Source organism: Pteronotus mesoamericanus, unplaced genomic scaffold (assembly GCF_021234165.1).
Source record: "Pteronotus mesoamericanus isolate MK-2021 breed Mesoamerican mustached bat unplaced genomic scaffold, CSHL_Meso_final contig_1210, whole genome shotgun sequence".
NCBI lineage: Eukaryota > Metazoa > Chordata > Mammalia > Chiroptera > Mormoopidae > Pteronotus > Pteronotus mesoamericanus.
Window position 1 is genome coordinate 477,148 of NW_026555047.1, and position 116,433 is coordinate 593,580.

General features: G+C 52.8%; 8 protein-coding genes across 15 annotated transcripts; 4 read left to right on the forward strand and 4 right to left on the reverse strand.

Annotated features, from left to right (window-relative positions):
- The first annotated feature begins 331 nt into the window (after positions 1 to 331).
- LINGO3 (leucine rich repeat and Ig domain containing 3) lies at positions 332 to 12,358 on the forward strand. The gene is made up of 2 exons (XM_054586690.1): positions 332 to 404; positions 10,369 to 12,358. Exon 2 carries the CDS (start codon positions 10,424 to 10,426, stop codon positions 12,200 to 12,202), a length of 1,779 nt encoding a protein of 592 aa, XP_054442665.1. The 5' UTR covers positions 332 to 404; positions 10,369 to 10,423; the 3' UTR covers positions 12,203 to 12,358.
- A 6,469-nt stretch (positions 12,359 to 18,827) lies between these two features.
- On the forward strand, positions 18,828 to 23,301 carry PEAK3 (PEAK family member 3). The gene is given in 10 exon segments (XM_054586779.1): positions 18,828 to 18,851; positions 19,179 to 19,281; positions 19,770 to 19,816; positions 19,818 to 20,100; positions 20,103 to 20,171; positions 20,174 to 20,292; positions 22,646 to 22,673; positions 22,676 to 22,704; positions 22,707 to 22,754; positions 22,816 to 23,301. Coding segments are annotated over 10 exon segments (1,236 nt in total).
- A 2,251-nt stretch (positions 23,302 to 25,552) lies between these two features.
- Positions 25,553 to 29,099, reverse strand: OAZ1 (ornithine decarboxylase antizyme 1). Its single transcript, XM_054586962.1, is given in 6 exon segments — positions 25,553 to 25,883; positions 26,169 to 26,254; positions 26,613 to 26,785; positions 27,218 to 27,304; positions 27,306 to 27,363; positions 28,881 to 29,099. Coding segments are annotated over 6 exon segments (684 nt in total). The 5' UTR covers positions 29,027 to 29,099; the 3' UTR covers positions 25,553 to 25,749.
- Positions 29,100 to 36,420: 7,321 nt separating this feature from the next.
- Positions 36,421 to 40,462, forward strand: JSRP1 (junctional sarcoplasmic reticulum protein 1). The gene is made up of 7 exons (XM_054586704.1): positions 36,421 to 36,509; positions 37,499 to 37,588; positions 38,047 to 38,084; positions 38,244 to 38,373; positions 38,756 to 38,926; positions 39,613 to 39,704; positions 39,814 to 40,462. The coding sequence occupies exons 2-7, from the start codon at positions 37,534 to 37,536 to the stop codon at positions 40,372 to 40,374; spliced, it is 1,047 nt and encodes a 348-aa protein (XP_054442679.1). The 5' UTR covers positions 36,421 to 36,509; positions 37,499 to 37,533; the 3' UTR covers positions 40,375 to 40,462.
- Positions 40,463 to 40,674: 212 nt separating this feature from the next.
- Positions 40,675 to 43,505, reverse strand: AMH (anti-Mullerian hormone). Its single transcript, XM_054586701.1, has 5 exons — positions 43,067 to 43,505; positions 42,259 to 42,398; positions 41,932 to 42,040; positions 41,691 to 41,850; positions 40,675 to 41,605 (listed from the first exon to the last, which is right to left on the reverse strand). Exons 1-5 carry the CDS (start codon positions 43,488 to 43,490, stop codon positions 40,735 to 40,737), a joined length of 1,704 nt encoding a protein of 567 aa, XP_054442676.1. The 5' UTR covers positions 43,491 to 43,505; the 3' UTR covers positions 40,675 to 40,734.
- Positions 43,506 to 44,279: 774 nt separating this feature from the next.
- Positions 44,280 to 53,743, reverse strand: SF3A2 (splicing factor 3a subunit 2). Of its 2 annotated transcripts, none has more exons than XM_054586710.1 (9): positions 53,670 to 53,743; positions 49,805 to 49,969; positions 48,359 to 48,430; positions 47,548 to 47,594; positions 46,908 to 47,017; positions 45,920 to 45,969; positions 45,700 to 45,840; positions 45,235 to 45,303; positions 44,280 to 45,120 (listed from the first exon to the last, which is right to left on the reverse strand). In XM_054586710.1, exons 2-9 carry the CDS (start codon positions 49,928 to 49,930, stop codon positions 44,404 to 44,406), a joined length of 1,332 nt encoding a protein of 443 aa, XP_054442685.1. In that variant the 5' UTR covers positions 49,931 to 49,969; positions 53,670 to 53,743; the 3' UTR covers positions 44,280 to 44,403. The 2 variants fall into 2 exon arrangements, with proteins under 2 accessions (XP_054442685.1, XP_054442688.1); XM_054586713.1 differs by having other exon boundaries at positions 49,805 to 49,949; positions 53,670 to 53,722.
- Positions 53,744 to 54,186: 443 nt separating this feature from the next.
- Positions 54,187 to 58,477, forward strand: PLEKHJ1 (pleckstrin homology domain containing J1). Of its 3 annotated transcripts, XM_054587053.1 has the most exons (7): positions 54,187 to 54,365; positions 54,471 to 54,538; positions 54,626 to 54,692; positions 55,498 to 55,588; positions 55,693 to 55,756; positions 55,827 to 56,377; positions 58,259 to 58,344. In XM_054587053.1, the coding sequence occupies exons 1-6, from the start codon at positions 54,272 to 54,274 to the stop codon at positions 55,890 to 55,892; spliced, it is 450 nt and encodes a 149-aa protein (XP_054443028.1). In that variant the 5' UTR covers positions 54,187 to 54,271; the 3' UTR covers positions 55,893 to 56,377; positions 58,259 to 58,344. The 3 variants fall into 3 exon arrangements, with proteins under 3 accessions (XP_054443028.1, XP_054443019.1, XP_054443009.1); XM_054587044.1 differs by lacking the exon at positions 58,259 to 58,344 and adding an exon at positions 58,419 to 58,477 and having other exon boundaries at positions 55,693 to 56,377; XM_054587034.1 differs by having other exon boundaries at positions 55,693 to 56,377.
- Positions 58,478 to 58,840: 363 nt separating this feature from the next.
- DOT1L (DOT1 like histone lysine methyltransferase) lies at positions 58,841 to 115,854 on the reverse strand. 5 transcript variants are annotated; one of them, XM_054586996.1, is made up of 28 exons: positions 115,719 to 115,854; positions 104,814 to 104,857; positions 99,775 to 99,849; positions 96,248 to 96,311; positions 95,454 to 95,682; positions 93,609 to 93,703; positions 92,978 to 93,040; positions 86,079 to 86,134; positions 83,166 to 83,245; positions 80,942 to 81,010; positions 80,125 to 80,231; positions 79,615 to 79,656; positions 78,536 to 78,646; positions 78,025 to 78,259; positions 77,491 to 77,604; positions 76,525 to 76,616; positions 76,001 to 76,102; positions 75,496 to 75,633; positions 74,631 to 74,756; positions 72,054 to 72,538; positions 71,749 to 71,884; positions 71,037 to 71,183; positions 69,492 to 69,621; positions 66,322 to 66,902; positions 65,821 to 66,026; positions 64,167 to 64,231; positions 62,787 to 63,719; positions 58,841 to 59,707 (listed from the first exon to the last, which is right to left on the reverse strand). In XM_054586996.1, the coding sequence occupies exons 1-28, from the start codon at positions 115,797 to 115,799 to the stop codon at positions 59,700 to 59,702; spliced, it is 4,614 nt and encodes a 1,537-aa protein (XP_054442971.1). In that variant the 5' UTR covers positions 115,800 to 115,854; the 3' UTR covers positions 58,841 to 59,699. The 5 variants fall into 5 exon arrangements, with proteins under 5 accessions (XP_054442971.1, XP_054442961.1, XP_054442950.1 ...); XM_054586986.1 differs by lacking the exon at positions 58,841 to 59,707 and adding an exon at positions 61,051 to 62,020 and having other exon boundaries at positions 71,040 to 71,183; XM_054586975.1 differs by lacking the exon at positions 58,841 to 59,707 and adding an exon at positions 61,051 to 62,020.
- Between the last annotated feature and the right edge of the window lie 579 nt (positions 115,855 to 116,433).

Consider the following 116,433-nt stretch of genomic DNA (forward strand, 5'->3'; position numbering starts at 1 on the left):
GCCTCAGCAGTCCCACCATGGCCACAGGGGTCCTCAGACAAGACCCAACGCGGGCAGGGAGCACACTGAGGCTCACTCACTCTCGGTCCTACTCGCCCGGCCCTGCCGCCCCCACTGGCGCTAGTCCCGGCACCTGCGCGCACGTGTCCCCGTGCGGGCCCGCAGCCCCGGACACCTGCCGCCCGGTCACCCGTACCCCAGCGAGCAAGCTGCGCGCACGGCCGAGCACAGCCCCGCACAGCCCCGCGCGCCCCCGCCCCGCGCACTGGGAGGTTGGCGGCGGGCACGCGCTGGCGGGAGCGCGCACGGCGGGCCCGGGAGGCGGTGGCGGCGGCGGTGGCTCCTGTCGGCTCCGACGGCCCCCGCGCCGCAGCCCGCGCCTTGTCCGCGGCGGAGCCGCCCAGGTGAGTGGCCGCGCGGGTCCCGGCAACCTCGCTCTGCCTGAGCCCCACAGACCCCATCCTCTCCCGGGGGGCACTCGGCCCGCGCTTCCTTCCCGGGCACATCGCCACTCGCCAGGCCCCCGCATTCCCCCTGGAAACTTTGGGGGCCACTCCACACGCTGGGGTCCCCCGCTCCTCCACTGGGGCGCCGAGGAACGAGGAGTCGGGTGGGCGTCTCTTTGGGGCAATGAGGAAGCCTTGGGGGATGTGCCCCCCTCCATGGGGGGAAAAGGGACACCGGCTGGGGTGGAGGAACCGAGACAGTCGGGATGGAGGCTTCAGCCCCTCTCCTTCCTGTCCATCCCCCACCGGGGTCTGGTCCAGTGGGCGGTGGGGGTGGGGTGGGGGTGCCAAGCTGCCAGGAAGGCAAAGGGGGCTTTTGAGGTCCACACCAAGACCTGCTCCATCCCTGGGCCTGGGGACAGCTCAGCCTGGTGGGAGGAATTTGAGGGTGCAAGGTTAAGCCCTCTGCGCTGTGGACTAGTATCCAGACAGCTCCAAGGATGGCGGGCAGCTTCTCTCCCCTGAGTCTGGGCCTTGATGCCCCCAGGCCCTCATTCAACAAGTTGGGTCGGTGAGCACCTAGTACCTTGGCCTGGGCACAAGAACAGACCCAGCTCTTCCCTTGGAGAGCACCTTAAAACCTCTTTTTTTCAACATGTGCCCTGAGCACTACAGGCAGCCCTCCATTTCTGAGGAATCAGAACTTTGTGGGTTTGGGCCCCAGAACCTGCATTTTTAACAAACAGCCCCTGGTGAATTCATATGCAGAGATGGCTGAGATCCTCTTGCTTCTGAGAGGGCGAGGTAGGAAGGGGGCACTGGCGTCACATGGCAGCAGGCAAGGGGACCATCTGGGACTTGATGGGAGACCTTCCAGGCCAGCAGGGCTGAGACCTGGAGCAACCCAGGAGGGCTCTGTGGAAGAGGTGTGGAGGGTGGGAAGTTTGTGGTGTGTGAGTGCCCAGAGGTGAACACAGAGTCTCAACATGGATGAGGCAGTGGAAACCAGGTGTGCGAGTGGAGAGGAGCGTGGTCTTTGTCTGGAGTCTGGGCTCTGGTGGGCTGTGGGCTCATTGCCTCCAAGAAACAGCCATGTGAGATAGGGCCTGAGCTGAAAGACCCTGTTGGCTACCTGGAGCTCCCCCATAGACGCAGTGCTCATGCACTATCTGCATTATGTGGGTTGACAGGAAGGGGCCCCCCAGCCATGGGATGGGGCCCAGAAAGGCTACACCCAGCCTTTCTCCTCCTGCTGTTCTATCCCCTGTCCTAGCTGGTGACCTGGCAAAAGACAGCCCCTCTCTGAGCTCCAGTTTTGAGAGAGACACGAACACCAGATTGACCTCACGCAAACTGGGACAAGTGGCCGAGCATCATGCCCAGGCCTGGTGCTGCTATAAACGAGATGCTCAGTTATTAAGGGACTGTTATTACCATTATCACTATTAGAGTGGCCCAGCCTCAGTGTGCTCATCTGTAGAATGGGGGTGGTTGCTCCCAGCCACCCCCATATAAGCCCGGGATCGGCAGGTGCCTTGCTGAGTGGGAATAAAAAGCAGATCTGAGGCAGCAGCTTGATTTCTCGTCCCACAATGCTGTCATTCGCAGGCACCCCTGAGTCACCACCTCATCACCAGGTAGAGAACTCTCATCCAACAAAGCTTGTCCCAGGTTGGCCCAGGAGAGCCACCCACCAGCACACATCAATCCTGAGCCTCAGAAGAGAGCCCGGTGCCCTCCACTCTCCAGCAAGGTTCTAGGATTTAGTGGAAAGGAACTGGCATTAGACCCAGGTGCAAACGTTGGCTCTCATGCTGTGATGCCAAGTGATCTGGGGGCCTTTCTGACCCTCAGTCTCCTTTTCTCCAAATGGTCTCCATTATTCCTACTCTCAGGGCTGGACTAGTGGGTGAACAGCCACAGTATATTATGAGCATCCAAAAAGTAACTGCAGATCTAGAGGCCTCACCTGCAGAGCACACTTGACAGCCTCCCCTACCCTCCACAGGCTGGCAAGGAAAATGGGTTTGGAGGTCCCAAGTCCCCCAAGGGTTAACAGGGACTCACAGCAGAGGGAGGCTAATTAGGGTTTAATGAGTTGTCATGGATGAGATCCCCAGGAGCGTGCAGATCTAGGACGAAGGATGACCAGGCTTGGGGGCGTTGGCAGCGTATCCCCAAAAGCAGGCCTTGGAGGGCCCCTGCCTCCCAGCTCTGAAGCTTGAATGGGACACTCCCAGGGCCTGCTCAGCCATGCTCTTCTTGCCTCCTCAGGCCCCAGTTATGGCAGAGGAGGGGGGCGAGGCAGTGGGGCAGAGGGAAGCACAGTCTAGGGACAGAGCTGCCAAGCTCCCTTCATCCATTCCCAGCCCCGTCCCGCCCTCCCTGTGGGTTCTGTTGCCCAGACTGATTTTGGTCTTGCCCAGAGGAGTCTTCAGCATCCCCTGGCCTGGGAAGGGACAGGAGGATTTGTGCCATGTAGCCTGTGAGGGAGAAGGCTCACTCAGAAGAGAGGAGGTGGGTGGGAAGCGGGTGGGGCCCAAGGAGAGGGGCTCAGGCACCTTCAGCCATACTCAGTCTCCCCCTTGGGTTGAGGGCTTCGCGGGAAATTAGGACAGCTTTTTGGGGAGGAGAGGAGGGCTCTATGTCTCAGGTCCTGCCATGAGGGACAGAGTTTGGGGCCCCTCCTTAGGCAGGTCCCTCACTTCAGCTGATGCTGATGGCAGACCCTGTGGGGGAGCTCGGCCTCGTCCACCTGCCCAGCCCCCGGAGCTGGCGCACAGCCTACTTCCTCTTCGACATTGCAGAGACCCTGTGAGTGTCTCCTGTGGCTGCTGTAACAAATCAGCACAAACCTAATTGGCTTAAACAGCACAAATTTATCACTTCACAGTTCTGAAGGTCAGGAGTCCTAAACCCAGGTAGTGGGCAGGTCCGGTCCTTCTGGAGGCCCGAGGTATGGATGGCTTTGGCCTTTTCCCGCTTCTAGAGGCGCCACATCCTTGGCCCGTGGCCCCTTCCTCCATCGTCACAGCCAGGAGCGCAGCCTCTCCCGTCTCTGACTCTGACCCTCCTGCCTCCCTCTTATGGGGACCCTGTAATGACACTGTGTCCCCTGAGATAATCCAGGGCTGTCTCCTCCATCTAGAGGTCAACTCATTAGCATCCTTAATTTCATCAGCAAACTTAATCCCCTTGCCACATCAGGGAACTTTCAGAGGCTCTAGGAATTAGGGCACGGTGTCTTTGAGGGGACTGTTGTTCTATGGACTACAAACCCCACCTTCCCTGTTGATTTTCTCCATAGCAATGCCCCCATGTGGCCTCTATTTAACTCTCTCTTATTTCTCACCCATAGACAGAATGAGGGGGGGTTTTGACTGTTTTGTTCAAAACTGTTTCCTGCTGCAACTAGAACAGCTCCTGGCACACAGCAGGCACCCATTCAATGCTTGTGGAGGGAATGAATGAATGAATGAATGAATGTGGTGAAGACTTAATCAAGAGCAGAACAGGGCCCAGGACTTGGCAACAGGGCCGAGGACTCAGCTCCTGACCCTATCCAGCTCCCAATGGAAACCTTTCCAGAAGCATTCGGGTTTACAAAGTAACTTCTCAGCTGATTTCTCATTTCCGTCCCCCCTCCCCATCATCTGGGAAGTGTTGTTACTAGTCAAGGGAGTCCCTTTTGCAGAAGAGGACACTGAGGCTCGGGGCATTAAAAGTCTCTGCCTACGGCACTGGGGTGGGGCGGGCTCCAACGGGAACCCAGGTGTCTGAGTCCAGACTCGTGCTGATTCTCTGCTCCATTCATTGGGTACTGCCAGACCCTTGGAGACCTGTCTCTGTGCATACTAGAGATAGAAAGAGGAATAATGTAGTCCTTGTCCTCATAACAGCACTGTCCAGGGAGGAGACAAGACTTTACAGACTCAAGTGACATAGGGTGATGGGGTCAGACCATCTTCAGGCCGCAACTCAGAAACATCATGCTGCTGCTCAAAACCCCTCTGCCTCCCCAGCTCTCACAGCTGAGTCTGAGCCCGTCACGGTGGCTTTAACCCTCTGTGAGGTTTCACCCTCGCCAATCCCAACTCCCATCCCCAATTTCAGACACACCCAGGCCACTGCCTCTCTGCTCTTCTGAGCACCAAGCTTATTCCCAGGCACTATTTGCCCTAGTGGCTGTCCTGACGTGGAACATCATTTTCCAGACTTCGGCCTGGTGGACTGCTGTCCACCACTCAGGTCTCAGCTCCCTCAGGCCTCCGCCAAGCATGCGGGACAAAGCATCAGACCACAGCAGCCCTCCACTTTTCCCAAACCAGCTACTTCATGTATTTGTTTCCCTGATTCTTGCCTGCTTTTCCCCCTCGACACGTTGCTCACCAAAAGAAGCCAGGCACAAAAAAACACACAATATGTGATTGCATTTATGTGAAATGTCCAGAAGAGGCACATCCCCAGGGACAGGAAGTGGGAGAGTGGTTGTCAGGGGCTGGGGGCTGGGGGTGGAAAGTGACTCTTAACGGGGATAAGTTTCTTTTGGGGGGTGATGGAATGTTCTGGAACTAGATAGTGGTGATGGTTGCACATATCTATGAATCTACTAAAAAACACTGACTTGAACACCTGAAATGCGAAAAAAATGCACCCCACCAAGGCTGGGACGCCACTGTGCTCAGGGCCCAGCATGGAGGGCAAACTAGAGACCAGGAGTGCAACCGGGCAGCAGCGTGTCTGCCTGTGGGCTGGCCCCCACCTGCTCTGGGCAGGCCCCTGCCTCCTGCCCAAAGTGACCACGGTGGCCCTACCAAAGGTTTCCATGCCTGCCACTGTGGCTCATTGTGCATGGCGGTGAGTCTCTGTCCTTGAAACACATGTTGTCTGTCTACCGCAGTCCTTCCCCTGTGGGCTGGAATGCAGGAAACCCAGGCCTGGGCCAGTCCCCGACGCTCCTCTGCCCTCGTCCCTGTCACCATAAGCTCGCTGACTCCAAAGCTTTCTGTGGCGTGGGAGGAGGGAGCCTTGCTCTGCCAAGGGCCGCTCCGGGGCTCACAGTTCTGCCCGACAGCACAGGGCAGGCTCCTGGGTCTGCAGAGCCAGCAGAAGTCAGGGTCCCATGGAGGACAGGGGTCTGCCATCCCTGGGAGAGTCCTGGAGTATAGGTTGAGGGTGTGGAGTTCTGGGTTTGAGTCCTGAATCTGCTTCTCGCCAGCTGTGTGGACCAGGGCAAGTCACTTCCCTTCTCTGGGCCTCTGCTTCCCTGTCTACAACGCAGGCTGACAGCCAGCTGTTTCCTGCTGGGGCAATCCGGCCTCCGAGGTCATGTTTGGGAATATCGGTGGTCGTCATACTGGGGGTGCCCCTGGCATTGAGTGGGTGGTGCCAGAGATGTTGCTCAGCACCCCACAGCGCCCAACACAGCCCTCCACAGGGAGCGACCCGGTCTCTATGTCAGCAGTGCCGTAGGGGAGAGACCCTCACGCCCACCAGGTCCATTCTGCAGATGGGGGTACTGAAGCAGAGAAGGCAGAAGGTGTGTTGAGGGCTGGGGTGTGGGCTGGAGCCTGTGCTGGAAGGTGGGGCCGTCTGGGGGAGGCAGGAGAGGCAGAGCGGGTGGATCCGGGATGTACCGGAGGTGGAGCTCAGGGCACCGGGAGACCTGGTGATGGCTGGCTGGATACGTGAAAGCATATAGGCTTTTAATGAGTCCAGCCTCTGTGAGAGGAGGGGGAGCGGGGACACTCCTGTCGCGAGGGGTGAGGTTGGGATGCTGGGGGCCCCCTGGGAGAGGTCAGGGATGTAACTGGATCCCAGGCCTGGAGCTCAGAGGAGACGCAGTGGCTGAGGCACAAAATCAAGAGTCATCAGTGAACGGTGGTGTTTAGTCCTGGGAGGACAGGAGGAGAGGCCCCAAATGGGTGGCAGGTCTCTGGGGAGGGAGGGGTTCTGGAGGGGCCCTAAAAACTTAGCCCTGCAGAAGCAGGACTGGAATTCAGACCCCCATCCTAACTGGGAAGCGGGATCCTGGCTTTCTAATTCCGCCATAAGACCCAGTCCTCCAGAGAGAGAAAACAGGGAGGGACCCAGCGGGGGTTCCTCACCGGCTTGGGGGGCCAGCCCTTTATCATCTGAGAGGGGCAGAGCCTGAGGGGCACTCAGGCACCTTGGCGGCAGGCCCCTCGCAGCGGTCCGTCCCCCCGAGACGATCCTCCTGCATGCTCTCCCGCTTTCAGGCCCCGCCAGTGGCCAGGAAAATGAGGGAATCGGGGTCCTGATGGCGGAATCGGGTCCCCAGGGTTCCTTCTCCAAGAACCAGACATTCTCCCAAGGTGGAGGAACCAGGACCTTAGGGGGACGCATCAGAAGCTCTAGCCCAGCTGCAAGTCCCTTCCGTGAACTCCCCAACCCCCGCCCGTAGAGGAGATGACAGGGCCTTGCCTGAGGGAGAGGTTAGACTTGACAAACTGGGTCACAGCTTGAGTGGCCTCCCGCCTGCCCCATGGACCAGCTGTCCTCTCAGCCTGGGAGTAATTATAGAGCTGGAACTCCAATGCCCCAAGGGGTCTTTTTCTTTTGACAGGCTAGGTCCAGAGAGGGTGTGTTTTTCATTATAGGTCACACAGCAGCCTGTTAGAACTGAGGTCTCCCGCCAGCCTTCCTGTGACAGGATCACAGTAGCTGTGCCCTAGCTCTTCCGACCTTTCGTCACTTGAGTACTTTCTGATTTTGTCCTTATCCACATTCTCCAGCCACTGTTTTTTAAAACTATTTCCATCTTAAAATTTCTGAAAAGTTCCTTTTCATCTCTCTGACCGCAGCATCCACCTCTCAGCCTCTGTGCCTGAACTGTGCGGCCACCCTCACCGCATTGTCCCCTGCGGTGCCCTCCATGGACTGCCCTTCCTGCTGCCATCTGCTTGGCTGCCTTTCTCCTCTAAGTCTTTGCACGAACATCCTTTTTCTCAGTGAATTAGATCATTGCAATCCCTTGACACCTATTATCGCCCTTCTCCTGGATTTATCTTTCTCCACTTATGCACCTGAGGCAGGAGAGGCTGTATTATATCTATCAGCTCCCAGAAGCTGACTTCTTTGTCTTCTATGCTCTGTGTCTTCAGTACCTGGAAAATGCTCGGCACCTGGTACCTATTTGTTGACTGACTGATGGACTAAATTGATGCATAAGGGGTACCAGTGTTATGGTATCTCTGAAGGTGATAAAAACTGGTCCAGCAAAAACAGGTCCTGGATGAGCTACCAGGACCCCATTCTGGCTCTGTAAAAAAAAAAAAAAAAAAAAAAAAAAAAATTACTGAGTGTTACCTCTCACTTTGCCTTGAGATTTCCCCAGCCACCTTTGATGTGCTGTGTGAACCTGAGCTGATGACTTAAGTTGCTTTGAGCTTCAGTGTTCCAATCTCTAAAGTGGGAGTGACAGCGACCCCCCATGAGGTTGTGGGAATTAAAGGAGACAATACAGGTGGAGCCCTTAGCCCCAAGCTGGCACAGAGCAGGAACTATAGAGGTATTCACTGTGATGGTGATGAGGGTGCATTAAATGAAGATTTAAATGGCATTTCAGGAAGACTAAGATGGGGACATTAGTACAGAGATTAATTGGTGACATTGGGGGTAAGACTCAAATAAAGTCAGGGAGAGAACCATGCAGGGAAGGTGTTCCAGATTTTTGGCACAGCACATGCAAAGGTCCTGAGGCAGGATGGTGCCTGGCATGTTGGAGGAACAGCAAGAAGACCTCTGTGGCTGGAGCAGAGTCAGCGAGGGGGAGAGAGAGAGGAGGTGAGGAGAGGGAGGGGACAAGGGCAAGGTTGTTCAGGGTCTGTGGACCCTGGGCAGGCTCCGAATTTTTCTCCAGGGATGTGGAATTCTCTCCTGCAGAAAGAACAAGCCAGGCAGCTCTGCCCCACAAGGAGCCTGAATTTGGGAGGCTGAAATATATCAGCTGTTTCCTCCCTGAGACAGCCAGGGAGGTCCGACTCCTCCAGAGCAGGCTACTGAGGTCCTGTCCCCCATTCCTGAGCAAGGGGACACTTTCCCTGGACCATAGGGGGCAGCACAACAGGCAACTGGAGTGACCTCAAAGCCAGGGACAGGTTTAAGGTAGGCATGAGATGGGCAGCTGAACAGGCAGCCATCCACTCTCACTCTCTTGTCCCACCTGGAACACAGCCCCGCCCTTTGCCATCCGGAGCAACCACATGGGAGAGAACAACCTAGAAAAACAGCCTCGGAGGAGGATTATTCTTCTTACAGTGCCCACAGGTTAGGGTTAAGGCAACCGCAGTGAGAGAGCACAACCAACCAGCTCTGGCTCCTTTCCCTCAGCCTCCCTACCCTGTTCCCCAGCTGGGCTCCTGGGTTTCCTCATGGTGTAACCGCCTTCTCAGCCGTGGAAGCTGTCTTCCCACCCCCTCCCTCCAATCTCTGCCTCCATCTTCACATGGCTTTGTTCCCTCTGTGTATATTTATACATGTGTCCAAATTCCCCTCTTCATATAAGGACGCCAGTCATTCCATTAGGGCCACCATATTCCAGTACAACCACATCCCAACTAGTCACATCTGCAAAGACCCTGCTTTCAAATGAGGCCACATTCATAGGTACCGGGGTCAGGACTTGAACACATCTTTTTAGGGGACCCAATTCTACCCACCATGGAGTGCAGCTGGCATGTCACCTTTCCTGGTCTGAAGTCACCCCTTCGTCCACCCTGGTCATTGTCATCATCCGTCCGTGCTGCTTCCCCGCACCGCCTCTGGTCTCGCTACCTGTGGGGGTTCCCCCACCCCCGTCATTAAACTTCGTCGTAATGGGTCTCAAAATTCTGTGACAGATTTTTGGTCAAGTTATTTCCTTCAAGAGTACTGAGTGTTTTGAACACGTTAACGTTCATCAAGCAGGTCCCGTGTCTCAGGCACAGTTTTATCTTTAAGACACCCTAGAGAGTGTACAACCCAGTTGGAAGAGAAACAGTGAAAAGAGTTTTAAGATATAGTACAATTTCATGTGATGGTTGGACTCATACCAGCAGGTAACAGAGGGAGGAGAAGATGGATGAGAGACCTGGTAAGAATTCTGGGGGGAGAAGGGAACATATAGACCACCTATATCCCTACCCCTCAAATGTGAGACCCCCAGAGAGCAGGGTCTATGTCCCCTGCTCTTGGTACATTCAGAGCCTGCCATATATATAGGGGGGGAGAGAGACAACGGGGAAGTTTTGGATACTAAAAATGTTTACATTATATTTGCATGATTTTTCTCCATTTTGATAAATGCTTTCTTTGGTAATTTTTTTTAACTGAGAAAAAATCACAAAACATAAAATTCACCCATTGAAGGTACACAATTCAGTGATTTTAGTATATTCACAAGATTATGCAACCATCACCATCATATTCCAGAACATTCCAGCACTCCCAAAGAAACTCCCCATCCCCCTTCCCAGACTCTGACAACCATGAATCCACTTTTCTGTCTCTGGATATTCTTGTTCTGGACATTTCACATAAATGGAATCACACACTGTGGCCTTTTCTGTCTGGCTTCTCTCACTGAGCTTCATGTGTTCAAAATTCATCCATGTTGTAGCGAGTATAGTGCTTCATTCCTTTTCACAGCTCAATAACATTCCAGTGTGTGGGTGGACCACATTGTGTTTAGCCTTTCATCCATATGTGAGTACTTGGGTTGTTGCCGCTTTTTGGCTAATAGAGTGCTGCTGCTGTAGACATGGGTGTACAGACTTTTGTGAGGTTGTATGTGCTCAACTCTCTTGGGTAGACACCTAGGAGTGGGACTGCGGGTCCCACGGTGGATAACGTGTTCGCATGAGCACTAGCAGGGCGGGCCAGGGAGGCAGAACTCAGGTGCTAATGCTGCCCCTGCCCCCAGGTGCCCATGAGGATGTTGGTGGGGCCCTAGGCCCAGGCTCCCTAGGCTCCGCACCATGACCTGCTGGCTATGCGTCCTGAGCCTGCAGCTGCTGCTCCTGCCCGCGGCCCCGCCCCCGGCGGGGGGCTGCCCAGCTCGCTGCGACTGCACCGCGCAGACTCGCACAGTGGCCTGTCCCCGGCGCCGGCTGACCGCCGTGCCTGACGGCATCCCGGCCGAGACGCGCCTGCTGGAGCTCAGCCGTAACCGCATCCGCTGCCTGAACCCAGGCGACCTGGCCGCTCTACCGTTGCTGGAGGAGCTGGACCTGAGCGAGAACGTGATCGCGCACGTGGAGCCCGGTGCCTTCGCCAACCTGCCGCGCCTGCGCATCCTGCGCCTGCGTGGCAACCTGCTCAAGCTCATCCCACCTGGGGTCTTCACGCGCCTGGACAACCTCACGCTGTTGGATCTGAGCGAGAACAAGCTGGTGATCCTCCTGGACTACACCTTCCAAGACCTGCGCAGCCTCCGCCAGCTGGAGGTGGGGGACAACGACCTGGTGTTCATCTCGCGCCGGGCCTTCGCTGGGCTGCTGGCACTCGAGGAGCTGACCCTGGAGCGTTGCAACCTCACAGCGCTGTCGGGAGAGTCTCTGGGGCACCTACGGGGCCTGGGCGCCCTGCGTCTTCGACACCTGGCCATCGCTGCCCTAGAGGACCAGAACTTCCGTAGGCTCCCCGGCCTGCTGCACCTGGAGATTGACAACTGGCCACTGCTGGAGGAGGTGGCCCCGGGCAGCCTGCAGGGCCTCAACCTAACCTCGCTGTCTGTCACCTATACTAACATCACCGCTGTGCCAGCCGCCGCGCTGCGCCACCAGGCCCACCTCACCTGCCTCAACCTGTCGCATAATCCCATCAGCACAGTGCCCCGCGGGTCCTTCCGCGACTTGATCCGCCTGCGTGAGCTGCACCTGGCCGGGGCCCTCCTGGCCGTGGTGGAGCCCCAGGCCTTCCTGGGGCTACGTCAGATCCGTTTGCTCAACCTTTCCAACAACCTGCTGTCGACGCTGGAGGAGAGCACCTTCCACTCGGTCAACACGCTGGAGACCCTGCGGGTAGATGGGAACCCACTGGCCTGCGACTGTCGCCTGCTGTGGATCGTGCAGCGCCGCAAGACCCTTAACTTCGACGGGCGGCTGCCGGCCTGCGCCACCCCTGCGGAGGTCCGCGGAGACGCGCTGCGCAACCTGCCGGACTCCGCGCTCTTCGAGTACTTCGTGTGCCGCAAGCCCAAGATTCGCGAGCGGCGGCTGCAGCAGGTCAAGGCCACCGCGGGTGAGGACGTACGCTTCCAGTGCCGCGCAGAGGGTGAGCCAGCGCCCACGGTGGCTTGGGTGACGCCCCAGCACCGCGCGGTAACTGTCGCCAGCGCCGGCCGGGCGCGCGTGCTGCCGGGGGGTACGCTGGAGATCCGGGACTCGCGGCCGCAGGACAGTGGCACCTACACATGCGTGGCCAGCAACGCGGGCGGCAACGACACCTACTTCGCCACACTGACAGTGCAGCCGGAGCCGGCCACCAACCGGACCCTGGGCGAGGGCCACAACGAGACGCTGGCAGCCGCGCGCTTCCCACTGGACCTCACCACCATCCTGGTGTCCACGGCCATGGGCTGCATCACCTTCCTGGGCGTCGTCCTCTTCTGCTTCCTGCTGCTCTTTGTGTGGAGCCGGGGCCGTGGGCAGCACAAGAACAACTTCTCCGTGGAGTATTCCTTCCGCAAGGTGGACGGTCCAGCTGCTGGCGCCGGCCAAGGAAGCGCCCGCAAGTTCAACATGAAGATGATTTAAGAGGTCTCGGGGGCGACCTCTAACTGACCTGCTGGAGCTTCGGGCTCCTGGCCAAGCCAGGTGATTCAGTCTCTGTCCCCACCAGCTCCTCACTGGCCTGTCCGATGACACCTATGCATTTTCCAGAGGCATGGTTGTAAACTGACTCCGGGAAGAACTCCCTCCCTCCTTTTTTTTTTTTTTTTTTTTTTTGTAGAGAACCAATTACAGGACTTTTTTCATCAGGATGTGTCTTTTGCGGTTTCTCAAGTGTTTTCTAAAGGTTTTCCCCTGTCTCCTTGGCCCTGAGTGGTCATTGAGCTGCGTGGGCGAGAGGAGGGGCTCAGAGACCCTAGGGTCCTCACACTAACAGTTCACACCCGGATGCACTCAGCTGCTGTCCCCAGGACCCCCAGACAGCTCACACCTTGGGAAGATAGTCTGCACTCGGAGCGCTTGAAGGGCATGCTAAAGCCTATATACTGTTCACCCCTGTACACCCCGCACCTCACACCTAGCACAAATGTATTGACGCCCAGGACCCAGACACACAGTTCTACAGTGGAACACACACACCTGGCACCCAGCTGCCACTAAACAGGTGCCCCAGGTTCCAAAGCTAAGAGCGAACACACAGGGTCTTGTGAGAGCACAGCTCACACCTGAGATAAGCAGCCCACCTTTGGAGCACACCCAGCTCACACCTGAGTCACACATAGCTCACACCTGGGACACACTGTACTCCTCCTCAGCCTGCCAACTCTGGGGGTGTCTCGGGGGCTGGGCTAAAGTCTTGTTAAGCTGGTCAGGCTCACCCTGAGGGTGCCCAGCATGCTAGGTGGTCCCTAACATGCTGGCCCCACCCTCCCTCCCAGACTCCCTCCCACCAGGACCCACTAGTCACTAGGAGAAGCCATCTCCCCTGGTTCCTCCACCACCCTCAGAGCTGCCACTTGGTATGGAGCCCACACCATGCCAGAGGGGCAGCTTCCCTGGCCCCTGGCCCAGGAGCATAACTTCTAGGGTGTCCTCCAGCAAACCAGCTGCAGTGACCTTCAATTCTGAGCCTGCACTACCCCTGAACCAGCCCTGTGTCCCATTGTTCACCTGGGGAAAGAGACCAGAGGGTGTGAGTGGCTGTCAGATGCACTGCAGTGTCGTGTGCACTGCAGGGCTGCAATGGAGAGAGGTCAGGACAGGGGTTCAGGCTAGAAGAGGCCTGGACCTGGTTTGTTGAGAGAAGGTGACAGAGGCACCTTGGTCTCTGCAACTCTAAGTCCAAAGAAAAGAGAGTCATAAGCTCAGGTTAAGAAAGTGTTGCCCCAAGGTCACTGCCCCTTTGCTCTTCAGAGAGTGAGTTCCCCATCACGGGAGACGAGCATGCAGGAGCTGAGGTACTGCAGAAGTATTCAGACACCAGACAGGAACCGCCCATGACCCTGCCTCCTCCAGCCTGGCTCTTGCCCCCACTCTCCACCACAGCCAGACAACAGTTAGAGCATTGTTGTGGGAAAGGGGCACAGGAAACGTTGTGGGGCCTGACTGCATCCAGAAAGGGGCTTGGCCGTGAACCAGGTTAGGACAGTGCTCTCAAGGACCTTGCAGGAAAGCTGAAAGCCAGCTCTGTTCCTGTCCCGCTGGGTTGGTGACAGAGGGTCACCTGAACTCTGCGAAGTGGGCCTGTGAAACCCATTGCTACCAATGCAGAGGCTGGGCCTGTGGACAGGCCTGATGGTGGACTTGAATCCTGGATCCCTCAAGATCATCTGAGATGAACCAGAGAGAAAGTCAGGTCAACCCTGAAGGTTTTGAGCAAAGGATTCAGACAGAGCCGAAAGGGGACATTGGCTGCTGTCTCTGGGCTGTGGCTGGGAATGTCAGAGGCCTCAGTCCTGTCCCCATGATGTGTGTGTGGGCCAAGCATGGTGGTGTGGGGGGCCACTGACCATGGCCAGCCAGGCTGGGGACTCCATCCCAACCCCACTTGTGAGTGAGGGTCAAAGGGGGTGTCCAGCAGCATCATGCGCCACACGAGTTGAGCAGAACCAACTAGTTTTTCCTCCCAGGATGCTCCTGACCTTGGTCACCATGACAACCCTGAGGGTCTTTCAAAACGACATCCAAGTGCCCTTAGCATCATCAAGAAGGGAGAGGGGTGTGTTCTCAGCAGTGTTAGGATTTACAGAACATCACATGCAGTGGGACCTCCCAGCCCGCTCTGCCTGCCCTCTGTCCCAGCATAAACCAAGACCCCTCCCCAGTTTTCAGTCCCTACCCTGCGGTATTTGGTTGGAATCAAATAAAAAGGAAACCAATTTATTAACAAACCTCTGATTTTTTTAAAAAATTTCATGGGAGGAGCAGGGGCAGAAAGTAGGGATGAGAGATAAGGGCCTGCCGGGGCCCCCAGGGGAGCTGCCTGGCCCCCGCCCCAAGGCTTACCCTGAGTCTGGGGGTGTCTATAGAGAGAGAATGAATGGTGAAAAGTTAGAGGCTGCCCGTCAGGGGCACTCATGCTGTTTCCAGTGCTGTTCCCCTGTATGGACTCCTTTCACGCTGATGACGACTCTGTGAGCCGGATCCTGCTTTGATCCTGTTTTACGTATGAGCCACGGGAAAGTCAGAGGCTGGAGAGCATTTGCCCAAAGTCTCCAGCGAAGGACAGCAGGTGCCGAGAGGGGCTGTGGAACGTGGTTGGCAGAGAGCCCCGTGCCCCAGGCTTCCTCTGGGACAGAGCCAGCAGCAGAGAAGAAAGGAGCAGTGGGGCGCAGCCCACCCCTCCCACACTGTGCCTCTGGGGCTGGCGGCTCCCTCCCCCAGGCCTTGGAGGCGGTTTCCTCTTCTGAGAGGGCCCATCACCTTTCCTGTCTCCAGGGGCTCTGAGAAAATGCAGGCAGCCCTGGGTGCTGGATGTAATACTAATAAGTACTTCATTCTCACCATGATCTCCATCTGATAGATGGGGAAACTGAGGCACGGAGTCTGGTGCCAGGGCTCAAACCCCGCTGGCCTCTGAAAGCCTGTGCTCTTTTGGGAAGGAGGGGGACCAACTCAGAGTGGTCAGCAGAAGCCATGGTGAAGGGCACCCCAGTGATGCTCTCTGAGCCTCAAGTTTCCCCACCTTGAGAATGGGAAAAAGATTTCTCTTCTGCCCTGCAGGAGACACAAGCAGGATAGGGACACATCAGGGGCTGTGGGGTGACTGCTCCTTGCCTGATTTCAAAGAAGACAGGAAGTGGGGGCGTGGGCCATGGGCAGAGCCAGCGGTGGGGAGGAAAGGGCAAGTGAGGCGCAGCCCGCCCCCTCCCCCGGGCCTCTGGAGCTGGTGGCCCCTCCTCCAGGGCTCGGGCCTCATTTTCCCAATTCCTCCTGCAGCAAAGGCAGGCACAATGATTTCCGCGTGTGCCTCGGTTTCCCCATCCACAGGGTTTGCTGAGTCCCTGGTTCAAACCAGGGACAAGATTCAGGATTTTCCCAGTCCCGTCTTATCCTTGGGGTAGGGGGAAGGGAAGTCAGATGATTCAATTTTCTTTTTTGAGAAGAGAGATTTCAATTATTCAGTGTTTTCAGTTTTTAAATGATGGATATAGAAGTATAAGCCAGGGCCTCTTCCCACAGACGTTTACAATGTGAATAGAGAAGAAGACAGACGCCGCTTAATGGGGGCAAATAATTCCAGGACATAAATAGATGTGTTTTGCAAATACAAGTTCTCATGCAAATGTATAACTATAATACTGACTCCATGGTGTTCCAGTTATACGCCAAAGGGCTTTGAGGTGTCCGGGTGTGAAATAAATATCATTACTAGATAAAAACTAGTGGTCCATGTAGCCAAAGAGCCTTTCCAGAGGCATCAAAAGAAGTGGTAGGGAGAGCAGAGGGATATATCAGATGCTCTTTCATTTATAAATGTATCCAAAGTTTGAAAACACTATGGAGAATCTTAGAAATCCCAGCAGTCGGCCCTGGCTGGCGTGGCTCAGCAAATTGAGCACCAGCCTATCAACTGAAAGGCTACTGGTTTGATCCTGGGTCAGGGAACATGCCTGGATTGTGAACCAGGACCTTGGGTGGGGGTGTGCAAGAAGCAACTGGTGACATTTTTCTCTCCCCCTTCCCTTCTCTCTAAAAATAAATAAATGAAATCTAAAAGAAGAAGAAGGAGGAAGAGGAGGAGAAAGAAATCCCAGCCGTGAATGGGTAACATCCATTACATCTACAGGCTACGTATACATCCATTCAGACTGCTTCTCTGAGTGGGAGTATAGAAGAAGTAAATGTCTCCTATGTTGGCTTCCTCTTTCTTAGCCTTTTCCTTTCGTATTTTCAATCACCTCTGCCAAAAGACAAATATAAGTAGTTGTGAAGTGTTAAACTCTGACAGTAAAGCAAAATTAGAGTTAAAGGCAGATGTTTAAGCAAACATGTTTAAACATAAGCTAGTGAATGAAGAACTTCACTTTCAAAGAGCCAAATATTCTGCATTTCTGAGAAATCTCAATCAGTTTCCCCTCCTGGTGTTTCCACCTTGCACTTTGCTGCCACAGCCTAAGTGGATGTACATTTTTGAGTGTTAATCTATCACTAAAAGATTTGAATTAAGACACTGAAATAAAACATTTTGTATCTAAGTTTAAATTTTCTTCTTTTTTTATTGATTCTAGAGAGACAGAAAGGGAAAGAGACAGAAAGGGAGAGAAACATCGATTTGAGAAACATCAACAGATTGCCTCTTGCACATGCCCCGAATGGTGACCAAACCCACAACCCAAGCTTGTGCCCTGACCCAGAATCAAACCAGTGACCTTTCGGTTTGTGGGACGACGCCCAACCAACTGAGCCACACCAGCCAGGCCTGTTACCTACGTATTTTTCTATAATATATTATTTATTTATTTTTAGAGAGAGGCTAAGGGAGGGAGAAAGAGAGGGAGAGAAACCTCAATGTGTGGTTGCCTCTCATAGTCCCTCAACTGAGGACCCGGCCCGCAACCCAGGCATGTGCCCTGACCGGGAACCAAACCGGCGACCCTTTGGTTCACAGGCCGGCACTCAATCCATTGAGCCACACCAGCCAGGGCTATTTTTTATTTTTAAAAATTGTATTTATCTAAAGAAAAAAAATCTCTAGAGAGAGGGGGAGGGAGGGAGAAAGAGAAGGAGTACAGAGATTGATGTGTAAGAGAAACATCAATCAGCTGCTTCTTGAATACACCCCGCTCTAGGGATCAGGTCGGCAACCCAGGCATGTGCTCTGACCTGGAATCGAACCAGTGACCCTTTGCTTTGAAGGACAACACTCAGCCAACTGAGCCATGCCAGCCAGGATTCTATGTATTTTTTTCTTTTAATCCATCCATGAAGAAGGAGCCAAGTGTCAGCTTCCTGTGGAGTGAATGTTCTCAGGGAGACACTGTAAGGCCAAATTGGCCCACTTTTACCCTATTTTGTGTATAATGCACACCCACGCTTTTGTGTGCATTGTACATAGGATTATTATACCCATAGCATGTAATCATTATACCAATGTATAATGTGCATCCTTATTTTTCCGTCAGAAATTTGGATGAAAAAGTGCACATCATACACGGGAAAATATGATATTTCTTGTTCTTTCACAGATTCTACGGTACCACTGTTGTCCTGTTCGGGTTCAGGAAGCTTGTTCAGTAGTATTGCAACATCCTTGTAAGGCATCTTATCTTCTCGACAAGTATCATCAATCAAATCCAAGATCCTTCCATCTCTCTGTACCTCACTATTTTCCTGAAGCTTTGATCTTGTCAAATTGGCACCCAACTCAGCACTGCACCAGCTACTGTGAGAGACCAGATGAATCAATTTTTTTGAAGAAAAATTTAGCTTGTCTGGCTGTTAGGAGAGTGGGAGACACTTTTCTTTATTGAACACAGAGCGGTGGGGTGGGGATTTGCCAAAGGTCACACGGCAAGTCAGAACAGAGCTGACTTGAATGAGATGTGGGGAGCCCCCTCCCCCTGCACTGGGGGCTTCTCAGATGGTCCTACAGAAGGGGAAGTGGTTCCCCAGGAAATGAGAACCACAGAGAGAAGAGCCCTGGTTGGTTTCTCCCGAAATAGTCTTTGCTGGGGTTCCCTGTCCTCCCCAAAGGTGGGGGATGTGAAACATCTCATTCCCCCTAATCGCCTTAGACCACCCGCTACTGCTTACCCGTAGTGACCTCCGGGACCTCAACTGTCTTTTCTACCCGCCCCCACCCGGTGCTCAGACGCGGAACTGCACTTCCGGGTCCCACTTCCTAGTCTTTATGCAGGCTGTTTCTTCTGCCTGAAATGCTGTTCCTGCCTTTGAAGGGGTGTGTGGCTGGTCCCAGGAAGCGATGCAGAAGAGGGCTCCCTATCCCGGCCCGGCCTGCGGTCTGACTGTTGCATGGGCATCTCCACCTTGCTGCCAGTGGCAGGTCAGACAGTCCTGGGAGGCCAGGCAGTACAGCTATTAGGAGTTTGTCCCCCAAGGCCCCCTGCCCTGCGGTCTCTCCTGGAGGGGTCCTGTGGCAGGGAGAGAGCAGGAGCAGCCGCTTTTCTAGGTCAGGGTGACTTGGAATCTGTGCGGGGCAGCGCTGGGAGTGGGGCTGCTGTTGGCGGGGCTGCTGCTGGCTGAGGGGATGAGCTCTGGGGCTGAGGCCCAGGTACAGGTCCTGGCATATTGCCGCCAGCCCCAGCTTTCACCCAGATGGCCTGCCCTCATGGCTGGATATTCTATTCACACCACAATTACAGGGTCCTTCCCACCACCCTGAAATATTGATGGGCAACATTCCTGTCTTGCAGATGAGGAAAGGAGCCCAGAGAGGGCAAGAAACACCTTCAGAGCCACATAGCAGGATCAAGGCTGGGCAGGAGGGCCAAGGTGTGTGACTGTTCTGCTTTCACCTGGGTCTGCACGCTCACCCACTGCTATCAACTGCGCACACAGACACCCCGTATGTGCCCACTCACACCTGCCCCACACCCAGAAGCATGAGCAGCCCCAAGCTACCCACCGAGACCCCCCCACCCCTGGACTCGATGCCCTCACCTGGCTGGCTTGGCCCACATGCAGCAACCTTGGTGAGCCACAAAGAGGTGCCCTGGGTTGAGGGGAAGCAGGTTGCCAGACCCCTCTGAGGTGGCCAGAGCAAAAGGATGGAGTCTCTCATACCGTCTAAGGAATTCTCTGCCTAATGACGGTTTAGCTCAATTATATTAACTTGTTTACTGCGTTTATTAAAAAAAAAAAAAAAAAATGCTGGGCTCACCAGTTTGTAAGAAATGAGGCAACTGGAGCTCAGAGAGGTGCAGTCAGTTGCCCAGGGTCACACAGGAAAGTGAGGATGCAGGGGTCACCCAGTGCTGGGCTGGATGTGTCTCTACCGCTGACTGTCACACTGAGCCTGTTTCCTCATCTGTACACAGGTGCCGTCCCTACCTCACAGGGTGCAGAGCAGGTTGGGTGTTTGTATGATTTCCATTTCAGAGATGGGGACATGGGCCCAAGGGGTGGCATCGCGTGTCCGGAGCCCCATATCTGTGTGCCCCCACCCTCCCTCCCCCTACAAATGAGCTCTGTGCCTGCCTGCTGCCCTCCAAGGCCTGCTGCTCTTGGTCACCTGGGTCCTTCCTCCTTAACTGACACACAACCCCAGGCCCCACCCCTGCCCAAGAAGACCCTGACCAGGGCCTGGTCCCTGCCCACCCACAGGGCTGCCAGCCTCAGCCCTACTCCAGCAGGGCAGCCTCGAAGGCCTCTTCTGGGGTTCTGCAGGGTGGATGAGAGTCAGACAGGCAGTGACAAGACTGGGCCAGCCGGTCCCCCTGCAGAGCTGCCACTCTGCTCACTGGACACTGAGCTGGGCCTGTCCTTCTGCAACCTGCAAGGCCTGGAGGCCGTGCATGCTGTACGGAGGCCTGGCAGCGGGAGGGCCTCTGCGCTGTGCATGACTGGCTCTAAGCGCGGCTCCTGGAGAGCCACGGGGCCCCTGCCCCCCGGGCCACAGTTTCCACCTCCTGAACAGTTTAGCCTGTGTGGGAAGCAGGGACACCCTCTGCTACCACATGGTGTGGATGGCCTGGCATGTCCTGGCCACCAAGGTGAGCCCTACCACTGTCCTTCCTCCTGGAAGAGATTCTCAACCTTCCATCTTAGGCACGACCCACACCTGCACTTTGGGCTTAATTGCTTATTTTGCAACTGATAATGAATTAACACAGTCGGACCTTGGAACCACGTTTCTCCATCACCTGGGAGTCCTGTTAAAACTCCCTCCCTGAGCCCCTCAGGGGTCCAGGAACCTACATTTTAACTCACTCCTCAGTATATTCTGGCTTAAAAGCCACTGAGTTCACCAGCCACAGCCAGCTGACAGCCACCACTTTAAATAATAATAACAATAATAATTATCATCAATCTCCAAAGTGTATTGAGCACTTGCTTTGTGTCACACTGTTCTAAGAACTTTCTTTAAAAAGAATACTCACGCAAGGATATGTTTATTGATTTTTTTTTTTTTTTTTACAGAGAGAAGAAGAAGTGGGGAGAGAGAGGGAGAGAGAGAGAGAGAGAGAGAGAGAGAGAGAGAGAGAGAGAGAGAAACATCCATGTGAGAGAGAAACATCAATCAATTGCCTCCCATACTCACCGTGACTGAGGACTGAACCCACAACTTAGGTATGTGCCCTGACCAGGCATCAAACCTGCAACTTTATTAGTGTACAGGATGAAGCACCAATTGACTGAGCCATCTGGCCAGGGCTGTTCTAAGAAGTTTTAGGCCCATTTACTCATCTAATCCTCAGTCTGACTTTACAAGGCAAGTGTTACCACATTTCATCATAAGATGCTTGTTTTATGTACCACTAAAAAAAAAAAAAAGAAAGGAAAGAAAAGAAAATAAGATTCCTGTTGGGCCCTGCCCAAGTAGCTCAGTTGATTAGAGTGTACTCCCTGTCCCCAAACACAAAGGTTTCAGCTTCAATCCCCATCAAAGCACATACAGGAAGCAACCAATATGCCCTGAGTGGTGTGGTTTAGTAGATTGAGCACCAGCCTGCAAACCAAAAGGTTATTTATTCAATTCCCAGTCAGAGCACGAGCCTGGGTTTCTGGCCAGGTCCCCAGTTGGGGGCATGAGAGAGACAACAGATCATACATTGATGGTTCTCTCTCTCTCTCTCTCTCCCACCCCCCATCTCTCCCCCTTCCCCTCTCCTAAAAGTAAATAAATAAAATCTTTTTTAAAAATAAGCAACCAATGAATGCATAAATAAGTGGAACAACGAATTGATCTTTCTCTCTCTACCTGAAATCAATAAATAAATTTTTTTTAAAATAAGATTCCTGTTAACCCTGACTGGTGTGACTCACTGGATTGAGCATTGACCTGCAAAGCAAAAGCTCGCTGGTTTGATTGCCCGTCAGGGCACATGCCTGAGTTTGGTGCCAGGTCCCCAGTTGGGGCTGTGCGGAAGGCGGCCAGTTGGTGTTTCTCTCGCTCCCTTCCCCTCTGTCTAAAATTAAATAGATAAAACCTTAAAAAAAAGATTTCTGTTAATAAGCCATTATCACCAAGCATCAAGCACATCACCATGTTAGGGGAACCTCGTCTTTTGGTGGAATGTGTTGTTATGGGCCCGTCTTACAGGCTGGAGTATGGGGAAGTTAAGTTGCTGCTGACTTTGAGTTCTTTAGTGGACAGTTCGATACTGGCTTCATCTTAGGGGCCTCTGGGGACTTTATTTTTTTAATGTAGACCCCCCGCAGAGCACCCCACAGCACCTGTAATTTTTAAACGCCCCCCACAAGACGATTCTGATGCACTCTAGACCTTCTAGAGTGTTCTTGTCTAGTTCTGCAGCTGCTGGCCATGCATAACTTTGGTGCATGTGAAATAGGGTTGCTCCTGGCTGAGATATGCTCTGATGTCAAATATACACCTGATCTCAAAGATGTAGTGTCAAAAAAATGATAATGTAAAACATCTCAATATTTTTTATTGATGACCTCTTGAATGATACCATTTTGGATATACTGGGTTAAATAAAATGTGTAACAAAAATTACTGTCATCTGTTTCTTTTCACTTTTTAAAAGATGTAGCTACTGGAAAATTTTAAATGACACCATGGCCTGTGATGTATTTCTACTGGACAACCCAGCTCTGACACTTTTACCAAATGGTAAGAACCTGCGCCTTTGGTAGACGGAAGAGATTAATTCCTACATGCCTCCTCTTCGGTGTAGTTTTCCTTAAAATCATCTTGGTGACTAACAACAAAATTAATATTTAACCCATGCTTCTGGAAGCATGCACTCTGCCTCCCTCCCCCCGGCTCCCCAAAGCCAGAGTAGGAGCAGGCTGGGGTAGGCAGGACGGCTTCAAGGTCAGGCTGTGTTAGTTTTGGGGGGGCTCCCCAGTCAGGCCCTAATGGCCTCCTCTGCCCCACAGGTGCCCAAGCCTGGAGCCAAGGAGCCCCACTGTGGGCTCTAGAACTGCAGGCCTCGCTGCTGAGGAGCACTTCAACCTCTAGCGGCTGTGTGGTCTGGTGCTGGAAGGTGCAGCTGAGCATGGCTCTCAAGCACCTGGAAAGCATTCCTGGCGGGGAGCTGTGCCCAAAGAACCTGCTGCCGGCGATGCCATGGGATGTTCAGCTTCCAGGGCCGTGTCTGCTGCCTTCGAACTTTAGCCTTGTCCGCCCATGGTTGCTGGAACTTCTGAGCGCCCACAAACTGCAGCTGGGCTGCCTGCTCAGCTCTCTGCTCAGCCCTGTGCTCTTGGCCACGCCTTGGCTCCTGGCAGCCCTGCTGGTCCATGTGCGACCCTCCGCGGTCCTGACTTGCTGTGCGCTGCAGGCACTGCTCTGGGGACCTGGACCTCTCTGGGCCACTCCCAGATGCTGCTGTGGGACCGACCCTCCCAGAGTGATGTGTCTATTCCAGGACCTCTACAAGAGGCAGGCATTCCGTCCATGGCTAGGACTGGAGGCAGTGTCTCCACAAAAGGTAGATGCCCCCTTCCAGAAAAGGCCAGATGGCCAGTGGAGAGTGCAGGGGTGTGGACATCCTTCCTCCAATGCCCGCCCCCTTCCTTTGTTGGGGGCTTAGGCCCAAGCCCTCCTCAAGAAGGCAGGTGGACACCCCCGCTTCCAGGACTGGGGGCTAATTGCCAGGATTAGCTGAGATTTTCTGAGGCCAGGACCACCCACCTCTCTTCCAGGTGTGGACACCCTGTCAATGTGTGTGGAACCCTTCACCCCACCTTCCAGTAGAAGCCAGGGTGCTCTTTTGGTGCTGGGGGCTGATGGTTCCTGTCTCCACAAGAGCAGAGAGCATGGACACCCCTTCCGGTACCAGCATGGGAGCTGTTTCTGGCCGTAGAGCGGGCCCTGGTGCCGAGCATGGCCAGTGATTCTTCCCATGTGAACCTTGTGGTCAAGAGCTACTTGGGGTTTCCAGGGGGAGGGGAGGCCCACCCAGTACTGCTCACAGCAGGGGAGTCTGAACTCACCTCTTGAAGTTTCCCATGCCCTGTCACCTTGCCCAAGCTCTCTCTGCCCACTGTGGCCTCCATGCTGTTCCTGTGACATTAAATTCTGTCCAGCCACCCAGCCTTGCGTGCCCTGTTCCCTCTGCCAGACTGTTCCACTCTCACCTCAACTAAAGTTGTCCCTCCTGGGCCCTCTGTAGCTCTTCACCCTGCATGTCTCCCCCTCCACCCCCAGAACACTTATCACAACCTGGAAATATTCCTTCATCTGTTACCTATCATTTGTCCACCTTGCCCACCAGGCTGTGTTCCCTGAGGAAAAGAGCCAGGCTTAACACACAATAGGTGTTTATTAATAGCACAGGATGATAAACTGTTGTGCCAGATTCATCAGGGGACCTGGAGCAGTGAACTGGGTCTCAGTTTATGCCTCAGAAAAATGGACACAGGAACCGAGGGGTCCCAATGCCCTTGCCTGGGGCCTCCAGCCTCGCCTCCTCACTCCCACTCCACTACCATGGTGATTCTGAGGGCAATCTTTCAAACCCCCAGGGATGACCAGGTTCCTCTCCAGCTTCAACTTCCCCCCCATTGACTAATGCTGTCAGATTACAGCAGGGCTCCTACAAAAGCTCTACAAGCTCTGGCCAGCCCCTCCTGCTACACTGCCATCCTAGGAGACTTTTTGGCTTCCAGGTCTTGCCCGTTTTTTTTCCCACTGGCAACACCTACCTCTCTATACCTCTGCTTCAGACTCCTAATCATCCTTCAGTGGCCAAACCCAATGCCCTTACTCTAGCTTGTTCAAGCCTTTGAAAACTGGCTCCATCAGTTAGGTAGCTAAATATCCCATTCAGCCCCCAAATATACTCAAGTACCCTCCAGCCCTTTCCCCATCTGTAAAAAAAATGCCCCTTTTGCAGCCTACTTCCCAGCCAATGAAGGTATGGACGTCAATCTCTGGGAGATGTCTCCAGGCGTAGTCAGCAGGGGGCGCTGCAGTCCTGCCAGTCTTGTGACTTGATCGTCTTCCCAATACACCCCAGCCCCCATCTGCAAGACCAGCCTCCCCCAAGAGTGCTCCTATCCCAGCATGGCATTGTAAGGCCTGCCCCATGGCACTGTAAGGAGCTGCTGAGGTGCACAGGGTCTGCACAGTTGCTACAGGGAATGTGCACATTCATACACACCAATACTACCCTGGGAAAATCCCAGTGGGCCCATTTCCAGCAAAGGTGAGGCCATTCGGGGCGGGGGAAGCCAGCCAGCTAGCCTCTAGCCTTTGCCATCCAGGGAAGGCTTGAGGCAAGGGGCCCAGAGATCCAAGGATGCATGAGGTGAGGCAGGTTGCCACCTAGAGCTGCCTTGGGTCTGCACTGACAGCAGGAAGGTGAGATTTAGAAGAGGCATGGAGGCCGCGGATTCTTAAGCCTCACAGCACATCCCACAGAACCTGGTTGTGGCCACATGAGAGACCAAGTCCTAGTCTTCCCACTCTAGGCATGTTTCCTGTCCAAGGTAATCACTCAGCTCAGGATGCCTGACTTACCTGCAAAACATCCGAGCTCACTGCAGCCCCAAGGTACACCTAGCTACCAGCCTCCAAGCCAACACCACTGAGCCCACACAGGTCTAGATGTAATCACTTTTATTCAGATTTTTGAAAGCAATAGAAGGGTGGATTAATACCTATCTTTCCAAGTTAAGACCTAAAACTGTTTCCAAAACTCCAAATAAGAAACTCCTGCTTGAAATACAAGGATAATCTGTATCACCTTAACCCAGCGATAAAAAAGTAAAATATAAATTTTTATTTAGAATTAAAGCAAATACTTCAGTATCACAAACACAATATTAAACTTCAAGAAGTATATCGCTAATTTGGAGTGAGCGTTTATTTGCACAATTATAACATGCGGACAAACCCAGAAGGGAACAAGCTGGCATTTGCACCCCAGCGCAGCAGTTGGTCACACCACTCGCACAAAGCGAGACACAAAAAGGGGCTGTGGTCTGTGATGATCTGTCAGTGGTGGCAAAGGGGAAGGGCGTAGGCGGCGCAGCTGCTACTCATCCTCATCAGAAGACTCTCTCTCAAACGTGTATGCCATGAAGCAAGCGTCGGGTCTCTTGGGGACAAGGGGATGCCCCGGTCTCACAATCTCAAAGCCCATAAAGCTGAAGGTACGGAGCAGAGCGGCTGTGGGGGGGAAGTGCATCTGAGCCTGCTGGCCTCCAGCTGTACACCCCCCAACCCCATGCACAGACAGCACCCAACATAAGCCTCCAAGGGGCTGCAGCAGTACTGGAGAAGGGGCAGGACAGACTGAAGGTGCCTAGCAGGGTGTGGCAGGGTCCTATAAACAGTATGGCCAAGAACCAAGATTTGACAAGACCCTGGGCCACAAAACTCCACCCTGGGGCCAGGAGAGTGGGTGCCCTCTCCCCATATCCCTGCAGGAACAGCTGACAATGGGTCACCTACCTCTGTCATCACGGTTCTTGTGGAAGCAAATGAAGACATGGTCAACATGCAGCTGCTCCTCAGCAAACTCGAGAAGAACTGCAAAGCTGAAGTACAACCATCAGGATCTGCCTGCCCTGTTGCACTTCTTCTAAAGGCCCAGCCCACACTTTCCACTCTTCTCAGAGGCCTGATTTATAGGGAGCACCACTCTTCCAGTTCTAGACTTGGGGACCCCGGGGCTGGGTCATTCTCTGCTGGAGGAGGTCATCCTGAGCACTGGGCAAGGTTCGGCAGCATCCCTCACCCCATCCCCTCAAATACCAGGAGCACCCCTAGTTGTGACAATCACAGATGTCCCCAGATATGGTCCAGTGTCCCCTGGGGAGGAATTTCCTGAGAACTGCTAGTCTACTACTCAAAAGGGGAACCCTTGCTCCCAAAATGGTGATGGCCAGCCCTTACCTGTCTTTGCTCCCCTCTGGCAGAGCACCGCCTGGGATCTCAATGTAGAGGCAGCTGCTGCTCAGCACCGCTCTCCAGTTAATGTGTTTGGCATCTGTGAGCCTGGTCTGGACGTTGAGAATTTTCGTCTTGTTATTAGACGTTAGTTCCTCTGTTACATTCAGCCTATTATCCTGTGCAAGAAGAGTGCCAAGTCCACACCTTAGGCTGGGGATCCTTCTTCCTCCATGCCACAATTTGGAAAACCCAGAAAAGCACCAAATCAGTCCCCTGGCCCCCTGCAGTGATATCATCAGCATGCAGAGCCTCTGAGACCTCTGAGGGGAGGTGGCCCCAGGTTGGGATGAAAATGGGAGCTTACCAAGGGTTTACTTGTGGCTCGTGGCACAGTAACAGCCTTGACTTCAGCTTGTACCTATGTATCCCCTAACCCTCAAATTATGAAAATTCAATAAAACCATGTAGATAAAATTCCTGGTACAAAGCAGGTGTACAAGAAATCTCCACTGCTCAGAAGCAGAGACTGCAGGTCTGGCAAACAGGTCAGGACAGCCCCCCCTCCCACCTCCCCAAGGTCCAAGGAGCCCAGCTACCCAGATACTTACAGAGTAAAATAAATTAGCTGAAAGATTGTGATCCCTCTGACTATTCCCTCGCCCACCTGGGATCTTCAGGGGTGGGTGAGGGACATCAGGAGCACCACTGAGGCCCTGGACCCAGGTTACTACAGCAATTGAGAGAGACCCTGGAACTGGAAGAAAACAGGTTGATTAGTGGCAGTGGCTTTTACTGACAGAACCCTGAGTTTCAGCTAAACCAAGCTGAAGGCCAAGGCATCCCACAAGTTCCAAGCTAGAATGGTGCCCACCTGGGACCCTACTCCCCCCATCCCAAGTCTGATGCCTACACTCATGAAGGAGTCTAAAATCAAAAGCACACTGGGCTTTAGGGCAGCTCAAAAGCGCCAAACCCTCCTGCCCGCACAATGAGAAACGAGATTACTCAGATGGGTCTTCTTGGATGATGTTCCCTTTCCAGCCCAGAATTCCACTTAGTCTTTTGCCCATGTTACCTTAAAACAAACACAAAGTCTCACCAACCCAATCCTACCTCCTGTCAAGTTTTACTTTCCACTTCTAACTCAGACCACTTCAGTTTCCCCCTTTCCATATTTTGCAGTCTGTAGCAAAGATTGGAAATTATAGCGCGTTAAGAAGCCAGCAACCTTCTGTGGTTGGCCCACCACCAGGCAGGGTGCGCTGCGGGGTGAGGCCCGAGAAGGGGCCCCTCCCGCACAACCCGCCCGCAGGACTCCGGTTGCGTCATCTCAGCAAAGCTGCCCTGAGCCCCGGGGGAGATTTTCACAATCGCGCAGTCGGAGCGCCAGCAGCCATTTGCTGGCGCAGTGTAAACAAGTCCCAAAGTCGCCTCCATTTTGCACGGCTCTCATCTGGGGCGCCCCCAAGCCCCGGCCCATATGAACTGCGACTCAGGATCCCTCCCACCAGGCTAATGTAAATCCGAAAAACTGTGATGGTGGGGCTGGTCTAAAATCTTGCCAACTACCAACTAGCACACCTCATACCGGACCCCCGCCCCCCGGAAACGACACCACCACTTTCAACCAAAACTTCCCTAACGGGAGGGGGCGGCAAAAAGAGTAGGGATCGAAGGCGCGCGTTGGGTGGATCAGAAGCCACCCAGAAAAAAGCCCCGGAAGCCGTCTACGTGGCGCAGCAACGCTCCTCCCGTCGTCGGGGGCCTGGCGCACCCGGACCGACACACTTTGGGGCCCAAAATGGGGGTCTCGAGGGAGGCCGCGACGGAGCGCCGGGCGGGAGGCCTCGCTTGGTTCAGCTTTCCCACCAGCGGAGCGCTACGATTCCAGCGGTCAACGTTAATCGGCCGCACCAGCAAAGTGCAGAATCATGGGTCTCGCGGGCCTGACTCGGCCTCGGGCCAACCCGCCCCTCAAGTCCTCCGCCCCCCCCCCCCGATCGCGGGGCCCTTCCCCAAATTCGACCCCGCATCCCCGCTGTCTCCCAAACCCAACCAGGCGACCCCTATTGCCTGCCAGGACCGAGAACCCGGACTGGTCCAGCTGCCCACTCCGCCCCCACCCCACAGAGAATCCGCCCCACGCGCGATTGTGGCCTCGACAAAGGGGCGGATCTCGCGCTCCCGGGACTTCCGTGGCCCTCCGCGGCCGCCCCCGCGGGCCTGCGCGGCGGCGCTTCTGGAAGCTTCGGGCAGGGGCGGGGCGCTCACCTCTCACTGCTGCGTCCGCCGCGGCTGTGCAGGCTGAGGAGCGGCATGGTGCGGCTGGCGTGAACGGTGGTGCTGGGTTTATTTCCCTCCTTCTCTCTGGCGAAGCAGTGGCTGTTGAGGATCCGCTGCAGGGAGGATTTCACCATCCGGCCGCTGGGGTCCGAAACCAGGAAAACCTCCGCTGCGCCTCACCGGGCCGCCGCCGCTGCTCGCCGTTCGCAAAATGGCGTCTCCGCCGCCGCCCGCTTTTATAGGCGCCACAGGCACGCCACGCCCCCTACGCCGCCGGGAACGCGCCCGCTCGGGGGGCGGCGCGTTCGAGGAACAAGGCGCGCACGCCCCTCTCGGCGTCTGATTGGCGAAGGATTGGGCTAAAAGCTTAGGGTCCCGCCTCTTCGCTCTGTTGTCCCTCTGCGGGCGCGCGGAGGGAGCGGGGCACCCTCGTCGGCGAGAACGCGGCGCGCACGCACACCCCCTCCACCCCGCCCCCACTACTGGGCCGGGGCGGGGCACTGGGGCTGTGGCACGGCGTGGGTCCGTTTTTTGGGTTTTCGGGTTGGCCCAGTCTCTGCCGTGGTCCCCATCGCCGTCGCTAGTTTCCTTTCGCCAGGAGGATCCCCTCCCGCGACATCTCGGAGGGGCAAAGTACCCTGGTATTGGGGGAAGGGGTCCCAGTGCCGCCACCCCCAATAGGACAAAATTATTTTCGTTAATAACCTCCTAATAATGGGTCATAATGATGGCTTTCTGGATTCGGTCTTTTCACGTTTTAAAACAACATAATTAAAAATATTTTCAATGTTAATGATACTCAAATTCAGTAAAATGTTTTGCCTAAAATTTGGACTTAAAGATATTACTCTTTGCAGATAAACTCAGCTATTTCGTGTGTGAACTAAGATTTTCCCCAAGCAAAGCTATTGCTCTTGGTAGTTAAATTCAGAAACGCATTTCACGTAAGAAGTAAATTTTGCACTTTCCATGCAAAAGTACCATTCCTTGTAGGTTCTGTTGTGTTTCATGGTTTTATGTGGTAGGCACAAATAGAAATTCAGAAAGTTACATGGGATTGAAGCAACTCCTCTTTGCTTCTTTTCCTTTTTTCTTTTTTAACAATCTCTGCCAGTAATTTTTATCTCTTTTTTTATTCCCACTCTACTGTGTCTATTTGGGTTAGAAACACAAACTTTCCCCAAAGGCACCTTGAATGATTACAAAGCTTACAGAAATCTTTATTTATTTTTCTCTTTGATTTCGAGATAGAGGAACACATTCTTGTTCCACCCATCTATGCTTTCATTGGTTGCCTCTTAATTTGTGCCCTGACTGAGGGATGGAACCTGCAATCTTCGTGCACTGGGTCAAAGCTCTAACCATCTCAGCCATGCGAACAGGGCCAAAGCTGTTAGAAATTTACTCTGCAAAGTATGTGTCTAGTCCCTGTGTGACTCTGAATTCCTTTCTATGTGGAATGAAGTATTTATTATTTATATAATATTTATAAGTAATGAAGGTGTCTAATTTACAGTAATATACATTATTAAAACTAAAAAAAAACCCAAAGCTGTAACAATTACAAAGATTGTACCAATCCAAGAATTTTCCCAAAGAATTTTCCGAAAGAATATTTAACCAATGACATTGCCTAGGATTGAAGCTCATAGGGAAAACATAAAGCAAATGATTTTCAGTTAACTTTATAATTGTTTCCAACTTTTTTTTACAGAGGCACACACTTTTATTGGAGGGCTCACTCCCACCACCTTAGGGTGCTTCTTAAGTATCCTCATTATTTTCTTTTTTAAGATTTTATTTACTTATTTTTACAGAGAGGAAGGAAGGGACAAAGTCATTGATGTGCAAGAGAAAGTTCAATTGGTTTCCTCTCCTAAGTCCCCAACTGGGTACCTGGCCCACAACCCAGATATGTGCCCTGAGTGGGGGATTGAGCCAGCGACCTTTTAGTTCACAGGCCAGCACTCAGTCCTTTGAGCCACGCCAGCCAGGGCGATCCTTGTTATTTGGAGGGTTAGAATCGTTGTTATTATTTTGGCCTTGTTTTGTTGAAGCTGAAGAGCCTCAGGGTTTGGAAATGTATTTTTTTTCCTCTTGGTAGTTCTCCAGTGTCTTACCCAGACAGGCGATTCCGGGGCAAGAGTCCAGAATATGGACCTCCCAGTGGCTGGCCACTGGTCACTGGGTCACGCTATGTTTACACCCCATGACTGAGGCCAGAAAGTGACCAAGATCACAGCTGACCCCCAGCACAGTGAACTTGAGACTGTGTCCTTGCAGCCCCCAAGGGATCTGTCTAGTGGGTGGTCTCCCAGATCTCTTCATCTGCCAGGCCAGAATCTGGGGCATGAAATGTAGGCAAAACCCAGACCTCTTCAGTTCTCTGGGAACCAGCAGAAGCCTCAGAACCAGAGACGCAAGGCTTGGGGTAGGGAGTGTTCTTTTTTCATTGGCAGGCCATGTGCTGTTTCTGGCCAAAGTAAACTTTAATTTGCAATCAGTCTGGGTGGAAAAGGAGGGAAATGTAGCCTCTTGGTTTAAAAAAAAAAAAAAAAAAAAGAGGAAGCAGGTTGCCAAAAAGCAAGGGTGAAGGAAGAAAGGAGTTTGTGTGGAGTCAGGGTAGGGCAGGCTGGGGAAAGTCACTGCAGGGGCTCAAGGTGTTTGAGGGCTCCCAGCCTGGGGAACGTGGCGGGGAGCAGTGTCATGTCACCCTCATGGGGACAGTGGCCTCTGGTTCCGGGACAGCTCCCTCTGCCTGCTGTCAGGGAGGTACAATTGACCAGGATGAAGGGTGCGGTAGGTCGTCTGCCTTTGCTCTCTATGTGGCAGTGGTGGGGAGACTGAGAAACCTGCCACCCCTAAGGGTGTAAACACTGAAGCCAGACCAGAATTTCCTTCCAGATTTTGTCCCCCACTGAAAGACTTGCCTGCTGTTGGATCTTGGTTATGGAGCACTCAGCACTTGGTTGCAGAGGCAGAAATTAATTCCTACTATCTCCATGGGGCGAGGTTACTCTCTGTGAAGACATCCTGGGCGCTGTAGGCGTTAACAGCATCCCTGGCCCCATCCACTCAATGGCAGCAGCACCCCCACTCGTGACAGTCACAGATACCCTCAGACATTACCCAGCGCCCCCACCCAAATGTCACTTTCTCTTTCTTCTGTCTGTGAGAGGGGAAACCACACTCAGAAGATGAGAGTGGATAAAAGGTCAGAATCAGCACAGGTGCCTGGCCCTGGCTAAGCTTGCTGGGAACTGAGAAAAATCAGACCACTGGTCGGGGGTGCTGTGCTAGGAGAGGAAAGTCTGTAATCAGGGATGGCTTCCTGGAGGTGGTGAGAGCTGAGCCATTAGAAAATGATATGGGAAGGGCAAGTCAAGGATGGAGGGTCCATGCCTGGGGTCCAGCCGCAATTGGTGCAGCAAGGTTAGGCATGTGGACGTGTGGGTGGGCAGAGGAGGCCAGGGATCTCACTATGACTTTAAAAAATGATTCCCAGAGTGTAGTCAACTGAGTAATAGCCCCCAAAGGTATCTACCCCTAATTTGTGGGGCCTGTGGACATGTCATCTTACGTGGCAGGGGGACATGGCAGGTGGAATTAAGTCATGGCTCCTGAGACAGGGATGACTCTGGATTACCAGGCGCCCTGCATCACCAAAGGTCCTCAAAGGAGACAGGAGGGTCTGAGTCAGAGATGGAAGAGGCTGCTCTGTTGATTGTGAAGAAGGAAGGGGCCATGAGCCAAGGATGTGGTGGCAGGAGAAGCTGGAAAAGATTCTCCCCTGGAGCCTCTGGGGGGACCAGCCCTGCCCACACCTGGGTTTAGCTATGAGTCCCCTGTGTGGAATTCCTGACGTCAGGACTTCAAAATAATAAATGGCTGTTTTAATCCACTAAATTCATGGTGATTTCTTACAGCAGCCACAGGAGAGTCATACATAGGGTGAAGGAAGTATGTCACTGGATGGGTGACATTTGGTGTGTGCATTTCACAAAACCTGTCTGACAATGCAATTAGGCCTTTATTTTTCATTCAATGTAAACTTCACAAAAAAGTTAATAAATTTCGCATAAACATGAAAGGCACACACATGTTCTGACTGATATCCAGCACATGGTGTGCATGCTGGAGTGGTTCTATGCCTGCAGCTGACTTTGAAATGTAATTTAAAAGGTGAGATGGGTTGATGAAGCCATGGACAGACAGGTGGGACCGAACAGAGCGAATGCAGAGGACTATTACCTCAGTGGTAATCTCAGTGGTCAGTATATGAGCCTTCGCTATAAAACTCTCTCAATCTTTCTGGATGTTTGAAAATTTTCATTAAAAAAACCTGAAAAGTTAAAATAAAAAAGATTAATTGGATCAACTTTCACCATGTTTATTGTTATTTTCAAGCCTTGCCTCCTAACATTATTCTCAGGAACAAAAACTCTTAAGCAAGCAGCAAGAAAAAAGGGAAGTAAAGAGAAATGACTAGTTTTAAGTTTTTACTTATTTATTTTTAGAGAGGGGAAGGAAGGTGGAAGGAGAGGGAGAGAAACATCGATGTGAGAGAGAAGTATTGATTGGTTGCCTCTCCCACACTACCTGGCCCCAGGACAAACCCACAACCCAAGCTTGTGCCCTGCTGGGAAGTCCCACTGGTGACCTTTCTTTTTGCGGGACGACACCCAAACAACTGAGCCGCACCGGCCAGGGCCAGAACTGACTAGTTTCAATATGCGTCAAGCAGACTGGAGAGAGGCAGGGCCAAGGAAGGCTTCAGGCCACCACGATTTGGCAACCAATCCACATACCCATCTGCAAGAGGTGATAAGGTGTCCATGGCATTGCTACAGCTCTGTACACTCACAAGCCAATGACTAGAGGGCATGCAGGGCCTATCTCAAGCTGGTGGTTGTTTGCTTTTTTTTTCAATTTCTATTTTTTTGTGCTCCTCAATACATTTTTCAACATTTTTCGTTGTTGTATTTGAAGTGTTTTTACAGAAGTTTCATGATAGAGAAAAATGAAGATCAGTAGGCTGAGCCTGAACGTAACTGCTCTGCCATCTATTTCTTGGCCCACATTGCCCATGTCTTTTTTTCACCTATCTTTGTTTCTACAGAGTTTTAATTTTTTTTTTTTCAATTTGAGAGACAGTGAGAAACATCAATTGCTTGTTCCATTTACTCATGCATTTGTTGCTTCTTGCATGCACCCTGACCAGGGATGGAGCTCACAACCTTTGTGTATCAGGATGATGCTCTAACAAACTGAGCTACCTGGCCAGGGCTGTTTCTATATAGGTTGATTTTTTGTTTTTGTTTTTTTTTTTAAGATGTTAGTATTTATTTTTAGAGAGAGGGGACAGAAGGGAGAAAGAGAGGGAGAGAAACGTTGATTGGTTGCCTCCTATACACACCTCCCCCCGTCCACCCCAATCTAGGACCAAACTTGCAACCCACACATGTGCAATGACAGGGAATCGAACCAGCAACCTTTCAGTTTGCAGGCCGGCATTCAATCCACTGAGCCACACCAACCAGGGCAGCTTGTATATTCTTAATATGAACACACTGCCCTGAGCTTTTAACCTGACGGATGTGTATTCCAAATATTTCATATACTAAATACCACATTGGTCTCTGCATGTATAAATGCCAGCTATAATAGTTTCTGTTCTATTTGATTAAAGGTAGTTCTTAAGATAATTTTAACTGCACTAAAAACTACAACAGTTCAAGAATCTATGATCATAAAGAAACCAAATACAAATACAACTATAAAAGTAAGGAACAATTATAGCAATGCAAACTTTTAAACTAAAAACTACATAGAAATGCAATTTAAAATCACAAACTCAAGCCCTGGCCAATGTGGCTCAGCTGGTTGGAGTGTCATCTTGTAGACCAAAAGGTTTTGGGTTCGATTCCCACTCAGGGCACGTGCCTAGGTTGTGGGTTTGGTGTTTCTCATATCAGTGTTTCTCTCCCTCTCTTCCCCTCTAAGCATGTCCTCTAGTGAGGATTAAAATATTAAATGGTAAACTCAAATTTAGGTAACACTCAAGATGAAAAAATCAGTAGTAAATTCTACTAACACAATGCTTGCAAGGATTTAGAAAAGGAAATACATTTTCTGCTGGAATAATGGTATAAACCAGATCTATTTTAAGATTTTATTTATTTTTAGAGAGAGGGGGAGGGATGGAGAAAGAGAGGGAGAGAAGCATCGATGTGTGAGGGAAATACCCATCCGTTGCCTCCTTGCATGCACTGAAATTGGGGACCAGCCTGCAACCCAGGCATGTGCCCTGACTGGGAATTGAACCAACAGCCTTTTGCTCCATGGGATGACACTCAACCAACTGAGCCATGCCATTCAGGGCCATGAATCAGATCTTTAAATTCATGGAACAAATCATCTGTCTCTGTCCTCTTGCTCAAGAAATTAGCACTGTTAAATGTTGCTTTATGAAACCTTTTCTTTCAGTTAAATCATATGCAGGATAATTTTCAAATACCTTTTTGCAAATATGCTTCATTACAACTTCCTCCAAGCTACCGCTGGCCAATAATTTCTTTACTATTTCCTTAATTCTGTGTATATTTTTAATATCTGTGCTTATACTTTATATGTGTGGTAGCCAGGCACAAAAGGCCACATGGTATGTGATTCCATTTATGTGAAGTGTCCAGAATAGGCAAATCCACAGAGACAGGAAGTGGGTTACTGGTTGCCAGAAGCTGGGAGAGATGGGGGTTTGTATAGCTACTGCTATTGGGGACGGGGCTTCGTTCTGGGGTGATAGAATGTCCTGGAATTATTATAAATAGAAGTGATGGTGGCAGAACTGTACAAATGTACTAAACACCATTGAATTGTACACTCTCAAAGAGTAAACTGTATGGTGTGTGAATTGTATCTCAATAAAGCTGTTACTTTTTTTTAAATGGCAAAATAATTTCCCATATGGCTGGGCGAGGCTAGATGGTGGCATGTTTGATGATGGACTAAGCTAAAGTGTGCACGTGTGACTAGGGGGCATGACACAACCTACAGTTATCCAGTGGTTATTTACTGTGGAGTAATTCATATTGACCTCGCTGCCCCCCTGGGAGGAAGTGACCCCACTTTCCAGATGAGGAAACTGAGGCTTCTGAGCTGGTGCCTTGCCTGGGCCAGCCAGCAGAGCCAGCCTCCAGGAAGCCCTCCCTGATATCCCTGGGCACCACCTGCGGGGGTGGCCACACAATTGGTGCTTCATAAAGTCTCGTTGGCTGACAGAATCCACACAAGGACGTGAGGGGAACGCCCTTTGTGGTGCGCTCACTCCTAGGACCCCTTTTTCTGATGCTCAGAGATAAGGAGGAACATTCCCAGGTTCACCATGGCCAACCTGACAGTGACTCTGTGCTGAAGTGGGGGTGGGTCACTCCTCAGCCAATGCCTTGCCCTCCTGCAAGGGGTGGGGGGAACGGCCCAGCTGCGCCTGGCCTTCCTACCCCTCCTGCTTTGGCCACAGAGCTGATTGGCCCACGCTGCTGCCTCTGGCCACCTGTTGCTGTCTTTCCTGGGGCCACCCTCCATCCAGTCCACCAGGCGCAGCGTGGCGGCTGTGGAGTAAGTAGGGAAGGGGGAGGCCTGTGAAGAGCTGGGGGTCTCCAGGGGCCTGGGGAGGGTGTCTCTGAAGTCCGTCGGGGTCTCCAAATCTTGTGGCTGCCCCTACACACCCAGCGGTGCACGGCCCCTGCCCGTTGGGTTCCCCAACGGCCCTGCTCCAGCCCCAGAGAAGGGTCACCTTTCTGCCCAGGGGTGGGACACATTTAACACAGGCAGCCAGAGGCACGGGGACCCCAAAAAGCAGGGCTTTGGGAAGGTGACAGACTTGGGTTTGACCTCAGGCTCTGCACGACCTCTGGCCAATGCCTCCGTCCCCAGCCTTGGTTTCTTCCTCTGCCCTGTGGGAGCAGAGGCAGTGAGAAGAGACAGGGACCCCAATGTTGGGAGAGAAGGGCCCCCAGGGCCCCCTCACCCTTTCCCTGCCAATTGTGGCCAAAGCAAGGCTGGTCCTGACTGCTGGAACTTGAGCTTCTAGATTTAGGGGACCAGAAAGGAACTGGGCGCCAGGTATGGCAGGTGAGGTTGGTCCAGAGGGGGAACTCATTGAGGCAAAGGCCTGGAAAGGGGATGGGCCACATGCTGGCCTGTCCCTTGGGCCTTGGGCAACGGATAAAAATAGTCCCTGGTCTCAGAGAACATGAGCCAACCCTGGGGCCCAGGGTTCTGGTTTGGGCTCCTTGCTCATCTCTTCATGACTTTGGGTGGGTCCCAGCCTTTTCTGGAACACAGCAGCTTCCGCTGTGTGCTCAGGGATGCTGAGTGATGGGGAGAGGCCCAAGGCAGGCCTGGGGGGCTCAGGGAGGGTGCCTAGGCCAAGCCCTGAGTGAATCTGAATTTGCCAAATGAAGGGGGCTCCCCACAAGAGCTGGGGGGAGGCAGAGGCTGGATAATACTTGTACTCAGAGCCCCACACCCCAGGTCAGGCCCAGGCCCACAGCAGGGGCTCAGTAAATGCAAGATTCTCTTCCCTATTCCCCCTGCCCCCACAGCTCAAGTCTGGACCTGCTGCTTCTCAGACATCTCCATGACAACCATGGCCTTGGAGGAGCCGGATGGAGGCCTGGGCAGTTGCCAAGCGGGTGAGGACCTCTCTGCATTGGCTGATCCCTGCGCAGGCAGGCCATGGGAGAACAGGGCTCAAGATACCCAAGATATCCTGGGGGGAGAGCTGGCAGGATGAAGCCCGTGCCCCTGCTCTCCCGTTGAGCCAGATAGCTCACCTACAGAGACCAAGATTTGGACTCTTACATAGGCTTAAACTGTGCTCCTGTTTCCCACTTCTGACCCATTGGTGCCTCAGGTGTCTGTAAGGAGCGTCCCAGAAAAGAGGGGCTGAACCACACAGGTCAGGGTTCCAATCCCAGCCTGCCAGGGAAGTGCTGTATGCCTTTGTGTGAGACTGCTTATGAGTTTGTCTGCTTTCCCATCTGTAGAGTGGGAGCAACCACTTGCCCCTTGCCTAGCAGAGCCGGGTAGAGGGTGGGATTAGCCTGGGGATTCCTGCGATCTTGAGTCTTCCTCTTTTCCCACTTAACAGCGCCACCCAGACTGGCTGACTCCAGCAGCTGGCCCCACGTGAGTAGCTGGGGCCCTTGAGTTTCAGCCCAGGACTTCCCTGGAGTCGGGATACCCTGGCCAAGGAGGGTGGGTCTCTACAGTGCACGGGAAGGGCTTGGGCTCCTCCAGAGGAAAGGCAGGAAGGAAACACCCCCGGTTACTGGTAACTCCCCACAGAGTTCTCAGGAGCCAGAGGCTGAGGGGAGCCCTGCAGGCGGAATGGATATCGGACCCAAGAAGACAGAAAAGGAGCCTGTGGCCAAAGTGGCCCCAGGACTCAGCAAGGAGAGGCTGAAAGCAGGACCAAGTCGGTTTTCAGGAGGCTGGGGTGAAGTGGGGGTGGGGTGGGTATGGACTGACAGGGAGTAGCCCCTGGGTTGGGTCCTTGGATCTGGGAGTGGGACAGTGGGAGGGAGAGACAGGGTGTCCCGGTGTGGGCTTCTGGCTGAATGGTGTCCAGGTGTCACAGGCATAATTAAAAGGTCTGGGAGCCTCTGCTAATTCATAACACCAGCTAAGGTGCTACTGCTACTAAGCTTCAGCTAATTATCTAGACTATTCTCAGGATCCCAGGGAAGATACCAAACTGTTTCCCTGCCCAAGGCTGCAGAGATAGGCAGGGCTGAGCCGAGTTTAGGGTGCAGGTCCTCCTCTTGGAGCCGCACCCAGCCCCACACTTGCTCCCAAAGCCCCGCGGAGCCCAGCGCGCAAGAAGGCGCAGGTTGCGCCGCCCCCGAAGCCGCCGCCCCCGCCCCCGGCCCTGAGCGAGGAGCTGCCCTGGGGAGACCTGTCGCTCAACAAGTGCCTGGTGCTCGCCTCGCTGGTGGCGCTGCTGGGCTCTGCCTTCCAGCTGTGTCGCGGTGAGCCTGTGCCCCCAGGGCTGGGGTCTTCCACGACCCCTCATGGACAGGCCCACATCACTCCTCCATCCTGCCTTGAGCGCCCCCTTACCCTTAGCATGGATCTTGGGCGGGGTCCTCCTCTTCCTTCCCTCCTTGTGCACCCCTTGTTTTAGCACCTCCGTGCACCTCCAAGGACGGCCCTGGGCCCCTCTCTCCAGTATGGCCTTTTAGTGGCTCCTTCCTGCCCCCCCACCATGGACTTTGGTGCACCTCTTTCCCCCGTGAACAACTGCCCCCCTCCCCCCCCCCCCCGGCCGCCATGGACCTGATCTTACACCTTTGCACGCCCAGGATGGGTTGCTGGCTCTGCCTCCCCGCACCACTTCCCCCTCCCCCCACCCCCCAGCCGCCCCCCGCCGGCCATTCTGTGCTGTGAGCCTTCCTCTTGCGCCAGGGCGCTCCTGTAGCCCGCGGAGAAACATGACCTGTCCCTTTTGCAGCCGGAATGAACATTTGGAGGGAAGGGGAGCCCGCAGCAGCAGGGATCCCAAACTCTTTCGAAGAGCTCAAGTCCAGCCTTCAAGTGCCCGGTGGACTTGCTCATTCCCTTCGCCTTTTCCCGAGGAGAGGGTGTTTTAGCGGTGAGGGCTGGGGTGGTTGGGCTCTTGTCCAGGCTGATTTGCAGCCTTCCTGTCTCCTCCCAGACGTCGTGGTTGGGGAGGCGGACGCCCCTGCACCTGTCCCTGAGCCATGGGTCCCGCCAAGCTTGCCACCAAAGAAGCCAGTCTCGCCCCCGGTAAGAGTTTCCTTCAACGACTGTGGGCGGTTGGACACACATTCAGAGAAAGAGGCCTGGGCCTGTGGGTTTGAGCTGAAACTATCACCCTGCACTCTCTGCGTTGCAGCTGAAGCCCGTGGCCTGGGCCCCCTCTTCGGGACCCTCTGAGCCCCAGGTGGAGGCAGAAGAGAGGACCGAGGTTCCTAGGAGCGCAGAGGCGGCAGAAAAGGGGGAAGGGGAGCCTGGGGAAACCGCTGCAGAGGAGCGTGCACCCCTCGCTCAAGGAGAGTCCAAGGAGAAGCTGCGTAAAGAAAGGCCGCGGAAGGAGGAGAGGCCGCGGAAGGAGGAGAAGCCGAGAAAGGAGAGGCCGCGGAAGGAGGACAAGCCGAGAAAGGAGGAGAGGCTGCGGAAGGAGGAGAGGCAGAAAAAGGAAGAGAGGTCGCGAAAGGAAGAGAGGCGGAGAAAGGAGAGACCGCAAAAGCCGGAGAACACACATGCCGCGAGAGAGACCCGGGAACCCTTACCCCAGCGCTGGAAGGCACGGGAAGGGGGCCATCGGCCTTGGGTATGGGACTCCGGAAACTCTGAGCACAGAAAAAGTAGGATCTGGGCCTCCCAGAGGCGCCCTGACGCGGAGAACTGGCCTCTGGGCCGCCAGAAGCACCGGGCCGGCAAGGGGCGGGACTGAGCCAGACCTGGATCCTGAAGCAGAATCCTGGTACCTCTTCTCGGAAGCACTGGGTTCTAGAAAAATAAAGCGAGTGCTGCGGCCCCCACATCGCCTGCTTCTTTGCACCTCGACCCGGAACTGGCCCAGGGCCTGAATGACCGGGTTGGGAACTTCAGATGGGGATGGGGGAGCGAAGGGGGTAGGCAGTGCCAACTGGGATGACCCAGTCCTATGCGCCAGAGAACTTGTGGAAGAAGGTCCCCGCCTGCCCCCAAACACGCACGGACACACCAGCCATGTGCTTGCAGTCTTTATTGGGGTAATGCTTGGGGTCCGAATAAATATGGATAGGGGTGCCAGTCGGGGCGCAGCGCGGAGTTATCGGCAGCCGCACTCGGTTGCTACCATGTTGGGCACGTGGTGCGCGCTAATGCGCTCCTCTGACAGGGTGATGAGCAGCTTGCCTGCGTAAGCCGTGGGCACGCAACAGGGCGGGCGCGCCAGGGCAGCCCCACGGGCCTGCATCTTGAGCAGCAGGACCACGTGGTTACCATAGTGTGGGTTGCGGTCGGACTGCGGCCACCCACACAAGCCCTGGCAGTTGTTGGCCTGGTACGTCTCGGGGATGAGCACAGAGCGCTCTGCACGAAGGTCCACGCTCAGCTCTCGAAGTGCGCACATCCCGTCTGCGGCTGCGGCCCCGGCCCCCGCGCTGCGCTGTGCCCGCGCCGGCCCGCTCCACTCCCGCCCACGCCACTCTGTGCGCAGGCCCTGCAGCGCCTTTAGCAGTAGCAGCGCCCGCAGCGGCCCGCCAGGACCACCTGAGTCCCCGGGGTCCTCAGGACACAGCTCGAGCAGGCGTGCCAACAGCGGTGGGGCAGCGGGCGGCAGCCCTGGGAGGCCGCGCAGCTCAGCGGCAGCTGCCTGTAGTTCCGCAGCCACACGGCGCGCCAGGTCCGCCGTCCAGGGCGAGGACACGGGACCCTGCAGCGACGTGGGGTCGCCGGAGGTGGCAGAGGCAGGCGACAGCAGCAACAGGGGTTCCTCGCCATCAAGCAGGCGCTCCAGTGCTGCGGGGTCCGACAGGTTGACCAGGCCCTGCGGGAAGCTGGCCAGCGCGGCAGGGTCTAGAGCCAAGCGCGGCAGCGAAGCCTGGGCTGGGGGACCCCGCAGCGCGCGCACCAGGCGTGTGAGCGTCTCCAGGAAGGGGTCGGCGCTAGGCGGCAGCTCCTCGGGCTCCGGGGTCGGACTGGAAGGCGAGGGGTTCTGGGGTGGGCTCGAGGCTAACTAAGCCGTTCCCACCTCCCCGCGTCCCTGGCTGGACCAGCACGCACCTGAGTGAGGGGAAGGGCAGAGTATCCAGCCGACCCTGCGCGGGCATGGGCATAGGCCCGGACCGCGGCAACAGGAGCAGGGCCGGGGTCATCCTCGTGAAGCAGCGGGTGTCGGCGCCAAACAGCAGCGCCTGCAGCTGGGTGGTGCTCAGGGAGGCACCTGAAGGGAAGGCCCTGGGCTGAGTCAGGGGCTGAGGCCCAGGGCAGCCGCCCCCACTCACTCCCTCTCTGTCAGGCCTACCGTCTCCACGGTGCCGCAGAGTTAGGACGAGCCCCCGGCCGTGCCAAGCCCCCGCGGGATGGTCCACGGCCAGCGCCAGGTAACTGGTGTCCCGGGATAGGCAAAGACTCTGAGGAAATAGGGGCTCAGCCTGGCTGGGCGCGGTGTAGGATGCCTGCTCCACCCACTGCCCTTACCACCCCTTTCAAGTTCTACCTGGGATGCCTGCAGCCTTTCCCTGGAGTGCAGTTAAAAAAAAAACCCAAAACCTCCCCCCCCCCGCCCCCCGCCTCCTGCTATGGGTGAGGGCTCCTGGGGGTGGGGGAATGCCCTACACAATCCTGATACCTGGGCGCCCAGCAGCCCGGGTCCTGTTACAGTGACTTCTGGGCCAGGCCCGGGGTACAGCACCAGCAGCGCCAGCCCTGCGGGGCTTTCTCCAGGTGGAGGCTCCTGGAACCTCAGCGAGGGTGTTGGCTCCCACGTCACTGCCACCAGGGACAACGGGAAAGGGGGACAGCTGAGCCCTGAGGCCTGAGCCCCTTGCCCAAGCCTGTTCTGCAGGGGAGAGCTCCATACCAACTGGGAGCAACAGGACTCTAGTAGTAGAGTGGCTTTGACATGCCTGAATGCCAGGTGCAGGGCCTTGCCCCGACACAGGTGGGAGGACTGACAGGGTGGGTGGGTGGGGCTGCTGCCTGGCATCCCTGAACCCTTGAGGTCTCTGGGTTTGGGGATTTCCTGGGTGGAAGTCCACGTGTCACCTGGGCAGCCCCTTCCCCAGTGTATCTGAGGTCAGTGGCCCCAGAAACGGGCCATCTTTTACTCATGCTTTGTGGGAGACACTTTTCCACTGGACATTTGGGAAAGCTGGCCCTACCCCCACTGGCTCCTTCCTGGAGTGGGAACCTTCCCAGGCCCTTGCAGGTGGGGTGGTCTGGGAGACACAGCAAAGATAAGGGCACACACAACTCCCCAACTCAATGGAGCAAGGTCTCAGCCTCAAACCCCGCCGGGTGCCCCCCCAACTCCGCCCCAGGAGACCAGGGAGAGGCCTGGGCTCTTACTTCGGAGAATGGCCATCATGTAACAGGAATGGTGACTGGGGACCACAGCAGAGTATCCTGCCCAGTCTCAGCCATGGGCCCCCACATACCTTCCTCCAGGTGTAGGACCACCAGCTGCTGCCCACGTGGCTCCCCTAGCCACGCCTGAAGCCACTGAAGAGGGAGCAGGGCAGTGTGGTCATGGCTGGGAGTGCAGACCCCAAAGGTGGCCAGGTCACGGGGCCCCCAGCGGGCCTGTTGCAGGGCCTCCAGGAAGGCCTGCTCGTAGCCCCTTAGGGCTCCCACCACCCGCAGGTGGGCACTGCTGCTGTTGCCACCCCCACTCAGCGCAACCAGGCACAGGGAGTCTTGCTGGCTGCTTGGAGGCCAGTCCCAGTCTTGGTGGAAGATGAGACCTCTGGTGCCTGCAGGGGTTTCCCCAGGTAAGGCCTCTTCTCTGGGGGTTCTGGCCCTCAGCAGGGTCCCCATTGCCCACAGCAGGACAACCAGCCGAGACAGAGGTGCAGCCCACATCCTGGGAACTGTGAGAGGCTGGGCCACCTTGCTTATATGGGCAAGCCCAGGGTGTTTGTGCTGGAAGACAGCCCCTATCATCTCCCAGGACCTGACCTTGGGGGCCAGCGCCTTAGTCCCACTGCAAGCCGGGGCCTCCTCAAAGCCCCTTCTGTCCCAGCCCGCCGCCTATCTCCTTCCCACCAGTGATAGAAAAGTATGGCCTGTGACCAATGTGTCCAGCTGTCCTTGAGGTTTTCCCTCTGGAGATGGGAGTGGGAATGTGAGCAGGGAGTGACCAGCCCAGATGGGCCAAACATCAACAGCTGTGGAGTTGGATGTGGAGGGGGGCAGAGGGGTAGAACCCCCTCTCTGAGGACAGCTGGGCTCCGAAGGGCACCAGTTGTCTGGGTGTGTTCAGGCCACCAGGAGGGTAGGCCTAGCTAGAGTCCAGTCGTCTCCAGAGTCAGTTGGGGCTCTGAGTCTTCTGCTCACTCAGTCTGCCCCTGGGGAACCAAGGGGACAAAAGAGCACAGATCTCTTGGCCTGGAAACACCAAGGACAGAGAGTACCCTCCGCTTTGCTCTCCTCCCACTAGATGGACCCCAGACCCACTGCTGGCTAGCTGGCTGGCAAGGTCTGTGATCTGCCCTGCAGTCTCTAGGGCAGAGCTGACATGTTTGGCCACGTACACTCTGTGTCAGTAGGCCACACTGTATCCCAGTCTGACCCTGAACCACTCCCGAACATGGCAGAGGGGTTGCCACTGAGCGCCCTCCCCACCCACTGACACAGCAGTGCACCCAGGTGTCTGGGGAGGCTGTTTAATGAGCTCTGGGGACATGGCACAGTCCCATACAAAAACACTCAACTTTGACCCAGTAGGAAAAGACAAAAACAGAAGAATAAACTTGTAGGGAGAGGGGGCAGCTTTTTAGTTGGCTGGGGGAGGGGGTGGAATGTTCCCAGGACCCTCTGAAGGCAGTGGGGGCCTCAGCATTGGGGGCATGGGAGCTGGGGGGTGGACCCCAGGATTGGACGGGTGAACTCCAGGAGGCTGGGGGTGGACCCCAGGAGCTGGAGGATGAACGCCAGGGGGCGGCGGGTGGACCCCAGGAGGCTGGGGGTGGATCCCGGGGGCTGGGGGGTGGACCCCTGGGGCCTGTGGGTGGACTGAAGAAGCTGGCGGGTGCACCCCTGGAGCCTGGGGGTGGACTCCAGCAGATGGGGGAGGGTGGACACCTGGTGTTGGAGGATGGACTCCTGGGGCTGGAGGGTGAACCCCAGGAGCAGGGGGATGGACCCCAGATGATGGTGGGTGGACCACCGGTGCTGGGGGATGGACCCCAGGAGCTGGAGGGTGGACCCCAGATGTTGGTGGGTGGACCACTGGTGCTGGCGGGTGGACCCCAGGAGCTGGGGGAGGCAGCTGGGGAGGGCCTGGGGGCCCTGAGGGTGCAGGCCCACTGGGCGGCATGGGGGGTAGAGGCAGGCCTCCTGGTGGAGGCGGAGGCAAAGACTCGGGCAGTGGTGGTCGCGGAGGCAAACCATTCATCAGTGGGGGTGGCGGTCTCTTCACTCCAGGAGGCCCAGCGGGCAGGCTTGGTGGGGCAGGGGGCTTTTCCATCTTAAAGTGGAACTGAAGGAAGAACTGGAAAGAAACAGAAAAGCTGAGTGGAGTCCCTTGTGGCTTTTGGTGGAGAGACGGGGCAGCCAGGGCAGCTGACAAAAGGTCCTGGAATTGCCCGGACCTAGAGTGACTTACCTGCTTGGTTTCCCGGTTCCAGTGAGTCCAAAACTTGCCCTCGGCTTTGTCAATCTCCCTGCTCGGCACCTGTGAAGGGGAGAGGGAGGGAATGAAGATGGGCCTTAGGGACCCAGGGCTCAGGTTCAGGCAGGACTGCCCCTCAGTGTTAGAGCAGGCCCAGAGGGGAAGGACTTCGTGAGGGGATGGGGCTTGGTTTGGGGGTACCAGACACAGCTTACATTCTAGCTCTGCTATTTAGTGACCCCACCACCCCTGAGAAGTCCTAATTTATGTTGTTTTGTTCACCAATATCTTCCCGAGCACAGGACACAGCTGAAAAATTCCTGACTGGCCTGGCATAGAAGCATGTCACTGCTGGATACATGGGGGCTCTGCTCTTAGTGGACACCTCCTCAGGATGCCCCCTCCCTGAGACAAGGCCCTATCGGGAAGAGCACCCCTGGATTGGGCCGTGCACGCTACCTTGAAGGCAATGGTCTCGTAGGGCTCAGCAGCCATTAGCAGGTACTGCCAGCGGCGGTCTGGGGGCTCAATCCTCTGCTCATAGGCAGACATGAAGCGGTGGCGCGGCATGATGCCATCAGCGATCTCAGGATAGTCGATCTGGGGGGACACAGCCAAATGGCAGCACTGCCTTCTAGGAGCCCTTCCCCTCATGACTAGACCCCGGGCCTCATCTCACCTGGAAGAGGAGACTCTGCTGGCCCATCTCTGTGTCCCTCTGCTTGGTCACTGCAACACAGGAGGGTCTCAGGTCCAGGCCAGCTTGTTATCCTCCCAGAGCTCAGGACCCCAGGGAGGTCACCTGGCTGTAGCGCACCAACCAGGCCTGGGAGGGCTCTATGCTGTAGGTACCACCCACCTGACACCACACAGGTGGTGACAGGAGAATGGCTCTGCGTTACCCTGACCCAAGGCCTGGGACAGCAGTGAATAGGGACTGAGGAGGGGAGACAACAGGTGTGTAGGCCAAGCGAGGCCTATCCTCTTGCCTCCAGGAGAGGGCGCCCTCTGCGTTAGAGCCCCGTGGCTCCCCTGCTTCTCTGCACAGCTCCAGGGCACATCAAACACCCCCATGAGCCTTCCAGCTTCTCCCTCTACACTCATGAGAGAGATCACAGCCTATCACATCCAGAAGGCCTTTGGTGGCCCCAGGTGGATCCTGCTATTGTAGCCCTTGTTCATAAGTAGGCCTGCCCAAGGGCCTTTGCACACTATGTCCCATCTGCAGTGCCAGTCACACACAGGGCACTCCCACCTTTTGTTAGAACACAGTCCCCTATTTCCAACTGGGTCATGTAACTGGCTTTCTGAGTCAGGCAACACAGAGCCCTCTTCCCTGCCAACGGTCCTGTTGAGTAAGCAGCTGCCACACAGGCCCTTCTCCTTCCACTCCACTTTCTCTTCAGGTTAAGAGAGGCCAGGACCCAGTTCCAAGCCCACAGAAAAGGGGCATGCCAGCCTTGCTGCCCTTCCCACACATCACTCATCTTCACTAGGAATGCAAAGAATTACTAGCTCCCACAACACCCTGACAGGCACACAGGGAACGTGGCGTCCACAGGATCATGTCTGAGAAAGTTCATATTGGGAAGGTGGGGCCCAGGCAGGGTGAGTGGTCCCTGAAAGAAGCGAGAAGTATGGGCCAGCCTACCTCCAGACAGACTTACCTTTATAGCCTGGGCGGCCAATCTTCACAAACTTCTTTACTTCCACTTTGACCTTCTCTGGTGCTGGCTGGGCAGGGGCCTCCTTGGCCTCCTTGGCCGCTCTCCGGGCCCTGCAGGCAGGATGGACACAGCGCTGCAGCCTCTCTCTCCCCCTCTCTCTCTCTCTCTCACACACACACACACACACACCCCCACAGAGCCAAGGCCACAGGCCCAGGTGCTAGAGGCCATCCTGCCCCCGCATCGACCTTGGAGAGCCTCTGCTAAGTGAGGGAGTTGGGGAATAAGGATCAGATGGGGGTTCTGGGGTATGAATGGAAATGGATGGGACTGGCATGGGCACCTTTCTCTTTTTGCCACATTTCCCTCCATCCCTTCTTAGGGAGCCTTCTGAGAACCCCCACCTCTCCATTTACAGAACCTCCACTCCTGCCATGTAAGGAGCATGTCCTGTTCCTCCACCCATCCACCTACCCACCTGCCCACGCTGGACAGGGCTCAATGCCCTGATCACAGGCCGGGCCAGCCCCAGACCACCTCTGCATCATCATCTGGCACGGCTCACAGAGATGTCAGAGAAGTGCCAGCTCCTGACCCGGGGCCTGAGGCATTGAGCTGAGTGTGTGGGTGACATACTCACAAGTTGGTTTGGTGCTTTTTCCCCTGGGTGTGTGCGAGGTAGCTCCCCTAGAGTGGAAAGGAACACATTTTAAGACAAAGTGAGCAGGGTTAAGGACTAGATGTCCTTCAACCGGGCCTGCTTTCCTTTCTTCCTGCTGGGAGCAGGGCCCCAGTGTCCACAGTGCAGAAGGGAGAGACCCTGACATACAGACTGTTCAATGGCGTACTGTCCATGGTTGTGAACAAATTTGAAAATGAAGCGAATGTTCAATATGGGGAAAAAACAAACAGGACCTGTTCACTGTGTATGGTGAGCCTGATGTGAGCACTTGTCAGACTTTTGTATGGATGATCTTACAGCTGTTAAAGGAAAGGAACTGAAGCCACGCCACTACATCTCAAAACCCAATGTCAAATGTTCCGGGACGTGCCCCATGCTCACAGATGCATATCTGTTTAATAGTGGCACACACCAATGGTATTAGAGAAAAATGGACAAGCAGCAAATCCACAGCAGTGGTGGCCTCCAGGGGGACTGGGAGTGCAGGACGAAGGCTGGGGACAGAAGGGGCTCAGCCTTCTTTTGGTGTGACCTCATAGAAAGATGCATTTGAAGTTGCACTCAGTGAGGGAGTGGTCAGGAGTCAGTGGCAGGCCCCAGGCAGAGCACCTTCACCACTGGCCACATTTTGAATGACATGTCAGGTTAACAAGAGCCTGGAGGATGGGTGGGAGTAGAGCAACCTGCCAGAGAGGTTGTTCGCAGGGATAGGGAAGGGACCTTCAGGGATAGGGAGGGGATGTGCAGGGAGCAGACGCTGAGAACTCACCTCGTTGTTGTGAAGCGTCAGGCACAGCTTGCATTCATAGGAGCCCAGGTGGTTCTTCATGAAATAAGGGTCCTAGGAAAGAGGCACAGTCCATTAGAGCAAGGAAGATGGAACCATGTGGCCCTGCTGGATGGGAACAGTGCTTGAGAAGCAGGGTTCTCCCCTGGCTGGTAAGGGAGGCGTGGCTGTTGTCCTCTGGGGCAGATGCTCTGGGACTGGGGACTATAAGAAGCCTGGGGCCTGCTCGGCAGAAGTCTGCTAGGGCAGTGCTGCGGGACTACCTGAGTCTGCTCGGCAGAGGTAAGGGCTGACTTTGTACCTGTAACAAGCTTCTGGGGTAGGGGGTGACATTGCCAGTCCCTGGACCCCAGCTGGAGCAGCAGGGGTCTCCGGGGAGTCCCTGGCCCCACACTGGTAGCAGTTTTGGATCTGGAAGGATGCAGGGCCCAAAGAGCACTGTTGGCCATCCATCTCTGGGCCAGGCAGGGATCTGGCCACAAACCCCACCAGCCTTCCAAGTGTTGCATCACAAGGCAGAGCACAAGCAAGTGAGTTAAGGGAAAGGCCATGAAGATCCATGTCTCTGCAAGTCCCATGCACTGGACGGGTGGCTTTGCATAAGCTGGAGCCACCAGGGCAGTGCTGCTGACTGCAGGCACGGATCACGCTTGCGGGGTTCAAGTCCTAACTCCACTGCCCAGGGATGATATCATCTTCAATAATGACCCCCCACCAACTAACTATTTCTTCATCTGGAATAATGGAGACAGTAACAGAACTGACATCACAAGTGAGGCTTCTGAGGGGCTTTGGGGGTAGCTGGAACATGCAAGGGCCCCATACACTTCAGGGGATTTCAAAGTCTAAGGCGAACCATACGCTGATTGCCTGGCTCTCACTTGGGCCACTGGGAGAAATCTGGGGACATCTGTGGTCATCATGATTGGGGGTACTCCTGGCATTGGGGGGCAGGGATGCTGCTCGACACCCCACAGTGCCCAGGTTGGCCCCCACAGACGTTGACCAACGTCAGCAGTGCCCAAGGGGAGAACTGTTCTCCTAATACCCTGTGTGGCTGTGGCTGAACTAAAATGGGCTCTTCACTGCCTATGGCTGCAATGATATCAATTCATGTGATACCATCATGGCCCTCCCCACTGGAGATTTTCCATGCTGCTAGTAGATTAAACAAACAAAACCGAAATGCCTCACCCAGTCAAAAAAACAAAGAACAAAAAAAACTTCAAATGTGGGATCACTAACTGTGGACAGTCTTGGGTGCTCAGTTGAGACCTGCTGCTCTAGGTCAAGTCCCCCTGTTTACAGATAGGAGAAGCCTGAGGTCCAGACAGCCAGGCAGCTGTTCAGACCACATGTGCAAGCATCTGGAACGTGGCTCCAGGGTGAGAAGTCGGCTGTGGGGAACCCCTCCTGGCCCCACCTCACCTTGTTGATGTCAATGGTCTCCAGGGCCAACTGCCGGAGGCGCTCCCTGCGGTCGCGGTTGCTCTCCGAAGAGGAGGCCACGCCCCCACTCCCGGTCTTGCCCCCTGGGCGATGCTGGAAGTCCATGGTTGAAGGCCTTGGGGCTCTATCAGAATGGGGAGAAACCTGGTAGGGGCCAAGGGAGAGGCAGTGAGCTGAATGTAGCGGGCTATCACTGGGACCTCCCTGGGCCTGCCGCACTCAAACCTGGGAGAGGGAGCAGGCAAGGGAGGAGACCACACGCTCACCTTCATTTCTCACCCGCCCCCAAAACCTCCATGGGCCAGGTCTAAAATCCCCCATGGGACCAATCTTCAGTCATCCTGGGACTGCAGCAAGCCCAGTTCCTTCCTAAATGGCCAGAATAAGCTCCTAAATGGCTAGTGGCTGGCTGGTGCTGAGAAAGTTACCTGCTGTGAGAAACCCGACTGGCTCAGAGAAATCCAAACCCAAGCAAATACTTGTATTTTGCCGTGTATAATGTATACTTTCTTGCCCAAATTTTTGAGGAAAAAATAAGGATGTGCATTATACACGGGTAGTACTAATTCTGTATCTATATAAGTGTTTCTTAACTCTTTATGCTTAGGCACTAACTATGTAATTCTATAAAGCAATAACGATAGCCATATGCAAAATAATACTCTGGAATACAAATAATCGGCTTTGTCTTTAAATATAAATAACAAATTGAATTAAAAAATTAAATTGAAAAAATTTTCCCCTGAAAGTTAGGGCAAAAACCATGGGTGCGCACTATATACAGCAATACATCGTACTTAATTCTGAATTCCTCACCAAATTAGAGTAAAAATAAGCAACTCTCAGAAACCAAACCGCTGGTTACTCGTAGCTCACATCATCCCTCCCCTGGCAGAACCCTTACCCTGAACAACACCCTGAGAGGAAGGTCCCTGCCCATGTCCTCTCGGCTCCCCAGGGAAATCAGTTTTATATTCACAAGAACTAGAATGAGGGGTGTCTCAGGTGAGAGAGGCAGGCACAAGAGAGGATGGGGATGAGGGCCAGGTTGAAAAGAGCGGAGCCCACCAAAACCTGCCTACTGACCCAGCCAGGAGGCTCCGGGGAGGGGAGAATGGGGGCGGGACTTCAGGAGACTTTTCTGGGGAAAGCACGCCAGGTAAAAGTATTCTCAGACCCTAAGAGTTGAAGGATCCTCCATGCCCCCTCAAAACATCAACTCCTTACTAGACCCCCTGAGCAGTGAGACCCACAAGAAGGATGGGTCTCACACAAAGAGCTGGTAACTTCACATAATAGACACAAAAAAAATCCCAATGCACCCAAGTAAAAAGAAAGTTGATGGAAACCTCAATAGAAGATGACAATATCCTCCTTATCAGAGAAATTACTGTATCATGAAACTAGAACAGTAGCCTTGACTAAAGTGGCTCAGTTGGTTGGGCGTTGTCCCTCAAAGCAAAAATATCACAGGCTTGATTCCCACTCAGGGCACCTGCCTGGGGTGTGGGTTCTGTTCCTGATAGTGGGGTGTGTATGAGAGGCAACTGACTGATGTCTCTCTCCCTCCCTTCCCTTCTCTCTTATTAATTATCTTTTAAAATTTTAATATATTTTTTATATTAATAAATATAATTTTTAAAAAAATATAAATGCCTAAGGCCAGCCCAGTGAGTGAACCCTTGGAAAGTAGAGACCAGATGATCCAAACAACTGAATACAAATGCTTAGCAGTAAGAGTCAAACATAGCTCAGCTGGTAGAGCATCGTCCCCATATGCCAAGGTTGTGGGTTCAATTCCCGGTCCGGGCATATACAATAATCAACCAATGGATGCATCAATAAGTGGAACAACAAATCAATCGTTTCTCTTGCTCTCCTTTTAAATAGTTTTATTTATTTATTTATTTTTAGAGAGGGGAGAAGGGAGGGAGAAAGAGAGGAAGAGAAGTATCGATTGGTTGCCTCTCGTGCACTCCCAACTGGGACCTGGCCTATAACCCAGGCATGTGCCATGACTGGAAATCGAACCCACAATATTGTGGTTTGCAGGATGACACCCAACCCACTAAACTACACCAGTCAGGGCTCTTGCTCTCTTTAAAAATCAAGCAATAAAAACCTTCTTTCTTTCTTTCTTTTTTTAAGTCAAAGAGTCCTGGCTGGTGTGGCTCGGTGGATTGAGTGCTGGCCTGAGAACCGAAAGGTTGCTGGTTTAATTCCCGGGCCAGGTCCCGAGCTGGGGATGTTTGAGAGGCAACAAATCAATGTTTCTCTCTCTTCTTTCCTTCCTCTCTCTCTAAAAATAAGCAAATTAAAAAAAAAAAACTTTAAAATACATAAAAGTTAAAAAAAACTCTCATAAAGGAAAACAATAACAAAAGTAGACACAGATGAAATTATAGAGTGAGAACAGAAACAGAGATAAACATTACAGAAGAAGCAATAGAAAGTGTCCCGGGACTGAAAGGATCTAATTCTTCCCATAGAAACAAAAAGACCCTCAATAAATTGTTCGTGAAACTGTATACCAGTGAGGAAAACCCTGTTTCTACTACAGAGAAAAAAAGAAAAGGTCAAAAAGCAGAATGGGGCCAGACATTTCAGAACAGCATTAAACTGGTAAGAGGAGCAACACTCCCACATCTCAGTGCAGATTTTCAACCCAAAACTTTAATTTTATACCCAAACTGTGAGGGTAAATAAAGCCATTTTCAAATAACCAAGGACTCAAAATCAATCAATCAACTCTGAATCAATCAATTTCTACGAAAAGAACCAGAATATGAACTTACAGAAGGAAATCATTAGATTGAAAACAGAAACCAACCTAGGAGGGCACTAACATAAAGTTATAGGACAACTGCTTTGCTGTAAGCAACTAGAACAAAGTGGAGCAGGAGAATGCCAACGTTTGTGAAAAATGTTTCCAAACATGCTGCCTGCCTTAACAATGAGTCTTATTTTCAGTCTCAGGAAATAGAACTAATGATTTGACTAATAATGCTTATGCCATAAGCACATCTAGGTATGGAGGGTGAAGCTGGTAGCTCGGTGGGTGGGAAGAAGACGACAGACCTCATCAATCACAACTGTAAGTCAGCAGGCAGCGTCTGAAAGCGACACACTCAGAAAGAATTGTTCTTTAAAAAGAACCAACTTTAAGCATACAGCAGAAGCGGTCTCTGGGGCCAAGAAGGGAGCAAGGATGAAAGACAGCTTTTTATCAATAGGCTATTATTTCCTAAAACTGGGAAACAAATTATTATCGGGAGAGTTTTCCGCCCCTTCTTAGTTGCCAAAGGGTATAGGAAAGAACGGTTTAGGCATCGCAGTCTGATCGATGGGAAAGTCATTTAATAACCTCGGGGCTCTGCCGGCGACGTGGGGCCAGCTAACGGGCTCTGGTAGCCTCCGGCACGGCGTTGGGCTCTCTGTCCCCAAGACCTTAATTATTATTTAGTTGGCCTAACCGGTAACCGGTAACCGGTAACCACTGTTGCTCCCATTCCAAGTATAGAAACAGGCTCAGCGGAACCATGTGACTACGGGAACACAGAGCCAGTCAACTAACGGATGCAAATTAGCGCTCTGAGAGGTCCTCGGTTACACGGAAGGCGCCAGGTGAGCTGCGACCCCAAATGGATCTCAGTAGGTCACTGGAAAGTTCCAAGCTAGCGGGGCTGGGGTGGACGCCGGAGACACAGGCCCGACATTCCTGAGTAGTGGGCGACGCAGCCGTCCGTCCTCAACCCGCGCCGCAAGCGCCCCTCGCCCACGTTCGGTTCCTCCCAGGGAACTTCAGGATCCTGGTTCGCCGCTCTCGCTCCGCTCCTCTCCTTACCTGCACCCAAGACCGCGGTTTCTTCGCCTATTCAGCCACCACCGCCACGACTACGCCCAATGCGCATGCGCCGCGGGCTAAGGCAGCACTTCCGGAGGCAAACGGGGCGGGGCCTCCGATGTGCGCATGTTCGGTCCCAGCGGCGGGGGCGCACTGGAGGCGCGAGGGAAGGGGGCGCGGCTGAAAAAATGCGGGCCGAACGATAAAGCACGCATGTCCACCAGGCTCTCCAAACAACCATTTGGTCGCGCTTGGACAGTTCCGCGGGAGGGAAGGCTGCGACTCCCCTCCTCCGCCTGTTCCTGTCTATTTCAGTAATGGGCGCCATAGTTCTAGGGGCTCTGTTTCCACCCCGGGTCCAATATATTGCACATAATGACCATCCGTGACGCCTGCTATCCCGCACGCCCCACGAACGCCTGTTTTACTCCGTCCCTGTGGCCCTTGGCCGTTGATTGACAGGATGCGGGATCCGGGAATACGCAGGCGCATTAGCTTAGGGAGAGCTTCCGGGAAGGCGCCTTGGAACGTTTTTGGTGTGAGCGGGGACGGTGGCCGGGAGGGTCGTCGCCCGTCCTCCGCGTTCTGGGGCCTGGGGCGCCATGCGCTACAACGAAAAAGAGCTACAGGCGTTGTCCCGGCAGCCGGCCGAGCTGGCGGCCGAGCTGGGCATGCGGGGCCCCAAGAAGGGCAGCGGTGAGCGGGGCAGGGACTGTGGGCTGGGGAGTGGGCGGGCGGGGCTGCGGGTGGAAGCAGCGTGGACGGTCGCCGAGCCTGCGCGAGCCCGCCCTGTATCCGCAGTGGTGAAGCGCAGGCTGGTGAAGCTGGTGGTCAATTTCCTTTTCTACTTCCGGACCGACGAGGCCGAGGTAGGATGGTGGGGAGGCGGGTCCCGGGCTGCGGTCGGGGGGCTAGGGTACCCGGGAGGCCCGCCCATCTGGCTCTTCTGCCCTCAGCCTGTTGGAGCCTTGCTGCTGGAGCACTGCAGAGTGACCCATGAAGAGCCCACCAGCTTCTCCATCAGTGAGTGCGGGAGGCGGGGACCAGGCAGGTGACCCTAGGTTTGCTCTGCCCCTCCTTAAAAACAAAGTCCGCTGTTTCTTCCTTGTGGGGCAAACTGTGCACACCCATCCCAGCCACTTCGTAACTGCCCCCGCCAAGGCCACCAGGATTTTCACTCCAGTTGGCGAGCACTGCCCTCTCGGGGTGCTTCCACTTGAGAGGGTCGAGTTTGCAGAGGAAGGCAGAACTTCTGGTTTCCTGTAATGGCCTTAACTCGGTGCCGCGGACTGTGGGGCTTCAACAGCAGAAATTTATTTCCCGCAGTGCGGGAGGGCAGAAGTTCGAGGTTGGGGAGTTGGCAGGACTGGTTCCTTTTGAGGGAGAATCAGTATTATGTTCTCCCAGTTTCTGGAGTCCTTTGGCAATCTTTAGCGTTTCTCGGCTTGTAGAAGCATCATCCTTGTCTCTGCTTCCAGAATCCTGTGGCCTTTTTCCTGCGTGTCTATGCCCATTTTTCCTTTTTATAAGTACACCAAATCTATTGTATTAGGAGTCTACCCCACTCCAGTGTCACCTTGTGTTAAGTAACTACACTTATAACTATCTTGTATCCATATAGGCCCTGTTCTTAGATTTCAGGAGCTAGGTTTTGAACACACTCTTTTGGGGGATACAATTCAATCCACAGCTGGTGGCAAGCAATGAGCCCAAGCTGGAGCTGGAGAAGGGGACAATTGTGGACAGTGGCAACAGGAAGCTATGACCTGTGGCTAGCATGGGTAGGGGTAGGAGTGAGCAGGGGGAAACGGGGTCCTTTCCTCTGCAGGCTTCGTCGAGGACCCAGAGAGGAAGTATCACTTTGAGTGCTGCAACGAGGAGCAGTGTCAGGAGTGGATGGGGGCTCTTCGTCGAGCCAGGTGGGGTGTGGGGTGTGGGGTGTGGGTTGGTTGGCCTGGGGGCCTGGGGGCCTGGGGCAGGGGCAGAGCTGGGCCCTTTGAGCACAGGCTATTTCTTTCCTCAGCTACGAGTTCATGCGCAGGAGCGTCATTTTCTACAGGAATGAGATCCAGAAGATGACTGGCAAGGTGTGCACAGGGCATGGGAAGTGGGAGGTTGTTCCTCGGCCCGGGCTCATGCCACCCGTCCACCACACAGGACCCCCTGGAACAGTTCGGCATATCGGAGGAGGCCCGGTTCCAGCTGAGTGGCTTGAAGGCATGAGTCTAGGATTGGGCTTGGGCTCCTCAGCTTGACTCACTGGGGCCTGAAGGAGCCCTCCCCACCCTCGCCGGGCCCTGGGTTTCCTGGCCAAACCTGGATTTTTGGAGTGAGGTGTTTTGGCTTAAAGACTTCAATAGCCTAAGGCTGGTGAGGGTGGGCAGAGGCTGTGCCTTGGGACCCATCAGACTAGTCCAGCACCTGTCAGTGCCACATGCTGCTGCTAGGGGACGAGTGTCTACTCCTAGGAGCTGTGCCTGCCTCCTGGGGCCCATCCACCTAGGGCCTGGTGGATGCCCGAGGCCGGCGCAGCTCTCTTGCCCTGTGCAGGCTGAATGTATGAAGCTAGATAATGCTGTGAAGGGCGCGGAGGCCGCGCCTCCTGGACTGCTGTGAATTCTGCTGAGGGCCAGGACCCCACCAGCACCTCTGGACAGAGCTGGAAGCGTTTGCCCTCGAGCTGACATGCTTGTTCTGCTCAAATAAAGGTACCTCTTTTCCAGACGGGATGGCGTGCAGTGAATGCAAATAGGGACGGGATGGATGCCCTCCACAGGCAGCAGAGCAGGTTCCTGAGGGAAGTGAGACTCCTGGGGAAGAGGGCCTCTCCAGGCCTGAGGTTTAAGTGCCTGGGAGGAAGAGGCTGGGCTGCCCATACTGAGGGGAGGAGACCCAGAACCTAGAGCCTAGAAAGGCAGGGAATGCTAGGAGCCTTCCTCACAGGCCTTGAGGGAGAATGGGGGTGCTGGTGATGGGATCCTCAGATTACCGGTGACTCCGCCTCCAGCCACAGGACTCCTTGGTAATTGCAGGTTGGGAACCTTGGAAAGGGTTTGGTTTTAGTTCATCAGAAGGGCCATTCTTGGGGGGGATGAGTGCTGACCTAGTCAAATAACAATGCCTACAGGGGCTAGGCCTCCAAGAGGTGGGCATCCCTGTCTTCCTGTCACAGCAGCTGTTTCAGGAGCAGGCTGGGCCTCTGCTGTGTATGACCATCCTCCCCACGTGGGGCCCTCAAGTATCTCTCTAAGGTGTCACCATGTGGTAACCAGGGAGAAATGCCAGCAGACCAGGTTCAAGTGAAAACAAACATTTTATTACAGTCTAGAGATGGAAATTAGAGTGCAGTGGGGTTTCCTTAGGGAAAGGGTCAAGCCAGCAACCCAAAGGGATGGGCCACACCAGCGACCCCAACTGAAACATGGTCTACCAGAATGACAAAGCAGGGCCAGTCCAAATAACAGTCAAGGTCATCGAGACACAAGCCACAAGCCAGAGTGGATGGACCATGTGAATGGGAATGACAGGGTAATGGGGAAATGAAGTCTCCTAGGACGGCGCGGATAAATAAAGGGGCAAGTCTGTCTTAAATAAATCACAAGTCATAAATGGAAGGGAAGGCTGGTTCCTCCTGACTGGGAGGGTGTTCTGAGTTAGGTTTTCCTGAGCAAGGCGCCCTCACAGCCCAGGGCTTCTCTGAAGTTGCCTGCAGTCAGAGCAGCACTGGGTCTCTGCCCAGAGACTAGAACTCGTTCCCAAGGGTGGTGGTGATGGGGTTGTTCATTTGGCCTTACCTCCTGCAGCTGCCTTTGCTGCCAGCAGCGGTCATTCAACCTCACAGTCGGGAGGGCTGGAGGGTGGGCCCAGAAGAGACCACAGTGTTAACCAGCAGAACCCAGCTCTGCCTGCTGTTGGGCAGACTTGGTTGTGTGGAGAGCACAGACATGGCACATCAGTAGTAAGTCCTACACGGTGGTGCACAGTCACCATGAAGTGATGCAGTGTTGAGTACAGGATTGTTTGGTTCCAGACCAGGGACCTGCCACGTGCTGTAACCTTTGCTACTGTTAGCCCTGCAGCTGTTTAGGGACCCCTGTGCTCCCAACATGGAGAAGAGCACTGCCCTGTGCTGGGATGAGCTTGTGGGATACGGGGTGAGCACAGCACCTTCATGTACCAAAAGCACAGGCCAGGAGGTAAGGGAGCCAGGGCAGCAGTTACAGGACAGCCAGTTAGGAAAACCTGTCCAAGCACCATCTTCAGCCTCAACTATTGTTTTGGGCCAGGCATCACCCCAGGGCAAACAGGCAGGGCTCTACCAGGACCCACCTGAGGAAATGAGGTCAACAGCCAAGACTGCTCTGCACCTTTTTGGGCCTGTGTTCCACAAGATCACTGCCCACCCCGCAGAAAGGCCAGCTCCAGCTGTCCCCAAGGATCAGGAGGGAGTGGGATCGGGCCAGGCCTGCCACACCAGCTCTCCCAGGCAGGCAGTGGGCCCCTGGCAGCCACATCTGGAGGGGTGGGCTGCACTGGCCAGGCTGGGGAAAAATGAGTCAGAGGCTTTGAGTTCCCATGTTCCTTGGCAGTGCCATGTCATAGGGACAAGCACCAGAGCAGCCAGGGCTCTGACTGAACCCACCCAAGCTGGAGCACCCCACCGCGAGGGGTCCAGGCCCCGCTACCAGCCAGGACCATTGGCTGATTGCCCTTAAAGAGGACTGAGGGCTTCTGGACCCGCCCTTTCAGGGACAACGCACAAACACTGCTCAACCAAGAGATCCAGGCCTGGTTGAGACTGCAGCGCTGGAGGGACCCAAGAACCCTTTTGGTAACTTCTGAAAGCATCCAAACAGCTCTCCTGTCTGCCCTGCAAAGCCAGCCTTTGCCCTCAAAGATCACCCAAGGTGCATTCATTCCCAAGCACCATGGAGGCTGCTCCAGCATAGGGGCAGTTGTTAACCCAGCTGTGGGGTTGAAGGGCCACGGAACAGCAGCATGGACCGACCAGGGGGACAATGGAGCGCTCTGGCCCTGGGCCAACGCCACTTGTGTACACTTGAATAAATAAAAAGGTTTTCCCCTCACTTTTCTTCCTTTTTTTTTTTTTAAAGTTTACTGTGCATTAATACCATCTAAAAATAAATGAAGTCAAGTCTATGAAATTTATAAATTTTCATCACATCTCTATAAAATACTGTCACTTGTCAGCGTGACTCTTTTCTGTACAGACACACCAGGCACCCACGGCTAACCTGCCCCACGACCCGGCCAGCGCCCCCAGACTGCGCAAGCCCAAGACAGTACGGACATACAGATAAAGCACTTGCTCCCCGGAGCCCCACATTGGAGTCAAGTACCAGACCTGCCCCAAGAGCACCACTCACAGCAGCCCTCCTCCGAGCAGCATCTGGAGGCCATCCACAGGCCCTTCCTATGCCAAAGGTGCCATCCCGGGGCCAGGGCTGACAATCTGGCTGGAGCATTCACAGTGATGGGGTGGGGAAGAGGGCCTTTTCCGAGGGGCATTAAAAACCAAGAGAACCACCCTCGACCAGGAGACAGTCGTGCCTTTGGTATGGGAAAATGTGGGGATGATAGGGCAGGCGCATCAAGGACTGGTTTTGGCGTTGGTCAACCTCGAGTCAGCACCAAGAGAACGTGGAGACGACGAGGCCTGGCGACGAGATAGCACCGGGCCCGGCTATTGGCGTCTTCGCTGGCGGGCCAGTCCGTTGGGTCGATGTCTTTATATAGATCCTCTCATATATAGTATTTACATTTCTTAATAAGTTGCCTTTATGACTTCCGTGGAATAAGTCAAAATTGTTTATACTTTTTAAAAAACGATAAATACTTTATCTAAAACTATCGACAGTATAAGCTGGAGGCAGGCCCAGCATCTCCCGCAGGTCTGCGCAGCGTGGACTCACAGCAGAGCCTTGTCCTCGGTCTGTCCCACCATCTGGTTGGCCACCAGCCTCATGGCCCACCTGTCCTTGCACAGGTCTCGAGGTTGAGGTAGAAATCCTAGTTACCTGCAGACACCGGCGCAGGAGGAAAGGCAGCACAGTGTTAGTGTCTCACCCAGAGAAGCCCACGCATCCCCAGGCCGGGAACCAAAGCCTACAGACGGATGGAAGGAACTTGGTCATTGCACACACAGTTGTGCCACACCCCTGGCACAGTCAGAGGCAGGAGGTCACCATCCCAAGGCCCTTCATGGGGCACTGAGTCCCAGCCTCCCCTCCTCCCTGGGAGTCTTGGAACCGAGACCCTCCCTGGTCACCATACACCAGCTCATGGGAAGGGAGCGCTGCACCTACGGGCAGCCCCACCGACAGGCCTGCACGCTCTGGAAGTGAGGTCATCACTGTCCAGTCTGGGGAGGCCATCAGGATGGGCCCAGGATAGGATGGAAGGCAGCTGTCCACTGTGGGTCAGGACAGGGAGAGTGACACCCAGATGCTTCCACATATGCATCTCTGACCTCTTCAAGCCAGTACCAGCCACAGTGCCTTCTCTGACAGCATGAGGCCACTATGAACTGGAGCCACCCTACCTTTCCAGGCTTTTCCACCAGGGCCAAGGCATTGTCCATCCCCAGACCTGAGCCCCAATTAGAAGGCTGTCAGACTTTCAGCAGCCTCACGTCTGTTTCCACTTAAAACATGCAGACAGCCAAGTACAGCAGCCAGACCTCACACCTTGCTCTTGGCGCTGAGTGAGCACCCAGTTTTGACCTGGAGTATTCATCCCATAGGCCGTAGACTTGCCCAGGAGGGCCCTTTGCCCCACCAGCAGTGGCTGGGTCAGCTGCTCTAGGGGCCCAGCTGTCTAACACCCCCACAGCAAGCAAAGGAGCAGATGGCCTCCCTGACAGCCTCACAGCCACCTTCCTTACCCCATTCCAAAAGTCAGGTCCTTCCTACACTACTCTCTTCTGATGCCACAATGACAGCTGAAATACATGAGCCCAATTCCTTGTAGGCCAGTGGAGAAACGACCACCTGCCCAGGAAGCCCTTACTGTGGTTGCACCATGCTCATCCCATTTCCACTGGCCTCCAGTACATGTGGGTTGGGGCCTGCAGGCAGTGACCTCTAGTTAAGTAGCTCAACACAACCGCCATCTTCTAAAAGCCTGCTAAATACCAGGGGCCTCAAATGCCTGGAATTTTCCTAAAACCATGAAGTACATTCAATGAAACAAGCTGGAGAGTGGCCCAAGAGCGGACAAATGGCAATGCTGAACTTCAGAGCTGCCCTCCACGGCCCCACATTGGGGCTGCCTGTGCCTGACCACTACAGACGTACAACTGGAGTGCAGCAGCAAGATGGAGCTGGGCTGTATGGGCTAGGCTGATGGCCTCATCCACCTCCTCTTGGTCCCATCCCTGCAGGACTTAATGCAGTCCCCTGCCCACCTAGCCTGTGGGCCTCCTTGATCTGCTGTCTCCTTGGGCTGGAGCACCGTGGGACCTGGTGGGAAGGTCTGATGTGCACCAAGGGTTGGTCACTCCCTCCCAAGCTCTGGTGGTGCGCACTCAGAGGCCAATGGGCATGGCTGCCATGGTCTCCCTCCCCACCCTGTGCTTATTTTTCCTTGGCGCCTCTTAGAACCGACAGTCCCAGGTCCCTCCACAGAACCCTGTGGGCTCGTCCACTCTCTGTGGGAAAAAGGACAGGTGAGTTTCTTGTACGGGCCACCTGGTTGGGCTCTAGCCTTACCTTACAGAACAGAACGGCTAGCTAACCAAGGTCTTTATCGCGGCTTAACCCCCGCAAGGCGCGCGGCATAAGGAGGCGGCATGCCAAGGGAAACCCACATGGCGGATGGACCCGTGGAGCTGGCCTGTGGGATCATGGGCGAGGCCTGGGCCAGGGCCAGCCCCGGCAGGGACTGGTGGTGCACCATGAAGGAGGGACGGGAGACCTTGTGTGGGAGGGAGGCGAGCTTGATGGACAGAGAGGCGTTAGCAGGAGGCAGAGAAGCAGCAGAGGAAGCAGGTAAGAAAGCTTGGTTAGCCGGGAGGGGCGCAAGTTTCTGTAGGACCACGGGCTCAGAGTTAGCAGGGAGCATCGCGGGAGCAGGAGGCAAGGCGACGTTAGGAGGGGGGGGCTCGTGGAGTGCTGGTGGCCCCGCAGGGGGACGACCCATGGACAGAGGAGGCTGGGGTGGGGGCTGCCTCGTCTCCACAGAAGACAGGGCCTGAAAGGAAGAGGCGGGGGTACTGGCCACCGCCTGCACGGGGGTTAAGCTCAGCGTGGTGCTGCGACAAGCAGCCCCGCTGCCGAAACTGGCTCCAAACGGATGAGTGGAGGAGGAAGGCACCGCGTGGTTAAAGATACCTGCAAACAGGAGAGAAAAACTTAGCTTCAACAGGCGGGCATTCTCCAGGCAAGCGAAGAGACACACGCAAAAAAGGGGAAGCAGACAGCAGCCGCAGCTCTGAGTGCACGCAGGTGCAGGGACAAAGCAGCAGGCAGCAGGAGTGCAGGTGGCCAGGTGAGACTTACCTGCAGGATGGCCCCGGGCCACACCCCCCTCAGCATGCCCTCCTGGGCTCCCAGCCATGAGCACCTTGCCCACCTATGCCCAGCAAGGAGCCACCTGTGGAGGTCTGGGACCACAGAGGGCCCAACCCCGTGGCTCCACTCCACCCTACACAGAGTCACAGTGCAGTGGGCGCTGTGGCTACTCTCTTCCCAATGCCAGTCCTTAAAGCTGCCCAGAGCCCACAGGCTGTGTCAGATCTGACAGTGACCTCCACAGGGAGGCAGAAAAACCCTAGTCATGGCGCCAGCTCTCCTGAAGGTATGGGAGACACTGTCACAACTGGAGAGCCTGACAGGCCAACTCACGCGTGAGTGCTCTGCCCATGTGACAGTCACATCTGTGTTTCATGAAAAGGAACGAGGTGGCGGGTGCAAAGTAGACACAAAGAGACACGCGAGGACAGCCTCTCACCCCTTAGAGGGCTCTGGAAGGGAACCTGTAAAGCAGTTGTGATTAAACCCAGTGGTCCAGGAGGCCTCGGCAATGGCTTGGCATCTCAGACCCCACAGCAGGTCCCACAGGACCAGAGTCAGACAGGAGAGACGCGCTTCTGCCTACCTCCAACTGCACCGCCTGCCACACCAGAGGAAAAGCTGCCCATGGCATGCGAGTTGGTCAGTCTTGTTGCAGCTGATGAGACGTGCACTAGGCCAGCGGCAGCCGGCACAGAGCTGAACAAGGACTGCAGCACAGACGAGCCTAGGTTGGCCTGCAGGGACATGGGGCCCAAGGCGAACTGCGGGCCAGGTGCAAAAGTGCCCAGGAAGGGCCGGTGTGTCTGGGAGGGGGCTGTGCCGCCTGCTGAAGACACTGCCGTGGTGAGGCCTGGACCGCTGAGGAGACCCCCAGTAGGCACGGCCGCAGCGGAAATGAAGAGATTGTGGCCATTCTTGAAGTCAGGCTCGCGGTCCCGGCCCTTGCCCACCTTGCTGTGCGACGAGGCCTTGTCAGAGGGCGTGCACATGGGCAGGCCCACCTCTGCCTCCCTGCCCTTGACCCCCTCGCCCTTTGGGCCACCCAATACATCCAGCTGCCTCTTGTTCACAAAGGGGCCAGGCTCCGTGCTGCCCTCCTTGCCCCTAGGGGCAGAAAAGCTCAGGGGGGAACCCAGGCTGGCCACATCAGGGGTCTTGTGGGAGAGAGAAGCACCATCACTGAAGCTGTGTAAACTGAGGTCGGCAGCCAGGCCCCCGCTGAAGGCGAAGCCGTTGGGAGGGTTGCTGACGGGGCTCAGCCCGCCAGCCCCCGACAGTGCACCCGGGAAGCTCTTCCTGGGGTGGGCGGCCAGCTTGGCATCAACCGAGCCAAGCTCCTCTAGGGCGGGCCGGAAAGCGAACAGGGAGTTCTGGCTCAGAGCGGAGCTGGCCTGTAGTGGGCTGTCGGCAGCCTTGGCCAGGCTGAGGTCGGCGATGGGCGAGAAGGTGGACTTCCACTTGCTGCTGTTGATGGGCTCGCTGGAGGGCACCGGCTTCCTTCCTATCACACTGCCACCTGACGAGGAGAGGCAGGGGCTGAGGCCTGGGAGCTTCTGAGGGGCCAAGTGGGGCAGGAGCTGTGGCGCAAAGTCTCCGTGGGGGTCTAGGAGGTAGCTGCACGGGCTCAGACCACCATAACTCAGAATGATGCCCTTCCACCCAGAAAAGGTTGGCCTTGTGTGTGGTTAGGGTGGGACTACAGGAGAAGGTAAAGACAAAAAGCTTCTGTGGGAGGGAGGGCAAGTGGGTGGGTGAGTCAACATAAATCAGACTCTGGCCATTTAACCAGGAAGGAAACAGGTCTGCTACCCATGCAACCAAGGATATGGCACCTGGCAGCACTGAGACTGGCCTGTGGTGGGGAGGGTCTCCCTGGCACCACTGTGCTCAGGATTGCCTGTGCAAAACCGATGGGCATGTCACCTAGCACTGGGGACTCATGCAATGGAGCACTGTTACTCACCATTTTCTAAGGTTTTCGGAGGAGATTTGCTTTCTAAGGAGATAGTTGCAATTTTCCTCTCAATTCTATCAAGAAAAAAAAAAAGATGACTGTTTGAAATCCCTGTGCACGCTAAGAGTTGTATGTGTTCACTGAATTGCGCAGGGAGGTTGGGCAGCAGTAGATGCAGAGCCCACCTGCCCACAGACCTCCTTCCAGGAGGACCCATGACTGCCAGGAAGACGCTAGTGCCCCTCACACCTGTGCTGCGGCCCCATTGCTGGCACGATGCTGTCCCTGGTATGGGGACAGAGCTGAGGGCACGGCTGCTACAGAGGAACAGGGACTTCATTTCCCCATATACAGACACACACGTGTTCCAAATGGAACCGTTTCTCAAGTTGTTTAAAACCCTGGAGCTTGCTGTGGTGTACTGTGTCATGTATAGTATGTTGTGCATGGAACATGTAGGATGTCATACGCTGCAACAATTTGGAATTCATGGCAGCACCAAATTATAAATAGTGTGCATTCCATGTGTCATTGTATTATGGTCTGTCTCCAAGGCCACTATGACCTTCCAAGACACAGAACTTCCAAAAGAATCTGGAAACTAATAAGTTGGAAGTGCCTGAGGTAAAAGAAGAGCACCTAAGTGCAACTTTTGAGAACATAACATATGTATATGGAAGAGGAGCAAAACAAAAGTTAACTTTGACAAGACACCACAAGGACAGGCAATGAAAGAAAACACAGATAAATAGGACTTGGTCAAAATGTAGCACTTTCATGCTTCAAAGGACACCAGCAAGCAAGAGACAACCCAGGGAGAGAGAGGACACTGTCACACCGTGTACCTGATAAGGGATCATGTATCCAAAATAAAGAACTCTCATTACTCAACAAAGGACACCCAATTAAGAGTGGGGCCAAGGACCCTGAGCAGACAACCAATCAACACAGGAGAAGAATCTCAACATCACTAATTCTCAGGGAGATGAAAGGACCATGAGACACACCATTTCACACCCATAAGAATGACTACTGTATTAAGAACAATAATCAGACAGTAACAAGTGCTGGTGAGAATGTGGGGAAACCAGAACCTGAGGGCGAGGCTGGTAAAAACATACAACGGAGCGGCCGCTGTGGAAAACAGGATGGCGGTTCCTCACAAAGTTAAACACACAATGACCACATGACCCAGCAATTTCACTTGGTACGAGGTAAACTGTGACAAATAAAGTGTCTGACTGTTCAAGTAGCACCAATCATAATGGCTAAATACTGGAAGCAATCCCAGTGTTCATGGACAGATAAAAGGACAACCAAAATGTGGTCCATCCACACTGGAATATTATTCAGGCTTAAAAAGGAAGGACATTCTGACACCTCTACGACGTGGATGAACCTTGAGGACATTACGCTCAGTGACATGAGATTCCTAGAGCAGATTCATAGAGACAGAAAGTAAATGGTGGGTGGCAGGGGCTGGGGGAGGGGGAGTAGATGGGAAGTGTAGTTAAGAACTCCTGCGCTGACCCCAACTAATGGCAGGTAGAAGCTGCCTGTCCCTGGGACGCATGACCACAAGGGGCCTGTCCTTCAGAGCCCTGCCGGTGGATGCCCCACTCCCAAGGATGGAATGCCCACCCAGCCCGGCCCTGCACCTCACCTGGTGCTGCCTTGCTCGTCCTCAGAGCCCGGCTCCTCATCGGAGGTGAGCGGGGAGTAGTGGGCCCCATTGGTTTGGCTCAGGGGCTTCTCTTTCTTGAGCACGGGTGGCTGGTCATTGTCCTGGTAAGGGACAGGGGAGCTCTTCAGGGAGCTTTCAGGAGACGAGATGGCTGTGATTTCCAAAGGCTGGTTAATGTTGTTGACCTGAGGGACCAGCACAGACACCGCACAATTCGGTCAGTGGGCTCCCCTGCAGCACCAACCCCAAGGGCTTTGCTCCCATCCCTCCTGCCCGACCTTCCCCAGGGTCCGGAGGGCTGAGGAATCCAGAAGTCTGCCAGCCACCCACTCCCAGTACGTGGCTGGGCTCCTGATTGTGCGCACGACCCAGCCCATCTCAGCCAGCCCTGGAAACGCGAGACCTATTGTCTAGATGCCCGCCTGCCTAAGCTGAGTGGCACTCCCACCTCCTACCCCAGCCATTCATTTCTGGCCTCACCATGGAGTTCAGGTTGAGGGGGGACCCTGAAGACTGTGTGAAGAGGCCGGCGACGGAGGGCAAGGCCCGACGCTTAGGGGACACACCCGAGCTCAGGCCAGGAGTCCCTGCTGAGGCCCGCTTCCTCCTGCCCCGCTTTCGGTTGTCCTGTCCATGGCTCTGGCTGCTGTCTCCGCGGGTGCCCCCAGGCAAAGGGCTGTGCTTGTTGGAAGGCGACTGCTTGGCACTGCCGCCACCAGCTGAGATCGTGAAGATGATCCTCCTCTTGGCCTCGTTCTCTGGATCCGAGAAGCCAGGCTCAGAGGGAAGGTCTCCTTTGCTGGAATCAGGGAGTGGGCCCTGGGCAGCGCTGAGCCGGGGGCTGACGCAGAGCTGGTGAGTAGGTGAGGCCGGACCGGAGTTCCGGGGCTGCACCAGCAGTTGATGGTGCTGTGGGGTGGAGCTGCGGGAGCTCATGGTGGTGAAGAGGCTCCCCGAGCTGGAGGACTCATCAAAGGCAGGGGGCTCAGCTCCAGGAGCGAGTGGGGCTGGGCTGCCTGCCAGGGCCCCACTGATGGCCACTGAGCCGGTGTAGGAGAAGCCTGCAGGGAAGGGACACAGATTCTCAGGGAAGCCCATCCCAGGAGAAGATGGCACTGCCCTAGGTGGAGCTGGTGAGGACACTCAGCCCCTGAGAACTCTCCATGTCATGGCTGCCTGCAGAGATGGCACCAAGTGATTAGGCAAGTACCTTCAGACTGGCACAAGCACAGGTGAGAGCACCCAGGCTGGTGAGCTCCTTCCCATGTTTGGATGTGGCATCACTAGAGGCCCTGGAGCCCATGTACAACTCCCCACTCCAAGCCCTCTCTTGAGGCCTCTCAAAAAGGCTCAGAAATCCTTGTGATATCTGGCTGAGACGGAGAATTTGTCTCTTGCCCAGAAGTTGTCATGCTGCCAGTCACAAAGTAACCCCTGTATTGGAGTGTTGTGATGCATGGAGACTAGGGGAAGGGCTGGTTTCAGTAGTGACCTCTGCCTGGAAAAATAACTCCCAAAGAGGCCATGTGTTCATACATGTCAGCAAACTAGAGCCCAGCCTGTAGGTCTGGTGGTTTTACGGGTAATCATTGGTATAGCAGCTTTACTGGCAATATACCCATTGGCTGTCCGTGGACTGTTTAGAGTTGAATAGCTATGACAGAATGCCTCCAGGCCAAGGGTCCCCAACCTCTGGGCCGTGGACCGGTCCTGGTCTGGGCCTGTCAGGAGCCAGGCCACACAGCAGGAGGTGAGCTTTAATGTATGGTAATGTACTTGAATTATTCTAAAACCATTCCCCACCCTGGTCCATGGAAAAACTGTCTTTCATGAAACTGGTCACTGGTGCCAAAAATACTGGGGACCACTGCCTAGGCGACAGAGCCAGAATTCACCTCCCCACCCATCGGCCCTGTGTCAACACACAGATGTGTCAAGAATCGGAGTTCTCTGAAGGAGACCAGAACCCAGCTATTGGATTGACCAAAAAGTTCATTCGGTTCTTAAGTAAAAATAAGAAACACATTTTTCATTTTCACCAATAACTTTATTGAACTATGTATTTACTGTTTTGTTCCACTACCTTCTACTATCTTTCAGGCAACATCATAATTCCATCTTCCCAAAACTTTTTATCTTTTTGAGTGAAGAACTGTTCCAGGTGCCTTTTGCAGTCTTCCAGGGAATGGAAATTTTTTCCATTAAGAGAATTTTGTAAAGACCAAAATAAATGGAAACCTGAAGGTGCAATGTCTGGTGAATATAGCTGATGAATCATAACTTCCCAGCCAAGCTGTAAGTTTTTGCCCGGTCATCAAAGAAACGTGCGGTCTTGTGTTATCCTGATGGAAGGCTATGCATTTTTTCTGTTGGCTAATTCTGGATGCTTTTCATCAAGTGCTGCTTTCAGTTCATCTAATTGGGAGCAGTACTTGTTGGAATTAGTTGTTTTCTGAAAGGAGCTCCTAACAGAGGACTCCCTTCCCCTCCCACCATATACACAACAGCACCTTCTTTGGACGACTATCTGCCTTTGGTGTGGTTGGTGGTGGTTCATTTTGCTTGCCCCAGGATCTCTTCCATTCCACATTGTTGTAAAGTATCCACTTTTCATTGCCCATCACAATTTGTTTTAAAAATGGGACATTTCCATTATATTTAAGTAGAGAATTGCATGAGAAAATAAGATCAAGAAGGTTTTTTTTTAATTAACTTATATGGAAGCCAAGCATCAAAACAATTAAAAACCAAGCTGGTACATGTGATTTTCAACACTTGATTTGGATATTTTGATTATGCTGGCTATCTCCCATGTGGAATATAACGCTGACTGTTGTCAAGTAACGTCTCAATCTGATCTCTACTAACTTTAGCTGGTCTATCTGACCATGGAGCATTGTCCAGTGAGAAATCTCCAGCACGAAACTTTGCAAAGCACTTTTGACACGTTTGATAAGTCACAGCACCTTCTCCATGCATTGCACAAATCCTTTTTTTTTTCTGTTTCAGTTGCATTTTTATCTTTCTTGAAATAATAAAGCATAATATGCCAAGAGTGTTGCTTATTTTCTTCCATCTTCAATATTAAAGTGGCTACACAAAAATTCACCAGTTTTGAGAAGTTTTTTTTTTTTAATGCACACTGGTATGACAGCTGTCATAATATAATGTAATAAAATTATTTTGAATGAAGTTAAAGACGGCTAAGTGCTACTAGAGCCATCTTACAGGAAAAAACCAAACGAACTTTTTGGTCAACCCAATAGAAACTGGGTGGCCCAGGCACCCACCGTGGTTTCACAAGAACAATGCCACCATACCACCTAGGCTCTCATAGAGCCAGACCAAGCATGACCACATCAAGATGCCAGCAAGAGGTTCAGGCAATGCACTGAGGACACAGCCTAGAGCCCCCAACTCCCAGGGCTCGCTGTGCTGCTGCTCTTGCTAAGGGGGACAACACTAACTGATTGTCCTGACTCAGTGCATGGCCAGAAGGCGTTAGGCTCTGAGCCTGGCATCTCTGGGACCCTCACTACGAGACAGTGTTTATACCTCACACCGTTGGCCCAGCCTCTGGGAAGGTGGCAGGAGGCACAGGCAGCAGCTGATCTCCAGAAATGGGGCAGGGACAGGGGGAGCACCCTCACCTGTGGGGGCCAGGGCGAGGCCTTTGCTCCCAGCAGCGTTGCTCCCAGCACCATGGGCATTAGCACCCATCTGCTTTTCAAGTGTGGATGAGGACTCTCGGGTCTGAGGCACAGGGCTTGGGGTGCTTCTCTGTGGAGTGAGAATACACTGTCAGCTGAGCTGGGCCCGGTATGTGAAAGTGGCAGGGGGGTGGTTCACAGGCCACAGGATATGCCAAGGGCCTGAAGCAGAGAGAACAGCAGGTGTTTGAGGAGTAGATCAAAGAAGGGGAAATAACCTGCTCAGGATATAAGCACCGTGGGCAGCCACTGGAAGGATCTGACCAGGGGTGGGAAAGATGTCTGACTTGGGTCCTAAAGGATCACTCTGGCTAAAACACTCGGTGGGAAAGAAGGGTACAGGGAGAGCAGTGAGGGCTGTAGCTGCAGTTATGATCTGACCCCGATATTCCTCTCCTATGTCAAACAAGATGAAAATACTGTCCACACAAAGGTTGTACACACATGTTCACAGTGGCCAAAAGGTGGGAACAAAAAATGCCCACTAATAGATGAGACCATATACGAATGTGTCCACCCACACAATGGAGTATCACTCAGCCAGGAAAAGGTGTGAAGCACTTGACACTCAGTACAACATGGATGAACCTTGTAAATGATACTCAGCGAGAGAAGCCAGACAAAAAAAAGCCACAGTGTGATTCCATTTATGTGAAACGTCCAGAACAGGCAAGTCCACAGAGATGGGAAGTGGGTTCATGGTTTTCTGGGGCAGGATGGGGGAGGAGAGTAACTATGGAGGGGGTGGACTTCCTTTTGGGATGATGAGACACTCTAGAACTAGACAGAGTGCTTGCACAACCGTATAAACATACTAAATGTCACTGAAATGTATACTTTAAATAGTGAGTTGCACGTGGTGTGGCTCCGTGGGCTGAGCTCTGGCCTGCGAACCAAAGGACCACTGGTTCGATTCCCAGTCAGGGCACATGCCCGGATTGCAGGCCAGGTCCCCAGTTGGGGGGCACGTGAGAGGCAACCATGCATTGATGTTTCTATTCCTCTCTTTCTCCCTCCCTCCCTTCCCCTCTGTCTAAAAATAAATAAGTAAAATCTTTAAAAAATAAAATAAAATAAATGGTGAGCTGTATGTGGATTATATCTCAATTAAAAAAAAAAAAAAAAGCCTGCATTGTATAAGGTTCTGTACTCAAGAGTCCACAAGCAGGAGGCAGAAGAATGCAGGTATAAACTGAAGGAAGGAAATGGGCTTCAAGCTTCTACCACATAAAGCATTTCTATTTACTCTTCACCCACACAGACCACTGTGTACAAAAAAGAACCTCAGATAAAAATGGCAAGATGTTAATGTAATTAAGCCTGGATTTTGAATGCTGTTTTTATCAAAATTCAACAGCATGCCATTTGACGAAAAGAAACCAGGTCTTGTGGGGCAAAAACAAGACAAAAGTCCCCTAAGACTGTGCTGGCACTCTTGGAGCAGCACGGCATTGGACCGCCCCCACCCCTGCAGTGCCCACTCACCACCTTCTCGGCACGGCTGGGCAACACCACGCTGGCCAGGGGGATGCTGACAGGCAGCTTGCTGGGCTGCACAGTGCTGAGCGGGATGCTGACGGGTAGGCTGGTGATGGCCTCTCCGCTGCTGGCGTAGGTGCGCTCCTTCAGACCCTACGGACACAGCAGACCACCTGCTGCAGCTGACCGGTGAACCCCAGGTCACGAGTACCACCCAAAGAACACAGCGATCCTCCAGCCATGGACAAGGGACCTCTGTAACAGAAGGGTCCCTCATCCCAGTAAAACTCACCCCTCCACTGCTCCTTCTGATTTTCCAGGCCCCTACCCATCACCCCAATGGCTACCAATCACCAGTTCCTCACACTCTGACCTTCTGATTTTTCTCCAATTTGCCACATGAACAGAGATAGAGCTGCCCTCGCCTTCCTGCCCCCACAGGCAATGCCTCCTTAGGGGGTCTCCACTATTTTGCTACTCTTTCAGTCTTGTTCCTCAGGATGGTAAGGCAACCAACCGTGGGGACCTGACTGACGAAGCCTTAGCCCTCCATCCCCACCCCACATTCTCCCGGCTCCACTGCCCTCACCTGGACGTTTTTTTCTAACAAACCCACTCAAGATGCCCATTAAGCACCTCCCACAGCCCTGGCTCAGACACAGGTGAAGACAACCCCAACGTCCCTGCCCCAAGGGCTCCTCCAGGTGGCTATCTGCACCTTCTCACTGCCCTTTTCTCCTGTCATCTGTAAGGCCATGGGGGATGAGGGCTGTGGGTCCTGAGGGCTCAGCTTGATGCCGTTGGTGAGGCCTGGGCTCTGGTATGGAAGGCCATTCTCCTTGGTGTGCTCAGCTCTGGAACAAGATGCATACCTCAGTCATTCTCTGGGGAGACCCTGTGGCTGTGGCTTTGCATTCAGAGCCGATAGCCTGAGCCAGCAAAACCTTCCAAACCTCTGAGCAACCCTCTCACACCCCCACAACGGCCTAAGGGCATCAGGGGCAGACCGCCAACCACACTCACCGTGGATGCAGCTCGCCAGCAGATGCCTTGACACTGGCTGTGTGGTCCTGGCTCAGATGGCGTCTCAGTACCAGCTTGGCTGGGGAGAGCCTGGTGTAGTCCGGCAAGGCCAAGCCAGACAGCTTCTCAAGCCGGGGCCGGCTGCTATGGCTGGGGGTACAGGGCACAACCTCCTGGTCCAGTGGGGAGGCCAAGTACTGGGGGGTGTTCTGCTTGGATGAGGGCCGGCTCAATGTGTTGCAGAGCTCATAGCCAGCCATGTGTCCATTCATGGAGAGCTCCGGGCTCATGCTACTAAAGTGGGGAAGTGAAAACTTGGAGCAGTCTAGCTCAAGGTGTAGTCGGCCAGGCTCCACCTCCAGTTCCCGGCCCAGGCTGCCTTTCCCTCGCAGGTGCAAGGACACAGAGTCGTCCGGTGGCACGCAGGACTTGAGCTGCAGGAGCTCCTGCTGCCGCTGGCTCTTTTCCAGCTCCACGATGCTGATCTGGAAAACCGAGCATGTTAAACCTGCGGCTTGCTTGGGACAAGGTTCCTGCAAAGCTGCCAAAAGCCCCAGAACAGAGGTTGGCCCAGCCCCTCTCAGCAGCCCACCGGATGGGACCGTCCCAGAAGAGCTAGAAGAATGCCCACTCAGAGCAACTGCAGGAGGTGGACTGGCTTTATGTGTGACAGGGAAGCTAGAGCAGCCAACCACCCAAACCTGGTCGGGGTGTTCTGGGTGGATGGACAAGATAGCACGAGCCCTGGCTGGTGTGGCTCAGTGGACTGAGCACTGGGCTGCGAAGCAAAGGGTCACTAGTTTGATTCCCAGTCAGGGCACATCCTGGGTTGCGGGCCAGGTCCCCAGTGGGGGGTGCACAAGAGGCAACCACACACTGATGTTTCTCTCCTTCTCTTTCTCCGTCTCTCTAATAATACATACATAAAATCTTAAAAAACAAAACAAAACACCATAAGCATGTCAAGAGTGGTTCTGCAGATGCACACCTGCTGACACAGAAAGAACTTCCTCTGGAAGGCAAAGAACACAGGACACACTGCTCCCGTGAGTAAATGACGTTGGAAAAAACCCTGAAATAGCATTTTCTTCCAGGGCTCAGGACACAGGGCATTTTCTCATACTTTGTGTTTTTTCTCCCCTCTATAAGAACATGTATCATTTCTTTATTATACAGAAGAACCAGAAACCAAATACTGGGTTGGCCAAAAAGTCTGTTTAGTTTTTTCTGTATAATGGCTCTAGTAGTGCTTAGTTGTCTTTAACTTCATTCGAAACAATTCTGTTAGATTGTATTGTGACAGCTGTCATATCAGCGTGCATTCAAAAAAAACTTACCAAAATTAGTGAATTTTTGTGCACACATTTTAATATTGAAGATAGAAGATAGGTAACATTTTTGACATATTATGTTTTATTATTTCAAGAAAGGTAAAAATCCAACTGAAATGGAAAAAAAATATTTATACAGTGGAGAAGGTGCTATGACTGATTGGATGTGTCAAAAGTGGTTTGTGAAATTTCTTGGTACTACTGTACCAAGACACGTTGGCAAAATAATTCTTTGCTGTGGGGCTGCTTTATGCATTGGAAGGTGTTTAGCAGCATCCCTGGCCTCTACTACTAGAAGCCAATAGTGGGAGAGAGCCAACATACTCAAAGTAACCAAATCCACAAAGTTATTGGTAAAAATGAAAAATGTGTCTTATTTTATGGAAAAATCTAAATGGACTTTTTGGTCAACCTAATATATTCCCTGTGGAGACTTGTCTTGCCGGTATGTCCATGGAAACAAGGCCTGGCTTTGGTAATGGTCAGCAAACCTCTTTCTAAACAAGCACTGCTAGCTTGGTAGGTAAAAGACACCTGCTTGGGCCCACAAATCACAGGACCTTAAACTGCTCACAGATCTACTCTGGGGACTACATCTTTCTTAAAAGAAATATCCTTAAAATGAATTTTGAGTACAGAGTTCATTGTAGTTTCATTTTATAATAATAAACCACTTGAAAGAGCCCCCTGGGTCTGGCAGCTGGCAATGCACTACATGTTACAAAGCTGGCTGAGATGCAGTAGAGGCTACCGTCTGTACACATGGAGCTTTTGTAACAACCGATACTCATGCTGCATGCCTCCCTTTACTTTCCTTACTGTTACTTGAAAGTTCCATATTCGGGACCTCGGTCATTGCCTCTGTGTTATCCTTTCTCCTTCCCTGCACTTTTTTTTAGCTGACCTTGGTAAATGAGTTACACCATCAGAAAAAGTACAAGCTGTTTTGTTTTAATGCACAAACACAGGTCTGTTCAGTGACTGCGTCAGAAATCCTTTGCCAGGGGGCCCTCTGACACCCTTTAGGTCTGGAATCAGATGAGATGCCCTGAGGTAGAGTAGGGTGCTCACCTGCCCCACTCCTTACTGACCATGGGACACTAGGATGTTTAATGTGACGCCCAGATCTAGTACCCTGTCCTCAGGAGGAGGATGGCTTTGCTGGGTCTACAATAGCACTGACAGTGTTTCTAACACCACTGCTGAAGCCCAGAAAGGCTGATTCTCCCCATTTCTGGACTCCTACCTGCAGCTCCAGACAGTGCCTCTGTTTCTCAGAGATCTGGCTCTTCAGGGCCTGCTTCTCCTTCAGCAGGTTCTCCAGGGACAGTGTGGACCAGTCCAGCTTCAGCTCCTCGCACCGAGCCTTCAGCTGTGGGGACAGGGCAGTCGTGGGCACGAGCATGTGCATGGCTGTGGGGAGGGCAGGATGGTGCCCCCAAGCCTGCTTCCTGACCCGACAATGGGCTCTGAGGGGAGGCAGGGCAGGTGTCTCCCCTCAGAGCCCATTCCCAGGGGCTGGTCCCTCTCTTCCTCCTGATTCTGGAAGGCCAGGCTGCAGAGGTAACCCAAAGAGACCAGGGTCCCCACAGGAAATGCCCCAGGAGCATGGTAACGGAGCATGGTAACAGGGATAGGGGGCCCATTAGAAGGGCCCTTGTATGTCCAGTGCTGGATATCCAGGGGTCCCAGAAGTGAGGACCAGGAAAGTCTGGGCCCCGTTAAAAGACCCATCCAGTGACATCATGAGCCCTCGGGATACCCCTAACAGGAAGATAAGAAGCTACATTCTGGCCCCAGGCCCAGCTTGCATTCATGTGCCCTGAGAGCCAAGGATAATGGCTTCAGCACTCCACGAATGAAGTAGGACAGAGAGATGGGGAGAGGCCTTGTCTTCCCACCGCAGACTAAGGGGGTCACAGGAAACACGCCCTTGAGAGGACGTGCTGGGCTCTGCAGGCACCCTTGGGTTATCTATCTTAGGACACAAATCAGGACACCAGCCTCCAGTCCTGTCAACTGAGGGACACCTGGTCCTCTGCCAGGTCTGGGGTCTAAGGCTTCAGCTCCCACTGGAATGTGCTGGAATTACCGCCTTCCCTGGGACGCACCAGCTGCAAGCTCTGGCTCCTTAGCTCCCTGTTGTCCTTCTCCAGCTGCTCTGTCTGCTCTCGCAGCTGCTGGTTGTGAGCTGAGATCTCCTTCTGTGCTTGGATCAGGTCGCTGTAAGTCAGAGCCTTCACACCCAACTGCGGACATACAACAGTAAGGCTAGGCTTGCAGGGAGGTGCAGCCATGGTGGGAAAGAGAGGGGGCTAGTTCACTCATGCCCAGACAAGACTGAGGAGGCACTGTGCTGGTCACAGATGAGACAGAGGAATACAGTCCCTCAGAGAGGGGAGCGAAGGGGTAATCCCAGGAGAGAAGCCTGGGCAGGCCCCATGAGGGCTGGACGGGAAGCAGCCCTCTCACCAGAGCCCAGGTCCTAGACCATCAGAAGCATGAGAAAGGAAACAGTCTTCTTGGATCTCAGCTGTCCCAGGCTGTGCCCCCCACCCAGTTCCCATCCACCCCCTAATGCTGTACTTGGGTCATTCTGGCTTTGGGCAGCTCTACCTCATCCAGTTTCTGCTGGAAGAGTCTCTTTATTTCTTCTTTCTGGGCCTGACAGTGGCCAAATAGCTGCTGTGCGGCACCCAGCAATCGGGCATTCTTCTCCTGCAGGAGACAGAGAACCGGTGAGTATAAGCTCTGCCCCCACCATGCCTTTCCTTAAACAGACTCAAAGGAGAAGCGCTAACGTGACACATCTCAGCCCATCTCACCCATAAAGAGCACTGCCATTCCATGAAGTGCGAGAGCTCCCACATCCCCACTATGCTCAGCTGTGGCAATGCACACATGCACTGGGGATGCTGGCCAGTTCTTCATCTGAGAATTTATTGGAAGGCTGCACCAGGCAACTCTCAGCACGGGCAGCAGCAGGCCCTCTGAGCAGGGACAAGGGGACATGACAGGAAGCAAGGCATATGCTGGGTGGGCTGGGGGCTATCAGAGGTCTCCAGGTGTGGGGGGCTTGCCTAGTTCACCCAGCTCACCCTTCTACAGAGAGCTGGAAACACAGAAGTGGCACCACTCACCTTCTCCTGGTCCAGCAGCTGCTGCAGACTGGCCTTGTACTGAGGGGTCTTTGTGTATGCTAGGAACTGCAGGTACTGAATCTTGAAGGACTCTAGGAGAGCCAGGGACAAAGTTCAATGCAAAAGCCAACTGGCTGAGGCCGAAGGCTATGGTGGTGGTGGGGGTGCAGTGGGGTGGGGGAGTGCGTGAGTGTCTCTGGGAGCTCCTCCCACCTTGTTGTCAAATGCTGCTAAAAATCACTTGTTACCATGTCAGCACCTTTGGTCCCCACACAGCCCCAGCATCACCCCCCGACCTGCATCTACAGTCAGTCCTCCCACTGGAGCCCTTTGCAGCTCCTGCCATCACCACCAGCATTTTCTTTCTCCACAAGACTGTGGGTTTCCGTGACCAAATCTGCCCATTTTCCCAGTAAGCACATGCTGTTGATGTGCACTGAGGAAACTGGTGATTCCCACAATTCTAAGGGGTTTCCTTCACTCAGTTTTTAGAAATGAGAGGCATCTTGCTTGAGCCCCACAAGGTGAGCAGGTGCTCAACTCAGACAAGGCTTGCTCTCTCTCAGCCCCAGCGCATCCATGACAGGCCCCTTCCCCACTCTAGGAACACTGGGGTCACGTCACCCTCTGTCGGGCTGTCCTGGGAGCTGTGGGAGACTCAGCAGCATCCCTGCCCCCATTCTATACAGAAGCACACCAGTGTGACGACCAGAGATGTCCCCAGACATGGTCCAGTGTTCCCTGAGCAAGAGAACCTCGGCCTAAGACAACTACACAGGACTTGCTGGCCTGAAAGCCTAGCAGGACTGACCCTGAGTCCTTGGGACTTTGGTGTGGTCAGCCTGCTGCAGGTATCACAGGAGGCTCGCCAGAGATGCAGAACCTCGGACACTGCCCCCTCCTCGCAGAGGGGGTGTTAAGTTGGAATCCGCGTATGAACCCACAACGTTCGTGGTGCTGGCTCACCTAGCAGCTTCTGCAGTGCAGGTGGGGTAGGTGCCAACAGCAGTTGGTCAGGGGGATGCCGCTGCACGCTGGGAGGTAGCTGATAAAACGGGCTTTGAGGTGACTTGTACGCATCTGCGGGAGACAGCAGCATTCACATGTCAACAACTGACTAGTACATTCTCCCAGGGAATTCCAGATTGTTCTAGGGAACTTTTCCAGCTTTTTTAAAGTTAAGTCTCAACACAGCTCCTAGAGTCCAAAGGCATGACCAGACACCGCATTTCAGCAGTACTAGAAGCTGAGATGAATGCTCTCCTAATCTAAGAAATTTCTGTGAGCATGGTTGTTTCTGCCATAGTTGCTGATGTTATCAAAGCCCTGGCTGGCAAAATGTGACAGGATCTGGTCCACCAGGACTCATTCTTGGCAGACTATCAGGGTAGAGCGAGTCCTGGGCGAACCCCAAAGACAGACCAAGGTATCCTCAGGAGCATGACCCAAGCCTGACAGCACATGAGAGGGCCCTGGGGAGGGGTCTGAGGCCCTGCTCACCCTGCGGTGAGGGTGCAGCCGTCTGGGACACAGTCTGGGCGTGCAGCAGGTCCAGTGCAGTAGGGTTCTTCTTGGGCTTACGCTCGGGGTTCGCAGTGCTCATCTTCTTGGGACGCCCACGCTTCCGGCCAGCCAGCTTCCGTCCCTTCTTGTTCAGCTTCTTCTTTCGCGCTTTGGATGGGGACGGCTTCTTGATAGTAGTTGTCGCTGCTTTCTCTTCCTCAGCACCAGAATCCTAGTGGACAGGGGCCATTGAGAAAGCAACCCCCATGCCTCGTTAGTAGTAAGTCCACAACAAAGGCTCCAGGAGAGCTACTGAACAGAGGCACCCCACATTTCAAGAACTGTCCCCTCTCCTCCAGCCTAGCGATCGGGGCCGATCAACTTGTGCACCAATCAGCACCACCTCCCTGGCTGGAAAAGTGCCTCCCTCTACAATGAAGGCAGGTGACCAGTGACTGTGCCCATCGGCAACTCTGCAGGGCCCTGAGCCAGGGTAGGGGGTGCTCACCACAGAGGTGTCTGCAGGCACAGCTGCCTTGCTCTCGGGCACCTTCGTTGGGGTGGTCGTATTACTCTTGTTTTCCCGCTGCTGCCGGCGCCGAGCTGCCTCTTGTTCCTCCTGGAAAGCATCAGATGTGTCTGCCAAAGTGCCAATGTGTCCCCCAAAGTATGGACATGACCCAAAAGTGACAGTATCGTGGCCCGGCTCTGCTCATGTTAACTCCTCTGCCCGCTGTACAGGGGAGGAAACTGAGGCACAGAAAAGCCAATGAGCTACCCCTGGACCCTTAACCAGCCCTAGGCCAAGTATGTATCTGCTGTGTGCATGCAGACATCCCTAGATCTCTGGGTCAGAAACCCATGGCTTTCTGAACTGGGTGTGACACGTGAGAGGAAATTAAATCAAAGACAAAAAGGCTGTGAGTGCGGGACAAGAAGCCGCCCAACAGTCCTCTCTCCTCTCCAGGAGTACAGAGGCCCCTACACTGAGGTGTATCTGTGCTAAATGAGGGTTACTGGAAAGGCTGAGGGAAGAGGGATAAGGATCATGCTGGCTGGCTTAACTTATTCTCCGTGCCAGGAGGTGGGGTGGGGAGCCTCAAGTACGGTAGGAGTGACATGGGACTCCAGGCAGCGGGGGCTTCTTCCTGCTCAGACACTTGTCTGAGCCTCCAGTAACACAGACATTTGGACAGATGTTCTTTGAGGTCTGAAGGAGGTGGGCTGGAGGACTGGGCATTGCAGAGACACTGGGACCAGCAACAGAACCACCATGTCAGAATCTAGGCGACTCCCCTCTAGCAAGCGCAGCATACTGCTTTGGAACAGCTGCCCGTGTATGGAAAGGAACATCTTGAGTCCTGGACATGGTATGTCACTGTGCCACAAGCAGGTCTCTCAATCCCACGTTCTGCACACTTCACCAAGTTACCACAACATTGTTCAAAGACTGAAACTCACTCAACCTAGTTCCTAAGAGAAGAAGAGTGGCCCCATGGGACTCACGACCCCCACCCCCAAACCAGTACTCCCTATCTACCACGTGGAGTTCCATCAAGCTCCTCAGTGGGGGAAGCACATACTTACCCTGAGTTTTGGATTTTTCAGACTAGAAAAGTAGTTTTCAAGCTAAAAACAGGGGAAAAGAAAAAAAGGAAAGAAATCTTATTAGATGTCATTTCCAAACCTGTAAAGATGAGAGCAACACCCGAGATACACCAACGTGAGCTGTCCCTGGAGCTGTCACGGGGACGTGCCGCTGCCCAGAACCCACCCTGAGCGCAGGCTTCCACTCGCAGGGCCATGCACACCCGCGGGGCCCTCTCACATGAAGCAAGCTGTGTGGGGGCCAGGTGGGCCAGTTCAGGGGCTCCCCACTGACTTGGCCTCTGACGCCGAGACCAAGTCCATTATCATCACATCATTTGAGACAATGTCTGCCTTATACAAGGACCGGGAGCAAAGAAGGAAGACAAAGAGCCCCTGCTCCGGCTCATGCTGTGGAACAACAATGTTACAGATCTTCTGGGCAGACAGGAGGGAAGAGGGGGGGAGGCTTTCCGGGAGGGCCTGAGCCTTACCCACAGGAGCACTTACTATGGTGCGGTCAATGGTGTGCAGGTAGTAGGAGACGGGCTTCCCCGTCCACGACACTGAGCCCTTCAGGGGCGAGAGCTCCACGACGCGCATGATGGTGCCGATGTCTGCAACGACGGGCACAGGTTAGGGCCTTGTGCACCTGGGGGAATGACTCAGGCGAGGCAGGAAGGGAGCAGAACCGCGTGCCCTCATCGCGTGGGGCCGTCCCACTCGCCAGGCTGGCGAGGTGCCTGGGTATCGGCACGCTGGCAGGTCAGGGAGGCGCACGGTGTGCACAACGGTCCCCGCTAACCCAGGTGCTTGTCCAAGGAAAACGGCAACGAGCCTGACTGGGTGGGATGGAAAAGCACTTGAGGACCATTTGGAAAGAACATAGCTATTAAGACGCCCAGCACCCGAGAAATTGTGACCCCAAAGCTGGGCGCCACAGAGTGACTTGGCTCTTCCCCAGGCCAGAGGTCCAGCTCCTCCTGCTGAAGGCGTCTGTACCCGGAGCCCGTCGCACACACCAGACATTTGCCCCTCGGGCCAACTGGACATGAACATGAAGCAGCTCGTAAACCACTGAGTCAAACATGTGGGTCTCAACCTGGGTGGTTCTATCCCCAAGCCACTCTGGACAATGTCTGGGAACATCGGTGGTGGTGACGGGGAGGGGAGGGGGGTGCTCCTGGCAACAAGTGGGTTCCCAGGAAGCCCCACAGAGTGGACCCCGCCCTGAAGTCAGCAGTGCCGAGGAGGCACCCTGCACTAACACGTGTCAGATACTTAAGGTCGTATACATTAAGAATGTAGCAACATGAGAGTTTCTTACCACTCAAGTTTCTACTGTTTATTCTGAAGTTCAGAGGTGCAAAGGGCTTCGAGGACACAATTCTGCCACCTGAAACACAAAAGCTGATTACTGCCATTCGTGGGGAAAACAGTGGTTCACCAACAAAAGGATGATGAAGTTAGAGCAGGGGACTGGGAAGCTACAGAGGAAGGAACGAGCACACAAGCAGCCAGGGATCATGAGTCCTCTCCGTTTCCTACAAGTAAAAGCAAAATAAGGTATGCTTAGGCCCAACCTGCTACTGGCTTCCCTACAGAAAGTTGACCAGGGCCTCCTGAAATCCCATAGGTGCCAACCTCTGACCCAGGAACCCCACCTGTTTAGATGCGTCCCATGTCTCCACTGAATCTAGAAGGCACCAGCAGCCCTAGTGCCCACCCAGACAGAAATAGCTTAACTTTGTATCAGGTCAGGAACTGCTGCACAGAAAAGTTATTGTGCTAATACCCCACGTGAGTGTGGTTATTCCACAGAGGAAGCAGACGTCACACCTGCCACAGTGAGCAGATGTGAGTTATGATTACTCATGCTGCTCATGTTATGATTACGAAAATGTTCCACGTGGACTGAAGACACCAAAGTAAACATGCTAATGCTAAACTTTGCAGCGTGAGAAAAGAAGAGCCAAATACAAAAGAAAATAATGTTTCACTGAAATAGGAAAAGTCAGGACGAATCCATTTAAGGCACATATGCACATGCACACTCATACACACAAACACAGCCCCATGATGCCCCAGTCAGAGGAGCTCCCTACCACCCAGTCTCATCCTGAGCACCGCCCCCATTAGGAGAAGGGGATGATCAGTCCCAGGGCCAGCCAGGTGCACAGTCAGGTTGGACCCTTGTTGTGCCAGGGAATGAGTAGGAGCTGGAAACCATGAGGGATATCCGAGGTCATGGGAACATTTAAGAGTGTGGGATACGATGAAATAAAACCTGAGCCCACAGACTGTTCTCATTAGGACTCTGCCATCCTGCAATGCCCACAACATAATGGGTGCATGAGGGGACTTCTGAGGGCAAGTCACTGTAGGACAACAAATGGCTGGTGATCAGAGGTATTGGTAAGCAGTCCTGCTCCTGAGTTGGCCCATGTATTACAATTGGCCACTAAGATCTGCAGAAATGGGCTCAAAGGGGCAAGGTCAAGCTCACCATGAGGATGATGGGCTGAAACACCCCATGGGCACCACTGAAAAAGATGGAGGGACAGTTTTCTAATAAAACTTGATAATAGCCTACGACTGTTGGCTGGAGAGAGAGGACTAAACAAAAGAGGTACTCCAGACCACAGGGAGAATTCAAAGTGAGGCAGGACCCAAAAGCCACAGGAATCCTAGTCCTCTCCTTGGGAGATAAAGATGCTGAGGGAAGGGGCTGAAGGCTTAGGAGACAAGGTGTGTGCAGGGCGCAGTGGGCAGTGGCCACTCAATCTTACAAATAATCAAGAACCACCATGTATACACACCCACACACTCATGTTCACCCGTACACAGACACAGGCAAACACATGCACATGAAGCTGGAGGTCCTAAAGGCAGCTGGAAGCTATCTTGATCTATGACCTTCCCCTCCCCGACCCAGGTCTGGACTGAGCTGCTATCTGACCTGGGATGAAAGAAAGGGAGGCAGAGGGAAGCAGTAGGGTAGCTCTGACCTGGTGGTGACAGTTCCAAACAAGAAAGGCCCAGAAAATGCAAAAGGGTCCTGGCTGGATGCCCTAGTGTCCCTAGGTTAGGGCTGCCAGACAAACAGGGACACCAGTCAAGTCTGAGTTTCAGATACACATGATATTTATTCCTTTAGCGAAAAATAGAACATCCTCGTACTAAGAAGCTACTTGTTGTCTGTGGGAAATTCACATTTAAACGAAAAGCCTGTATCTTACTTGCTAATCTGGACACCCATCCCAAGTCCCTCAGGCCAGCTGAGCAGTGGCGGAGAGATTAGGTCTCTTCCAATCCATACAAAGCTGGAAGACACCCAGCACCTCAGCTTACAGGGAGAACCACAGTCAAGGCATCTCTGCTGCCTGAGGTCTTTTGAACGGGCCTGAAATGAATGGATATGAAAACTTAGAAGAATTCCTACACCTGCGATCCACGTCAAATCTAGCCAGAATGAGTGGGTGGTGGCTCAAGAAGCACAGTCAGCATGTAGCAGCCACAACAGGATGGGGTTAAGGGAGAGAGTACGTTACCTTCCTTCATATTTGCAAATCGCTCCTTCAGCTGGTGATCCACCTCAGGACCAAAGGCAAAGTTATTCACAAATATAACACTGCAAAATAATATTCCAGTTGAGTAAAATGAAAGTTCCACATTCACACGTGTATAGTGTGCCAGTGCATATGACGCCTAATACCTCCACTGCCGCTCCGTTGTAAGACCTCCCAAGGCTCTGCCCCCACCACCTCCACCTGGCCCAGGGAATGGCTCCAGGGCCCATAGCATGCAACAGCTGCCTCGTTTGTTGCTAACGTACAACTCAGAAATTTCTGTGACCACCACATTGCTGGCTTCTCTGGAAAAGCAAAGATGGACATGTGCATGCTGAGGTGGCCCTAGGTCACCCTGCACTGAATGGTTGGTGGTCCCTGCCTGCCTCTTGGGACATTCCTGGGCAGCACAACTGTCACCTGGGGACAGGGATATGAGGATAACCAAATACCCACACAGGAGGTAGCATGGCTGAATCAAGCTCCATCTGAACATGACCCCCAAGGACCTTTGGGACCAGAAGCAAAGCTCTTCCAAGGGAGGGTGTAGCTCAGTCTGTCTCACTTTTTCAAATGTTTTCTGGCACCAGATGACCAAAGGAACCTTGGTCTGCAGACTCCTGCTGGGATGGTTGAGGAAGCTACTGCTCCCGAAGGGAAGGTGGACGTGTTCCCCTGCCTGCTCCCTTACCCACCCAGCCCAGCCCCTGACCACTTAAAGAAAGTCTCTAAATGGCTAAACTCTAGAAACATCCGTGCACAGGGTTCACGTGAAGACCCAAAGGTAAGACAGGTAGTTTCATACTTAGAGTCACATGGCTCTCCTCTCTGCTTCAAGTGCAAGATTAAAACTGTGCCATAGCAGAAACTGGGGCACAGACAGAACTGCAGACGGGGATCACCTCTTCTGAACATGACAGAAAACGGAGCGAGCAGTCATTCCCACACTGCTTCTTTTAAGTCTCAGCAGCTCTAAAATCAAGAAATCTCAGCTCTTCACTGCAAGCAGGTGAAGGGAGAGTAACAAAGGGCCTGACATGGGCAAGGACAGGCACTGACAGCAAGGGCAGAGTGGCGGGAAGGACACTGAAGGTGTAAATAAAGGCCAGCGCTCTCTCCCCACTTGATCACGCAGAAAGGAACGAAGACAATGAGGTTTAAAGTGGGATGATGGGCAGATGATGACGAGGACAGGCCAGCTGAGCCGTGCCATGGCCACACCTGGGCTGAGACTGCCAAGGCTGAAGTGCCAGTCTCAAGGCGACCAAGGTGGTAAGAGGGCAGAACCAGAAAGGGCCCTGGGGGTTACTGACCAGAAAAGGAGGCTCCAGAAACTCCTGCCCTCTCACATTCAGATCTCAGGAAGCTAACTAAGGCAGTGGCCACCCCTGACAACAAAAGCACTATGGGGATGGGACAACTTGATAGGAAGCAGAGTGCCTGGGGGACATCCAGGGGATGGGAGCAGAGCCTGGCCTTGGGCCTTGCCACACTCCCCAATCACCAGGGTCTGTTTGTAGGAAGAAGAGGCTGACTCCCATGCTGGAGGGCAAAGCCCGTGGGAACATCCCATGCTAGGGCAGACTATGGGCAGAAGAGGCCTGGGCTACAGTATGCTCTCAGATCCCCAGGACGCCCAGAAGACAGGCCATTGCAGCCTGGATGCTGCGAGGCAGTGCTGGGGGAGTGCGGGGTTTTCCCCATTGGAGAGGCCCCTCACTGAACTCTGACCTCACCACAGCCCCATAGCCTGTTCGATGGAGACCTCCATGGAGTCAGCACGATTCTCTCAAGAAGATGCAGAGAACCTGGCCTTTGGGGGACAATGGGCTCACAAGAAGAAAGGAGACACTTCTATGAAAGAGCAATACTTAGTTCCTATATGCCTTGAAAATTGCAGTGAGGGACATGGGGCAACTTGCAGTCAGTGCACCCAGAAGGACAGGGAAGGAAGGACAAGACAGAGCCTGTAAGCTGCCCCAACAAGGCCAGCTCATTGCACCCCCAGAAGAGTGCTCCAGAGTGTGCAACATGGCACCAAGTCCTGGCCACTGCCAGCTGATCCACAAGACACTCGCACCCCGACCTTCCCTCCTGCTGGCCCAGAGAGGTCCATCGAATCTGCCGCTACATTAGATGCCAGGGGCAGAGCACAGTGATCCAGCCTTGCATACCTGAGCCCCAGCCTGAGTCCAGCAGAAGAACAAAGGGCAAAAGACAAGAGAGACGACAGGGAAGGATTGCAGACACAGCTTCAGGAGCTGGGGGACATGGAGGTCACATGTCAAGCCCAAGCCCTTGGGTTGGCGGGCCTGCTGGAGCCTGGCGGGGGGGTCTTTGGGATGGCCCCTCACCCAAGGACCGTGCAGGCAGACCTGCCAGCAAGCTTAGGATGTGTGTGGGTTTCCAGCCAGGACAGGCTGCTCACACCTGTACTATACTCACCCCACAGAGAGTGCAGAGAAAGGGCCTCCCCACACCAAGCTAGTGAGGAGGCACAAGGCATAGTGTCTACATACAGACACAGAGAGCTGAGCTCAGGGCTGAGATCTCTGGGTGGCTTTCCCTCCCCGGCTGCAAAAGCAGGGAAGGGCCCTTCCTGACTAGCTGTAAGGGGCTGACCATACTGGCCCTAGGCTGGCCACTGGCTACTTGCCCTGCTGACAATCCTGAGAGTGAAGCTGGGCAGCCCAAACCATTAGGGAAGGGAGGAGAAGGGAGGCTCTGACTGCCTCTGCCATCTAGTTCTGCCTTGGGAAACGCAGCCACGCCTGGCAGCCAGACCCTCCAACTGGAGACTTGAGAAAGCGGACCCTCCCCAGGGGTGCTCTGCCCAGCCAGGCCCCAATGTTATCCTCAAGGTGCGATGAGTGGCAGCTCCCAAAACCGCCATACCTTGTGTTGGCGATCCGCTCTCTCCACTCCTCCGAGAGGAAATCACCTCTTTCCAGCTGAAAGGAAGAAAACAGTAACACGTGCTGGTCACAGGTCTTGCTTGGCCCCTGAGCCAGCCCCCTACCTGGCGAGGAACAGATGAAATGAGCACAAAGTTGCTAAAGTGGGCAGGACGCAAGGTTAGACTGAGGCATGGGTGCCAGCAGCTCTGCAGGGAGAAGGGGACAGCTGGAGATAAGCCAAGACCACACACCACAGTGTGGGTCACCATGAGCCACTGGAGTGGGTACCCAGACTAGTGCTGTAGTGCCCATCCTAGGGGGCCACGGCACAGAGAATGAAGACACTAGAGAATGTGCCTGAGAGTCACAATGTCATGTCCACTCAGGGCCAGCAGGGGGCACCCCCAACACACAGCCTGCAGAGTTGAAGGTCATGGCCCCACATGCTGGGGCTGTTCTGGATAAAGGGTGGGTTGGAAAGGACTATAAGAAACCTGCATCAGGCACTCAGGGGAATCCCTGGAACACAGACCACTGACCGTAGCAGGCCTGCATGCTGAGTCAGCATGAGCTAAGCTTTGCTTCTGTGACATGGGGTACACCTGTACTGTGGCTTCCAGGTCTGCTTTACTTAAGAACAGTGCCATCTCCAGCTCCAAAACCTCTTGGCACTACTTTTATTAGCAGACTGATGTCATTCTGCCTTGAAGACAAAGTCTGTCCAAGAAGACACAGTTCTAATAACTAAACTGTCCAGAGCTGTAACGTTTACCAAACCAAGAAAATTGATTTTATAATTCTTCAAAAAGGCTAGCACCACCGCTCCCTGGCAACTGAAAACAAGACAACTGAAAACAATGTCCACACAAAAACCTGTACCTGGACGTACAAAACAGCAAAATTCAAAGCAGCCCAAAAGTAGGACTACCCAAATGCCTATCCACATACTAGAATATTACTGAGCCATGAAAAAAAAAATGAAACACTGCTTCTTGCTACAATGTGGATGAACCTTGAAAACATGATGCCCAGTGAGAGAAGCCAGACCCCAAAGGCCACATGATGTAAGAGTCCATTTATGTGAAATGTCCAGAACAGGCACATCCACAGAGACAGGAACTGGGTTAGTAGTTGTCAGGGGCTGAGGGTGACTACTGATGGATATCCACACCCCGACAAATGCTGTGAGGTAACCAGGAACCTCCACTCCTTGAGAAGTCAGCAGAAGCCTGATGGCCACTGCACCACTCTGAGGACAGGACAGAAGGAAGACCCTGAGCAGAATGTTCTACGGGTGCTGCCGCCACAGTGCAGTGAGACCATGTGCCGGAGGTGGGAGCAGCTGCAAATCCTATGTTCTCCAGAACATACAGGAAAACCGCCCAGGGCATCTTGTGACATGATATGATGTGATGTGCTGACAGAGAACATGGGGAAGTGGCTCGTTCTAAACCACTCAGGTACTGTGGGAGGCCCATCTACATCCTGGTTGTGTCCCGTCTCTGAGTCCTCTCCCCACCTGCGAAACCTTCTGAACCTGCCATTGCTCCCCAACAACAGCCCAGTCAGGACACAGGGAAATGACTCAAGTCCAAAGTCCTTACTGCTCCTGTGCAAGACAAAGCTCCCAGAGCAGGCATAAGATTTCCTGTCCTATCTCTCTATAAATCACAGCCGCGAGGATGACTATCCTGGGGTTTTCTCAGTAAATCCCTGCACCTGGGGGCGGTCCTGAGGGCCCTGACACAGGTGACTTTAAGCTCCTCTTGATGTGGCCTCTCTTTCCCAGAGGCTCCCCTAACTAGGCCACAGTTTCAAGCCACAGCGCCACTGCTCATTTTGGCCTCATATTCGAGGCATGAAAACAGCCATGGTCTAGGCCTTGGCCTGCCAGGCCCCACCATTCGTGAGCCATGACCATCCAAGGATGACTGGCTGAGTGGGCTCTGTGTCACTGGGGCCAATACACAGGGTTAACTTTGACCAGAAAGATGTGAATAGTCCTGCCCAAGATTCTGTGACTATCTGCAACATCACTGAAATCTCCTGTTTCTCCCATCTGTGGAGACATGCCTGAAGGGAAAGACGGATGGGAGGAGCCCCCAGCTAGCACAGCATGCACACTGTCCTTTCCACAGGGAAACCAGATTTGCTCATGGTCCCAGTCAGCAGCAGGTCCAGGGTCAGACTTAGGTGGGGAAATCGCACTCCTGCCCACCCAGCTCCGCCTCACCAGACACCACCCACACTGAACAGAGCTCATGCGCTCTCAATGTCCAGGAAAAAGATCATGGCCTACATGAAGCATCCATTCCAAAAGGGTCGAGACCAAAGCTGGCCCCACACAAAGCCCGGTGAGCGAGAACCACTGACGGGAGGCCCTAGGCTTTGTCATTCTGCCAACCTGCTCAGGAAGTGTCACAGATCTACAGATGATACCCAGCTCAACTGCCTGACTCCCAGGGACTCATCTCAGAGCAAGACCAGAGTAAAGGTATGTTGATGTCTCCAGAATATATGCAGCTCCAGCTGGCTTTCCTGAGGAGGAAGTAGCCATCATTTCAGTGCGCGGCAGCTCTGCACCTTCTGGGTCTGCCTGTCAGCAGCACCAGGCTGTCCTGCTGTGGACAAGCCTAAAGGGAGCAGCTCTTACCCAGGTGGAGGCCCCAAGACACTTCCTGGAGAGGCACCTGTCCCCAAGGGCATAGGCAGGTCCACAGCTACCAGGCACCTTTCCCATGCAGCAGTTCCATGAGGCCACAGCTGCCCAAGGTGCCATACACTGGACGAGTGAAACCTGTGTGCCAGGCCCATCACTGTGAGCCAAGAGCACATGGTCAGGCTGGGAGCAGACGACACAGGTGCTGCGGGAGCTCCGACATCAGCCTGGGCAGAGACCTGGACGAAGCATCTCCCAGGTGGAGGGGGTGCCCTGAGGTATGACAGATAAGCAAACAGAAGCCAAGTGGAAGGAAAGGATATGGCTCCAATGGAAGAAGGGATGGGGAGCAGGCAGGAAGGACCTGGCCACCTGGGAACTGGTAGGCTGCAGGACAGGGAGGGGCACAGGCAGAGGCTGGCCTTGCCTGGTTGGATGGTGTTGCTGCGGGTGGGAGGGAAAAAAAGAGGAGGGGCGGGCCATGGGGGATCCTTGGCCCTGAGGAGCTGGCTCTGGGGCCTAGAAAAGCACACTGGGCTATTTTTAGACTCCTGTTGGCTTTGTTTCCTCTCTAGTTCTTAAGTAACAGGAGGCAGGACTGCACTTGCCAACCCAGCGCCTGGTCAAAGCCATAGAAAGCTGCTGGGAGGTCTCTCAAGACCCAGGATATGCATTCCTGTCAAATCCAGGCATTCAGCAGACAGGCTCACTACAACCTCCTGGAGCAGGACTGAGCCCAACAAGATGAGCTCCAGATAGAGGCGACAGTACACCAGAGGCACAGATGGTTCTGCAGCCTGTGGTCAGCTTGTTCCAGGCCCTGCCAAGGCTGGGACCAAGTGTCCTTTTAGCCAAATTCTGCTCCTGCCACAGGGGTCACGTGTGGCTAATGACCACACTAAGCCACATGAGACCCAAAGAACAAGACAGTTTACATGCAGGGGGCCTCTCCTGTGTGCCCAACAATGTGGCACAATGTTCAGATGTGTCAATGACCTACAAACCCCCACAGGGCTAGGCAGTACCACTTGATGGTGACAGGAGGCGGGAGAAAGAAGGAGGAATGATATGCCCAAGGCACCCTCCACTCCCAGCCTCCTCCAAATCACAGTCCCAACAGAGTGCTGAAGGCCCTACATGGATCAATGAGGGCTGTTCTGGGAACTGGAATAAAAACTCTTACACTGTGTTTTTGAACTGTTGGGCTCACTCACCAGAACCAGGAAGTATTTTCTGAACTTAAAAACCTGTGTTTTAAGGAAGTCATTAAGTCTTAGGAAACAGTTAGCCATCTGGAATCCTTAGCTAGTGGATACAGCAACCGGGCGGGAAGAAGTTTCCTGGGAACAAAAAGCAGCTGGACTTACTGCCCCGTCAGCCTGCAGGACAAATGCCAGAGAATTTTAGATGTGGGAGGAACAAGAGAGGTCAAAGGCTATAACTCCTCACCTTTCACTGTGCAGAAAAAATTCTGGAAAGACATTCCACCAAGAAAAAGGGAAGGAGAACTGGGCGCATGCCCTGCATGTGCAAGTCCTAGCCCAGGAAAAGCAGAACAGCAGCAGAGGGAGCACTTCCAAATTCACTGCACAAGGCCAGCGTAACCCGACACCAAAACCAAAGATGGTACAAGAAAGGGAAATCACCGACCAGGACATAGATGCAAAAATCTTCAACAAGACAGGAACAAACCAGAAACCCAACAATGTGTGAGAACACACACCATGAGGCAGTGGGATTTACCCTGGGTGTAGGTCAGCTCAACAAACCTCCATCATGTCAACAGGCCACAAAGAGAAAAACTATGTGATTGTATCAGCAGATGCAGAAAAGACATTTAACAAAATCCAACACCCTTTCATGGTAACAATTCTCATCAAAATAAGAATAGAGGGGAACTCTGTCAACCTGAGAAAAAACATTTACAAAATACCTACAAGAGAACATCATACTCCATGGCAGGAAACTTGAAGCCTTCCTGCTAAGATCAGGAACCAGGCAGGATGTCCCCTCACCCCTGCTTTTCAATACTTTACTGGAAGCCCTAGTTAATGCAATGAGACAAGAAAAGTAAATGCAAGGTATGCATATCAGGAAGGGAGAGATAAAACCGTTCACAGATGACATAATCATCTACACAGAAACCTGAAAAAAATTAACAAACAAAAAACGAACCCCAGGAACTAATACAATTACAGCAAAGTTACAGTATAAAGGTATTATTAATATATAATATGCAAAGGTCAGTTGCTTTCCTATAAACCAGCAGTGAACAAGTGGAATTTGAAATTAAAACAGTATCACTTATTATCAGCATGGCAAAAGGAGAGAAATACTTAAGTATAAATCTAAAAAATACATGCAAGACCTATATGAGGGAAACTACCAAACTCTGAGGAAAGAAGGCCAAGAGCTAAATGAATGGAGAGATAGTCACTATTCATGGATGGGAAGAATCAATATTGTAAAGATGCCAGTTCTTCCCAACCTGACCTACAGATTCAATGTAAGTGCAATCAGAATCCCAGCAAGTTATTATGTGAATAAGTGACACACTGATTCTAAAGTTTATATAGAGGCAAAAGGTCCAGAACAGGCAACACAATGAGGGAGAAGAACCAAGTTGGAGGACTGACACTACCCAATTTCAAAACTTACTACTGTAATGCTGCAGTAACCAAGACAGCGTGTATTGATGACAGAACAGACACACAGATCAATGGAACACAACACAGAGCCCAGAAACAGACCCCCACAATCACAGCCAACTGATCTTTGACAAAGGAGCAAAGATGGTCTTCGCAACAAGTGGTGTTGGAACAACTTGACCTCCACATACAAAGGAATGAATCAAGACACAGGCCTTACTTACATCCTTCACAAAAATTAACATAAATAGATCGTAGATTTAAATGTAAAACACAAAACTATAACACTCATGTAACATATTGTGAGACTTGTAAACCTAAGTGACTTAGGTTTGGCAAGGACTCTTAAATACACCAAAAGCAATATCCATGAAAGAAGCTGTTGTATTGTTTCTAAGAAACAGGAAATTTCCTCTTTCCTGATCCTCGCATCTCTAATCGATCCCCAAACTATGCTTATGTGATTCATTCTATTTCCCTAATGTGATCAGGAACATCAAATCCAGCTCCACAGTCAACACCCCAAGGGACATCCTGCTCTAGGCTGGTGACAATGGGGAGGGAGAAGACTAAAGAGTCATGAGAGCTCTTAGGGAAGAAATAGTCACAGGACCAGCCAATAGAAGAACCTAAGTGGTTTTGGTCTCAACAACTGCGTATGTGGCAGATAATGAACTAAGATGGAAAGAGAAGGACCTGTTAAAGATCTGGTTTTGGACCCGTACCAAATAAATGGAAGCTGCAGGGCAGCTGTGTGTCCACAAGCAGCAGGAACCCTAGTAGTAAGATGAACAGGGAGTCTTGAATAAGGAAACGCATTTCAAGCTGTGAACACAGACACCCTGGGCAGGAGGAGCAGTGAGACCAGAGGATCCAGGCCAGAGACCAAGGAGCCTTGGTGTCAAAAAGTGGGGCTCAGTGATGGAGACTGAAGTGCAGGCCAAAGAGCCATGGAGAATGCTGCCCCTAATCCCAGCCTTGCCAAGAAAAGGGGCATGGATGCTGGGTCACGTGCTGCCAGGAAGGCAGCAAGAGAAAGATGCCACTCAGTTGGCCAGTGGAAGGGGATAGAGCACACCCTATTGCCCACCTCGCACCAGCTCCACTATACAAACAAGACACAGGAGGAGGGGCTCCCTCAGAAGGAGCCCCAAGCGCTCCCTGAGAACTCAAGTGCCCAGGGACACACAGAGGGCGGGCGATTACCTTTGTGCAGTCGAGGGCTGAGAAAGAAAGATACTGCAATGTGTCACCTCTCTTCTCTGAGGCCGGAGTGAGAAGTGCTCCCCCAAAATGGCCCCTGAGAAAGGAGGGCAAGCATGGCCAAGAAAGGGTGGGAAAGAGGTAAGTGAACAGAAGGGAGAAAACTTCTGGGTAATGCCAGCTGCCCCATCCGAAGGGCTCCTGGAGGGAGCTGAGCAGGCCTTCTTCCAGTGACGCCTCTCGTGAGGCCAGGGCAAGAATGGGTGAGTAGGGGCAGCCACAGTGGGGATAAGCTGGTCCCATGGGAAGAGATGAACGGCGGGTCCAGGAGGAAGAGGAAACATAGGGGAATCATTAGCCACGGGGGCATGGAGCGATGGCACTCACTGTGTATTCTGCATGCTTTTTTCCATACCATTTCATCCACTTCCTGAACTCTCGGTCCATGGTCTGCAAGTGAAGAAAATAAGACAGCCCGTCAGAAAGCCAGGGCAGCCAGCAAAGCAGAGGAGACCCTCTCCACACACTCAGGTGGGTAGCCTGTGGCTTCTCGAGGCCCGACCACCTCTTGATCCCCCACCTGCTCTGACAGATCAAGCTGAGACTGGCAGTCTATACATCCTCCACCCAGACAACCTGTAAGCAGCAGCCCCAGGAGGATTCTGGGTGTCCCATGGATGTTAGACTGTGGGGCCTGTGGCAGTTCCTGACCTCCAGGGAACCTGAGGTCACCAGAGTCCAAACCACAAATGTTTTTGTGAGAAAAGATGATGCTCAGACCCATCCAATCCCCAGACACCACCTGACCCCACCCTGGGGGCAAGGAGGCTGTAGCATCCAGAGGAACTAAAATACACTGACGAGGGACCAAACTCATACTGGAGACCAAGGAGGCCCCAGAGTCCCTGCCTGGATGCCCCTCCCTCCCCATGTCCCAGCACACACCTCCCCCACCTATGGGTGGAGGTAAACAAATGAGAAAGAAAAGACACAAACATGAGTCCCCAGAACAGCTCACCTCCGCGTACTTGGCTGGGATGTCAGCTTTCTCGACTCCGTAGTGATGTTTGCAGTTGGTGGCTGCGGCGACCTGCAGCACGACCTGACCCACTCCTTCAGAGAGGGGAGAGGGTGCCGTCACAGATGCAGCACCGTGATGGGGAGGGGGGCAGGGTGTGAGAGGTCAGGTGGGTGATGGCCATGAGGGTAACAGGCAGAGTCTCCAGACCCTCTACAGAGGCACAGGCACTGCCTGCGGTACTGAGGAAACTCAATGGCCCAGACTGAGCTGAGCTCCCACTAGGGAATGACTGTCACACTTTGGCTCCCACAACTGGAATCGTTCCTGGTCTATGGACAGATACGGCATGAACGCTCTGGACAGAGACACAGAGTCATGAGATCGATGCCTCGGTAGGACGTCCATCCACCTTGAATCCATACCACATTGCCGCCACAGCGCAGCAGGGCTCACCAGATCTGACATTGCCTTGACAACACCATCAATGCCTGTCATTGACTGGGTTTAAGAGAGATTGGAGGTGGCAGGAGAGCCCCTACAGAACAGAAATGGAGCCTCCAAAGCACTGTCACTGGTGGCATCGTTGTGCAGCCTGACAAGCAGCTGACAAAGGGTTGTCCTAGTCCAGGCAGGGGACACTGCCTGCCAGTACACAGCACCATGGGCCTTAGCCAGCAACATCTCCTCCCACAAGAGGTCAGCTTTGCATTTCAAATAATGTGTTAGGAGCCCTTCAATTTTCCATTTTGAATAGAACATATTCAAATAATAAAAAAAAGCGTACTGTTTAGAAATGGGTAAAAGAAGGCCCGCCGGTAGAGGTCATGAGGGTCCCTGCCAGGTTCAGTGGAGGTGGTGAGAGCCAGGCACAAGAAGGCAGGTCATTTTCAAAAATCATCAGCCTTTCAATATAAGAGATAACTTAAACAGCCTTTTAGATAACTTGCCTTTGAACCACATGCATGCCAATTAAAATATGAACTGTGTACTTGAAAAGGGCTTAGACTAAGGATGATGCCACGAAAGAAGTCATCTTGTTCTGCAGTGCCAAGGACACATGTGCTTGTTTGTTCAAGTCTGTAAGTGCACCTTGTATAGAAACAAGGTCACACTGGCACAGCAAAGACACCCCAGAGGAGGGCTATACACAGGGTTCCGAGTAGAGCAGTCTGATGTTTGACAGACAGTCACATAATCAGTCCTGTCACCCCGATCAGAACATCCTACCCAGGAATCAGCCAGTTGGGTGTTTATTCATTCTGCAGAGCTCCTCTGTGCACACCCAACAGGCCCCCATGGATGTCCTGCTAAGATAGGCCCTTTCCTCAGGAGGCTCCACTGGTACTAAGGATGTCCCATAACAAAGAAGTAAGAGGTTGGCCCTGAATGGTGTTTCTCAGTGGGTTGGGCGTTGTCCTACAGACTGAGAGATTGCCAGTTCAGTTCCTGGTTGGGGCACAAGTCAGGGTTGTGGGCCAGGTCCCCTTTTGGGGAGTACAAGAGGCAACCGATAGATGTTTCTCTTGCACATCAATGTTTCTCTCTCATTCTTCCTCCCTTCCTCTTTTTCTAAAAAAGAAGCAGGGGGCTGTTGGGACTGGAGAGTGCTGGGACCACCCCAGGCCTTGAGAAGCAGGAGAAAACGGGCCTGGTTGGAGCCTGCTAGGATGGAGCCATTTCCTCCCTCTCTGGGGGAGCCAAGGACTCTACAGGAAGGTCGGCTGGGGCAGTAGGTCTGAGGGAGCATCTGTCCCCTCCAACAACCCCACATTCTGGACTTTTCATGGAGGAAGTACGGGAACGTGGAGAGTACAGCCCTGGGGCCGCTTGCCCCCCACTCACCACTTCCCAGGTCCACAAACAGGTCATCCTCTGTCATCTTGATTTCGTCAATCATCTGTGCAACCAGGTCGAAGGAGGTCTCCCCATACACCTCCGGGGAGAAGGGCTCATAGTTGTTGAGCTTCTCAGGGTCCGTCACTGAGTGGTTGTACACCTGCTGCAGGATGTGCCGCAGGAGCCCGTTGGATGGCCGCGTGTTCAGCTTCATAGGCTGCGTGGTTCCCTTCCACTGCAGACATCAAAGAAAGCGCTGGAACATGTCAGAGGGGACAATCCACCCTACAACCTTCACACCTCAGCACCAGGTGACTGCTCTTTATTGAAAAAAACGTGCATGTGTGATGTGAGTGTGTGTATACATGAGCGTCTGTATATATGTATATATATATGAGCATGTCTGTATACAAGCCAGTGTGTACAGGAGTATGTGTATGAATACAGGCCTATATGCGAGTATGTCTGTACATGCCGGTGGGTGAGTACCGGCAAGCAGCGAGGGCCACAGCGCACAAAATGCTCACTGACTGGGCCCCAGTGCCGCTGTGCCACCTCATCAGAAAACAGGGCTATTAGCCTATCAAGTCCGGAACCCTGGCCTCAGAATGTCCGTCTTCCTAAAAATCTACCTGTGATTTTTAGGTAGTGGGCCAAAAGCCACAGAGAACCGGCACCCCTAGCCTCGGTCTCGGCCTCCCCAACTTGGGATCAGGTAATGTGAAGGACAATGGGGTCAAGAACCACAGCCGGGGCCTAGATGAGGCACCAGGCCTGGGGGGGAGCACAAGGCTACGTACCAACTGGTGGATGCTGTCGATGGCCCGGTTGTACTTGTCACAGAGCCTCTGCATGCTTTCGAAGCTGAAAAAGGCAAGAGGGAGATGCTGGTCACTGCCAAGCCTAGAACAGGCCACCAGGAGGGGATGGCATGTGGACAGGTGATACAGGGCCAGGCAGAGCCTGGCTCCTACCCAGAGGTCACAGGGCACCAAGGAGTCGAGGAATACCCTAGATGGGCAGCCAGGCGAAGCCAAGAGTTTGAGGCTGAGGTGGTCATGGCTAAGAGGCTGTATCATGTGCTCACAGGGCATACCAGAGGTCAACTGTGCACTTACTGGGCCTTAGGTCAGAAAAGGGGTTCACAAAGCCATTCCTAGAGCACCAGAGAGTGAGACCGAGAACAAACCCTTACCCCTCACCCAGCCGGGTGGGCTCTCAGGGCCTTTCCTTCCCTGGCTGGATGCCACAGGCCTCCCACCCTGGGTCCTAACTCAGATGGGCCCTGAGAGCACCCACAGGCTCTGCTGGACTACGCCCGATCCCTGACTCTGCAGAAAAAATGGCAGCAGCTCCCGCCTTTACACTGGCATCACTTCTGTTTACTATAACTTTTTAAGTTTCTGACACTTTCAAAGATATAAGCAGCATGTGTTAGATACCTAATGAGTTTCGGGGAGTTTTTAAGTGAAACTAAATTCTCCCAAACATGACCAATTTTATTTCAGGTGTTAATTTGCAATGGAATCCCCTAATCCAGGGATTCTCATCTGGGGTGGTCATGCTCCCAGGGAATACTAGGCAATGTGTGGGGACATCTGTGGTTATGTGTGGGGACAACTGGGGGTGCTCCTGGCATCAAGTAGATGGGCGCCAAGGATGCTGCTCAGCACCCCTCAGTGCCCAGGACGGCCCCACAGAGTGACCAGCCCTGATGTCCAAAGTACTACATAGAAGGGAGGCTCTCGCTACACCTTGGGAGATGCTCAGTGACATCAGCTGAGTAATGAGCTCCTCCACACACAGGACACAGAGCCATCATTCCCCACATGCATCTTGGATACCAATCCACCCCTCACCCTCAGTCCTAGACTTATGTATTTTGCCGTGGATAATGTGTTTCCTTGTATAATACGCACCTACATTTTTGGCCCAAACTTTCAGGAAAGAAATTTTACGTTTTAGTTTTTTAATTCAATTTTTTATTGATTTATATTTAGAAACAAAATTGATTATTGTATTCCAGGGCATTATTTTGCATATGGATGTCATTATTGCTTTACAGAGTTATATTTTTTAACGCATAAGCACAAATAAAAGAATTAAAAACACTTATATAGATATGGAATTACTAATACCCATGTATAATGCGCACCCTTACTTTTCCTTAAAAAATGTGGGCAAAAAAATGCACATGATACATGGCAAAATATGGTACTGAGTTTACAGTCACTTTCCCTCCCAACAGAAGTAAGAGATTCAACTAAGACCAGAGCCCACACAACAGGTTTGCAACTTCCTTTGGATGGCAGCTGCTGTTGAAAAAGCTAGAGAGGTCAAGGGTAGGACAGAGCAGCAACCACAAAAATGTGAAGAATTCTCATAAAGGACAGTGACAATGACTAGAAACATCAGAAAGGGCTGATTTGTTGAGTTAGTAACTCAGGAGAAATGAGCTCAAGCACGGTGCAGAGGACTAACTGCACACATAGGACAAGGGAGGTGATAAAGAGTACGAGGGGACCGGTAGGCTCATAGGGGACAGGGGCCCTCCTGGCCCTCTGGCCCCGAGTCCACCTTGCAGATGGGAAGATGACTCAGCAGCACATCCAGGGCTCTGGTTCCCACTTTCTGAGGCCACAGAGAGAAGATACGGCACTATTAACTACTCTGCATTTTAGTTCCTGTGTTACAGCTTTCACATCACCTCTCAATCCAGCCACAGTGATCCCTCATAGCCTCTGACCACCCCTGGGAGACATTCTCCTGCAAGAATCAGCAGACTGCCACAGCTGGTGTGGCTCAGTGGATTGAGCACAGGCCTGCAAACCAAAAGGTTGCCAGTTCCATTCCTAGTCAGGGCACACGGCTGGGTTGCAGGCCAGGTCCCCAGCTGGGGGCATGCAAGAGGCAACCAATTGATGTTTCTCTCGCACATCGATGTTTCTCTCACATGCTGATGTTTCTCTTCTTTTCCTTCTCCCTCCCTTCCTCTTTCTCTAAAAATAAATTAAAAAAAAAAAAAAAAAAAAAAAAAGAGTGGACATGGGAGCTCAGAGCACGTGGGCCATCTCTGAGCCCTGGCCCCAGAGAGGAATCCACCCCGAAAGACTGAGCTCAGTCCCACGGGATGGCCCTGCTGTCCCTTGCTTATAAGAAAACAATTCCATTGCTCGCCTGATCCCGAGGTCGCACTGGTCCCTCGAGGGACACCATCAGACTGGCCCCACTGCCCTCTGCCAGGCTCTAATATCCTTCCAGTGTTTTCTAACCTGACTGAACATGAAGGGAAGAACATCAAATGCATACTGCAAGTGTCTCGCAGCAAAAGTGTCTCTAAAACCTCTGCTGCTGTAGGCCCTGCACACGGTGGTCAACCCCTTATTAAAGATGTGTTTCACCGACTACGCGACTGACGTGCAAGTGCCAGAGCCCCTACATACCCTCACCCCAGGGTCAAAGAGGACTTTGTCACAGGGTCTTCAGCATGGTGCCCTGAGTGAGGAAAGTGCAATGACCTTCTTTTTACAACACCAAATAATAATTGTTAGTCTGGGAGAAGAGAGGTGAAAGGATAAAATCAAGGGCTGACAGAGGTGAGAAATGCTGACCCACAGACCAAGAAGGCCTCCAAACACAAAAATGAGATTAAGTCAGGAATGCCTGGGTGCTGGGCCCTATGAGGGGGCTCCCAGGCTCCTCTGGGCCACGTTCTTTGTCAAGAGCAAGATACGTAAGCCCACAGACAGCACCACCCTTTGGTGGTGCCAATTTTGAGCCTGCCAAGAGCTAAAACAGCCACGAGCCTGGAATGTCATCTTTATTTCTCAAACAAAAACAAAAAAATTCCAAGCGGGCATTCCAGAGCCGGCCTCACCCTTCTCCACCCACAGGACTCTCTTCTGAGATCAGGATGTGCCTGCAGGAAACTGCTGGATGAGGCCAAAGGGTTGGGCACACAGTTACTCAGTTGGACTGGGGCTAGTCAGGGCCCGGAGCTCCACTGGCCAGGCTAACAGGGGCTCTTGGTAGGCAGGCTGGCTGTTGGAGTCACTTGCTATAAAAACAGTGACTAGTAACTCGGGATGATTTCACACAGACCAAATCCTGTTGCCACAATGTGGTATTCTCAATTATGTCCTCACTCGGAGAGCCTCTGCCAATATCTGATAAAAATTTCCTACCAAAATAGCTCCACAGAGACTACAGCCAACTCCGAAAGGAAATTTCAGATCAGCTTGCACCATCGAAGAAGAACTAATTATAGGCTGTGTCCCCACCATGTGCTCAGACAGCAGAGAAGCAGCTCAGACAGAAGTCCGTTTACCTTTTGGTGTCGTAGTCAATTAGGACATAATTCTCCATAGCGAGCTTGAGGTCTGGGATTTCCTCACAGACCCATCTGAAATCCAAAAGCAGAAACAACAATGAAGATGATTATTAAGACTTGATGTTTCATTCTCAAGTTCTTAACACTGTTTACTCCCAACTATAAAAAGAAAACATCCTCATTACTCAACTCACAATGTGAAAGAAAAGGGAGGCAGTGCTTCAAAATAAATGCTGTCGAGTTTACAGTGAGGTTATAAACTATGCAAATTTTATGTAGCTTCAAGTTCAAGCGACTTTGGCTTGGGAGCTATGGTGGCTTTACATGTTATAGGGTGGAGGAAACCAATCAGCTCAAATCAGACAGCTTGAAAAGCAATGTACTAACTAGAAATGAAAGATAACTATTATTGAAGAATTAAGTATCCCATGACAATGGGGCTTCTTCAACAGACACACTGCAAGAAAAAAGGAGATAAGGGGGAAATCTACAGATTAAAAGAGGAAACTATCAGCCAATCCCAAGGCATAACAACCCTTACTGGGTCCTAATGTAAGTCTTTAAAAAAAAATCATAAAAGCAGAGCCATCACCACAGATTATACAGAAAATAAAAGGCAAATCAGGTATATGATGAAAAATGGCGTGCCAATAAATTCAACAACTTAGATGAACAAATTCCTTGAAAGACAAATTACTGAAACTGACATGAGAAGAAACATGTCCTCTCCAATTAAAAAACCTGATTTCCTAATCAAATACTTTCCTATGTAGAAAGCTCCAAGCCAGATGGCTTCACTGGTGAATCCTATCAGACATTTGAGAAGAAACAGCACCAATTCAACCGAAATGTTTTCAGTTTTATGAGGCAAACCTACCCTGATACCAAAACCAGAAGAAGACAAAGCCTTATAAAGACATTACAAGAAGGAAATATACAGACAAGCATCCCTTGTAAACAAACACCATAATCCTTCAAAAATATTAGTCAAATAAATTGAGCAACACACCTTGATCAATTGGGGTTTATCTCAGGAACAAAGAGTTGTTTAAGACTAAAATTAATCACTGCAGTTCACCTCATTAATAGAATAAAGGAGAAAAATAGTACGGTCATCTCAACAGACAAAGAAAGTGCACATGACAAAATTGACTCTTTACTCATGATGCAACTCTCAGGCAACTAGGAATGGCCATCCTCAATCCAATAAAGGGCATGGGGTCAGGTGTGAAGCTGTTGTCTCTGGGCAAGAAACCTACCCTCAGCTGCACCTTGCCTGTGGTCTCCATTCCGGGCTCTGCAGGGGATGGAGGGACAGGGTGAAGGGGCACAAGGAGACCAGACAAGGAAGAAGGAACAGCTCTCTCTCTCTCCCTAGGTCCCTTGTGTCATCTAATAAGACTTCCTCATCCAGCATGAGGCATTACTTCTAACAGCTGCTGAATCCAGCTAGCAGTTTTCTTCATCATCACCCCCACTCCAGTCCCCCCGAAATAAACACAGAGACCACACTACCACCTCAAAAGTCTGGGTGCCCTCCGTTCAAGACCCATTACAAGCTCACAGTCACCAGGGCCAGGTGGGCAGTTCATGTGTCATCTCTCAAGTGATCCCCAGACCCGAAGGTCCCTAAGTCACTCTCCCTGGGCTGCACTAGCACTCTCTCCACCTTTGCTTACAAAGCAAATCCCTTTACTCTAAGTACCTCTTGTTGCTGAATCCTCTGGTCAACAGCACACGTGGTTTTGGGCAGGAGACCATGAGCCCTGCAGCAAACACCAAACTAGGTGCAAGACTCACACTCCCAGGAGAGGGGGAACAGGTGAGGATGACTCTAAGCCCCACTTCCCTTCAACTCTATATAAGATAGAGGCCCTGGCCAGTGCCACATGGCCAAGAGAAACAAATGCACAGTCTTTACTGGAAATGAAGAAGCAAAACTGTCTCTATTCACAGACATATGATTCAGTGTATAGTCTAGCCTACGGAATTTACAAAGAAGCTTCTAGAATGCTAAACATGAATCCAACAAGGTTGCAGGACACAAGGTCAACATGCAAAACTGAGCTATATTTATATATACCAGCATCAAAGAATTAAAAAAAAAAAAAACCAACTTTAAATGTCAAAATAGCATTAAAACATAAATACTTAGGGATCATTTTAATGAAAGATTTGCAAGAGCTCTATTGAGAGCTACAAAATATTGCTGAGAAAAGATAAAAACAATATAAACAATATTCATGGGATCTAAGACTCAATATTGTTATACTTCCTCCTCAAACTAAACTCTACCTCAAAGTAATCCCTATAAAAGCCCAGCAGGCTTTTTCGGAGAAAGATACAAGTGGTTAATTTTAGTGTCTGATTCTAAAATTGACATACAAAGGCAGAAAATTTGGAACAGCCAAAATAATCTTTAAAAATAACAGCACTGTTGCAAGACTTACACTACCTTCTTTTGGGACTTACTACAAATCTCCCGTAACCAGGAGTGTGTCGTACCAGACAGAGGTAAACAAACAGAGCAGTTACACTAAACACAGAATCCAGAGACACACATATAAACAAAATTTTGATAAAAGCACCAAGACAACTTGATGGGGAAAAGAGAGTCTTTTCAACAAAAGAGGCTGGAACCACCGAGTATCAGATGGGAAAAAAAGATGAATCTTTACCCCCATAATCATAAACCCCGTTTGACATAAACCAAAATTACTTCACAACTGATTTTAAACCTGAACGTAAAAGCTAAAACCACAGAGCTTCTTGAAGAAAAAGAAAGACAGTATCTTTGCAACTCAGGAGGCAAAGATTTCCTGGATGAGACCCAGACAACTAACCATCAAAGAATGAACTTAGTTAAAAGCTTCCACTCATCGAGGTGCCATTAAAACCGCAGTCAGCTACACTACACATCATGCAGCAACCAGACACTCGTTGCCAGAATATGTCAAGAATTCTTACAACTTAGTCAGGGGGAGACAAACAGCTCAGTCTCAAGAAACAACAAAACTTGTTCTACAAGAGAAGAAAGCAGAGCTCCCTGGAGAAGTGGCTGATTCTAAGGGTGCAACATGGGAAACTCTGGACGACTCTGGAGAATCCTGTGGTTCCAGAAAGCGAGGCTGTGCTCAGAATGTGCTGGGGCAAAGTCAGAGGGACGCAGGACAAACTAGAAGAGCCCCTGGTGGGGGGAAGCAGCCCAGACACATCCATCAGGCAATGGATGTGTGGAGAGGATAAAGGAACTATGGTCCCTCCTACAACGGCACACTCCTCAGTAATAAAAAGGAAAAGCAATTGGTACATACAACGGAGATTCTTAAAACTGTGTGCTCAGTACATGCTGTACAATTCCATGTATGTAAAATTTTAGAAAATGCAAAGCAATCCACAGTACCAGGAAGCAGATCAGGGTTGCCGGGGACAGGAGTGAAGGGGGAGATGGATTATAGGGGACATGAGGAAACATGCGGGATAGAGAGATCTGTTGCCGTGACTGCTCTGCATGGGTATGTGTTCAGCCAGCCCACTCAGGCTGCACACTTCACATGTGCGTAGTTTCTGTGCCTGGGATGTATCTCAGTTGCATTTTTAAAAGTAGTGATATGGAAAAGAGCACTCTCGACTACTGTGTATGTTGGAAATTCTCCATTATAAAAAGCAAAAAGTGAGACAGAACAAATTGAGATAACCGCCCATCTCTGTGAATGAACAGAACTCATCTGTGGGGACAAAGCAGAAAGAAGATGAAATTGTTCTGAAACCCAGGACATGAGGTTCAGAACTGGAGGTCAGCAGCCACTGCCAGCCTGGGAGAGGACCCAGCCAACTGGAGAGTCCAAACAAAAGGCTGGCTCGACAGCTTCAACCTGGCCTGTCACCCCACAATGCAGAACGAGGAAACACCCTACTTAGCAGAGAAAAACCCAATGGAAAGGGCGACTGCCATGGAGCACCCTCAGGGTGTGGACAACAACCAGAGCCCTCTCTCTCTCAACCACAACACTCCCACCTCCCAACCAGCAGCCTCTTTAATAATAAATAAATCAAATTAAGCAGCCAGTAACACTAACTGAGTGATTTATGGATTATAGCAGGGAAAAAAGTAGATCCCAAATCTTAACTATGGCGCCAGGTCAGGCCTACCATGCTCGATCCACACAAATCATTTCACTCAGTTCTCGAAACAACCTTGTAGGAGGCTCTGCTCTGCCCCAAGAGCAAACCAAATCAGCCAGGGGAGCTGCACAGCCTATTAGGTCACCAGCTCCCAGGCGGCAGGGTGGTGACACCCATCCTGACTCTTCCACGCACACCACAGCCTGGCCCTACCATGAGCTGCTACAGGATCATGGGGACATCATGGCATGTGGCCAAGGCGGTGGCTACAATGGCTAAGGATGTTAAGGAACAACACAGCGGGATGCCAGTAAACACACATGTGGGTTTTCTGAGGGAACTGACAAAGAACAGGATTTCTAAGCATGGGTCATGCAAAGCAGGAAGCAGCTATTATTATCCCTCGAGTTTGTTCCAGACCCTCAATCCAGCACATGGAGAAGAACCATTAGAGAGAGAGTGGAGGGTACCTTCCTCCTGGTTCTGCCAGGTCGTCACTGACATACCCTGTGCTCTTCCCTGCACTTGCATGGACTGGGGTCTTGGAGGGCTGCCAAGGATACTGAGGGAAATAAGCCCATCAAAGGGCTGTGGCTGAATCGCACCAAATCCAACAGGGAGGAGACGAGAGAGATAGGAGAGAGAGTAAAACAAGGAGAAGGATGTGAACTTTACTTGTCCATCACCTTCCACAGGAAGCCAAAGCTCATAGAGGTACCAGGACCTGTCCAGGCCACACCCAGATAACCTGGCGTCCTTTGGCCAAGCTCTAACACCCACTTCTCAAGTCTTCTCAAGACGCTGACAGGGAACACAAGAGGGACTGGGCTGGCAGAAGGGAGGCAGTACTTGGAAAGTAAGAATGGGCCCTGGCCCCAGGCCAGACCCACCCCTGCAGGTGCCACACTCACCGGATGGTCTCAATGATTTCATGAGCAGCATCATGGTGTTTGTCCTGAAAGATAAAGTGACAGGGTTAAGAGCTGACTGAGAAGTCCCTCTACCCTCCACGGATGGTGGGTTGGTCATCTCAGGACCCAGGGAACACAGGAGGGGGACACTGCAGTCCTGGGACTTTCCCATCTCTGCATTTCTAAACCCACAGAGCTCCCAAGCCCCCGGCCCCGACAGGACCTCCCAGAGAGTCCTGCTGTGGCACTAGGGTGCTGTTTTGGGATCACTGCCCACTTGGGGCATGCTGGCCTAGGGGAGGGCCTGCCTGGTCCTATAGTGCTCCTTCCCCAGCAAGCAGCGGCAAAGAAGCAGAGTCTATGTCCCTCACCTGCCAGTACCCACTGGCACTTGTCCTGGGTGCTCCTATCGCCTGCATGCCACAGACCTGGGTTTGAGTTACTGAACTTCCCAGGCCTCCATTTCCTCATCTGTAAAATGGGAAATGCCAATAACAACCAGCATGAGCACACGTGTGGCCATCCTCCCAACTGGATGAAGACACTTCCCACCACTTGCACCACTGGCCAGGACTGCGTCCACTGCATGGGGGGTTCATCATGGCTTCTTCCTCAGAAGGAAGTTCAGGGGTCACTCTGGGCCTTTCACCAGGGTATAGGCAGCAAGCTAACCCCCAACCTCGCCAAAACCAGGATCAGGAAGCACCAAGTAGCCGCCCCTCTGTCTCTGTCCTGCTCTCACGTAAGCACTATGCCTTCCGCATCGTGGTGAGGGTTAGTACAGTGGTGAGTGCAAGTGGGTCAGCAAAGAGGACGGGCTCAAGAAAATGGGTTTGGAGGGAGAGGCCTGCCAATAGCTGCTCTGTGACAATAATGGTGGCCTCTTAGCCCAGGCCACCATTTCCACCGCTTTATAATAAGACAGTGACCACAGACAGAGTACCTCACATGTTTCAAGCATTCAATAAAAGAATCAAAAGCTTTTTACTACCCTTGAGTCCAAGCATTATTTTTTAACTAATAGCTCTATTGAGATATAATTCAGATATAGAATAGAGCTCACATGTTCAAGAACACAGGTCAGTGATTCTTAGTACGTTCAGCGTTGTGCAACCACTGCATTAATTCCAGAATATTCCATTGCCCCAAAAGGAGGTTCCATCCCCATCAGCATTTATTCTCCAGCCCCTTCCCAGCCCCTGACAACCACTAACCCACTTCCTGTCTCCATGGATTTGCCTCCTCTGGGCATTTCATATAAATGGGACCATACACTGCATGACCTTTTCTGCAATGCTTTATTTTTAAAGGCAAAGGAAAACCCATCCTTCTGGTGTTCAGAATAATGTCCTCCTACTTACTAAAAATCAGGCAGCAAATACTAGTTAACTGCTATCATTTAGACAAGGTGGGGGCAAGATGAGAATATACGAGGCCTGTCCAAAAAAAGTCCAACCATTGTTAATATAATGAGAATGGTTTGCATGATAATGATGTAACCTGGTAGCCAAGGAAAGTGGACTGGGATGTGCATGCGTGAATAACAACAACTTCACTGCACTAGTCAGTGGGGGAGATAGACACCAATGAGTGAGCATGTATACTGTGTGGTCATCACATTCAAAATGACTTAGCAAGCAGAGCGAGGAATCTGCATCCAATTTTGCATTAAGCTTGAACATCCTTCCACAGAAATTATTTGGATGATTCAGAAGGCTGCAGCAATGGGCAACTCGTGATTGGCTGCTTCATCACAACAATGAGCTCGCTCATGCATCATGTCTCGTGTGGTTTTTTGACAAAACAGCAAATCACCCAGGTGACTCACCACCCCAACCCAGATTTGGTGCTGTGACTTCTGGCTTTTCCCAAAACTAAAATCACTTATGGAAGGTAAGAGATTTCAGACCATTGATGAGATTCAGGAAAATACAATGGGGCAGCTGATGGTGATTAGAACTGTGTGAAGTCCTAAGGTGCCTACTTTGAAGGGGACTAAGGTGTCATTATACTATGTACAATGTTTCTTGTATCTTGCATCCTCTTCAGTAAATATCTATTTTTCATATTACATGGCTAAATACCTTTTGGATAGACCGTGTACATCTACAAAGAACTCATACATGAGCATTTACAGCAGCGTGATCTACAATTGCCAAGAGTGCAACAGGTGGCAGCCGTCACCAGGCCGTGGCCCTCGCTGAAGTAACTATCTTGGTCCAAACACACATGCCAGCCCGCAAAGGCACGAGGGTCTGGAATTTAGTCTCTGATGAGATGAACGGGTGCTTTCTCAGCTTCAAAACCAAAACAAAAGGAGAGAAAAATTGACAATTGCACCCTTTGAGGTCTCAGAGTGATCCTTTTAGGGCTGGGCCAGTTTCCGCCCACAGTACTGAGAGGTGTAACTTTAGAAGCCCTGGTCACCATCAATGATTCAGAAGCTCTCATGACCTCTTGGCCATGGCCTCTTCTTACTTCTCCATGGCCTTTGGAGGAGAGAGATGCCAGATACCGACCAGGAAAGATCAGACTGACAACAGCCCTAAGAAATCCCTGGATTGATAGCTCAGCCCTCATCTTGTTATGTGGGGATACCCACTCATACTCTCTCCTGCATCACACGAGCTCTGGACACTGGACTGACAGCCCAGCTGTTGTCTCATTAAGCAAGGACACCTCCTCATACTTTCCCCTGCATTTCAGGAGCCCCGGACACTGCGCTGACAGCCCAGCCCTCCCCTTACTATTCAGGGACACTCCCACACTGCCTCCTTCACTGCCCACATTCCCAGCCCAGCATGGCCCACAGCAGGAAGTCCCATTTGACTGACCCACGTTCTTCCCAATTCTTGTACCAGAGCACCCAAAAGAAGTAGCTGAGAAAGGTTTTTCCCATAAAAATTTGTCTGACAGAACACTGACAACTGGGAAAGCTGAGTGGTGGGTACCCAGGGTGCACCCGGTCTCCCACTTTGGGGAACATATAAAAAGGTTCACAAGAAGTGCAACTATCCACCTTAAACTGCACACTGCACAAGAGGCAGTCATCATACCCTGAGATGACACCAAACTGTCCCTTATGGTTCCACTCACCTTGCCAACTCATGCGTGAAGCCTGTGGCTTATTCTTCCAGATGCTAACCCTTGCATGCTGAGTGGAGGGAGCACACACAGAGGGAAGGAGGGTGAGTGTGGGGAACCCAACTGTCACTTTCAGCAGGTGCCCAGCTTTCTACTTCACCAGAAGGATAACCTTGAGAACAGCACCCTCAATAAGCCACAGGTGAGGATGTGGCTCCACCTGTCACCAGCTGTTCCCCCATCTCCCTCTGAAGAGTTTGGATAGAAGGGTCTCTTAGATCCCCCTGCAAGGGCCCAAGTCCACCATTCTAAGCACTTACCCCCTGTTCATTCCAAGTCTATGAAGCTTCTAGAGTCTGTGTGCCCAGAGTGAACAAGATGAGAGGCAAGAGATCAATGAAGGGGCATGTATACTAGGGGCTTCACAGTGGACACTATTAATAGATGCACTGCTGCACTGAATCCACTGCCAATTCTCCTCTCCTCACTCCCGTTAGTATAGGAAAACGATATGCAAGGAGTGCCCTCGGCCCCACAGGATCACTTACAGATGGAGGGCAGGACCCCATAGTTGTCTGATGCAGGGCTCTCACATGGTAACCAGAATCAAAGTCCTATGCAGGGCTCGTGAGAGAGATACCTGTGGCCCACCCCCTAAGTATCAGATTCAGTAGGTCTGGGGGCCTGGAACCTACATTCCTAACAAGTTCCCAGGAACACCCCCCCGCCGCCCCCCCGATGGAACAAAAGCTTACACTGGCAGGTAGGAACTGTTCTCCCTTTTCTCCTTGGGAAAGTAAGAATAACTGATTGGAAATACTGCCAAGACAATCAGCTGAACTACTCTGGCAGGCAGAAAGGAGTGTCCTGCAGCGAAGGCACCCGCTTCCTGATCTCTCAGGTACTGCCTTCTTTTCCAGTGGCTCCATACCACTCTGGAGCCCTGGGGTGGGAGTGCTAGGCCACTTTCATCACACATGGTCCCTGAAGCCAAAGCAAGTCAAACAAAATGGTTTCTGGTGCAGACCATATGGACTCAGGGCAGGCCATCATGGCTGGCCCACGAGCAGCCACTGCATAAGAGGTCCATTCATGGGCACTACATGGACACAGTAGGACCAGCTGAGGGGGGAACGGGGCAGATGGATACTGTGGACGGACATAGGGGTCACAGTGGACAAGAAATATGATGTATGAACAGAGTTTTAAAACATGAAGGACAAAGGGAAGAGATGAGACATTTTAATGGCAGGGTTTTGACGAGCAGGTTATCTGGCTGGAAGAGAGCAGGAATGAGATGGGGTACACTTATACCCTGTCCACAGGCATCCTGAAAACTCTGTCAGTCCCGAAGGAAAACCAGAGGGTGTGGCTAAGGCAGGGGAGGGGAGATGCCAGACCCTGCAGGTGCCTATCCCATACTGGCCCTTGTCTTCACTACCCTGCTCCCTGCTTACGAGTGTTCGGGTACCACCCCAAGCCGTGTAGCAGGCTCACAGATTAGGCTAAGCACCTTAATTGGGCCTGAAGCCCTCTGCTGTTCAGGTGGGAGCAACAGTTATTAGTTTATGCTTTATTCTTTATATGGTCAATTCAAGTATTGATCATGATAGCACCTTAACTAATTTAAAATAAACAGGACTCCAAAAGGAGAGGCCACGTGTCCAAATCAAGAGCAAAAAAATAAAAATAACAAATAACAAACAACTGGCAAATCGCCAGGGCAGAGGAAGTGTGGGCAGAGAAGAGGTATTGATGGGACATAGGGTGGGCAGTTAGAGATCAGGTCTGTGGGATGAGAAACCTGGCTGTGGTGGCGCCCAGGGCAAAGATGGACGGTCAGTTGGGCCGAGGGTGGACAGATTTGTGGGATGCAAGACAAGAGGAAAATGTGGGCGCCTTGTTAAAAAATGTTTAGCAAGTTCAAGTGGAAACCACAGAGCATAAACCAAGCCAGGCCCTTCTCCAGGGAGTTTTGCAGGAGGGACAGACTGGAGTTTGAATCCAATAGTGCTGCTTCTAGAAATGGGATCTTGGATGGGTCACATAGCCCCTGCGCATGGCTCTCTCATCTGTACACTGGACCCTGTGAGGACATGTCTGTGCTGAAAAGTCCTCCTGTTTGTCCTGGTCCTGCTGCCAGACCCCTGTTTTCATGTACCCACTCAGGGAGAGATTTACCCTGTGGAGATAATCTACCAGCTTCACAGCACCCATGTCTACAAAGCAATGAGTACTACAGCTCTAGGCTTGCTGTCTGGAACGCGGGGCAGCACAAGGAGAAAAGGAACAGCAAGGGAAGATGTTGTAGCGAATGCATTCCCAGTGCTGCAAAACAAAATCAAGTTCACCCACTCATTGCTTTTGAGCTCACCAGTTTTAAGAACTATGCTTCTATGGCCCCCAAAATTGTATCACATTACAAAAGGGGACAGAAAGGGGCAGCTGGTGCTGCACTGTGGGGAGGAGGGTGCTGGGTTGGTGCTGTCACAGGCTGATCCAGCCCTGACCTATGTTTACTCCTGCTGTCAGGGAACGGCTTCTGCTCAGACAGAAGACAGAACTGAGTCAATGGCCAGCAGTGACTTACTGGGACAGAGGGCTCGTCTCCCATCACCACCCCCGTGGCACCTCTCCTTGCAGGGCCACACTGTCCCAGTCACTGATGCTCAATGCCAGCTCTGGCTTGCACGAGCCAGGTGACAAAAAAGGCTCGCCAGAGGAGAGAGCTGCATCTACACACAGCCTGCCCACCAGAACCGCAGCCCCCCAAACCCCCAACTCAATGGGACAAGGAAGCCCCACCAAATACTATCCCAGGCCCACTAGTTTTCACTACCCCACACCCCACTGAGCAAGCAAGCAGCCAGTCCCCTGGACCTCATTCGGGTGGTGCCACCCACTGTGCAAACACAGTCCCACAGCCCTGCACGCTAAGCTTTCAAGGCGGGAAGAAGCAGCCCCCATGAGGAAGAGGGATCTAGAGACATGCTATCCCCATGGCAGGCACAGGCCACCACTGGGGCACCTGATATGAGATGGCCTGGACCAAGCTATGTTCTAAGTGCAAAATACACAGTAATTTCAAGACTTAGAATACACACCAAAAAAAGCTGTTCATAACGTTTTAATCACACATTGAAATGCTAGGATTTTGGCTATACTCAGTTAAATAAAATATATTACAAAAACTTTTCTCACATGCTTCTTTTGACTTTTTTAACATGGCTACTAGAAATGCTGATATCACATGTGGCTCATGTGCTAGTCCCACCAGCAATCACCTCGTATACCTCATTCTGTCTCTGTAACTGATGGAGCATTTTTTGGTTTTACCCTGAACGTGAGGTCCACAGGGGACTTGGGTCCCTGCAGAGTTGGGACCAGGCATGGGATGCCCTGAGCTCTGGGCAGTGTCTTTTGCAGCCCGGGAGAGGTGTGGAAAGAGGACTTACATCTTCACAGGAAGGCACCTGCCACCTAGCGCCCCAGGGAGCAGAGCTAAGACCAAAGGCAATTTGATGAGAAAACTTCAGTTGCTTCAATAAAAACTAGCCCATCTGTAACAGTCCAAGGTGCCAAGCCTCCAAAGAAGCCCCTCTACAAGTGCCCAGCAACTGGATGATATAGGTCTTCATGAAATGGTTTCATGAAGTGTCACCAGTAGGACAGTGGGAAAAGATAACCGAAATTTCACCCCCAGAACTTTTGCCCTGCTCAGAAAAAATGCTTTATTGCCACAGACCACTCCAGCCTGAGGCCAAGAGTGTGAGAGGAAAGGAAACAGCACAGGAACTGATGCCCCTCTAACTGGGGGAACTCGGCCAGGAGGCCCTGCCACCAAATGGCAGGCAGAGACTCGACTCTGAGATGTGGAAAGCCAAGACACACTCTGCCCCTGAGAACTCCAAATGTTTCTACCTCCAGCAAGCAGTCACTATGAGTGCCACAGAAGTTCACTTGGGATCGATCATTCCCACCACCAGGATGAGGGCCAAATGAACGCTAACAGGGCCTCAAGACTCCACAACTTGGCCCATCCTTATAGGGGTATATTACTCAGCCATGAAAAGGAATGAAGCACTGACACTTGCTATGTGGATAAAACTTAAACATGATGCTCATTGAGAGAAGCCAGATTCCATTTGTGTGAAGTATCCAGAATAGATAAGCCCACAGAGACAGGAACTAGGTTAATGGTTGCTGGGGGCAGGACAGGTGAATGGAAGTGACTGCTGACAGGGACAGAATTTCTGGAAGTAGATGAATATACTTATGTATTATTCTCTAGTTTTGTAAGATGTCACCATTGGGGGAAACTGGGTAGAGAGAACATGGGTTATCGCTGTATTATTTCTTATGGCTACACGAGAATCCACGATTACCTCAAACAAAAAGTTTCAGAAAAAAGGATGGAACTCCCAGAGAGAGACTGGGGAGGAGAGGGTCTTCTGTAGCTCTGTCTTCTCCTCCCTGGAGAATGTTCAAAGTTCCTGGGCTCCCTCTGGCTCTCTCTAGCACCTACCCATCAGGACCAGAGTGCGGAATAGGCATTTGGATCTTAGGGACCAGAGTACAAAAACTCAGTCACATGTGGAACTCCAAATTTTTTTGATCATCCCTTCCCCTTTTAATCAGCTAGTTCGCCCACACAAAGCCATGGGAGGGTTAATCTGCCTTTCACCTGAACTCGGTTTAGGCAGGACTCACACAGGCAGAGGTCAGATCAGAAAATATCTTCTGAGTCACAGGATGGCTGGCTCACTTGGCCTGCCCACTCAGCTACTACTCACTGCCAGCTCAGAGGGCACTCATCAGAGAACTGTGGGCTCCCAGTAGGAAGCCGAGGGTGGAGACAGTCATGCTGAGGTTGCTATCCCTGTCCACAACCTTACTAAGTCATCCAGATAAAGGGCCCTTGCAAGCCTTCCTCTTGAAGATTCTTGCCCTGCCACCTGGCAACCCAGATGCCATTTACTCCCTTCTGAATTGAGACCTGGTTTCCCACCCAAGAAGGGCCACTCTGCTTTAGAAATGATGCCACCGTGAACTGCAAGTGGGTATCAGAAACTCAGTCACTAAAAGAACAGAATGCACTGGGCCTCCCACTCACGTCTGTCAATTGCACAAGTCAGTTTCCAAGGCTGGACAGTTCTAAGTGTGGCCTGTTGTGGCTGTTTGCACTTCCACCTACAGATGCCCCGCCTAGGAGAAGTCACCCACACCTCCCCTGGGGGGGCAAAACTGGCAGCTCCTTTCTCTGGAACCTCAGCTGACCCTATATACAGGGGCACTATAACTCTGCTAATTTTTGTGTTTATACATGACTGACTCTCCTTCATCTGTAAGTTTCTTGAGAATAAAAACAGTGTCTACTGCCCTCTGTGCTCCCCAGGAATGCTATGAATTTTCAGGAGGTGCTAAGAAGGAATGAATCAGTGAACAAGTAAGCTCAGTCATTACAAATGTGTGGTCACATGAGTAATCTGACCTTTCAAAAAGTGAAGCTTCTAAAGTAGTGCATTTTCTTCATGTATTCATCATCAAGTCATCACAAAACATGAACTCTGTAAGTACTGCCCCCTCATTTCCCATAAAAAGCAAAATTCCTCAGTAGGGAAACGGAAGGTTGACAGACATCACTGCAAAGCTGTATGGTTGTTTTGAGCCCTGGCAGCTGGCTGAGAATTTCACTGGGATGGCCTGGCAGTGGGACAGCCACACCAGGGAGAGGCCTGCTGACATCAGGCAGCGCTGCACCTGGCCAGGGTGGCACACCCCCACCCCCAGCCAAATGAGGCTGGGGCCAGCAAGGGAAAGATGCTCTACAGTTCAGAGTCCCCTGCCACTAGAAAGCTAGGTCCCAACTCAGGAGGCTTTACGTACAAAGATTACAAATCCCGATGGGCTTGCTCCACCCTGAATAAAAGCAGACGATGGTAACAACATGAGTGTCTTTGGGTATATTTTCACCTTAGTATGAAATTCCTGGATAATGGGTCATGGTAGGTTTAACTCTTCCCATGCTCAAAAAATACCAATTTGTAAGGTGCACAAATGTTGCTTAACATACACTTGGCACAGCCCACCCACACCGCAGCCCTGCTCCTGAGTGTTTCCCAAGAGAGGTGAAACTCAAGTTCACATAAAAACCTGAGCACAGATGTTCAGAGCAGCTGTAGTTGTAATCCCCCCCCCCCCCCCCCCGACTGGAAATATCCCAAGTATCCTGCCTCTGGTAGCCTAATGGATCAATGGAACACTGGGATAGAACAGCAAGAAAAAGGAGTTGCTTTTTATATCTGCTACAACATGGATGACTCTCAGGTATGTTTTACTGAGTGGAAGTAGTCAGAATCAAAATGCTGTTTGCTGTTGAGTTTATTTATCTAACTTTCTGGAAAAGACAAAACTGTAGAGACAGAGAGGAGGTCAATGATTGCCAGTTGGTGGCAAAAGGGAGCAGAAGGGACATTGAGGAATGACGTGATTGCTATGCAGCCTAGTTGCCACGAATCTGTCAAAACCCCTCGAACTGCACACTTAAAAAAGTGATCTGTGCCACTAACGATAAAAAAAATAATTAAATTTTAAACAATTCACTAGGCAGCCACAGAGGCTGGTGGGAACGGTTGGAGCTTTGGAGGTTCTCCTCATCCTGTTTCCTGTCGCTTCCACTGTCTCCCTGTCCTACCCACTGCTCAAGCCGCCTTCGAGATGCAAGCCAGAGCTGCCCAACCGGAAAAGCCAGAGCCGGGCTCGACCTCGTCTCTGGGTGCGGGATGAGCAAAACTCCAAAGCACCAGTGTGAGAGACAGGCTGGAAACCACGAAATCCTCCCACGACACCGGCTCCCGGGCGGTCCCTGCGTCCTGACCCCGCCCCGGGCGCGTCGTTTCCAAAAACTGACACACTCCGAGGGCTCGCGGGCTTCCCCACCGGGTCCCCTGGAAGCTCCGCCCCCGCCCACAAGACCAGCGCGCGAAAGGACGCCCCAAAGACGCCTGCCCAGGGCGCCTGCTGCGCTTTCCCTCCCAACGGCACAGTGCCCGGCCAGAGTACGGACGCAGGGACAGTAACACACACACCGCACACAAGGGCGAGGAACCAAGACCCCCATACCGCATTGTGCATTTCTAAAATCATCCAGGGGACGCCTCTGTAAATTTCCGCTCGGCCTGTCATTTTCCAAGGGTCACTCAGGATTGGGGGGCAGAAGGCCTCATTTGCAAGGGTCCGACCAGCCTACCCACTCAAGATTAGGGGGACAGAATGCCTCATCTGCAAGGGTCCGGCCAGCCCACCACTTAAGATTACTGGACAGAATGCCTCATTCCGGTCCGGCCAGTCCTGCCTCTTAAGATTAGGAGAGCAAACTGCCTTAAAAAAAAAAAAAAATCCTACACAGGGAGAAAGAAAAGATGCCCTCAAAAATAAAAACAAAGCTCACTGACAGCTCAAAGAATAAACTACCAAAAGAAAGAAAGAAACCCTGAATGTCAAAATATGAAACACGGGAAAGCAAGTTCACCGACCGCCCTGACCGCGGTCGGGGGCAGTAGGGGACCAGGGTCCCAGCCCTGCACAGGCAACGACAGCCCGGGCTCAGGAGCCCCTCAGAGGCGCAGGGTTCCCGCTGCCTACCCTCAGCGCAGGGGCTGAAAACCGCGGCGGAGACCTCCAGCAGGCAGGAAAGGGGGGGTCCCCAGGAGTGTTTTTGGAATTGAGTCGTGCGGTTGCTCGGTGGGCCCCTAACGCGCCGCGCAGGGCGGGGGTCCCGGGGAAAGGGGCGGAGGGAGGGGAGAAGAGGGCGGTACTCACGTAGACCGGCAGCGGCCACGGGTAGACGGCGGGCTCGGCCCCCACGGGCGACTTGAGCCTCAGCTCCAGCTTCTCCCCCATGTCGGCGCGCGCGGCAGTCGCACCATGCTAGTCGGGCGGTTGGGGGAGGGGCGGGGCGCCGCCGGCGGGGGCGGGGCGGTAGAGTGAAGTAGGGCGGGAGGGAGGCTGAGGGGAGGGGGCCTGGCCTGGGCCTCGGCCGCAGCCGCCGCCGCCACCGCTGCGCTCCCGTCCGGCCCCCGGCTCCCTCTTTGTAGTCACAGGACCGGGGCCTCCAGCGCCGCCGCCATCTTGGTCCGGCGTGAGGCGAGCACAATGAGCCCGGGACCGGGCCGAACCACTCTACACGCGCGCGCGGGGGTGGCCGGCGCGATGCGGCAGCGCGCGCCCGCTGCCCCGCCCGCTGCGCCGCATGCGTCTCCCCTGCCGTCCCGCTCCATGGACTCTCCCGCACGAACGCACGCACGCGCGTCCTCGGCTGCCCCCGGCGGCCCCAGCCAGCTGAAGCGGGCACCTGGGGAGACCCTGCGGGGTATAGGGTTGGGTGTTCGAGCCCCGCCCTTGAAAGGAGGGGACAGCCTCCCCCGCCCCCCGCAAAATTAATCCATAATTCGTTATTACATATGATCGCCGGAATCCAGGCCTTCGCTCCAGCTCGAAGTAGAGAACTCGCTCAACCGGAATGCCGCTAATTGAG

What these genes read in the sequence shown, in the direction of transcription:
- LINGO3 (XM_054586690.1), top strand. Translation starts at nt 10,424, where the DNA reads ATGACCTGCTGGCTATGCGTCCTGAGCCTGCAGCTGCTGCTCCTGCCC.
- SF3A2 (XM_054586710.1), bottom strand. Translation starts at nt 49,930, where the DNA reads ATGGACTTCCAGCATCGCCCAGGGGGCAAGACCGGGAGTGGGGGCGTG. An exon ending in TGACGCTTCACAACAACGAG is followed by an intron (nt 47,595 to 48,358) that starts GTGAGTTCTCAG and finishes TTTCCACTCTAG; the next exon opens with GGGAGCTACCTCGCACACAC. An exon ending in ACGAGACCATTGCCTTCAAG is followed by an intron (nt 45,304 to 45,699) that starts GTAGCGTGCACG and finishes TCCCCTTCACAG; the next exon opens with GTGCCGAGCAGGGAGATTGA.
- AMH (XM_054586701.1), bottom strand. Translation starts at nt 43,490, where the DNA reads ATGTGGGCTGCACCTCTGTCTCGGCTGGTTGTCCTGCTGTGGGCAATG. An exon ending in CCGGGCTGCTGGGCGCCCAG is followed by an intron (nt 42,041 to 42,258) that starts GTATCAGGATTG and finishes CTATTTCCTCAG; the next exon opens with AGTCTTTGCCTATCCCGGGA. An exon ending in CTGCCCTTCCCCTCACTCAG is followed by an intron (nt 41,606 to 41,690) that starts GTGCGTGCTGGT and finishes CTCGCCTTCCAG; the next exon opens with TCCGACCCCGGAGCCCGAGG.
- PLEKHJ1 (XM_054587044.1), top strand. Translation starts at nt 54,272, where the DNA reads ATGCGCTACAACGAAAAAGAGCTACAGGCGTTGTCCCGGCAGCCGGCC. An exon ending in GCCCACCAGCTTCTCCATCA is followed by an intron (nt 54,693 to 55,497) that starts GTGAGTGCGGGA and finishes TTTCCTCTGCAG; the next exon opens with GCTTCGTCGAGGACCCAGAG. An exon ending in GGGGCTCTTCGTCGAGCCAG is followed by an intron (nt 55,589 to 55,692) that starts GTGGGGTGTGGG and finishes TTCTTTCCTCAG; the next exon opens with CTACGAGTTCATGCGCAGGA.
- DOT1L (XM_054586975.1), bottom strand. Translation starts at nt 115,799, where the DNA reads ATGGGGGAGAAGCTGGAGCTGAGGCTCAAGTCGCCCGTGGGGGCCGAG. An exon ending in GAGCGGATCGCCAACACAAG is followed by an intron (nt 83,246 to 86,078) that starts GTATGGCGGTTT and finishes ATTATTTTGCAG; the next exon opens with TGTTATATTTGTGAATAACT. An exon ending in ACACCATTGACCGCACCATA is followed by an intron (nt 79,657 to 80,124) that starts GTAAGTGCTCCT and finishes CCCTGTTTTTAG; the next exon opens with CTTGAAAACTACTTTTCTAG.
- JSRP1 (XM_054586704.1), top strand. Translation starts at nt 37,534, where the DNA reads ATGACAACCATGGCCTTGGAGGAGCCGGATGGAGGCCTGGGCAGTTGC. An exon ending in ACTCCAGCAGCTGGCCCCAC is followed by an intron (nt 38,085 to 38,243) that starts GTGAGTAGCTGG and finishes AACTCCCCACAG; the next exon opens with AGTTCTCAGGAGCCAGAGGC. An exon ending in GAGGCTGAAAGCAGGACCAA is followed by an intron (nt 38,374 to 38,755) that starts GTCGGTTTTCAG and finishes TTGCTCCCAAAG; the next exon opens with CCCCGCGGAGCCCAGCGCGC.